The 144179-nt window shown below is 45.7% G+C and overlaps 5 protein-coding genes and 1 long non-coding RNA gene across 10 annotated transcripts; 3 read left to right on the forward strand and 3 right to left on the reverse strand.

Annotated features, from left to right (window-relative positions):
• The first annotated feature begins 16188 nt into the window (after positions 1–16188).
• Positions 16189–65998, forward strand: LOC142209011 (dual specificity tyrosine-phosphorylation-regulated kinase 1B-like). Of its 3 annotated transcripts, none has more exons than XM_075277943.1 (11): positions 16189–16519; positions 50502–50644; positions 51063–51182; positions 52242–52430; positions 53372–53519; positions 54420–54706; positions 57003–57149; positions 57971–58111; positions 58346–58649; positions 62468–62571; positions 63863–65998. In XM_075277943.1, the coding sequence occupies exons 2-11, from the start codon at positions 50582–50584 to the stop codon at positions 64373–64375; spliced, it is 2016 nt and encodes a 671-aa protein (XP_075134044.1). In that variant the 5' UTR covers positions 16189–16519; positions 50502–50581; the 3' UTR covers positions 64376–65998. The 3 variants fall into 3 exon arrangements, with proteins under 3 accessions (XP_075134044.1, XP_075134042.1, XP_075134045.1); XM_075277941.1 differs by lacking the exon at positions 16189–16519 and adding an exon at positions 32088–33541; XM_075277944.1 differs by lacking the exon at positions 16189–16519 and adding an exon at positions 33481–33545.
• LOC142209030 (uncharacterized) lies at positions 44719–46496 on the forward strand. 2 transcript variants are annotated; one of them, XR_012716927.1, is made up of 4 exons: positions 44719–44772; positions 45036–45314; positions 45675–45830; positions 46391–46496. It is a non-coding gene; the product is annotated as an uncharacterized LOC142209030 (long non-coding RNA). The 2 variants fall into 2 exon arrangements; XR_012716926.1 differs by lacking the exon at positions 44719–44772 and having other exon boundaries at positions 45241–45314; positions 45675–45791; positions 46391–46482.
• A 12241-nt stretch (positions 65999–78239) lies between the features above and the next one.
• FBL (fibrillarin) lies at positions 78240–82234 on the reverse strand. Its single transcript, XM_075278880.1, has 9 exons — positions 82135–82234; positions 80740–80928; positions 80520–80630; positions 80342–80436; positions 79905–80075; positions 79645–79777; positions 79448–79560; positions 78788–78933; positions 78240–78695 (listed from the first exon to the last, which is right to left on the reverse strand). Exons 1-9 carry the CDS (start codon positions 82142–82144, stop codon positions 78662–78664), a joined length of 1002 nt encoding a protein of 333 aa, XP_075134981.1. The 5' UTR covers positions 82145–82234; the 3' UTR covers positions 78240–78661.
• Positions 82235–86496: 4262 nt separating this feature from the next.
• COXFA4 (cytochrome c oxidase associated subunit FA4) lies at positions 86497–89035 on the reverse strand. Its single transcript, XM_075277939.1, has 4 exons — positions 88890–89035; positions 87992–88080; positions 87246–87306; positions 86497–86800 (listed from the first exon to the last, which is right to left on the reverse strand). Exons 1-4 carry the CDS (start codon positions 88929–88931, stop codon positions 86744–86746), a joined length of 249 nt encoding a protein of 82 aa, XP_075134040.1. The 5' UTR covers positions 88932–89035; the 3' UTR covers positions 86497–86743.
• Positions 89036–96434: 7399 nt separating this feature from the next.
• LSR (lipolysis stimulated lipoprotein receptor) lies at positions 96435–113820 on the reverse strand. Of its 2 annotated transcripts, XM_075277937.1 has the most exons (10): positions 113570–113820; positions 109475–109810; positions 109272–109391; positions 103812–103868; positions 101496–101642; positions 100970–101134; positions 99979–100035; positions 99394–99522; positions 98542–99188; positions 96435–97476 (listed from the first exon to the last, which is right to left on the reverse strand). In XM_075277937.1, the coding sequence occupies exons 1-10, from the start codon at positions 113622–113624 to the stop codon at positions 97441–97443; spliced, it is 1749 nt and encodes a 582-aa protein (XP_075134038.1). In that variant the 5' UTR covers positions 113625–113820; the 3' UTR covers positions 96435–97440. The 2 variants fall into 2 exon arrangements, with proteins under 2 accessions (XP_075134038.1, XP_075134039.1); XM_075277938.1 differs by lacking the exon at positions 103812–103868.
• Positions 113821–116086: 2266 nt separating this feature from the next.
• On the forward strand, positions 116087–119112 carry FAM187B (family with sequence similarity 187 member B). The gene is made up of 3 exons (XM_075278095.1): positions 116087–116254; positions 117752–118521; positions 118779–119112. Exons 1-3 carry the CDS (start codon positions 116087–116089, stop codon positions 119110–119112), a joined length of 1272 nt encoding a protein of 423 aa, XP_075134196.1.
• The last annotated feature ends 25067 nt before the right edge of the window (positions 119113–144179 follow it).

Here is a 144179-nt window from a genome sequence, read left to right on the forward strand (position 1 = left end):
GTACATTATTATATTAATCTCATGGTGCTGTACATTATTATATTAATTCCATGGTGCTGTACATTATTATATTAATTCCATGGTGCTGTACATTATTATATTAATTCCATGATGCTGTACATTATTATATTAATTCCATGGTGCTCTGTACATTATTATATTAATTCCATGTTGCTGTACATTATTATATTAATTCCATGGTGCTGTACATTATTATATTAATTCCATGGTGCTGTACATTATTATATTAATTCCATGGTGCTGTACATTATTATATTAATTCCATGGTGCTGTGCATTTGAGGGTTTACATACAAAATACGCAAGAATAAGGACAATAGAGTAACATAGTGAAATCCTGGCACAGTGGGGTAGAGGACCCTGCCCACAAAGGCTTACGATCCATGAGGGAAGAGGAATACAGACAGTAGGGTAGAGAGGATTGGAGGTTACTGGTGGACAGGTAGATTATGTCTGAGATTTATGGAGGTGTATGGAGGGGACAGATTGGGGATGGCCTTGTATGTACAATTTTACTCTCTATTTGCTGGGCAATGAATAGTCAGTGATTGCCAGAGGGGAACGGCAATGAATGAGGAAAGAAATGGACTAAGTGGGCAGCGAAGTTGAGTGTGGACTGGAGGGGGGTGAGAGCATTTGTTGTGAGGCTGTGCAGAAGAGATTACAGTAGTCTAAGCGGGTGGTGGTGAGGGCCTGGACTAGCATTTTCATAATCTCAGGGGTAAGAAAAAGATTATTTTCAATGTTTTCGAGTTGAAATCAGCAAGAGGACTTGGATATGAGGCTTGTAGGACAAGGCAGAATCAAAGGTTACCCCAACGTTACTTAGAGGGGTGTTCTGGGACTATGGTACCGATGACCCCTACTGATCAGTTAATTGAAGGGGCTACAGACTGTTCACTATTTATGAAGCACAGCAAAAACATAACATGTCAGAGAGTTGCTGAAATGTCCGATAAAATGATTAAAATGGTTATCCCAAAATTTAAAGGGGTTTTACAGAGCTAAGACATTAATAACCCATTCTTAGGATAGGCCATCAATATTACATTGGCAAAGGTTCGGCCCCTGGGACCCCCACAGATCAGCTGTGAATGGGGCTGAGTTGCAATACCAAGCACAACCACTATATAATGAAGAGGCCGCAGAACTAGTTCAAACCCCGCGGCCTCTTCGGTGGGGGTTCTGGGTGGATAGCGATAATCATATGGGGAGATCCAACCCCTCCAAAGTATAGCGATAAGTGTCTGAATGAGATTCCCATTGATCCCAAGAACAGGGGGCCTGTTTCCGGCCATATAAATGGAGTGGTGGCTGGACATGTGTCCTGACACTCTGTTCATGTCTATGGGACTAGCGAATCAAAACTGCATACAGAGCTCAGCTATTTCTGCCCTCCACAATCAGGGGCGTAAGTACTGGGGTAGCCGTGGACATTAGGGGGTTCAGCGACAGCCGCTACCGCTGCTACTCCAGCAGGTAAGGGGCCCTATTTACTTACCGATCCTGGCTCCTGCTCACGGCTACCAGCGTTTCCCCTTCAGTAAGGGGATCAGTAAGAGAGGCCGTGGGCCCCACAAACACTATTATTATACTCAGGGGTCTTTTCAGACCCCCGAGTATAATGATCGGAGACCCAGGGGAGGTGAGGGAACATAAAAAAAAGTGTTACTTACCTCTCCTGGCTCCAGGCAGGCTTCAGGCCTACTTGTGTGACGTCTCTCACGTCATGACGCAAGTGTTTTTGTATCTTGACATTATTATAATTTATAGATTTTTGCTGCTGCTTCATGACGTGACATGAAACACAATACACATATAAATGGTTTATATATCCTCATCTATACCCCTCATTCTCATGTAGACTGGTCAGAAGACAGATGGGGGTCATTGTTATGTTATTATCTCATCTGGCCACCTCAGATTCTGGACCAAAAGCCGGGTAGCCACGACTGAAAGCCGGTGCACTGCATCGGCATCCAGCCGTGCACTCCATTCCGGATTAGGCCCAATGAATGGGCCTAGTCCAGAGGAGGGAGAGTCTTCATGCCAAATCATGAGGCAACTCGGCCTGAAGAATGAGCACCTCGCTTCTTGAGTGGCTCCCATTGATTTCAATGGGAGACGTCTTTTTGGTCAGGATTTTGAGGTGGATACGGCCTCAAAATCCAGACCAAAAATCTCTGTGAACTAACCCTTAGACATCAGGAGTCAAAGGGAGTCAGTAGGTTTCGTCATATACCACTGTAAATACATACAGTACAGAGGTACACATTGCCTATTGGCTCCCATTGTAAAGAAACGTATATCATGCCTCAGTTCAGTAAATAGAGCCCTGTGTGTATACATTGGACATATATACTCCATGAACTTTTCCTGGTGTATACAACAAATATAGGGCTGAAACATAGTATGAAAATAGCCATGGGTGAGGCCTGGTTCACATCTGTGTTCGGTATTCTGTTCGGGGAATCCGCTTGGGAATCCCCCCCAATGGAATATCGAACGCACTAAAAAGCGGTGAGCAATGAAAGCACACGGACCCCATAGACCATAATTTCCGCATGATGTCGGCATGAATCCTGCAGAGACAAATGTACTGCTTCTGAATGGACTCCATAGTCACGTGCACCAGGATGTACATGGATGAGTACCAGCACTATTATTAGGGACAGTCCAGCATGATTACTGGGTGCCCCTGAGCTTATCAATAGGGGCACTCCGATACACATTACTTGGGCACTCCCACATTTCTATCTGGGATACTTCTGCACTATCAGGGTAGGGTTTTTGGTCAGGATTTTGAGGCCGTATCCGCCTCAAAATCTTGACCAAAAAGATGGTTCCCATTGAAATCAATGGAAGTCACTCAGGTCTTTTTTCCGGGACCCGTTTCTTCCGGCTCCCGAGAAAAGAAGCGAGGTGTTCATTCTTCAGGCCAAGTCACCTCGCCTCGTGCTTCGGCCTGAAGACACTCCCTCCCAACTAGGCCCATTTATTGGGCCTAATCCAGAGAGGAAAGCGCAGCTGGATGCCGCTGCAGTGCACTGGCATTCAATCCCGATACCCACTTTTTCCAGACCAAAAACCCCGTGTGAACTTGGGGATACTTCAGCAGTTTTTAGTAGCAAAAAAAAAAATAAAAAATAGGCGCTCTGTACCTAAAGACCCAAACAATTCTTAAAATTTGTCAAATATTGTCCAAGTTCCCAACTCTAATAGTAAGTGTCCGATTGCAGGGACTCCCACTGGTCACAATAATTGGGGTGTCTTATGCTGCCTCTCTATGGAAGTGTCAAAGATAGTCAAGTAAAGTGTACACAACCATCATTACATTATATTGGGGGACACAGGATCCCCACTATAATGATTTTGGGGGTCTTATCATTGCGAATGCCAGTGAGCAGACACGTGACGTGTCCTACGTCTAGATGGTATGTTCTTATAGTGGGATAGCCCCAACATGTAGATGCCAGTGTAGTGTTTATATGATGTACATGGGTCCGGCATCTCTAACCACCAGTGATCAGCTTATATAGTCAGGCCAGACATCTCCCCTCGAGTGTCTACTGTAGGACAAATGTATTCGCTGTCAGATTGAGAGTCCTTGGACCCATCAGATAAAATTATTATGGGGGCCCACAACTCAATAATCCCTTGTGTTAGTGCCTGGGCCCACTAGAAGAGCCTCTGGTACTCAGTAGGGTGTGTTGAATGACCAGCTATATAATGCATGAACAAGCTGGATGTCCGTACATCTTCATAGGATACTGGACATGTGTTATGGGCAGTATGATAGTGGCATCATCATGGCCTCTTCATACAGCTGATCAGCAAGGGGGTCCTAAGGATAGGCCATCCATATGTATGTCCGGGAAAACCCTTTAACTCCTCCCGACTTCCACTATAAGGGTAAGTTCACACAGATACGGATACAGCCTCAAAATCCTGACCAAAAAGATGGCTCCCATTGAAATCAATGAGAGCCGGTCAGGTCTTTTTTGCGGGAGCCGTTTGTTCCGGCTCCCGGAAAAAGAAGCAAGAAGCTCATTCTTCAGCCCAAGTCGCCTCGCTATTCAGCCTGAAGACACTCCCTCCTCCAGACTAGGCCCATTCATTGGGCCTAATCTGAAGCAGAGTGCGTGGCTGGATGCCGGTGAGGTGCACCAGCTTTCAGTCGCAGCTACCCGGCTTTTGGTCCGGAACCTGAGGCGGCCTCCACCAAAAAACTCCATCTGAACTGACCTTAATGGTACAGCAGATGGGTCTTTAAAGGGATTTTCTGGGGACTGTTCACTTACTTACCTGTCTCAGGTTATTGCTGCCCGTGGAACCGGGACTCCTAGGTCATGTGATCCGAATCGGACTTCAGCCTCTGGGGTTGCTCTGCCACTGGGTTTGCTCGCCCCCTTCCTCCGCCGATCTCAAATTATATCAGTGGAGGAAGTGGCGGAGGGGTTTGAGAGACCGTTTCTCCTCCCCCCAAAAAAGCAACCAAAACATCAGACTTTCCTCAGATTAGTATAAGTAAAAAATCTAGCCCCGTAAAAAAGACGCCTTAGGCCGGGTTCACACAGAGTATTTTGGTTCTTAATGTGGAACGTAGACGCCGCGGGATCTTTTGCGGGCCGTATACACTCTCATTGTTTTGAATGGGAGCCGGTACCGTATATGCGGCGCTATTTTGCAGCCGTGATTTTGAAAACAATGGGAGCGTATACGGCCCGCAAAAGATCCCGCGACGTCTACGTTCCACATTACAAACCAAAATACTCTGTGTGAACCCGGCCTTATGCAGACCTGTATGCAGAAATATCTAAAAATTACCGGTGTCAGAATATGGTGACTCCAAGAATTTTTTTGGGGGAAATTTTGGATTTTTTTAAGTGGTTACAGTTCAACAGAAACTATATAAATTTGATGCGATGTCATTTTGTTTGTAAAGTGAACACTGTAAAAACAGCAGTACTTGCAAAGTGGATGGAATTCATGCGAATCCCATGCACACTTTGCGGAAAAAATCACAGCACGGACACGCTGCGATTTCCAAAACCGTTGCGGGTTTGAAAATCGCAGCATGTCAATTATATCTACGGAAACGCCGGCGGCTTTCCCATAGACATAATTGTAAGAGAAAGTCCGCGGAGGAAAACTCTGTGAACTTTCTGTTCATAGTGCTGCAGGAAGAACCGCAATGCGTTCATGCCGCGGTTGTTCCCACCGCGTTTTAGTGCAGCGGTTCCGGTCCATGAGGCCTTAGCCTAAAGAGGTTGTCCAGGCGATTAAAATAGGCCAGGGGAGGGTATAAAAAAAATTATACACACCTTCCCTCGAGGCTCCGGTGTCTTCCAAGCGCGGCCTTGACCTTCTGAAGTGAAACTCCTCGCCGGCTGTGACGTCTCGGATCCCTGTCGCTGAATCCGCTGATTGGCCTCAGCAGTCATGTGACCGCTGAGGCCAATCAGCAGCCTCAGGAAGAAACCCGGGATGACACAGGTAGTGACATCACGTGCCCTTTGCTGAGGCCGATGATTGACCTCAGTGATCACGAGCGGCGGAGAACCCCTTTAATCCATATGTTACATATAGCCAAATACGGTACCTTTAAAAATTTACAAAATAGCAAAAAACAAGGCCTTGGAAGACAATGTTGAATAAAAAATAAAAAAAAAGTTGTGGCTGTCAATATGCAAAATTGAAAAAAAAATCTTGTTGTCCTGGAGGCTATAAATAGGCTGAGAACATTGCTGTTATTCGCTCACCACGTCATGTAGGAGCAGGGAATGTATATAGGAGCAGTATATGGAGGGTGAGTAGCCGTGGCCCCCAGGACTCTTCTTCTCCCATTACAATGGGGCTGTATTATTTGCTCTCACACAGTAGCACTGACTCATCCGCGTCACATTACCGCCTCGGTGACACATCACACACAACATGGCCGCCTTATTCTTCTCTCAAGGCCGCTCACCAGGGTCAGGAAAGTTGCAAATCATTCATTCACAGAATAAAACTCAAGGTTCCTCTGGAATTTATTTATATTCTGAAATTCGCTGTGCAGAATGCATGAAACAACCTGCCGGGTAACATCCAAAAACCGTATCTGCGAGAAGAGACAGTGGGGAAGATTTATTAAGACTGGCATATTGTACGCCAGTCTTAAAGGGGTTGTCCAAGATATAAAGGTAATTGGTACTGATGACCTATCCTTAGGATCGGTCATCGGTATCAGATTCGGATGTCGGATCCCGACCAACCATCTGATGCAACCGCCAGAAGCCATGTATAAGGTATACAGCGGAAGCAGCCACGCTCCCATTTGCACAGGGTGGCAAGTGAGGTGTAGAATTATGGTTGGGGTGCAGAACATGCCCCGTAATATTATCCCTAATGTCGGCTTGTAAACATCTGTCTGCCACATGTGTCCTGTGCTGAGATTGTCCCATTACATACAGAACTGTGCAAAAGTTTCATGCAAGTGTGGAAAAAGAATGCTTTCAGAAGTAGAAGGGTTAATCATTTATATTTGTCAATTAACGCAATAAAGGGAACGAAGAAAAGAGAAATGTAAATCCCATCAATATTTGCTCTTTAGAGGAGGAGTCCTGGAAATGGTGATCCGGCCCCCGCAGAGCCCTGATCTCAACATCATCCAGTCTGTGTGGGATGACATGTGCAGACAGACGTATTGCAATAAGCCTATATCTATTGAAGATCTGTTCTTAGTTCTCCAAGATGGCAGCAGGAACAACCTCCCTGCCCAGTTCTGCCAAAAACTGTCTGTGAATGTACCGAGAAGAACTGATGGAGGGCAAACGCCAAATTTATTGCTTTATGTGCCTTGTCTGACAAAGAGCAAGGCTTAGCCAAAAATGAAGGGGTCTTGCCATAAAGCGTTCGAGGTTTAAAGGGGTTTTCCAGCCCCAAATTCATTTTTCATATGAAGGATAGGTCATCAGTATGTGACATACTAGTGTCCGACAGATGGACCCCGCACAGATCAGCCATTGCAGTAGTCTCCTGCTGCTAATGGACAGGGAGCGAGTGTTGGGATGGTGGCATTATGGCGGCTTTGCTGCAACTGATACCGCACCCTGCCATGGCCAATGTGACGTTGTGGCCAGTCTTCTCTGAGCAGGCCTCAGTATACAGCTGAGCGCAGTGGGTCATTCACACGGAGTAACGCCGGGCGTGTATCACAGCCGTACACGCCGGCGTTACAGCAGGGCTGCCGAACACTTCCCATTCACTTCAATGGGAGCGCTCGTAACGCCGCCGTTACGAGCGCTCCCATTGAAGTGAATGGGAAGTGTTCGGCAGTCTGCCGTAACGCCGGCGTGTACGGCTGTGATACACGCCCGGCGTTACTCCGTGTGAATGACCCTGGGTTGCAATGGTTCGATGTGTCCTTGATGCTGCAGCCGCCCTCCAAAGCAGTCTAGTGATGGACACTCCAGTGCAAGAACAGAGAAGAGGATACACGTACGTGTGAATGCATTTTTATTTTCTACTCCTCCCTTCCTGACTGTATGTAATGTTTCTTTTTTAGTCAGAGAACTCCTTTAGGCTAAGGCCCCAAGGGCCGGAACTGCCACGCTAAAGCGCAGCGGGAACAACCGTGGCGCGAACACATTGCGGTCCTTCCCGTAGCGCTTTGAACAGAAAGTTCACAGAGTTTTCCACCGCTGACTTTCTGTTACAATTATATCGATGGGAAAACCGCCGCCGTTTCCATAGATATAATTGACATGCTGCGATTTTCAAAACCGCAACGGTTTTGGAGATCGCAGCGTGTCCGCATTGCAATTTTTTCCGCAAAGTGGGCATGGGATACGCATGAATCCCATCCACTTTGCAAGCACAGTTTCCGCCGCGGACAAATCACGGCATTTTCAGCCCGTGGGGCCCCGGCCTTCGACTAAGGCCCCACATTGTGGAAACGCAGCTTTTTTTTGTTGCAGATTTTGTTGCGGTTTTATGAGCCAAAGCCAGAAGTGGATTGAGTAGAAGGTAGAAGTATAAGAACTTCTTATATATTCCCGTTGCTTTTGTAGTATTCTTGGCTTTGGCTCAAAAAACCGCAGCAAAATCTGCAACAACAAAAAAAAAAGCTGCGTTTCCGCAACGTGGGGCCTCAGCCTTAAAGAGACATGCGCAAAAATAACATGTAACAACACTACCTATATTGTGGTGCACACCATACTACGGGATACAGGAGACAAACTTCCCACAATGCCTCACTTTATATACAGGGCGCTCCGTAGTCTAGTACGGCTACCCCGGCCCTATTAGGAGTTTTCTGCACCCATCTATACGCCTGAGGTACTTTCCCTCCCAGGAAATCTGCTTTGCACCTACACACCTGAGCACGTCCTGACTAGGAATTTTGCTTGGCCGACCTGGCACCAATCCAGATATAGCACATATAGCTTGGCCCAGGAATTTCCCAGACCTCTGCACCTGCTACAAGAGGTCACAGAGGACACCGGCTAGTGGCAGGCTCCCAAGTCTCCGTCAGTGTCTGACATCTGACTACAGGGTCCTATATCAACCCCTACGGCTCCCTTAACGCAAACAGACATGTCAATAACTGGACGACAGTCCAAACCACACTGGGGCTTTTATTTCTTCATTGCTTAATCACAAGGATACTCAGTACGCACTTGGTACTTGACAATGTCACTTTCTCAGTAGTCATCAGACCTTAGGTGACATTATGGGAGATGCACTTCTGATCACTCCATGAACTCATCATCTTACCGACGAATGTCCTTGGTTGTCCAATTCTGGGAAGTAGATGGTGTTCCAAGTTCTCACCAAGACCCTGTATAAGGAGCCATTCTCACCTTAGGTAACTAGATGCAACTCAGAAGTGCTATTATGTTCCGAGAACACTGAATGCACAATGACCCCGTGCCATCAGTTTTTAACTGACAGTGCAGATATCCAGAGACATGGTCTATTTCGGTCCATTTTGCCAATGGACCCTTTATGTCTACGGTTCTGTGAAAATCAAGGACAACACACAGATGTCATCCATGTGCTGTCCATTTTCAATGGACCCAAGGACAATGATAGCATTTACTTCGTAAAAGTACATATAGTACACGTGCACAAATCCAAAGGACCGAATCCTCTCCGTCATCCACATGGACTGGATGAATCCGCTGAAATGGGAATGTGACTATAGGTTAGTGCAGGGGTAGGGAACGTACGGCTCTCCAGCTGTTGCAAAACTACAACTCCCAGCATGCACACTTGCTCTGCTGTTCTTGGAACTCCCATGGAAGTGAATGGAGCATGTTGGGAGTTGTAGTTTCACAGCAGCTGGAGAGCCGAAGGTTCCCTACCCCTGGGTTAGTGGTTGTCCAATTTTTCGCAAAAAGGCCGGGGAAGGTGAAAAACCCCCCCAAAACATACTGCTCTGTCCCTGGTGCTCCGGTGTCTCCCACCATAGTCTGATCCTGCTGCTCCTCTAGGCTTCTTCTGGTAGAAGTCCTCGCTTCATGTGACCACTGAATATGTGAACCGAGCCTTACCTGTATAATCCACAAGCCCAAAAACTTCAATTCAGGTCTCAGGGTTTGGGGGTTTTTTTCAGCCCAAAATGGCTGTAAACAAATACTATAAAATCTGCTGCTGGAAATACATGAGATAGGTGGTCGCAGAAAGCCAAATATATGAGGCAGGGGAATTGGTGGCCCTCCAGCTGTCATGGAAGTGCAGCTGTCAGCATCTCCTAAGAAGAGATACACTCCAGAGACTGAAAGGACATGATGGATTTGTAGTCAGGTAGATGACAGAACATGCTGAGACTTGTAGTTTCACAATAGATTGCAGAACATTAGGGGAGATGCATTATCATTATCCTACGTTGCCACCTGAGCCACCTCACGTCTGGCCCAACCAGTGCTAGAACAGGATGGAATAAGGGACGCCGGGTAGGTGCGGATTACCACTTTCATTATTTTACCCCACCCTGGCATGCCCTCGGTTCCACGTTGCAGAAACGCAGCTTTTATTGTTGCATATTTTGATGCGTTTCTTTGAGCCAAAGCCAGCAGTGGATTGAGAAGAAGGCAGAAGTATAAGAAGCTCCTTATACATTTTCCTAAATCACTAAATTCCCCATTCCTTTTGTAACCATTCTTGACTTTGGCTTGAAAAACCGCAGCAAAATCTGCAACAAAAAAAGCCGCAATGGCTAAGGCCCCCGTTGTGGAAATGCAGCTTTTTTATGTTGCTGATTTTGCTGCTGTTTTTTGAGCCAAAGCCAGGATTGGATTGAGCAAAAGGTAGATGTATAAGAACTTCCTATATATTCCCATTCCTTTTGTAGCCACTCTTGGTTTTGTCTCAAAAAACCGCAGCAAAACCTGCAACAAAAAAAGCTGCGTTTCCACAACGTGGGGCCTTTGCCCTAGTTCACTAGGATTGACATCAGAAACAGGTGTAAACTACACAAATCTAAGACAGCTTTAAACTGGCTTAGACTTGACTTTATGACGCCCAATTTGACAATAAGAGCACCAAATTTATTATATCAGCCTCTTATTAAATTTGGTGCATTTTAGACTAGCGAAATTCACATAGAGGCTATTAAAGGGGTTTTCCAGGACTCCTTAGGATAGGTTACACAGGCTAACGACCCAAAAACTTTTTTCTTGAATAATAGGCTATTTCCATGTATTTTTGTGCGCTGAAACTGAAAATGACCTCTAAATTTGTCTATCACGTCTCAGATTTGGACAAAAGTCCCGCCCCCTTTTCATTATTGGAAGCGCGTTTAAGCCAATCAGAGCTAAGCTCTATTTTCCGTATCATTATCTCCCAATGTAATTACACATCTAATTCATTTACTAATCATCGTAAGTCGATTGGTTAAACGCTATTTATTTTGGCTATATAAAACCACGCGTTACTGCATAAGGTCTGTTCCTGCTTTATATTATATCTTCATTTAGTATTTTTTAAAATGGCGTCCCATGCTGTTCATGGTTGTGTTACATCTCCAAATCCCTTTTGCTATATATGTGGTGAATTTACTGTTAAAGGGGCTCTATCAGCAAAATCATGCTGCTAGAGCCCCACATATGCGTGAATAGCCTTTAAAAAGGCTATTCAGGCACCGTAAATGTTATATTAAACTACCCCCCCAGTTTTAAAATAATACCCTAAAAAAGAATGTGATCTACTTACGCATCGTGCACGCTGGGCGGGCATTCAGGGTGCGCCATCTTCTTCATCCACGCCTCTTCTTCCTCCGATGTCCTCCGGTCCCGTCCTCCTCTGGCGCTCGCGAGCGGACACTGATATAAAAAAAAATGGCCTGGGCGCCTGCGCAGTAGCCATAGTAGAAGCCGCATGCTACTGCGTATGCGCCCAGGCCATTTTTTTATATCAGTGTCCGCTCGCGAGCGCCAGAGGAGGACGGGACCGGAGGACATCGGAGGAAGAAGAGGCGTGGATGAAGAAGAAGACACACCCTGAATGCCCACCCAGCGTGCACGATCCGTAAGTAGAGCACATTCTTTTTTAGGGTTTTATTTTAAAACTGGGGGGGTAGTTTAATATAACATTTACGGAGCCTGAATAGCCTTTTTAAAGGCTATTCACGCATATGTGGGGCTCTAGCAGCATGATTTTGCTCATAGAGCCCCTTTAAAATACCCATCGGCCTGTGTCTGATTTTGTTAAGAGAGTGTATTTTGCCTACTTTGGCATTAGACTTGGAGATCAAGACAAGACTTGGGCATCTCACACAGTGTTCTAGATTTGAGCTGAAGATCTAAGAAGATGGTCGAAAAGGAAAGAAGAAATCTTTCAAATTTGGCATCCCGATGATTTGGAGGGAACAGAGAGATCACCTTAATGATTGCTATTTCTGCTGCACTGACGTTAGTGGTTACAATTCCAAGAACAAATAGAATATTTTGTACCCAAACCTTCCATCTGCCATTCGTCCAGTGTCTCACAGCCAAGAAATTCCTGTGCCTCAACCCTCTGTATTGTTAGAGATGCCTTTGGATACAGATTCTTCCGAAAGTGATGGACAGAAAGGTGAAACGGATCCAGAGTTTGAATGTGGTTCGAGTGCTCAGCCCCAGTTGTTCTCCCAAGATGAGTTGAATGACCTAGTGAGGGATCTTGGACTTAGCAAAGAAAATTCAGAACTACTGGGTTCACGTTTGGAAGAAAAAAATCTACTGGTTGAAGGAATGTCAGTGTATTTTTATAGAAAGAGAGAACTCAAGTTTACTCCTGCTTTTGAACAGGAAGAAAACCTGGTGTATTGTGATGATGTCCCTGGATTGAGGACTGCTTTTGGTAGACAGTACGAAGCAGACGCATGGGGGCTCTTCATTGATTCCTCCAAAAGAAGCTTGAAAGCTGTTCTGCTCAATAATGGCAACCAATAGGCTTCTGTTCCTGTTGCTCATTCTGTGTGACTTAAAGAAAGTTATGAAAATCTTCAACTAATCCCAGACAAGATAAAGTATCCAGAACATGAATGGGTGCTCTGTGGAGCTTTAAAGGTACTGTGCATGCTACTAGGTCAGCAGTCAGGATTTACCAAATTCCCATGTTTTTTGTGTGAGTGGGACAGTAGAGCTCGTGACTAGGGTTGAGCCAATCTTGAGATTTCAGGATCGTTTTTAAAATCCGATTTCCAATCATTTTCCATTCGAACCCAATTCCGATCCCAACGCAAGTCAATGGGATTGTTTTTAATAATCAAAGACCGGATTTTAAAAACGATCCTATTCACTACACAGCATGGAGTCTAAAAATTGAACACTTTAATTGTTAGACTCCATTCTGTGTAGTGATTAAAAAATATCGTCTGGCTACTTAGTCCCCCCTGGTGTCCACTTACCTGCACAGAAGCGCTGCCTCTGGTCCTCTTCTTGCCTCGTTGCCCCCACCTCCCAGGTTAGTGTTACAGACCTAGGAAGAAGGCAGGGATTGTGGCTTAGGAGAGTGTGGGCGGGTACAGGGCAGGGAGACGTTAGTGTATCACTCACATCTCCCCTCCCAGTACCCGCCCACTCTCCTAAGCCACAAGCCCCACCTTCTTCCTAGGTCTGTAACACTAACCTGGGAGGCGGGGGCAGCGAGGCGAGAAGAGGAGTGAGAACAGCGAGGACTGAACCAGCCATCTGTGCAGGAAAGTGTTAGCTACTAGAGATGTTAGCTAGTCTCCCATTAGAATGAATGGATGCAGCCGGCGTGCAGGGAGTTAAGCGACCGGACGCCGGCACAGTCTGTGTGCCGGCTGCATCCATTCATTCCTATGGGACCTAGCTAACATTGTTAGCTTTTCCCACAATGCTTGGGCAGTACCATTAAAATGTTTTAATGGTAGAATCCCGTTAAGAGAACACAGCCAATTACCACTGCACCCCCTATACGACCCTAGATGGGGGTCAGACCCCCAACAATGACATGAGATCTTCAATGAGACTCTCCACGATGTATCCTAAGCATCAATATGTACGATCTGGAAACCCCATATGACATTAGTGTTGGGCTATAACCAGCCTCAATAGTAATGTAGTGAACCTCCCATAGTCTACAATACAGTTGTATTGCAATCTATGGGACTAGTAATCAAACGATTGCAGGTTCAAGCCCCCTAGAGGAACTAATAAAATAGTAAAATAAAAATAAAAAAGTTTAAAAAAATATAAAAAACCCCAAAACAAGCTAAAAGATCAAATCACCCCCCGTTCCCTACAATACATATAAAACCAAAAAATTACCGTGAAACACCTACACATTAGGTATCCCTGTGTCTGAAAATGCCCAGTCTACAAATCTCTAAAAATATTTTTTCCAGTACAGTGTACACCGTAGTGGCAAAAAAAATCGAAAGGGCTGAACCTCAATTTTTTGGAAGTTTTTCCTCTGATAAAAATTTAAATAAAAAGCGATCAAAGCAATAGACATTCCCAAAATGGTAGAACTAAAAAATACCCCTGATGCCGCATAAAAAGACACCCTATCCATCCCCGTAGATGGAAATATAAAAAAGTTACGGCTGTCAGACTACGGTGAATTAAAAAAAAAATTTTTTTGCAAAGATTTTGATTTTTGTTAAGGGGTTAAAAAGTAAATAAAACCATATAAATTTGGTATCCCTGAAATCGTACCGAAACACAGAATACAGGGGACATGTCATTTTGGCTGCACAGTGAACGCCGTAAAAACAAATCTAGTAAGAAAGTCGCACAAATGCAGTTTTTCTCCAGTTCCACCCCATTCTGATTTTTTTTTAGCTTCCTAGTACATTGTACAGAATAATAAATAATACCGTTAGGAAGAACTATTTGTACCGCAAACATTAAGCCCTCCTATGGCTCTGTGAATGGAAAAATAAAAAAGTTGTGGGATTTGGAAGGCGGGGAGTCGAAAATGAAAATTCATATTCCATATAATGGAAAAAACTTCAGAATGGGGTAGAACTGGAGAAAAACTGCGTTTGTGCGACTTTCTTACAGGCTTCGTTTTTACGGCGTTCACCGTGCAGCCAAAATGACACGTCACCTGTATTCTGTGGGTCGGTACGATTCTCCGGATACCAAATTTATATGATTTTTCTTAAAATTTTAACCCCTTAAATCTTGGAGTTGCCATATTCACCATACATCCGTAACTCTGTTATATTAGTGTGTACGAGGATAGGCAACTTTTTTTTTTGCGGTGTAATTTATAGTTTTACCATTTTGGGAAATGTCTTTTGTTTTGATCACTTCTTCCTAAAATTTTTAGTAGAGGCAAAACACGGAAAAAACGGGGGTTCGCCTCTTTTGACCCCCCCCCCCCCCTTTGGGGGCAAAAATGGTAAAAAAAAAAATTTCAAGAGTTCGTAGACTGAGAATTTTTGGGATATGTATGTGCTTCACTTTATTTTATTTTTATTTGGTGTTCTAGGAAAAGGGGGGGGGGGATCATCTGAATTTTTTACTCCTTTGATTTTTGTTTTCTTTTTTTTACTGTATTTAGTAGTATTGCTAATTTCTTAATTTCAACTTTTTTATTTTAGGTTGACACCTGCGCCAGTTGAAAGACACAATTACGTCTATTCTATGAGGAGATGATGGGGACCGAGGGACCCCCATTGACCATAATGGGGTCTGTTAGGTATCTGTTTCTTTCTAAACTGAAATCAGCATTTTAGTCATTGGTGGAGATAATAGTGTGTGTGTGTGTGTGGTGGTGGTGGTGGGGGTCCAAAAATAACGGAGTTACGACTTATATGAAGTATCTTTTATGCTTATAACATTGGTCATCTATTGTACCATCTCTTATTTCTGAGCATGCTCAGTAAGCGCACACCCCCAATATACGGACCGTATGATATTGAACATTAATGGATGAATTTTTGGCCATTTTTACTTTATCGGATCCCTTAAATAATGGCCATATTAGCTATTACTGTGCAATTTTTTTTTAACGGACCATACCGTGACGAACAGTGGTGTGATCCTAGTCTAATGTCATGTTCCCCTCTGCGTCTGGGTGTCCGTTGTTCTGGTCCATCAGAGGACAAGAACAATAGACACAATGCACGCTAAAACGGTGGATGCCAAAGGGATCGGTTGTTTCAAATTGAAAAGGTCACTAGAGATGAGCGAGTAGTATTCTCAGTGCTCGGTGTTCGGCCGCTTACACGCATTCCTATGGTGATAGGAATGCGTGTAAGCGGCCGAACACCGAGCACTGAGAATATTTGATGCCATTAACCCCTTGGTGTTTGGCCGCTTACACACTTTCCTATGGCGGCGAGATATTTGATCACCATTTGGAGACCTGAACTAAGATGGCGGCTCCAAATGGAGTCTAAGCGCCTACAAAAATGGTGTAAAGGGGCCATTATGTCATTTCCTATCTCCATTGGTGTGTTCTGTGGTACAAGTCCTCCCTTAGCCCACCACAGGCCCCTCCGCACTAGATTTTCCCGCCCCATGAGTTCGGTGGCCATTTTCTAGGCCCCTTTAAACGTTTCGGCTCCGTCCCTTCAATGCAGTATAAGCGGTGGGCGTGGCCAGCGACTGAGGGTGGGCGTGGCCGCTGTAGTGACGCAGCCTCTAATCCCCAAAGCGGAGGCGGTAGAGCTGTGGCGAGCGCTCAGCGGGGCTCTGCGCATGCGCACTCACGTGATTTCTCTTCAGCGGCTGTTGCGTCGGTTTGTTTTCGCAGCCATTTTGTGTTGCATTACTGGGAAAAAAAAAAAAAAAAAAAAAAAATCCCTCCCTGAGCTGCGCCGGAGCCGGAGTGCGGGGCAGAGGCGGCGAGCTGTCACAGCCTCCCCCTCCCCGCCAGCCCGCCTCCACCTGCCGCCGGACACCACCGCCGTGCCGGGGAGGGAGACGGCAGCGCGGACGCCGGGGCTGCTCCTCATCCACCCCCCGCTCCGGCCTCGGCCTCCTCTCCGCACAGCTCCGGGGGGCTCGTCAGGATGTGCGCCCGCCCGAGGAGAAACCGCCGCTGCGCCTGAGGTAAGAGGGGACGGCCGCCAGGGAGGTGAGGGCTGCGGGCAGGGCTGACACGAGAATCCGGGGATGCGGGTGCGGCCTGCGGGAGGCGGAGGGGGGTGTTTTTTGTCATTTTTGGGGGGATCTGTCCGGTTGTCAGTGCTGGATTGGTGCGTGCTGAGCCCCCGGTGCGGCTCCGGTAGTCGGGGTGCCTCGCACCGGCAGGGAGGGCGCTGTATCCAGGGGCTCCCGTATTCTGCCCGCCGCTCCTGCAGTAAGTGGTTCGGCTGTTTCTGGGGGGAGCTCGTATTCTGCCCGGGCCCGGGTACAGGGGGGGGCTGCAGGGGCACGGCTACTAATACAACACCCCCCTGAAGGATCCGGTACCGGTGCGGCATTCATCTCCTATCACCCGGGGCTATAATGTTACATTAACCCTTTAGCCACTAGTTTTGGCTGATATTAGAACATTTTGTCATATTTCTGCCCCCCCATGACCGCTGTAGGGAGATCACATGACTGATCGCCTCGCCGACGTCCGCCGTCTTGTGTAGATTTAAAGGAATTGTCCTTTCGTAGGAAAGTATGGTGACTAATTTGCAGAAATGGCGCCACACCGGTCCGTAGGCTATGCCTGGTACTGCAGCTTGGCTCCATTGAAGAGAATAGGGCTAGGCTGCAATACCAGACCCAGCCTGTGGACTGCGGTGGGGCTGTTTTGGGAAGATAGCAGCCATGTTACGTCCCCTGTGATGCCAGGTTAGTAGGAGCCCCCCTTGGTTGTAGTGTGATTTGGGGAGGGGCGCCAGTGCCCACTGATACTAAGGAGGCAGCTGCTCCGTCCTATCACAGGCCTCATGAGAGGGGTTCTCCTTAGAGCTGCCTCCATGTTGGCAGTGACGGAGTTAACACCTGGTATCAGGTTCCTCATTCATAGAATTCAGGCTAATATGAGTGGGGGTCTGTAGTGGCCGTCTGGTCCCCGGGACCCCCATGTCCTGGCTGTCATGGGATGTATCAGAGTGCTGGTGCAGCTCCTGCTGGGAGATATTCACATCTGCAGAGGAGGCCTTGCTGCAATGTCCTATTGTATGGCTCAGCACCAGCCCATAGAGCTCTGCTACCCCGGCCGTCCTGAGCCGCCTGCACACTGCTACTTTGTATCCTGCTGGGTTAGCATCATAAAACGTATCAATATGTAACAGTCACATTTCCTCCAAAGGTTCTCCAATTATTGTCTGTGTTTACAGGAATTGTCATGACGCGCTGTATATGTGTGTATCCTATATGGCGACTATATATGTGTACACAGTGTGATTACTATATGGTGTCTATATGTATACTATATGGTGACTACGTATATGTATACGATATGATTACTATATATGTGTATATGATATGGTAATTACATATGTGGATACTATATATGTGTATACATATCCTATATGATGACTCATGTATACGATATGGTGACTATATACTATATGATTATATATGTTTATACTATATGGTGACTGTGTATACAGTGATTACTATATGTGTGTGTATACGGAATGGTGACTACATATGTGTATACTATATGGTGACTGTATACTATACGATTATATATGTATACTATATGGTGACTATATATGTGTACACAGTATGATTACTATATATGTGTATACGATACGGTGACTATAGATGTGTATACAGTATGATGACTATATGTGTGTACTGTATGGTATATATGTGTATTCTATATGGTGACTGTATACTATATGGTGACTACATATGTGTATTCTATATGATGATTATATATGGTGTATATGTGTATACTGTATATTTGTATACGATACGGTGACTATAGATGTGTATACTATATGATGACTATATATGTAAAGTGCTGCCGAATAGGTTTATAGCTATCGCCGCTTGTGAGCAATGTCTTGTTATAACATTTGGGCTATAGGGTAGAAGATGCTCCTGTCACCTAGTAATGTATGGGGGCACCTGCAGGTTGGGCTTCTGTTTGATCCTATGAGAGGGGGGGGCAGACATTTATCCCTTTTCCTACTAGACTTTTGGGAAAGGGAGGGTAATGGCTGACAGGTATAATCTGGTGCCTGTGGTCAGTATAAAGGGGTGGGCCGCATGAGTGAGTCCGTCAGTAAACAGGGCCCCCCATGTGTGCTACACTCCCATTACTTCTCTGGTGATGGAGGGGCACGTGGCCAAACCTGTCCATTAATACTGGCACTGATGTTTACAGAGTTTGGTTCTGCGCCCCTCCATCAGGGGCCATGTTCGGAGCGGAGGGCTGTGTAGATCCGTAAATGACGTTTCTTATAATCCTGTTTCCATTTTTGTACAAGCATTGGGGTTTCCGTTCTTTAGGTCCACGTGGGAGCCCAAAAAACGGAAAACCAATCTGCTTAAAAAGTGGTTACCCTTGGACCCCATAGAGTGTAATGGGGGTCTGCCAGGTTCCCACCCGAAATCGCTAGAGAGAAAAGTCTTTTATCTCTGCCTAGTGGGATGGGGGACAAAGTCCTGGAATGGTCACCCAACGCAGGTGTGTCTGAAGCTTTACAGTAAAGGACGAGGAGTATTCCAATCTCATAAAGTGATGGTATAGCCGCAGGATATGGCATCAGGGTATTATCAGCAGGGGGCCCAGCCTTTGGGCTCACTGAGTGCTGCTCCTGCCCACTGTGCTGTGGTGCCCCTGCAGAGCTGAGCAACCGGGCCACCAATATCCAAGGAAGCCAAATAATAGGACCACATTTACAATTGGTAGATATCCCCTAGTGATATTCTTTAAGTTGGAGATCGGGATACTCCTTTAGGTCTCCTTGGTTGTATTTGCATCATAACGGTGTCCCATTTTGCACCCTTTTGCGCAGTTACTTTTGTTCTGTGATATTTGTTTGCCTCTTGTCAGCAGGGGGCGCCGTCCTGTCCTTACTCCTGGCTCACAGCTAGCTAGCCCTGGGTCCTCTGTCCAGAGTTATTCATGGTGGTGTTAGAGGGCCGGCTCACACTGACTGGGGGCTATCTTTTGGTCTGACTGGTTCCATGACTGATAACATTCACTTTGACCTCTGTTATGTCCTGTACCCCCCCCCATCCTGTACACCCCCCCCCCCCCCCATCCTGTACACCCCCACCCACCCTCCCCCCAGTTTGGTTGAGGTGTTGCTGATTTCTGGACAAAATCCAGTGAGTGATGATGGAGCAAATCCTGACGTGGGTCCGCGGCACGTGCAGTCCTTCATCATGCTTGCTTTACTGCAGCGTTGTGATATGACTTGTCCATGTTTTATTTGGTGGACTGTGCTGGAGCTGTCTGTCCATATATATATATATATATATATATATATATATATATACACACACACACACACTATAAAAATCACTGTGCCATATAATGACACACAGAACAGAATATCTGTATATGACCGGGCATCCATACTTCCCAGCCAACACGTGATGCAGAGTAATGGTGCCAGAGCCCTATATACTGCAGCTTGTGTCCTGCTGTATACCTAGACTGTGCAGATTTCCATGTATTAACCCTTTGAAGATAGTTTTATTTTTTTCTCCCATTCTTTGGTCTTGATCCGTTTTCTGCAGTGAGATCTGGCCCCTTGGGATTTCGTGTATTTTTTTTTTTTCCTCCAGTATTTTATTGGATAATTTGGCGCGGCCCCTCTGAAGTAGCCGAGGAGTGTCCTGCCGGCGGTGTCTTGGTTTTGAGGTAGTTGTGGTATCCTAAGCTGGTACTATATGGCGGCATCCTGGGTATGTATGAGGCGGTAACGTTACATCAGACGCCTCAGCTCCTCTATAAATCCTCTCACACACCAGCACTATTTGATCTTTGCGTTACCATCCCTTTTCCCGTTTGATGTATCAGAGAGTTGTACACGAGGCCGCACTTTGTCACTTGGATTATTATATGACGACCTCTGTGTTCCTGCATAGGGTCATTTAATGAAGCCAAAAAAGCCGCTCCCCTCTCTTTACATCATGGTCATTGTAGCCTGTGACTCCATGTGGGTACCAGGTACTGAAAGAGCTGTCCATAACATTACTGTAAGGCTCCCAGTACACAGGAATGGTCATGTGGGAGGGGCTTGGTGCTCTAGGGATCCGCAATCTACAACAGCGGGCTCCATTCACGGCCCACACAAGTATTGGACTGATATTGGGGTATGGGTGCTGTAGTATAGAGCCATAACCGATATTACCTGTCCTATCCTGTTGGACACCTGATGGGTGTGAAGTGGGGAACCCACGGACTGGTTCGGAGGCGTCCATGCGCTGTAAAGATGGCTGCCTGATTTATAGGCTTATAAAGGCGCTTTCACACACTGCAGTACTTGACAGACTGGGTTCACATTGGGTGTCTGTCCAGCGCAGATCTGAGATCCCTCTAAAATCACTGGATGAGGGGCACGTTTAGAGAACGGACACCCGATGGCCCCATTCTAGTCACTGACGCCTCTCAGACGCCATTGCCATCCTCTAGGTTTAGCGCTCTGGTTATCCGTTGTGCTGATCCTACGAGGGCCAGTGTGAACAGAGTGTAAGCCAACCTAGAAAGACGAAGTATTAGGGAAAAGGTTTGCATTGCTTCCTAGCCTAAAGTTGATAGAAATTGACAATTTCACCCAAAATGGTCGATTGGTTTAGCCAAGGGGCGAAACTGCAGTCTGCAAAAATGTTCCCGTGATTTTTCGGGTGTAAGTTCATTGGTAGATGTCTCGTTATTTTAGCGTAAGAGGGAATAAGTCTCCGGTGACTCGTCCTCCTCCTCCATACGATCAGACATAATTCGGCACGCGTGCTGCGTACATGGGCCCCTGTGACACCTGCCCTGCGGTATGTTTGCCGCCATGTCCCTCTGCCTCCTGTAAAATAGGTCAGTGTGATGTATGAGGACGGCAATGTCACCATCATATCAGTGTCACCAATATGTTGCGGAGTCTGCCTCGGTTTGCCGGCACATATTGCCGTACACATGGATATTATCCTAGGCTAATGTCAGAGGTTTGTCCTAAACTTCTTGCTGTGGACGCAGTGAAGTGAATGTTCAGCTTTCGGGCCCCCTATCGGAAAGAATCACAGAAATGCTTGAGAGGTTGGATGCGAACGCTGTATATGTATGTGCATGTTATGTTGTGCAGAATTCTGGGACGGTCCTCACCCCCCCATCAGGTCACATCTCATGGAATTGCTAGTTCAGCCGTTTCCTAATAGCTGCCCCCAAACCTTCTCCGAGCAGAGGTCTGTGGGGTGAGCGGTCTTGTGAGCACATGAGTCAAATGGGGGGAATGTCTGGCATCTGCTCGGGAGCCGCTCATCTCCCCTATTTGGCAATTTGTTTGGAATTTGGGAATGGCGTCCTTGAAACTTACGTTGCACAACTATTATTGGAGGGGGCGAGGGTCCTATATGATGTACTACAGTAAGGTCTAGACAGATTAGAGGGGGCTGCACTGTATTCAGGGGTGAAACGGACCCCTCGTGTCATTCTTGGTGTTTGTGGGTTTTTTGTGTATATTTCTATATAATCACTACTGTGTGTATATCTCTATATATAATCACTTCTATGCGTATGTGTGTGGGTATAATCACTACTATATATGTGTGTATATCCTATTAATATTATAAATGTGAAAGTTTGTGGGTTTGTGAGTTTGGATGTTCGGATGTTTGTTCCTCAATCACGGAAAAACCGCTCCACCGATTTGGCTGAAATTTTCCACAAACATAGTCACTACACTCGATTGCGCAATAGGCTACTTTTCGTCACAATAGCACACATACGTTTGTGCCAGGACCCCCACAAAACCCAAACTCACACCACCATCTCTGCAATCTCACACACTTTGGACCATAGCAAGCCACAAAATTCATATTACCCCCTACAGCCTCGCCCCTAACCCCACACAATCACATATACATATACTTTAACACTTTGCCCCTCACCTTAACGATACTCCAGGAGGCGCTCTATAACGCTCCGGAGCAGCCATGTTTGCCGACCCCCATCGCTCTGACAATCCGCGACACCGCCCACCCATGTCAATACCCCTAGGAGGTCTAATAAATGCAAAATATAAAGTTTAAAAAAGTAAAAAAAAATATAAAAAATAAAAATAAAGGATTAAAAATTCAAATCACCCCCCTTTCCCTAGAACACATATAAAAGTAGTTAAAAACTGTGAAACACATACATGTTAGGTATCCCCGCGTCCGAAATCGCCCGCTCTACAAAGCTATACAAATATTTTTCCTGTTCGGTAAACGCCGTAGCGAGAAAAATGGTAAAAAGTGCCAAACCGCCATTTTTTCACTGTTTCGATTCTGATAAAAATTTGAATAAAAAGTGATCAAAGCAATAACATTTCCTGAAAATGGTAGAACTACAAAGTACACCCGGTCCTGCAAAAAAGACGCCCTATACATCCCCGTACATGCACGTATAAAAAAGTTAAGGCTGTCGGAATATGGCGACTTTTCAAAAAATAATTTTTTAACACAGTTTTGGATTTTTTTAAGGGGTCAAAATGTAAATAAAACCATATAAATTTGGTCTCCCCGGAATCGTCACGAAACACAGAATACAGGGGACATGTCATTTTGGTTGCACAGTGAACGCCGTAAAACCAAAGCCCATAAGAAAGTCGCAGAAATGCCTTTTTTCTTCAAATCCACCTCATTCTGAATTTTTTCCTTGCTTCCCAGTACATTATATAGAATAAATAATGGTGGCATCATGAAGAAAAATTTGTCCTGGAAAAATCAAGACCTCATATGACTCTGGGAGCCGAGAAATAAAAAAGTTATGGGGTTTAGAAGGAGGGGAGTCAAAAACGAAAAATGCCATTGGCGGGAAAGGGTTAACTTCAAATACTTCTGTCCCAAAGTCACTATGTAAAGTTTCTCACAACACCGTATATATAGCAGCTCAAATACAAAGTAACTGCAACACAAAAGTCTCATGTATTCTCTGAAATAAAGCAAAAACAAGATACAAAGTTACATTTCATATCCCATACCATATACACAGTACGAAAACCTTACCCGCGCCTGTATATACCCACTGCTACAATCACCGCAGACGAAATCGCGGGTACCAGCTAGTAGCTCTATATAATCACTACTGTGTGTATATATGATCACTACTATGTGTGTGTGTATATAGCTCTATTATCACTAATATGTGTATATGTGTGTGGGTATAATCACTACTGTGTGTGTGTGTATATAGTGTGTATATATAGCCCTATAATCACTACTATCTGTACATAACTCTATTATCACTATGTATGTGGGCATAATCACTAGTATGTGTGTATATATATGTGTGTATAGCTCTACAATCACTACTACGTGTATATGTGTCAGTATATATATAATCACTACTATGTGTATAGGTGTCTGTGTATATGTGTATATATATATATATATATATATATATATATATATATATATATAATCACTACTATGTTTATATGTCAGTGTATATATAATCACTACTATGTGTGTATATATCCCTACTATCACTACTGTGTGTATGTGTCTATATACAGTATAATCACTACTATGTGTGTATATAACTCTATTATCACTATGTGTATATGTATGTGGGCATAATCACTAGTATGTGTGTGTGTGTGTGTGTATATATATATATATATATATATATATATATATATATATATATATATGTGTGTCTAGCTCTACAATCACTACTATGTGTATATGTGTCTGTGTATATATATATATATATATATATAATCACTACTATGTGTGTATATAACTCTATAATCACTACTATGTGTGGGTATAATTGTATATATATTTTTCGGGGGGGGGGGGGGGGTTGTATTGGAGTCTGAAAGTCCTCCTTGTCCCCGCTGGTCCCATTGTCTCCTGGAGTGGTCCAGCTGGCTCGTAAACGTCCCAGTATGTCTCCCCCATAAGGACATTACTATATTCCTGACCTAAGGCAGTAGCCATTTTTTTTTTCCCCTCTTTGAACCCTAAGCACATGTGTCAGGACATGAGTGACCATAGCAGAGCATACAGGGAATGTCGGGGGGGGGGGGGGGGGGGGGTGTGCTAAAACATGCCATCTGCTGGTGTCAGGGCTGGGCTATAAATGCCTGACAACCTCAGGATGCCACCCAGTATTACATGGCTGGACCCCCCCCCCCCTCTCCCCATAAGGGGTGCATGTGTTTAGCGTTGGTTGCTGCATACTGTATGTCACGTTGTCTTGTGAGCGGAGCAGGAAGTCCTCGCAGATTCCCTGTTACTAGGGAATAATAGCCAGCGTTCTGCTGTGCAGTTCGCCTGCCTTTCATCTAGCGCGGCGCGGCGGTGAAGGAGTTAAGGCGGCGAGCGCCGCTGCGGACTGGTGCTGGAAATAGATGTAGTTGCAGTGCATTTTGCAGCAAGTTCCAGTCCACGTGCTCACCCTGGTTTTAAGGATGGTGGAGGGGGGGGGGGGGGGTAGAAGGACATTTGATCTGAGAGCACTTTATAACATGTCTGTTTCTGATGGCACGGTGCCAGTGGAAAAAAAAAATTAAATTTTTTTTTTTTTTTGGTCCGGTGGGGGCCACCTGTGATTGGTTTGGATATTGGTTACGGATCGGGATTGGTAACTGCAGTGCGTTATTTATATCCGCATGTTCCTGGAAGGAACAGTGGCTTTGAAAAAGAGGGGTATTTTTGGAGCGCCTGAACCGCTCCGCTTTCTCTCTTTGTTTGGGCATAATCATTCACTGCATCATATATAACCTAGCAACATGCATCACCGCAGAGCGGCTCCCGGGATTGGCTGGAAGTAGCATTTGTGGCAGCCAATAGGGAGCCTGTTACCATAGCAGAGGAAATGTTAGAGGTGAGTCTGCAGAGGCATGCACGGGAACATTGGTGCCCTTCTGCTCCGTGCGCGGGGGAATCTGTGATACTTACAAAAAGGCTGATGAAGACCGCGCACAGCCCCCCCCCCCCCATTCTAATTATAGAAGAAGAGACTTTTAACTACCTAAAAAGCCGCCATTGTTTTTTTTTTTTGTTCCTTTGCACAGCCCCCCCCCCCCCCCCCTCCTCTGTCCTGTCACCGTGATTTCTTGGAGACCACCTTCCCCGCTCCTGATATTAGATGTGTTTTTGTAGGATGTGGTAGTGGGGAAAAAAAAGGGGGGGGGAGTCGTGAGGTTTTATTTTATTAACCCCTGCCTAGCATCCTGCTCCGTCGGATGTCAGTGCGGAGTGGACGGGTGACCTGCAGCTGTCAGGTACACTGCCAACACCGTCCTGCTAGTGCATGGTGGTGGTCACAAGGGGGGGCTTTTTTTTTTTTTTTTTTTTTAATGTGAGTGTTTTTGATTTCAAGGTTTAGCTGCTGTGTGGAGAGGGGGACGGCAACGAAACTGAACGAGTCGGGGGGATTGTACTGGGCTTGCATCATCTCTGATGGGGGCGGGGAGGGGGCTATTAACTGCTCCCGAATTACAGAGGGGCAAAGAGCAGTCAACGTAACTTGCTTTAAGACAGACTAACCTGGTTGTTGTCAGGTGGAGAGGAGACGTCAAGTCGCTGAGCCCTCCATTACTAGGCTCGTGTTACAGGCAGGCCACGCTTTTTATTTTACAGCATTTTCAATTTTTTTTATTTATTTTTTCCTCCCCCCAATTTATAGGAGACTTGTTTGGTGTATGATATAGACGCAGACGCAGGCACTGCCCATTGCAGTTCATATTGGGTGAACTGCTCTGTTATTGCCTAGCAATGCTTGTTTTGCTGACAAGCGCAATTTTATTTATATTTTTTAAATTTTTTTTAATTGTGAAAATATGAAACTTTCATTGACTCCAAACTTGTTTAGTAGTACAACATCTCGAGCTGATAAAGGGGTCTCCCGCCTTCCAAGAATGCGCTAGAATTCTCTGTACTTGCTCCTTGGCGACACTGCAGGGCTATGGAGTCGGTAGGCCAAACCACCACGAATGGACTCCAACTCCTACAGCTGACCACCACGGTCTGACCGAAAACAATAAAGATCCTTGAGGCGGAGTTACGCTCCGCTCATTCCGATACGTAAAACACGTGTCAGATGAGCGGTGTAAAACAGAATCCCATTGACTTCAATGAGTGCCGGCCTATGCACGCTACCTATTGAGATCAATGGGAGGCTTTTTTTTTTTTTAACCTATTGCTTTCAATGTGATACGCGCGCAAGCCGGCACCCATTGAAGTCAATGGGATCTGTTTTACGCCGCTCACTCTGAACGAGTTTACGTGTCAGAATGAGCGGAGCAAACTCTGTGTAAAAGCAGCCTAAATTTGTTATAAATCCAATGATTGATTCCTACGAATGTAAAATCTACATCTCATTATTATACCATATTGATAATCGTGTCCTATAATTGAGTCATTTTAGGTTTTGTGGTTTTTTTTTTTTTTGCCCCAGTTCAGACTCCATAATGGGGGATGTGTCCATGGACATGTTCCCGCTATAACACAACACGGCAGCTTGCTGTTCTGGGACTTGTTGATGGTTTCCAGGGCCTTGTCAGGCTGTGACTTTTCCATCTTGTGGCTCACCTGCGTACATTTGGATCTGCGCGGTTTTGCTTGCTCGCCATAGTTTTTGAGGCGGCAGATAGACCTATGGGCAGGAGTAGTCATTACTTTGTCGCTGACAGAAGTTTTGAGAACTTGTGAGGCGTTTGGACAGTCGAAGCAGATTTCAGCCTGGAGACTTTGGTGTAAAGATGGCGGCCCTGCTCATGGGGTCAGTGCATTTTATTCGATGCTCTTGTCTAATACAATAAATGGAAAATTGTGACCGGTAGGAAGATCATGGTAGTGCTTGTAGGTGCTGCTTGCACAGGTTGTGACCATGAAGAACGTGTCAATAAAGTTAATTGAAAAAGTGAGTTAACGGGGTAGTGCCACAGTAAGTACTTCCGACTAGTGTTGAGCGAGTAGTATTTGATCGAATACCTCACCGACATAGGAATGCGTGTAATCGGCCGAACACCAATGGGGTTAAACGCATCTGATATTCGAAACGTTTAACCCCTTGGTGTTCGGCCGATTACATGCATTCCCATGCTGGCGCGGTATTCGATTGAATACTACTCGCTCAACACTACTTTCAACCCATCCACAGGCGAGTCCCACCGTTCATCTGAATGAAGTCTAGTCATGGGAACGTGCTGCCATAAGGGACACGGAACGTGTGACCCCCCCAGAGGTCAACAACCCTCAGCACTTCAGGAGCCATCAATCTATTCCTTCTATAGGTGCTGGAAGATACCACGTGTTATTGAGATACTGCCCTCCTATTATGTAATATTTGTGTCACCCCCGTGGACTGTTGAAGGAGTCACCGGATAAGTAGTATCTTTAAGGCCATGTATATAAATATATACACACTCCCTCCTTCTCCTGCAGTAACGCGGCACGGCCACTATATAATGGATAGCGCCATCTGTCTCAGGCTCCCATCAATGGAGAATCCATTTTCAATAGGCCAGACAAACCCCATTAAAGCCTAGTGCTTAGGAGTCCAGTGGGTGGTCCTAGTCATTGACTGACCTATCTGTATGCACAATACCCCTGGTATCCTAATAATAACTAATACTATCATGTAAGTGGCACCGCAGTGGTTCACATTCTTGTAGTCATCCCAATGTTCATGCAAAAATGATCCCGAGGGGAGAGGAGCTATTGTAAGCCATTTATTTGGCAAAGGTCTTGTAGGTGTTGGAGGTGACTCCTTGTATTATGTATGGGAGGGTCAGGGCAGCCGTCGCCTCGTGCAGCACTCTCAGCAGTCTATATCCTTGACGGGAAGCCTAAAAGTTGATATAAACAACACCTGCTTATAGTCAGATCTTGCACAGAGGCAGAATGGAGTCTCTAATAGGTAGGCAAAGTTTGGTGAGTAGATGGCATCACCAGGCTGGTGGTCTGCCCGCTGAGACCCTTGCCAGTCCAGAGAACAGAGGTGTGCTAGTGATTCAGCCCTCTGGCACCTTCATAGTCTTGCACCGCATAACATTTAGGGTTTGTCCGTTTTTTTTTGTAAAAGCTGGCAGATCCCACCGATTTCCCACCTCGCAGATATGTTATTACAGGAAACCAAGAGAAGACATGTTGGATTTTAACTAAAGGAAAGTTCTCAGTACAAAAGGTGCAAAATGACCCAAACTCTGCTGCACCTCACGAAGAACGGTCATACAACGCAACCGAAACAAGAGCGTGCAGGATGGGGAACCAGGTGGTGACCTTATTTTTATATATCCTGGAGGTAACAAACGTTCTTGTATACTAAGAAGGACCGAGTCCAGTGGCCTGTACAACCTTCCGTTACCCACAAGGTCTGCACGACCCAGGAGTGTGACCACAAGAGTGACGTCCTCTATATAGGCCTATATGGGCCTAATCTGCTTTTATTGTACTTGCAAATGGGCAATATAAAACAGCCTCAGGTCATTTCTTTCACCGCCCGACTTGAGTTTCATCTATAATTGCTGCTTTTGGGGTAAGCAGCGTGCTCCCCTTGTTGGCTTTTACCTTGGCCGATCATGGAAGCATACACACCTGTTATATGATGGCATGTATGTGTAAGGCTAGGGAGGTGTTGGAGCACGTTCACATTACATAGATGTATAGGGCAGTGAAGGCTCTTGTACATTGTCCCTGGCTTGTGCTTATGTTTTTCCTTCCTCTTCATCCCTTGGCATTGGAGTGACCCAAAAAACTGATGAGGGGGCTGAGTTTGGGGTCTTGTTGCAGAGTCAGTCGGTCCGGCCATGTTTTGCTGGTTAGCGGGTTTGGCCCGCACCGTGTAAGCGTACAACCCTCTGCTTGTACATCATATATAGACTTTCTATAACATGGTGTCTTTGGGCCAGTGGTTTGCTGGTTCCTGGCCACAGTCTTGCATATAAGGCACTGTTCACACTAGCACATAGGCTTCTGCTCATACGGTATTATGTTGTATTGTGCCATATTGGGTGTCCAGGGATCTGGTAATGGTACTCCGATCTACAGGCGCTATCCGTATACTGCTTACATGATGCCATGTGCTGTGCAGGTAGCGTTGTATACAGTATGGGGTACTGATGTCTGATATTATGTAGGGGGGGCATGGCATATTATTGGGGTTCACATGTGCCGTTTGTAAGGTGAATTCATTGCATGGTGCACTGTATGTATGTAGGGGCCACAGTGCAAGCTTCTATATAGGACATGCTGCATATAGCACTACATTATAGGTGCACATTATATTATCCATTATGGCAGGTGCTGGTGTGCAATATGTTATGTTGTCCTGACAGTGTTGGGTGGTGTTATCTATCCTGGAGCATCCATTATCCCCTTGGCAGTGCTGCGGGTGCAGTGTATAAAGTGCCCTGGAAGTGCTGGACTGCAGTGTATGATCTATCTTGGCACTATGTGGCAGGCTGTATATTGTTGCCCGGGCAGTATGTTCTCTTGCCATTGCAGTGTTCTTGGTATTCTCTATCCTAGCAGAGCTGTCAGTATTTTGGATTCAGTATATATGATGTTGCCCTGTCAGGGTTGTGGGGCGTTATACATGCCATTGTCCCTGTCTGTACTGGGGGCAGTATATATGACATCGGCCCTGTATATGTTGTTGCTTGGCCACATGGCGGGGGGATGGGCAGTATACATGTGGTCTGTGTCAGGGGTCAGTATATAAGACGTTTTTCCTGTAAGTATGGGGGTGCAGTATAATATATGTGGTGATGCCCCTGTCAGTATCGGGAGGGCAGAACATATGACTTTGATGTTGCTACGCCACATTGGGGGGCAGTATACATGATGCCCCTGTCAGTATCGGGAATTTGTGGGGGGTTAGTATATGTGGCGTTTTCCCGGTCAGTATCAGGGACAGAATACATGGCATTGCCCCTGTCAGTATCTGGCGGCTGTATGTATATATGTAGTTGCCTCTGACAACCTGTTGGTGTCTGGGGTCAGTATATATGTAATGTTGCCCCTTCCACAGTGTGTGTGTGTGTGTATATATATATATTTGTATATGTGTCTATATAATGACATTGCTAGTATCAGTGTTTGGGGCAGTATATATAATATGTGTGTGTATATATATAACGATGTTGCTGGTGTTAGTATATATAATGTTGTGGGGGGCAGTTTGTTTTGTTTATATGTGTGTGTATAATGAAGTTCCAGGTGTCAGTGTTGGGGGTAGTGACATTGCGGATGTTAGTATAAATATATTTTATATATAGTGACATTGCAGGGGGTAGTATATATATATATTTGTATATATGTGTGTATACATGACGTTGCAGGGGGCAGTATATATACATTTGTATATAGTGTGTATACATGACGTTGCAGGGCGCAGTGTATATATATATATATATATTTGTATATATGACGTTGCAGGGGACAGTATATATATATATATATATTTGTATATATATGTGTATATATGACGGTGCAGGGGGCAGTATATATATATTTGTATATATGTGTGTATACATGACGTTGCAGGGGGCAGTATATATATATTTGTATATATATGTGTATATATGACGGTGCAGGGGGCAGTATATATATATTTGTATATATGTGTGTATACATGACGTTGCAGGGGGCAGTATATATATATTTGTATATATAGTGACATTGCAGGGCGCAGTATATATATATTTGTATATATGTGTGTATATATGACGTTGCAGGGGGCAGTGTATATATATTTGTGTATATATATATATATATGTGTGTGTATACATGACGTTGCAGGGCGCAGTATATATATATTTGTATATATGACGTTGCAGGGGGCAGTATATATATATTTGTATATATAGTGACATTGCAGGGCGCAGTATATATATATTTGTATATATGACGTTGCAGGGGGCAGTATATATATATTTGTATATATATGTGTGTGTATATATGACGTTGCAGGGGGCAGTATATATATATTTGTATATATAGTGACATTGCAGGGCGCAGTATATATTTGTATATATGTGTGTATATATGACGTTGCAGGGGGCAGTGTATATATATATATATATTTGTGTATATATATATGTGTGTGTGTATACATGACGTTGCAGGGCGCAGTATATATATATATTTGTATATATGACGTTGCAGGGCGCAGTATATATATATATTTGTATATATGACGTTGCAGGGGGCAGTATATATATGTATGTGTATCTATAATGACGTTGCGGGTGTCAGTGTCGGCCTCTGTACATTACAGTGAGCTCTCAGCTTCTCTCCCATCAAACTCCCCCATGGTTGCGCCTGTTTCACTTGCTGCTTTATCAGCTGCTTCACGGAGTCCCTGTGAGAGCAGCCAATCAGCGCTCGTCAGCCCGACTCCTCAGCCAATGGCAGGCCGCCGTCTCCCGTTCCCGCTGTGCGCGCCAGCCAATCGGCGTCTTGTTGCTAAGGCGTTGGTGCAGCTTGGGGCAGTGCTGGCGATCCCCCCTCCCCCACACTCTCGTGTTCCCGCCCGCCCGCAGTTGGACACGTCCGCCGAGCGCCTCAGAGACGGGCGGGTGACTCAGCAGAATCAAACATGTCTCTGTCAGTTTAGAGCTGAGCCCTCCTCCTCCTCCTCACCGCCCACACAGCCCGGCTTGTAGAGCGGAGCTCAGCCACGGGAAGCTTCGGAAGCTCCCAGCGCCGTTCCCCCTCAGAATGTCTTCTTACCGGCAGCCGTCTGCTATGGCCGGGCAGCGGGAATGGCCGTCCTGCGCCTCACAGCCCGCGGACAGATAGACGGGCTCCAGTGCAGTGAGGGGAGGAGGGGTCCTGCTGCTGCCGCTACTGGGGGGTGTTTTCTGTGTGTGGTGGGGTTTTTTTTTTTGTTTCCCGCCCGTTTTGAAACGGAAGCCTCGGGGCCGCGCACAGCGGGAGTGCGCCCCCTCCTGACACGGCGGTGCTGACGTTACTATAAATGGTGTGAAGCGGCGGCTGGGGCGCTCACATCCAGCCCGCTGCTACTGCTGGCCGCAGGGACCTCCGGAGCAGGGGGGCGGCGGAGAGGGCTGGGCCGGGCCTGAGGAAGTCACCTATTATTGTGTCTGTGACGCGCCTCCCCCCTTCCCCCCCCGCCTTGGTGGCTGCAGTGGTACATCCCAGGGTGTGGAGCCTCAGACCTAGGAGAGCACAAGAGTTTACAGAGCCGGGGATTGTGCTCATCTGGCCCGGGACAGCCTGCGCCCTCCTCCTCACACATCCGCGGCCTGAGCCGGGCCCGCCAGCGCTGTCAGCCTCCTGCCCCGGCTGCGTGCGGCGCCGAGCCGCCGAAGTCTCCGGGACGTGACCTTCCATGACCCGCGTTCACCTTGCCCTGGGTCCCGAGGCTGTGGACTGGCGCTCCGTGCAGAGGAGCCTCCGAGCGCTGCGCCCGTGCCTTGTCTATCCGCTCCCATCAGGTAGCATGCTTCCCCAAAGATAAGGCCCAGCGCCTGGCCCTGGCCTATTGCACTTGCTGGACACAGGGTTACCCATCCTCCTCAATGACTGGATTATTACTCTCATCCTCCTCCTCATCCTTCATTGTATTCTATATGAACATGGCCAGAGCCCCCCTCTAATGACCCGGAGTGTATCTTCTATCTATCGGATGGACATTTCTATCTCCTATAGAAGGCGCCGTCTCTTCCTACCTGTAGCAGCAAAGGCACAGCTGGCACTGGATGACCTGGACCCCTGAGAGGTTACGGATCCGCCCCCCAACCCCCTACCTTTTGTTTAATTTTTTTTTTTACTTCCTTTTGTTGGCAACTTTGTATTTCCTGCTGTGACTACCTACTGCAGCTGCAGGGACTCTGCTCCTGGACCTGGGCTTTTTGTGAAGCATATCGATGGTGATTACATCCAGCTCTGAAGAGGCGCCCCCTCAGAGAATGCTCACAGCATTACCTACAGAATGGGGCAATAAGGAACCGACGTGTCACTTGCCTCCTTCCCTCTGCAGCAAGAAGCCTTCCAGAAGTTGGTATACTTACCTACCAGTACTATCGGTGTTGTGGTGAAACCGCATGTGCGCCTGCGATATTATTCACCCGGGGCCTTCTGTGCGTCCTGGTGAGAGGTGGCACCGCAGGAAGTTTTGTGTGGTAGAGAGCCCTTGGCTTAGTGTTGTGTCCCCTAGAGAGTACACGGCTGTAGAAGTTTTGGTCCTGGTTTTGTAGGAAGTAACTCCTAAAACGATTGCGAAAGGTCGATGTGGCTCTTATATTGGAGAGTAAAGTCCATGTAAAGTAGATAACCCCATTATTGAGCTACAGTGTTGGGGGGGAGAAGGGGGATTTAGTGAGTCACCGAGCTCACAGGTCACTATCATGTTACTTGTGTGCTGGATGATGTGTATGTTTAGGCCTTCTCTGCAAACATTGAGGCTTGTCACAGAATTAGGAGATGAGTAGGCCTGAAGGGTTCAGAGTCAGCTGATGACTAGATGGGAACAAAGAGCCTAAATATAGAGGCATGGGGTGCTGTGATATCATCCAAGGGTGTATGTATGGAACGCATATCAGCTGGAAATGCAGCCCCTCCCCCAACAGACCTGGGCTCCCAGGCCTGCTCAGCAAGTTTTGCTTAAAGGTGATGGGCATGCATACCTTAAGGATACAGTAGCATGTATTCCTGATCTCATGCACTTGTTTAAAGGGGTTGTCCGAAACTTACATAGATCTATATCTTAGTGTTCCTTTTACTACCTGTCCTCAGGATAGATCATAAGTATCAGTGGAAGGCTGAAATCTGCCCCCCTCATGGATCAGCTGTTGGGAGAAGTGCATGGAGTCCCAGAATCGGAAGTGGCCGGCTGTGTGTCCTGTATGGTGGCCGGCCCCTGTTACCGCAGCTCCTATTGATATTGGTTTTGTTTGCACCTCTAAAGACCCCTTTTCTCCGCTTCCTTTTCTGATTTTGTGTATATAGTGTTTTGTGGTTGGTTTTGCAAGTTTGGTTTGTCTTGAAAAATCATTCTAAAATATGTAGAAGGAATTAAGCCAGTCTACAACTCCTTGAGAAGTTCACTGTGATCTAGGGTGCATTTACTTACAGGCCTAGGAAAACTTGGGCCAACAATGTGTTTGTGCAGTTTCTGCAATGTTTTGGATTGTTGTAAGGCTACGACTATCGTTCCAATACCTAAGTCAGGTAACTTGTATATTGAGGCAGATATAAAATCGTCCATACCATGTGATCTATATAATCTATACATGGCCCAGACTACTTGTGCTCAATTCGGAGAATCCATTTATTGTCCCTTGGAACAAGATGAGGCCGATTTTTGGCTCCTAGTTTAGTGTTCTCTGCCTCATCCCTGTTGTAACTAATCTGCCTAATATTTTTAGTCCATGGGGGACAAGGGGCTGGTGTTGGCAGGCCGGGGGATGGGTCATTGTATTCCAGGACAGTTAACCATGTATAGTTAGCATTATAAAAGATGGGACCCATTAGCTTGTCGGCTTTGGTGGAGGGATTGTACATGTATTGTTCATCAAGCTCTGAATAATGCATACAATAGTGCTTCAGGTACCCCCCTGCTGCTCTCTCCACAGTGTGAGTAGTCCTAATGTGTACTGTATGGGCAAAATTATTGGGTCACCCTGTTATATATCCATAGGCATTGATATGGAGTTGGTCGCCCCATTGCAGCTAAAACAATTTCTATACTTCTCCAGGGTTGTTGTACAAGAAATGGAGTGTGGTTGTTGGACTCTTTACCCATTCCCCCAAAAGTACGTTTGTTAAATTGGAGGAGAGGGCCTGGTTCTCCAAGTCTTTTCTAGTTCATCCTAGGTGTTGGGTGGGGTTGAGGTCGGGGCTCTGTCCAGCTGGTCGATCAAGTTTTTCCACTGAAGGCTCCCCCTCCAACCATGCCTTTAAGGAGCTGCTTTGTGCCTTTCCCAAACTGTTGTCATAAAGATGGATGTGACGATTGTCCAAAATTTCTTGGCGTGCTGGAACTTTAAGATTTCCCTTTGCTGGAACCAAGGGACCTTCCTGGTTGAGTTGGTATGATTTGTCATAGGTGGTGGGGACATCAAAAAGCGTTTAAAAGCTCCAGAGAACCGACCAAACTTTGGAAAGCTGAGTGTATGGCTAGGGGCTAGTTTTTATCTGCCAGGGACCAATGGGACTCCATAAACCCCCAGAATTCAGTGATGACGGGCCGTGACCCAATCCTTCTGTGTATGTAGTTGTTGGTTTTATGCTGTATCTACCTCTGAGCATTGACTGATCTTCATCTCCTTATCAGAAGAACAAACCTATAAGCAAAGCCTTGCATCAAAGAACTACTTGGTTTGTTTTCTCAGCTCATGGTTGAGATGAGTCAACCTGTTTAGTCTAGACCGGTCAATATTTTGTAACCTGGCTGGAGATTGCCTAATTGAGTCCCAAGTCTGAGTGTTAGATCAGACCTCATTGGAACGTAAAAAGGTTGTCAAATATTCCAGCGATCTGTCACTTAATGTGGGTAAAAGTCTGGATAGTATAATAGAATAGCGACATCGTTTAGAGAATCCAGTAGCTTGCATTTTCCATCTTTCCCGATGTCACAAAGTTTAGACTGTCTCTAGGGTTATTTAGTCTGGGTCGGCCTTACAAACGGAAGACCAAAAGTAGCAAGCGAGGACGACAGAAGTGTCTGAACAGCTGCAGTGACTTTGTGGGTTGATGTATGGCAGTGATCATACATTGATGTAGGTTTTGGCATTTCTGGAGCTCATAAGACTGTTTAGTTCCCCAACAATAATAAGAAAAAAAAAGTGTGCCAATTGGAATATTGGGCCTGTTGTACAAGAACTATTGAACCCACCTGTGAGTGGTCTAATAGGTTCAGTCAGCGTTATCCCCCCCTCCCATGTCACTAAGTTCTTATCGTAGGACTGATTTCCTTCTTAAAACAAACCTAGTTGTGAAAGTAAAACTAGCTGTAACCTCTCCGAAAACTCAGTAAACAAGCTTCACGCTGACTATTGTTTTCTTCAGTGTTTTGGGAAGTGACTTGGAGCGGAGACTGCACAGAAGTTATAATGGAAAGCTTTTCACCTTCTCTGTGTATACAACCTGCGTCTGAACAGGCCCACATATCACTGACCATGTGACTAAGGCCTAAAACAGTTTTCACTCTGGTTCCCATTATAGAACGGGCCCCGGTCGAGCAGTGATCACGATTTATGGAAACGTACTATGGCCAGACACGAGAGTTCATTATCAATATCTTGATGATACCACTACTTTAGATTCCTCAGTTTTGTCATTTTATAGGGTAGCTGAGCTTTCATGAAAGGTTGCGGTATGTTCAGGGCATTTGTGGGTGGTCTGTTCTGACTGAATAACCTTCATACATGGTGCCCTATCTGTAGTTCCACTTCTTGTCAAGTCTGCTAGCTACTATACATGGACTTTCCCTAGTTACAGGGAGTGAACTGCACATTAGGGAGGAGGGCGATATCTAACGGAAGGAACTTTATACAGCAGTTTTTGAGGCAGAATATGGCAAGAATTTAAAGGGAAACCTGTCAGATTTTGGGTACTGAAACCAATCTCCGTTCCTAGCAGTGCTTGCCATGGCGTCTCCAGTGATGTCCTGATAGGCTTCATTGATGCTGGCATCCTATGGGGCAGAGACCTAGCACTAAAGTCAATGTTATCCAGCATGGGGCATCACAGCGCATGCCCTGGAGTGACGTCTACGCCTCATCATACTGTTTCATTCACTTTCTGTGGGACGGCTGGAGATACAGCACTAAATGTTTTTGTGGCCAGCTCCTTTAGGGTAACTTCTATAATACCTGATATCATATTTGTTCTAGCTGAGGATAAGTTCAGTCTCTCCCAACAGAGAAATAACAGCAGCGTTGGTGGGGAGGAAGCTGCGGGTACTCATATAAATGTATGTATGGTCAGTATTCATATGGTAAGCAAAACGATAGATGGTATTACCCCTCAATGGGCATGTGAATTATTATTATTATTTTTTTGGCCCATTTACTTTAGTCATGGCTTTGTAATTTATGTATAAGTGCGCAGCCTCCAATCCCTGTCCTAATGCAAGTAGTTGTATCAGAACCAGGCTATGGGTCAATACTGTCAGAACTAGACTGAGCTTTACGAGTCTAAATGCGTAGAGAAATATTCAGACCCTGCGGCTCCCATTCTCATAGGATTTTGTGTGATTTATTTATTTTTGTCTGGATTATTCTTGCAGTTTGGTTTTGGTTCGTACTCGGCTGGTTATAGTTCAGCAAAGCATCCTAGTAATAGTGTGAAAATATCATCTGATGTAGGGCTGTGCACGTGATGGTGTATTTGTGTTTTGTGATGGTTTCTCTTAGTGAGGTTGCAATACTGTAGAATAGTCACCAGTAACATAAAGGCCCCTATATACATCACAGAAGTAAACCACACTCCAGTGGGGTTGGCTGGCTATCTTTAGTGTATGGGAGGGTCCCTATTTAGCCGTCTTCCCCCAACAGATGATGTCGGGGGAAGGGGTAGACTTGCTGAAACTTTTCACGCCTGCTTCTTTGTTCCCTCAGGAGATTGCTGCTGTCAGAGGTGTCTGGCAATGGCCTGGGCCTGTTAGAGGTTAGCACACATATAGAATATATTGGTATTGGTACTATTTGTCTTGGTTAGTTATCTGGTTTGTGTGTCCACGTGATAAATAAGTGTATTCAATTGGATACACTTCTATTACTGCAGCTTTGTGTTGGTGTAGTCTCCTTACTTAGCGGCAGCCATTATGGCGGAAACCCTGTCCACCTTTTCAGCCATCGGTATGTCTTCTGTTGGGTTCAGTACCCAGACCCTTCACAGATCAGCTGTTCTAGGGGCCTCTGTTTGGTGAGAGGAGTACGTGTTGCCCTGCTCCCATCCAAGTAATGGTGCAGCAGCCCTGTCCATAGCATAGCGGTGAATCTGGGGAGTTGCAGAATTTCTCCCCACCCAGGGAGCTTGTAGAATAGACGATCTGTGTGGGTTCCAGGTGTTGGCCTCCAGCAGATCTCATACTGTGGCACTATTCTGTGGATAGGTAATTCGTATGCAGAGTCAGCATTTATATAGTAATAGTCTCCCCAGGACTACAATCCATCAGCACCAGTGTGCAGTCCCTTTATGACCTGTTGGCTTTCAGGCTGTTGCAAAACTACAACTCCCAGCATGACCCAGCTGTCTGCAGCTTTGCTGGTGTCCGGTGCGCTTCAGTTTCACAACAGCTGGGGAGTCACAAGTTGCAGATCACATCTCTCTAAATAGATCTCCAAAATAAAATATCAAGTGAATTCAGTTCCTACAAGCTGTTCACGCGGCCAAAGCCTGGGCAGCGTTTATCGAATTCTTCTCTGGTGCCTGGGAGGTAAATTGATAACTTTTCTTTAAATGTTTCAGAAAGTTGGAGCAGGAAACGGCCCTGTGTGTTTTTTCTTTCATCCTACCGATGGTTTTATTTTCAGCTATTCATAGCATCAGACCTTAAATGAACCCAGTGTATCACCAGGCAGCGAAGGACCACTTGGCACGCTCTCTAGACTCCGTCACACAGAGGAGCGCTCTAACTTTAAGAGACTGTAAACTTTGTTTCTTCAAGATGAAGTCATGAAACCTTTTAAGTCCAAAATGAAAAATAAATACTAGCACAAGGAAAGGGAGGGTGAGACCTGTACGAAGGCAATGCAAGAATATCTCCCGAGCCGTGTGGCTGATCTCTGTTTGGAGTAGAGAAATCTACAGACCTGCACACTGCGCAACGATTGTGAAACTCACACAATACCCAGAAAAGTTATCACCTAGCTATATAGCGATCACATAACTACTATTTTTGCCTTCTATTAAAGCCATCAACAGATTGAGGTCTTTATTTTAAAGCAACACTCCGCAGTTTTGGGATAGGCAAGGTTAGTCATAGAAGTAGGTGCAAAGTCTGCGATTACTGATGCTGTCACCCATGTCTAGTACCTGCAAAACACTGCAGAGCTCAAATACTATACCAGGACCTTACACTGTGAGGATAATGGGGGCCTGGACTGGGGGAGACCATGGCCACTGGAAGAGATGGTGCTGTAGGGATCAGGGAGGTATTTTGTGGGCAGGTCTTCAGTGGATCTGAGTTAACATGGCGGCTCCAAATTCAATGTGCAGAGAACAGATAGGTGTTTTGTTTCCACAGCAATCCATGCTAGTAATAAAGTTGCGCTGTAGTGGTAACTTTTTGAAGAAGGCGAAACCTGATTAAGGAAAGATAAGGAGTGGACATCAGTCAAAAAAAAAAATCACCAGTTTTATATTTGCAGCAATGGGCTTCTTTGTATAATAGTTTTTGGAGGTGTATTTTGCTCTTGGTTATTGCACCCCTGCTTGTCATTTTTGTAAGTGGCAATCTGCTTCCTATGGCCCCTGAACCCTCTAGGACCTTTATTCTAAAGTCCTGGAAGGTCCATCTTTATTATCAGCACTGCAGGGTTTTGCAGGTTGTAGACATGGGCAGCAACACGAGTAGTTATATATTTGATCTTTTTTTTTTTTCTTTATGTAGATTAAGCCCCATATAGGGATCACAATGTACATTTTTTCCCTATCAGTATGTCTTTGCAGAATGTGGAGGAAAGCCACGCAAACACAGGGAGAACATACAAACTCTTTGCAGATGTGGTTCCTGGCAGGATTCGAACCCAGGACTCCAGTGGGTGCTGAAAGGTTGAAGTACTAACCTCTGAGCCACTGTGTTGCCCCTTATATTTTGATCTGTGTTTATTACTGAGGTCTTGTTACTTATATCAAAGCTGCGGTTATCGATCCTAATGGCTCCCTCCGATTTTTACTTATTATGTCCACCTACCCACACAGATGAGTCGGAGGTCACATTGCTCTGTCACAGCTTCTGATTCATTTCTAAATAGCTTTAAGATCTCATAGGAAAATCAGTAGCCTAGTGTGAGGCGTCCGACACTGCGGAGAGAATGGCATCCAGCAGGACAGTACAGAGGTAGCTAATAGAGGACAATACACTGCATTACACAGGTGAGGGATCAGGAGTAAATCCAGGGATCGCTTAGGACTGACCCTCATACATGAGACCAGGGGAGTTGGCTCAGACTGTCCCAGCCCTGCTCCACCTTTAGTCGTGTAATGTTGATATGACCATTAGTCACATCCTAAGGGCTCCTTCACTTCTCCTTTGTTTGATCCTCTTGTGGTAGTTTCTATTATATCTGACATGACAGATGTCCATAGCATAGTACATAGGGCTGCGGAGTCGGGAAATCTAACATTTCCTGCTCTCTTTGAAATAAAATGATTTTCAGCCATATACGGTAATAATGTATAAGTAATAGGAGTCCAGGCACTACTGTATTACATAGCTGTCAGTGACTTCTGAAGAAGTTGGAGTCTCTGGTTTGGCCTTATAGTACATTGCAGTATCCAGACTGCACCAACTAGTCTTGGAATAAGGTTTTATAAGTTTATCCCCAACTTTCCCATGAGGAGTTTCTTTGCTAATCCTCTTCTACACCGGAGCAGGCCTGAATATTTGTCAATGAGCCATTGGAGAGATGTGTGTGGCCCATACCGGGTATAGCGTACAGTATATACAGGTTAATTCAGCATTAGACTAGTACATATCCTCACTTCGACCCGTTTCTTAAAATAGCTTTGCCATTCAGGCGGTTACTCGATTTCCGAGCAGGGGCAGCGAGCTGGCACAGTTATCAGCCATGTTGGCGAAGAGTTGCCTTTAGTCACCAAGCCGTGCGTCCTGTACATAGGCAACCCCTACGCTTTTCTTCTAGTCATGTCTTGAGTTCTTTTGTTTTTTTTTAAATGTCTTCCCTTCCTTTATTTTGTTCTTGGTTTGTGATGTCTTGAGATATCCAGCCTATTACTGCCTGACGTTATAAACACCAAAGTTTTTATTCTTCCCCCAACGCTGGACTTCTCAAGATAAGCTAAAAGCCAGGATGTGTGTGTGTGTGTGTGTGTATATATATATATATATATATATAGATGTATAATTTTATTCTGTCTCCTATTGTACTCAAGTAATATTTGAAGCTAGTTTTGGTGCCCGATACGCTGCTTGGACTCTGTAAAGGTGAAAGGTCGTGTTTCGGATTGGATTCCCTCCACCCCTGCTGCTAGCAGTGCTGACTCCTCTGCAGGGGCCCGTTTATTTCAGTAGAGGTCAGATCCTATCGAAACTGTGACATAAATATGATGTGGAGTTGGCTTAACATTTTGCAGTCCTCCAAAGGCAGGCGTGGAAGTTGGAGATAAAGTCACTATCCTCCGGGAAAGGGTTCTAACCCCCCCCCCCCCCCCAACCCCTCCAATTAACTTGTGCAAACAGGGGTCGAGCTTTAAATGAGTTGGTATTTTTAGTCCATGTGCTATAAATACTTCAGTCCCATGTGCTCCGTCCTTACTTGCCTTCTTTGGCATCAGAGTGAGTTGTGAACCCTGCGACTCCTAAGTGTGAAACGTACGGCTCTCCTAACAAAGCAGGAGTGTGGTCTAGTAGAATGGCATCATACCTATAGAGTAAAACAAGTCTAGTCTTCAAAGTAGACAAACAACTGCATGTAAAGCTGCCGGCAGCAACTGAATAGGGTTTGGCAAAGGTTAAAAGTATAACTCGCTCTTAGCCATAATAAATCAGATGCTAAAGAGATGGTTCCCGGCGTTACATATTGTAAGAGCTGGATATGTTCACACAAGCATGTCCGCAGTATGGTCAGTGACTACGCAGGCCACTTGTATTAATCTACACCGATTGTGTATGGTCTGTACAGTCATGGCCAAAAGTTTTGAGAATGATACAAATAGTAATTGTTACAAAGTCTACTGCTTCAGTTTTCCTAATGGCAATTTGCATATACTCCAGAATGTTATAAAGAGTGATCAGCTTAACAGCAATTACTTGCAAAGTCAATATTTGCCTAGAAAATGAACGTCATCCCCCAAAACACATTTCAACATCATTGCAGCCCTGCCTTAAAAGGACCAGCTAATGTCGTTTCAGTGATTGCTGCATTAACACAGGTGTGGGTGTTGATGAGGACAGGGCTGGAGATCAATCTGTCATGATTAAGTAAGAATGACACCACTGGACACTTTAAAAGGAGGCTGGTGCTTGGCATCATTGTTTCTCTTCTGTTAACCATGGTTATCTCTAAATAAACACGTGCAGTCATTGCACTGCACAAAAATGGCCTAACAGGGAAGAGTATGGCAGCTAGAAAGATTGCACCTCAGTCAACAATCTATCGCATCATTAAGAACTTCAAGGAGAGAGGATCCATTGTTGGCAAAAAGGCTCCAGGGCACCCAAGAAAGACCAGCAAGCGCCAGGACCGTCTCTTAAAAGTGTTTCAGCTGTGGGATTGGGCTACCAGCAGTGCAGAGCTTGCTCAGGAATAGCAGCAGGCAGGTGTGTGCATCTGCTCTCTAGAAAAAAACAGGAACAGACTGATATTCTGCAAAAGGTACAGGGAGTGGACTGCTGAGGACTGGGGTAAAGTCATTTTCTCTGATGAATCCCCTTTTCGATTGTTTGGGACATCTGGAAAACAGCTTATTGGGAGAAGACGAGGTGAGCGCTACCACCAGTCTTGTCTCATGCCAACTGTAAAGCATCCTGAAACCATTCATGTGCGGGGTTGCTTCTCAGCCAAGGGAATCGACTCTCTCACAGTCTTGCCTAAAAACACAGCCATGAATAAAGAATGGGACCAGAATGTCCTCCAAGATCAACTTCTCCCAACCGTCCAAGAGCAGTTTGGCGATCAACAATGCCTTTTCCAGCATGATGGAGCACCTTGCCATAAAGCAAAGGTGATAACTAAATGGCTCAGGGAACAAAACATAGAGATTTTGGGTCCATGGCCTGGAAACTCCTCAGATCTTAATCCCATTGAGAACTTGTGGTCAATCAGCAAGAGACGGATGGACAAACAAAAACCTACAAATTCTGACAAAATGCAAGCATTGATTGTGCAAGAATGGACGGCTATCCGTCAGGATTTGGTCCAGAAGTTGATTGAGAGCATGCCAGGGAGAATTGCAGAGGTCCTGAAGAAGAAGGGGCAACACTGCAAATATTGCAACACTGCATTAACTCATTCTGTCAATATAAGCTTTTGTTACTCATAATATGATTGCAATTCTATTTCTATATGTGATAAAAACATCTGACAAACACACATAAAAACCAGAGGGCAGCAGATCATGTGACAATAGAAGATTTGTGTCATTCTCAAAACTTTTGACCATGACTGTAGTTTACTACGTTGTAAGTCCAAGGATTCAGGACCTTGTATGTGCCAGACCTTATGGAGTCAGCATGGATTTATTGTACTTCCTCCCTGATCTCCCAGCACAGTGGAGGCGCTATAGTATTTCCTGTGACAGTATGGAGACAGGGTAGTAACACGGGGTCCTTGGAAATGGATTCAGTATATTGGCAGCCATGAGCAATTGCTCTTCATTTATGAGACCAAGACCTGTTACACAGATAGTGGTAGACTTTACACAGGGACAGTCCGTTCATTCTTATATTTCGGCAGGGGATGCTCTTGTGTGTCAATGTGAAGTTTCAAACGCATTGGCGTCAATTGTCATCCTTGCAGGACTTGGTCATCTGGACATTGTGTGGGAGACGCCAATGCAGGGGCGAAACTGTCCTAAGCAGCTTGAGGGACCCGTGATTCAAGCAAGATGGGTTAGCCAGTGTCACTATTTTGGAGAGTGGCAGTCTCTTATCTTTGAGGGGTCGTTTCCATGTCTTTGTGGTGCAATTACAATTTATTTCTGAGGTGATACAAGAACATGCAATTTGTATAGTACAGAGTTTAGAAACATAACCCCATGATCTATAAGAGCAGTAGTGGAGGTTTATGGGTGGAAAAGTGACAGGTTTTAAATAAATTGACCAAAATAGACTAATATTGGAGTATGTGATCGAAGGATTTGTAGCCTATTGGTGTTACTATTACACCTGGATGTGTCTTTACGGCGCACACATCTGGTTAAGAAGGTAACATCCAGCTGTCATTGTACTCGTGTTACCAAAGGAATGACATGGGAACAGCATGAAGTTCTAAGATACTCCAGGACTGCTCTGTGTTGTTGGAAACCACTATAAACAGATGTATCAGGAGAGCTCACAGGTCCTCTATATACTACACCACACAGGAGAGAGAGGACAGGTCCTCTATATACTACACCACACAGGACAGGTCCTCTATATACTACACCACCCAGGAGAGAGAGGACAGGTCCTCTATATACTACACCACACAGGACAGGTCCTCTATATACTACACCACCCAGGAGAGAGGACAGGTCCTCTATATACTACACCACACAGGACAGGTCCTCTATATACTACACCACACAGGACAGGTCCTCTATATACTATACCACCCAGGAGAGAGGACAGGTCCTCTATATACTACACCACACAGGACAGATCCTCTATATACTACACCACACAGGAGAGAGAGGACAGGTCCTCTATATACTACACCACACAGGACAGGTCTTCTATATACTACACCACCCATGAGAGAGGACAGGTCCTCTATATACTACACCACCCAGGAGAGAGGACAGGTCCTCTATATACTACACCACACAGGACAGGTCCTCTATATACTACACCACCCAGGAGAGAGGACAGGTCCTCTATATACTACACCACACAGGACAGATCCTCTATATACTACACCACACAGGAGAGAGAGGACAGGTCCTCTATATACTACACCACACAGGATAGATCCTCTATATACTACACCACACAGGATAGATCCTCTATATACTACACCACACAGGACAGGTCCTCTATATACTACACCACACAGGACAGGTCCTCTATATACTACACCACACAGGACAGGTCCTCTATATACTACACCACACAGGACAGGTCCTCTATATACTACACCACACAGGACAGGTCCTCTATATACTACACCACACAGGACAGATCCTCTATATACTACACCACACAGGACACATCCTCTATATACTACACCACACAGGACACATCCTCTATATACTACACCACACAGGAGAGATCCTCTATATACCACACCGCACAGGACAGATCCTCTATATACTACACCACACAGGAGAGAGAGGACAGGTCCTCTATATACTACACCACACAGGAGAGAGAGGACAGGTCCTCTATATACTACACCACACAGGAGAGAGAGGACAGGTCCTCTATATACTACACCACACAGGAGAGAGAGGACAGGTCCTCTATATACTACACCACACAGGACAGGTCCTCTATATACTACACCACCCAGGAGAGAGGACAGGTCCTCTATATACTACACCACACAGGACAGGTCCTCTATATACTACACCACACAGGATAGATCCTCTATATACTACACCACACAGGACAGGTCCTCTATATACTACACCGCACAGGACAGGTCCTCTATATACTACACCGCACAGGACAGGTCCTCTATATACTACACCGCACAGGACAGGTCCTCTATATACTACACCACACAGGACAGGTCCTCTATATACTACACCACCCAGGAGAGAGGACAGGTCCTCTATATACTACACCACACAGGACAGGTCCTCTATATACTACACCACACAGGATGGTCCTCTATATACTACACCGCACAGGACAGGTCCTCTATATACTACACCACACAGGACAGGTCCTCTATATACTACACCACCCAGGAGAGAGGACAGGTCCTCTATATACTACACCACACAGGACAGGTCCTCTATATACTACACCACACAGGACACATCCTCTATATACTACACCACACAGGAGAGATCCTCTATATACTACACCGCACAGGACAGATCCTCTATATACTACACCACACAGGAGAGAGAGGACAGGTCCTCTATATACTACACCACACAGGAGAGAGAGGACAGGTCCTCTATATACTACACCACACAGGACAGGTCCTCTATATACTACACCACCCAGGAGAGAGGACAGGTCCTCTATATACTACACCACACAGGACAGGTCCTCTATATACTACACCACCCAGGAGAGAGGACAGGTCCTCTATATACTACACCACACAGGACAGGTCCTCTATATACTACACCACACAGGATAGATCCTCTATATACTACACCACACAGGACAGGTCCTCTATATACTACACCACACAGGACAGGTCCTCTATATACTACACCACACAGGACAGGTCCTCTATATACTACACCGCACAGGACAGGTCCTCTATATACTACACCACACAGGACAGGTCCTCTATATACTACACCACACAGGATAGATCCTCTATATACTACACCACACAGGACAGGTCCTCTATATACTACACCACACAGGACAGGTCCTCTATATACTACACCACACAGGAGAGATCCTCTATATACTACACCGCACAGGACAGATCCTCTATATACTACACCACACAGGACAGACCCTCTATACACTACACCACACAGGACAGACCCTCTATACACTACACCACACAGGACAGATCCTCTATATACTACACCACACAGGACAGATCCTCTATATACTACACCACACAGGACAGGTCCTCTATATACTACACCACACAGGACAGATCCTCTATATACTACACCACACAGGACAGGTCCTCTATATACTACACCACACAGGAGAGGTCCTCTATATACTACACCACACAGGAGAGATCCTCTATATACTACACCACACAGGAGAGATCCTCTATATACTACACCACACAGGACAGGTCCTCTATATACTACACCGCACAGGAGAGAGGACATGTTCTCTAAGCTGTCTGTGTGGACATAAATGTAATATATTTCATTCTATCTGCAGTTAATGGTTGGTCTCTGCAGCTTGTGTTTATCTGTAGTACTTTCCTATAGGTTGTCTCTTATATGACTGGCGTTGTATCCAGTACCAGCTTGTATTTGGCGTGTACTATGGCAGCCGCGTCTCCTAGCTGCCGCTCTTCTCTGCGTCTCGCTCTTCGTTCCTCCTTTTTTGTTCTCCTTGCCGTGGATCAGGGCAGCCATCGCTATTCCATTTGTATTCACAGGGCATAGTGAATATAAACATTTTAGCACATGCCCCGGTATTTCGGAAGGCTTTGCCGCGGCAGATCCTCCATTCCCTTCTCTGGTAGGGAGGAGTTCTCCGGTTTCCCTGCCAACCCTGAGCCGGCTGCTGGCAGCTGTGTTTAGTCAGCTGTGTGCATGCTGGTATTATGGGCACTGCCGCTGCTGAGACAGCACAGCTGACTTTTTATTTTTTTATTTTTAGACTAACCCTGCCCATAGATACTAGTTCTTCATTGGATACCTGTAAGGCTAGTTGGACCAATTAGATGAGGACATTGGAGCTCCTTTCGGCCTAGAGAGCGGCATGCCTGTTGGTCCCCAGTGAGAAGACACAAATTCATGTTCACTAAGTGTGTTATGTAAGGCAGGGAAGTTTGCTTTTGCCGGAGAATTTATTCCCGTCTTTTCAAATAGTGAACCTGGCTGGGGCTAGATCAAGTTATATAGGGCTGGGCGGCCTAGAATGTACCCCCGTCTCTCCGAAATACATTCAGATGTACGCCGCTGCTGCTTAGGTGGTAGGGTATGTTTAAACAGGATTTTGGAGCAGGTTTTGCGGCGCCGTCCTGCTCCGATCGTCTCATAGAGAATGCTTTTCATTCATAATCTCCCTCCCATTGTTTTTAGTAGGAGGCAGTGACTGATGCTCTGACCAATCACTACTGAAGGCTAATGTGTATGCGTACCTGCGTCAGAAGACCAGAGAGGAGCGTGCCCTTAGAGGACACAACTGTGATTCTGCACTTGGCTCTACTTTTCTTTTCCTCTAAGCATGCTATGGGAGCGCTGGAGTCAGTGGGGTGCTGATCAGATCCCTGGGAGGGTTCAACACCTGACGACATCACTGGGATCACTTTGTTCTCAGCAGGTGAAACAGATCGGTGCAGGAAGTAGACAGTGTCGTTCTCTGTGTAGTGGTCAGATCAGCTCACATTCGTCTGAATGGGACTGTAGTTGCAGTGATGCTAGATCACACTAGCGCTGTTTCTGGGTTTGTCGGCGGACATGAGCAATGGCGAGCTAGACCACTAAGGGCTAGTTCACATGTAGTTTTTTTTGGTCCGGATTTTGATGCGGAATCCGCGTAGAAATCTGGGTAAAAAAAGCCTCCCCATTTAATTCAATGGGAGCCAGTCATTTCCTTTTTTTCCGCGAGCGACCTTTCCTATCTTGACGTGGATTCCAATCCCTACGCACTAGGCCCATTCATTTGGACCTAATCCGGAGCGGAAAGCCGCTTCTGTCGGAAGGCGCATTTTGGTCCGGATTCTGGCCCTGTTTTCTGCGTCAAAATCCAGACCAAAAAACTACGTGTGTAGTAACCCTAAAACGACTGTAACATGGATTCCTCTGGGCCCCATTGACTAAAATTTGTGTCCGTTGTTTTTAAACTGAAACCAGCGGAAGAAGTCGTCCTCCATGCAGGACTCCATTCCCCTACTTCATAGAGAACAGCGCTGCCTGCTTCATTGTCTGCCTGATCCTTGGCGGTGACGGGGCATCAGGTGCCCACAGATCTGATATTGGCGACCATTGTTATCCCAGCGATCAGTGTTTACGCACTTTCTCCAATATTTTTTTGTCTTATTGCAGGAGTAATGGGTCACACCTTAATGCTGTTAAAGCATGGCTGACATTAACCAAGGACAGCATCACCTTTGTCCACAGGTTGTGTTTAGTATTGCAACCAGGTTAGTCAAAGGTGTAATACCAGACACAACTTTTGGATAGGCATGGACTTGTGTGTATAATTCTGGTCAGTACCTTGTAACCTCTGCACCTCCTTTTATGTTGGTGAAGGTGTTGCCCAACTACTAAAATTTTCTTTAGTGTGCTCTTGGACAAGTTGGGGGTAATGTGTAATCTTGGTGGAGGTCTGACCGCCAACCCTCCGAAGATCAGGAGAAATTGGGGGCCGGAACTCCGCCCATGCCCTGTATGATAGACTCGTCACTCAGTGCTATGGGGCTGCCAGAGAGGACAGTCCTGGCAGCCTTATGAAGCGCCGGCCACACAAGCACAATGGCGCCCGATTTATCAATCCCAGAAATGCAAACTAAAGTTTGTTTGGGATCAGACTACTGGGTGAAGTGTAGATTTTTGCTCGTACTGTGTTGGCAGACCTGTAGAATTGTCTCAATCCCTTGAATTCTTCTTCTGTATTACATAAATGTGTAAAGGGTTGTCTGATGGGATGGATGAAAATGGATTTAATCTATTGGGATATTCAGAGTACACAAAGGGAATCCCACGCTCCGGGCCTCCATCTATTAGCCGGGGCAGTGAGTGGTTGCAAAAAGCACCTTTGTTTCCGGAAAATCTGGTGTCTGTGCATTATATGAACGAGCCATTGATTTTAATGGTCGCTGTGTAATGCTTCACTTCCTATTTAGTCCGACCACTTACCGACCGTCTTCCTGCACATTAACATTTGGCTTATTGCTTTGACCTGCATTGTTAATTTACTTTAGTACCTAATGACTGCTAAGGCTCTGTTCACATCTGCAGATTCCATCAAAAACGTTTTAGCTGCAGTGTTTGGGTCACACCACCACCGTCATTAATATGCAATATCCAGTAGGGTTTACTGGTCAAGGCCTAGCCCCAGTTTCATACTAAGAATATAATGTGTGAAATATGTCCAGACAGATTATAGAGCACAACCTGAAACTGATGAAGTCTACATTACTGTGCCGGTTACATAGCACGACCTATTGATGGCGCTGCTGCGTTATCCTCTCCTCTAGTGGTACCATAAACGACACCGCACCTTTCTGTATCTATGCTGCAGGCTTCATGTACACGTAGCAAGGCCTAACCTCTTGTGTTTTTCTTCCTTCAGGTGGCAGCAGTACAGGATGCAAGTCCTCCTCTTCTTTCTGTCTGGCTGCCCCTTTTGCCTTTGTCCCCACTGAGGCAAGCATGTCGAGCCAGCACAGCCACGCTCCTTTCTCCAGCCTTCAATCAATGGCTGATCATCAGCAGGTAACTAGAACATGGCGGTGAGCAACGTAATGTAGAATGAGGTTTCCTAACATTGGCCAGAGGAGACAGAGCATGGTGTCATTGTCGGGTTATGGGAAGAGTCACTCACGTCGGGGGATTTTATCAACCCATATGAACCAATTTCCACCAAAGTGGAGCATTTTATACGCACTTGTGCCAAAGATGCGCCACTTTCTGTGTGTGGGGTGGGGACACCTTGGCTCGACTTATTTATCATAAGTCATGCCCTAAAACTGGAGTGAGGTATATTGGAGACAACGCAAGTTCATGCTTGGTGTAGTTTTCTATTCTGGTGCAGCCTTTGAGCCCTAAGTGTGGCTCACAACAGTATTAAGACTTCCGGGGTGTGTGTGATTTTCCTTGTCCGTTACATGACTGCCGTTGTCCTGCTCCACAGGTCCTGCCAGATATGACAATTTTACAACGGCGGATTCCATTAACCTTCCGAGACTCGGCAGCTGCACCTCTACGGAAGCTTTCAGTGGACTTGATAAAGACTTACAAGCACATAAATGAGGTGAGTTAATAGCGGTTACCATTAATATGTTATTGCCATGCAGCGGTGAGGGATGACGGCTGGTCACACACATGATCCGCAGCAAAACTATATGACGTGTGAATACAGGAATCTGCTAATTCATGGCAATCCACCCTAAAATCAAACCAGTGCCCAGAAGCGACCCGGCCTTGTCTAATCTTTCCTTGCACTTGGTGTAATTTGCCCTTCATCTGGGCTGGTAAGATAACAGCAACTCACTTTTTCCCACACTAGTAAATGTCAACCGGATGTGTAAATTGCTGTTCGCCAAACAAGTATCCCTTGCCAAGTGCAGAGACACCGCTCCTCCCTGGGTAGGATAGATTAAGAAATCGCATCTAATACATAATGACCTCATTCTGTCTGTCTCTCTCCATGGATGGATTCTGATTAAACATAGTCACTGGTCATCACGGTCCGAATCAGAGTTTTATCGTTTTTTCATTTCTGGCTTCACATTTTTAAACTTTTTTTTTTTTTTTTTGACCATTTTTTGGGGAGATGTTGTAGCTTATCCAGCTACCCATGATAAAACCCTGCCATGTTATCTCTACTTATTTAGTCCAAGATGTTAAGTTATCCTGTATATAGTGGATGGCGTCATGATTAGAGCTGAGTGAGTACTATTCGAAACGGTAGTTTCAAATAGCACGCTCCCATAGGAATGAATGTGATTGCCTGGCGCGCAGGGTGTTAAGCGGCAGGACACCGGCCCCAGCTTAGTGGCGGCTACGTCTATTCATTCCTATGGGAGTGTGCTATTCGAAACTACCGTTTCGATTAGTACTCGCCCATCTCTAGTTATGATCAGTGGCGGTCAGTCTGCTCGGACTCTCATCAATCTTGAGAACGAGGTCCAGTTCTCCCTTACTGATGGAGGGCCAAGCTGATAATGCACCTTGTTGCTCCATCCAGTCACATGGAGCAGAGGAGTACAGCGCTTGGTTATCTCTACACCTGCCACTTAATAAATGAGCACTTCTGAGATTTAGGTCTCTCATGATGTAGGATAAAAAAAATGTTCTTTTGCGTTTCCAGGTTTATTACGCTAAAAAGAAGCGCCGTGCCCAACAAGTGCCACCTGAAGACTCCAGCACGAAGAAGGAAAGGAAAGTGTTCAACGATGGATTTGATGATGATAACTACGATTATATCGTTAAAAACGGAGAGAAGTGGATGGACCGATACGAGATTGATTCGCTGATTGGAAAAGGATCTTTTGGACAGGTTAGTGGAGCGTGGAAAAATATCAAAGCGATAAGTTGTGTCCTTTAATGGAGAATACAACCAGAATCCTTCTCTATACAGAGCTCTGAGAACTTTTACCTCTATAAGGTCGGGGCCTCACGGAACGTAAATGCCGCGATTTGCCCGCAGCGGAGACGCTGTGGGAAAAATCGCGGCGTTGTACAGCGCAAGCAAAGTGGATGGGATTCATACGAATCCCATCCCCACTTTCCGGAAAAGATTGCAGCGCAGACACGCTGCGATTTGCAAAGCCGTTGCGGCTTTGCAAATCGCAGCATGTCAATTATATCAACAGAAACGCTGGCGGCTTTCCCGTAGATATAATGTTAAGAGAAAGTCCGCAGAGGAAAACTATGAACTCTCTCTTAAAAGTGCTGCGGAAAGAACCACAATGCGATCACGCCGCGATTCTTCCTGCAGCGCTTTAGTGTTGCGGATACGGTCCATGGGGCCTTAGTCGAAGTCTAATCCCAGTGTGGCTTGTGATATTTTAGTATACGTATGTCAGAGCAGTGTGCATGTAAATCTGTGGTTTACACATCAAATGTATGAATATTGAATAGATTGAAGATTATGTAGGGCACAACCTCTTACCTTGAGCCTCTCCTTAAGACTAGATGGACCCTGTTGTCTCTTTGCGCAGTCAGTTGTCTTAGTCAGAACCTCAGGACTATTCTGACTGGTGATCTGATTTTTTCCCCATGGCCCCTTCCCCTACACATCCTACCACAGTTCTATGACCAATGCAGTGAAACTTATTCGTTTTAACTAAGATATCAAGTCAGTCATGAAATCTGAGACTATATCTAGTATCTGCATGGAGACCATCAGAAATGTTGTCGCTGGAGAGTTCTGTACAAATTATATTATATATATATACTATATATCACTAATACAACTAACCCTGCCATGTTTTTCAGGTGGTGAAGGCCTACGATCACCATGATCAAGAATGGGTCGCCATTAAAATCATTAAAAACAAGAAGGCTTTTTTGAACCAGGCCCAGATAGAGCTGAGACTACTTGAGCTTATGAACAAACATGACACCGAAATGAAGTATTACATAGGTAAGTATGGACGGAGTATGTGTTCTCCGAAATAGTACTGACATCATTGACTTTGGTTGTACATTCAGGTCACACGGGCTCAGCCAGGAGAAATGCCACTGTATAGTATGTGTTCCTGTATACTCCATATTCTCCCATCCATTACAGTGTCGCTAAGTAATAGTGTACATAGCAGACTAATCCCTACTGCAGCAGACAAGGCCGGCTCTTATATACTTGTCATTTCGGGCCAGGAGGACGCTATCACCTCTGTTGGGTAAATGGGAGAAGTCTCTGTAGATCAGTTTTCACCTCCTTACCTGCCATGTTATCGTTTTTCATTTTCTGTTCTCTTCTGGGTTTGCATGGATTATATGGGCAGAATACTTCAGTCTGTGCCACTAGTGTTCTCAAAGGGGGATATTGCCGAAAGATCTGTGACCATCCCATTTGTCTGAATGCGGCTTGTGGATTCCATATAAAATCCGTTTATATGAATGGGTTGTTCCCACCACGAGGATATGTTGACATGAGTTTTCTGCAGATTCCCTACATCTATGGAGGGTGGTTTTTACATTCCTATTTTATATGAACGGAACAGACAAAATCTGTTATATGTGAATATACTTTAGAGGACCTGTCAGTTTTCCTGATATGTTAGTGCTTGGATGATCCATAATGTAATGTTTTATCATCTCTTATAATTCTGCCTTGTGCCTTTTGCGAGGGGGTACCTACAAACTGACTGTCCACAGTACCAGACTGTATACAAACGCAAGCCTTTGTCTAGGGGAATGGCCTGCAAGCTGACCTCCTCTACTCTACCTATAGACATGACCTACATAGTGTATGTGATTTTCCAGTTCACGGCTTGTATGTTGTTGGGTCTGAAATCTCACACGTTTTTCTTTTCCCTTGCAGTGCATCTAAAGCGGCACTTTATGTTTCGGAACCATCTTTGTCTGGTGTTCGAGCTTCTGTCCTACAACTTATACGACCTTTTAAGAAATACAAACTTCCGTGGAGTTTCTCTCAACTTGACCCGAAAGTTTGCTCAGCAACTCTGCACCGCTCTGCTCTTCTTGGCCACTCCTGAACTCAGTATCATTCATTGTGACTTAAAACCTGAGAACATTCTTCTGTGTAACCCAAAACGCAGTGCCATCAAAATTGTGGACTTTGGCAGCTCCTGTCAGCTTGGACAAAGGGTATGTGTTGTGTAGGAAGGTCGGCTTGAAAGCCTTGCATCTAGCGGGATTCGGCCACGCGTCATAGGTAGTCTAGCGAAATGACGCTTCACTGATGAACCTCTATATAGACAGGGGACGTATCGGTGACGGTACAATCCCAATAGCTAGGGGCTAGTTCTACGTAAGCAGTGATTGTCTAATAAAATGACCCCTATCCTCAATTTCAAGATGGCAGCTGTCATGAAAACCACTCATTTTATTGTTATGGCTTATTACAAAGAAAGGCCTTTTGCTTTCTAACCTCTCAATCCTGTGTTCGATTATAAAGGCTTCTCAGGCCTCATGTGCATGACTTTGTACATGAGTTGGATCCGTGGTTGAACAGCATGGACTGCACATGGATGATGGCTGTATGCCTCGACGGATTCATTATTTCAGCCTGGGCCGTAATAGGACCTGTCCTGAGTTTTGCCCTGGGCACACGGTTGTCTGTATGAATCAGTGTGCTAGCCATGAAAAACACAGCTAGTACATTGACAAAGCACACAGTCATGTGCATGACGCCTTATAGTTTGACTAAAGAGATGTAATCTAAGACTTCTAATTCAATTTGGTGCTGTTTTTAATGACTTATCCCCTTCTGATCATTGGATAGGGGATCACTTGCAGATCAGTGGGTGTCCTACTGCTTGGAGCCCCAACTAATCAGGAGAACCAGGACCTGGAGCTCATGCAGAGCACACCGCTCCATTGCTTTCAATGGGAGTGCCAAAAGTAGCCAAAGAACATGGCTCCACTATCTGTGGCATTCCCATAGTAATAGAGCGGTGTGTAGATCGGTCCAACCACTTCTCAATTTAGAACTGAAATCCCCTGATCTGTGGGGCTCTGAGCGGTTGCACCTTCACCAATCTGATATCACCCATCCTGTGAATAAGGGGTCACTGTATGACTGGAATATCTTACAAAACCTGGGAGTTAAGCGCCATATATCTAGACATTTCTGACAGCTTATGAATTGGTCTGAATCATTTAGGTCAGGGGTCTCAAACTCAATTGGGTCGCATTACGTTTTCCACAAGCTATGTTCTCTGCAGCAACTTTAGCGCCACCCACTTTTGTTGACTCCGCCCATTCATTTTCCATGTGTCCCCGCACAGTATAATCCTCCTACAGTCACCCGTACATTATATGTCCCACAGTATTAAGTCCCTCTCCTGGTGCCCCATTTTAAACTGGGGGAAACTAGAGGGGACATGAAACTGGGGCAGCTGGAGGAGGACATTAAACTCGGGCAGCTAGAAACAGACATTAAACCGTAGGGGTAGCTGGAGGGTGACATTAAACTGGGGGTAACTAGAGGCTGACAGGTCCCCTCCAGCTTCTCCCATGGTTTAATGCCCCCTCCAGTTGTCCCCAGTTTAAGTGCCCCCTTCATCTCCCCCCCCCCCCCCCCACCATTTCTCCTCCAGTTTCATATCCCCCTTCATCTGCCCTATCTTATGTCCCCCTTCCGTCTGCCCCCAGTTTCATGTTCCGCTTTCATCTGTGGCCCTACTTTCATGTCCCCCCTCCATCTCTGCCCCAGTATATAGTTCCCCTTCCGTCTCTGCCCCTAGGTTACTGAGAGAGAGACACAGAAAGTCAGACACACATACTCTCCACCCTGCATCTCGCGTTCCCCTCCCCTCTCAGTACCTTTAGACGACACATCTCTCCATCTTCCGGCCGGCACACTAAGGCCCGCCTCCCTAGTCACGTGACGTCTGACGTCACACACAGGTCCTTCAGTTTACAGTAGTACAAGCTTTCCACCGATCACCCATCGTTTTTATCGCTGTTATAACAGCTGGCGGTGATCAGAGGAAAGTTTAAGTAAAACACTAGCGGGACATGCAGGGAGCTGCGCGGGACAGGAGTACAAAGGTGGGACTTTCCTGCTAAATGTGGGACGGTTGGGAGCTATGTATTGAGGTGGGGGCCGCAAACTATTGTCCCGAGGGCCTCAGTTGGGCTGTGAGTTTGAGACCCCTGATTTAGGTAATTTAGGAACTGCCTCTCGTAACCAATCACAGCATTCATCATGTATTTACGTTAAAGTTATAAGCTGCGTTATGATTGGTTGCTTCAGGCAACGGACAGGCTTTTCATGAAAATGACCAATTTTCTGATGTGATGTCCAGTTAGGACAGATTTTGGAGTTGACTATTCCAGGCTGTCACCGTGGATGGCCCAGTCTTGCTCACAGTATAAGCGCTGATAGAAGTGGAACAAATCTTACTTTCTAGTAACCACCATTATTATTATTTTAAAGATCTACCAGTATATTCAAAGCCGCTTTTATCGGTCACCTGAGGTGTTACTGGGGATGCCGTACGACCTGGCAATAGACATGTGGTCTTTAGGGTGTATTTTGGTGGAAATGCACACAGGAGAGCCTTTATTCAGCGGATCCAACGAGGTAAGACCGTGCGATATTTCTGTAAATTCACTTGCAATCTGCTGTATAACTTGAGTACATGAGCAGTTATAAGGTAGTGTCATAGTTAATGGTTTTGCCTGTACTTACAGCGTTTTTTTTAATTGTACGTTTCCTATAGATATTATGTGGTTCAGATACAGAGCCACGATTGCCGTATCCTTCTCTGATCTCACTAGACATAACAGGGGTGGGGAATGGAGAGGTTAATGGGGACGAGTCTTCTCTGTCTGCTCCAGCCATTGCCATAGAGATGTTATTGCTCATAGGGGTGGCGCCGACTGTGCGGTGTGTAATGATGTCTAGGGTCAGATTTTTGGTGCCCGTACATACCGGAGGGACACAAACTGTGGAGTTGGTAGCCCGGTGCCTACCCTGTCCTTTATAAATGGCTGACGGTCAGTCAGAATCAGCAAGGCTCATCTAATTCAGTAAAAAGCCAGTGATTTAGTTCCAATGAAAGTCAATGTGTAAACAGCTAAGCTTCTAAGGGCTAGTTCACACAGGGCCAAGTTGGCAGCGGATTTTGAAGCGGAATCCGCCTCAAAATCCACTGCTCCCATTGACTGCAATAGGAGCCACTCGCTTCTCTTTTCCACTAGCCAGTAGCGGAAAAAAGAAGCAAGTGGAATCCGCGGCTGAATCAGCTGCGGCGGCGCAAGGCTCTGGTCCATTCATTTGGGCCTACTCCATCGCGGAATGCTGTGTGACCTAGCCCTGATTATAGAATATTTTTGAATGATTAAAACTTTATTTATTGTGACCTATTTGGACTAATAAAAACTGTTTGTGACCTAAAAAAGGTGGACCAGATGAACAAAATAGTAGAAGTCCTGGGAACTCCCCCAAACCACATGTTGGATCAGGCCCCAAAGGCACGTAAATACTTCGACAAACTTCCTGAAGGAACGTGGACTGTAAAGAAAAATAAAGATATCAAGAAGGTAAATCCAGAAGTGTCAATTCAGTAAGACTTGGTTTTGTCGCTCAAGTAACTTGTCCGATTCCCGTTATAGTTATTGACCTCGACATATCGAGTCCTGAAGTCGTGTTTTTTTCGATAAATCTAAATATACGTTCATATTCTAATTCCATAAATGGGACCTTGTATAGCAGCACATGAGGTTTTTCTTCCATTTCGATTTTGTGTAACCCCTTTCTGGTTCTGCTGTTTTTAGGACTACAAAGTGCCAGGAACTCGTAGGCTCCATGAAGTTCTGGGAGTAGAAACCGGCGGTCCTGGTGGACGCAGAGCAGGAGAACAGGGACATTCGCCATCCGATTATCTCAAATTTAAAGATTTAATTTTACGGATGTTGGATTATGACCCTAAAACTAGAATTACCCCTTTTTATGCGCTCCAGCACAATTTCTTCAAGAAAACGACGGACGAAGGGACAAACACAAGTAACAGTAACTCTACAAGCCCTGCTATGGACCATAGTCACTCAACCAGTACAACTAGTTCTGTGTCCAGCTCAGGTGAGGGTCGCCATACGCTGGCCGAAACGTACTGCAATTTTTGGCTGATACTTTAATGTGCCTTGTACCTCGCATCGGGGAGGAAAGCGTATCAACGGGAAATGTACATGCAGGGCGTTCATTGGTCTCGCCTTGTTCACACATGGCAGGTTTGGCAGTATTTTGAACCAGTTATCAGGAGCGGATCCCTAATACGGGGGAATTTATAATGGAAAGTTTTTATACTTTATGCCAAAATCCAGAGAGGATACAGAGAACCGTGCAAAATACTTTCCCTGTATGCAATATAGAAGTGTGCGCTGGCTTGGCTTGTCCTTTTTGTGCAGACTGAAAAAAAGAGGGAATCAAAGATCTGCGTGCATTATATTTTACGTATGTCTTAAAGACTTGTTAGAAGACCTTTAAAGGGGTTTCCACTTTCAGACCAATATTGAGAGACAAATGTTATGGTTGGTATAATAAAAAAAGTTGTACAATGTTCCAATATACTTTCTGTATCAATTCCTCACGGTTTTCTAGATCTCGGCTCACTGTCATTCATTCTGTTACTTGTAGTGGATAAAATTCTGACCATGGTCATGTGATTTACGGTCCATGGTCATGTGATGAGTACACAGGTGCACAGCTGATTACCAGGCAGAGGTCTGATTACTGTGCTGTGACTGTAACGAGCAGCACCTGTGTCCTCATCACATGACCATGGACCGTAAATCACATGACCATGGTCAGACTTTTATCCACTACAAGTAACAGAATGAATGACAGACAACAAGCCGAAATCTAGAAAACCGTGAGGAATTGATACAGAAAGTATATTGGAACATTGTGCAACGTTTTTATTATACCAACCATAACATTTGTCTCTCAATATTGGTCTGAAAGTGGCCAACCCCTTTAAGGCTGAGGCCCCATGTGGCAGAAATGCAGCTTTTGTTGTTGCAGATTTTGCTGCGGGTGTTTGTTTTTTTTTTTTGTTTTTTTTTTGAGCCAAAACCAAGAATGACTGACTATAAAAGTCAATCGACTCCTGGCTTTGGCTCAAAAAAAAATTGCAGTAAAAAAAGCTGCATTGTGGGACCACAGTCTAAAGGGGTTTTCTTGGGCTCAGTATGAGATTGTTGGGGATCAGACACCCTGGACCTCTGCCGAAAGGTAGATTGAGAAGTTTGCTGCGCTCACGAGCACTGATGCCTCTTCCTTGGTTAGGGTATGTTCACACACCAGAAAATGGATTGTGTGTGAGAACATACCACACGGCTAGCAGTGATGGAGTGCCGATGCATTCCGCTCTGGATTAGGCCCGAATGAATGGGCTTAATAGGGAGGGAGTCTTGGGCCGCGGATGCCGTGGCTGAGTCGGCCGTGGAATCCACAGCAAGATAGGGCAGCTCGCTTCTATTTTTCCAGTACTAGCTAGCAGGAAAAAAGCGAGCGGCTCCCATTGAAGTCAGTTGGAGCTGTTTTGTCAGGCAGATTCAGCATCAAATTCTTCTGCCAAAAAACTCCTTGTGAACTATCTCTTACTGACCCTGAAGGTAGAGCTGTAGGTCAGTCCCATTCATTGAAGAGGCCACGGCACTCACATGAGCTTTTACAACCAGCTGATCTTTAGTGGTCCTGAGTTTCGTCCCCTTCCCAGTCACATTTTGGTGACCTATCCTAAGAATAGGTAATTGGTATACAAGTCTTGGAATGTTCCTTTTAATTTGGGTCCATATGGTCACAGACCCCAAAAAACATACAAAATGTCTTCTGTCCAGGCTTATAAAGACTAATGTCAGTGGTCAGGCCTGAGTAAGGGTTTCTGGCATTGTCACCTTTATTGATGTGTATCTAGCACTGCAATGTGGCTGGAAAGTCTGAGCAAGTAGCTGCAAGAAAGCAAAGTTTGTGTTGTGTGGAGCGCCCCCTCCCAACTGCTATGGGGGGCAGATAAAGGGTTGTCCTGACTCAAGAGCCAACGTATTCTGCAGAGCTTGTATCCTGAACATTAGATTATTTTCACATTGGGGCTTACAATCTAATTTTCCAGTGTCCTATGTTAGGACCAATATTATTATAGGAAGCCACGTAACTGATCAGTACGTGGGAGAGAGACAAACCGCCGGGGAGAACATACATGTAGATATTTGCTTTCGGGAACATTTGAATCCAGGTCCTCTGTTTTGAAAGGCAACATCGCTGACCCATGTGTTGCAAAATCCATGGGATTTTCCAGTTCTTGATTATTGATGACCTTTATCAGGATGGGTCCTCCATAAAAGATCGTCCCCCCAAGGACTGGACACCGCGTTTAAGGCTCTTACTTCAACTAATATGCGCATATATTAATAGCTGATCCTCGTCTATACATGAGTGTTATCCTAGTATTCATTGTTACATAGTAGATCAGATTGTGGCCTGTAACTGAGACAAGGAAGTAAATATCCCATATATCCGGCATAGTACATTTTGATTAGAATGAACCTGCTCATTGTAAGGTCTATTCACATGTAGCAGTCAAGTTGTGGTTTGGAAACGGCAGCAATGGATTTGTAGTTAATTCCACAGTTTTTATAGGAAACCCCTTGTAATCTGCTTATACAAACCGCAATAACCGCAGTACAAAGTGCAGTAAAACTCTAGTCGTTGTGCAGATGTGGTTTTGACTTTTTCAATGAGCGCTCAAATATTAGGATTAAGTACACCATGTATCTGTCTGTGGGCGGAAGGGGGCTGAAGACGTCGCCTCCAAGAGTCTGATTTGCAGCAAACATGGATGACTTGTACCATGTGCATCCTGGGAATGGAATAGGCAAAGAAAAATTGTCCCGGGCGAAAAAAAAGAACCTGCTATAGCGCCACCTTTTGGCAGCTAGGCTCCTATAAATCAGTGCCTGGTTTTCCTGACACCTAGTGGCATCATCTGGGAATAAAGCCAAGACAGAATATCTCCTCCAAAAGGAAGAGGAACCGTTCCTGCAGGGAGAGCGATTTTTTTTTTTTTTTTTTTTTTGACAGAAATTGAAGGGAGCCTTACCCACAGGCTCTTAAGAACTGGAACTGGTGTTTTAGGGCTCGTTCACTTGGGGCAAGAGGAGGCGGATTTTCCACCTCAAAATCCACTTCTTCACAATAGAGGTCTATGTAGACCACTAGCGTCCTTTTTTCCCGTGAGTGGAAACACAAAAAGAAGCGAGCTGCCCTTTCTTCAGGCGGATTCAGCCTCAGCGTCCCAGCACCTTCCAGACTTTACCCATTCATTTGGGCCTAATCCAGAGCGTGAAGCCGCGACAGTCGGAAAGCACATTTTGGTCCTATTTTGACGCAGCTTCCCACGTCAAAATCAGGACCAAAATATGCCATACCGTGCCCCATGTGAACTAGCCCTTAGTGTCCCAAATTGCCTCCTCCTAGTGTAGCACGATCAGTGGCTTCTATGACTAAATACTTTACCTAGAGAGGAGTCTGACTCGCCTCAGCCCTGGTTCTGTTCACCTTGGTCTCATTGCACATGACTCTGGCGTCAGTGAATCGTAGCGCAAGGTATTCAGCAGCCAGGATAAGTGTCTGCTGGGGGGGGGGGGGGTTGTTTTGGGTTCTGAATAAATGTCACAGGTTCCCTTAAACGTTCCAGCTTGCAATTTAATGCCTATACATAAATATATGGCTGTATCATCCAAGGTCTCACCAGCTCTTTGGTCCGTCCTCACACCAGGGTAACCCTAAAGATCTCTCAGCGGGTCGCTTGTTCCCCCAGGTGGTTTTAGTACACCACACTTGTAGTTTTGTGCCGTCTGTTGTGCTCTCTCCTAATCCATGTTGTGCTTTAACTGCAGGAGGATCAAGTGGCTCTTCTAATGATAACCGCAATTACCGGTACAGCAACAGATACTATAACAGCGCTGTCGCTCACACAGATTATGAGATGCAGAGTCCACAGGTAAGTGCTTCACCTTGTACACTGGCTGCTTGTAAGATACTCTAGTCTAACTTCCTTGTATGCTGCCAACAGTCCACTAACTTGTCCTACCTTTGAGGAGATAAATGGTATATTGATACTGGCAGTCATGGTCCTGTATAGAACCTGACTGTGTGTGAACACTTGCTCAGATTGCTCCACAAAAGGTGGATTATTTATTTTTGGTTACATAGTGCATGATCATGAGTGATGTTATCACATGTCCCCCATATGAATTAAGCTTTGGCCGCCTGGGTCGACTCTCTATAGGACTGTGTAGCAGAGGTCAGTGCTTAGCTAATTGACTATGATTGGAGTGGCGGTGACCAGGCACGATCTGGTATATGGGCCCATGTTGTCGCACTTTGATCACTGGAGGTCCCAACACAGGAACCAGACATGTATTACCTGTCCTGCAGATAGCTGATAAGTTTCTGTTGTGGGACAACTGCTTTAATGGTTTGTGGATGATTGATCACATTTCCTTATTGGACTTGGGTCATCGCCAACCGCTAGTCCTAGATATAAGTGAGTGGTCTCTTGTGGTTGTATACAATCTTCCTCCTCGTCCACATCAGCGTTTGGATTCTGTCCGGGGGAGTCCACATGGGGACCCCTGAACTGCGCTGTACAGTAAAAGCACATGGACCCCATAGACTATAATGGGGTCTGTGTGCTGCCTGCATGAATCATGCAGACAGGAAAGTAGATGGTGAACTTCTTTCCTGTCCACAAGATCCCTGCGTAGATCTTGCGGCATGCACCATTATAATCTATGGGGATCTGTGTGCTTTTACTGCACAGCGCTTGCAGATGTGAATGAGGGCTTACAATCAAAGGGAATATTAGGCTGGTGATGACTTCCTACCTTCATGATCACAGCTCTCATATTCCATGTGTGAGACTAATGTCGGCTATCTATGTATATACTAGATTGTGGTTCAGGGGTGCGGTGTACAGCTATCCTACATGTACCTCTAGTTGATCACATTTCCATATTGGACTTTAGTCATTGTGCTGGGGCTTTGGTAACTACACAACATCTCCATAGTCACAGATGGGAGTGATCGGTCCCTTCTTGTGGATGAAAGGAGTATTGGGCTGGTGAGGATGACTTCCTATCTTCACGATCACTGCTCTTATATTCCGTGTGTGTGACTGATGTCTGTGTATGTAGTGCTCCTTCTATACTACAACAGTGTAAAGAAAACCTCAGCCTCGTGTCAGTCTTTACCTTGTCTAATATTCCGTTCTTTTTGTCCTTTCCCCACAGGCTCATTCTCAGCAGCAGATAAGACTGTGGGCCGGCGGAGATGTTCCCATCACAAACAGCGATTCCTACCCTCAGATCTTACCTCACAAGCCTACTCCCAGTCAGCCGCAACATTTTCATGGAAACGAACCACATCACCCTCACCCGCTGTATCATCACGTTAACCGGCCACACTACCATCGGCAGCTCATCACCTCCTCTTCTCCGCAAATCCCAGAGTCTATGGAGCTCAGCTTGGGACACAGACACCCCCAGTCTTCCTCTTCATTGCACCCACACCACCCTAGCTTAGACTGCACTCCGTTTGGCTCCTCAAACTTACACTTAGGGGTTTCTGCTTTTCGGACTAGAACAGTCAGCGGGCACAACGATTCCGGCGTGCCTCTGAATTATCCCTACTCTAGCAACACATCCAGCATGGTTGGACCACCTCATATCCGAAACAGGACGGAAACTGAAGAGAGTGCGATGTTAGGCGTTTGTGTCCCTCAGAGTACAGCAGCAAGCTCTTGATGATTCTTTCATGTAAAATTAAAGCCATACCAATAATAGAAAAAAAACAAAAAAAACAACAAAAAAAAAAATACTGAAATTCGGAAGGAGGGCTGACAGGCTGCAGGGTGGGGTTGTGGAAAAAGGGTGAGCTGGCTTTTATCACAACCATCAAACAAAAAAAAAATGTCAAGGTGTAGCTGTTAATGTGAATTGTTTATTTATTAAAAAAAAAAAATCACTACGAGAGGAGTGTGACGTGTGTGTTGACCCATGAGAAGCCGTTCTAAACAGACTTCAATTGGACTGCTTTTTTTTTTTTATTTTATTTTTATTTTTTATTGCTTTTTTTTTTTTTTTTTTTTTGACACACTGGTAAAGAAGTTTTAACCTGTGCAAAGACTTCAAGACATTTCCAATGCTTCCATTTCTATCATGAGTTCCTCTTCGGAAGAAGCGGGGAGAATCCAGACTTACTTTGCACGTCAGTGAACTCGTTTACAGGCCAAACGTCACTCTGCAAAACACTGTCTGTGCCAGTTGCCCAACGCTGCCATTTTAACCATTCATACAGATTCCTGTGTTGCCCCCCCCTCCCCCCCTTTTCCTTCCTTTTACCCCCTCCCCCCCCTTCTTTATACCAACCTTTGCTAGGGTGCAGATTTATGCACTTCACTGGAATAACCTTGGCTGCTAACTCCACTCTCTCAACTGGAATTGCTGCTAAAACTCTTTAACAAAAGTTTTTTGCTTTCTAAAAAAAAAAAGAAGAAAAAAAAACACCTAAAGGTTCCCCCGTGTCTTTTATTTATGACTTCGTACTCAGTCGGTTTTAGCTGTTTCAGGAAAGATTTTTAGGAGCCATTTTTTTTTTAAATTGAGGAGTTCAGTGTCTCTTATTCCCTCCTATCATTTTTTTTATTTGTTGTCATCCATTTTTTTTTTTTTTTTTTTTTTTAATTTTTTCCCCCCCACACTGAATTCTGGTTTTCACACTACGATTTATTTTTTTTTTTAATTTTTTTTCTTTAAATTGCATTTCCCTTCCATGTATCTCTTTAATTTTTTTTTTTTTTTTCTTTAAATATTCTCGGCCTCTTAAGTTCCGTGTGACCAGTCATGGCGCATCTTCATGGGTTCTTGTAAGACGCTAAGCCCTTGCTTCAGTATTAAAAACTTTTACAGTGCTATGTGCTGTAACGGTAGGGTTTTTATTTTCATTTTTTTTTTTTTTTAATTTTCCAAAAGCTTTCAAAAAAAATAATGTAAAGACTAAACCTGTCCTATTTTTTTTTTCCATATCTCTGTGGATAGTAACGTACTATTTTAATTTTTTTTTCTTTTAATTTCCCCCCTTTTTTTTTTCTTTTTTTTTTTTTAATTTATTGTACCAAAGATGGTATTGAGGCATCACTTTAAAAAAAAGAGAAAAAAAAAGAGAAAAAAAAAATATCAGACATGTAAAATGATTGTCTTTTTAAATGTTTCCTTTTTCTGTTCTTGCGTGTTTAATTGGGCTTAATTCTGAATCATGTGTAGTTGCTGTTGGACTCCAAGGCCTTTCACATTCATGTTTGTTTCAAGTATTGTGGGTGATTTTGGAGGATCCTAAAAATAAAGTAATAGACAGCTACAGAAGATCGAGAGGTTCGGTGTCAATTGTGTCTTTAAACAAAAAAAAAAAAATTTCACAACTCGAAATTCTAAACCATTGAGAGCGTCACATTAGCCATGCTGTAATATAAGCATCACTATTTGCTTTGGTGAATAAAACTGAACTAGACCTGACTGTGGATGTCGATGATTCCGCTTTGCTGCCACGGACGCTTTCCGTAGCCCAGGCCGGGAGGGTTCATGGTAGCAAAGCAATGAACGACGTATTTTGGGTGTATCTATAACGCGTAGGGGTCGCAATGTGTGTATGCCAAACTTGCAAAAGAAATCTCCATGTACTGTCTGGCATGCCTGTTTTCTGCCCATACCTTCTGCTGTGCTTTTTTTTATTTTTTATTATTATTTCTGCTTTCTGTATATCAGTTTATTATAATGTTAAATGCATATTTTATTCTAGCTCTTTTAATTTTTTTTTATTTTTTTGTCTTAAAGCCTCTGAATTTATAATGTGAGACATGGTGGTATCATTTGGCTTTGAAAGTGGTTGTCCAGGGTTAAAAAAAAAATAAATAGGGGGCAACACGGTGGCTCAGTGGTAGCACTGCAGCCTTGCAGCGCTGGAGTCCTGGGTTCGAATCCCGCCAGGAACAACATCTGCAAGGAGTTTGTATGTTCTCCCCGTGTTTGCATGGATTTCCTCCCATTCTACAAAGACATACTGATAGGAAAAAAATAATGTACATTGTGATCCCGATATGGGGCTCACAATCTGCATAAAAAAATAAATGCTAAGAGTGTGCAGAGTGGTAAAACATACCTGCCTGATCGTCGCCTTTGCTCCTGCGGCCAATGATGTCTATATGTAATGTGACTAGAGATAAGCGAACACTGTTCGGATCAGCCGATCCGAACAGCACGCTCCCATAGAAATGAATGGAAGCACCTGGCACGGCGACCGGCCACCGGCAAAGTGTACGTGCCAAGTGCTTCCATTCATTTCTATGGGAGCGTGCTGTTCGGATCGGCTGATCCGAACAGTGTTCGCTTATCTCTAAATGTGACCACTGGCCCGAGTGCAATGTTTGGCACGAGACCTGCGGTGGTTACGCGTTCATGTACAACTCACCCCTGTAGTGCAGCGACAGGAGCTTTGCCAGGAAGTGCAAGTTATTTTATCATTTTTTTTTTGTCCCCCCCATTATCTTATTGATGGCCCATCCTCAAGCGGGGTACAAGACGGCAGTGAAAAACGTACGTTTAGTGAAAAATATCCGATTTTCCCGTCTGCCTTTCATCTGTGGGCACTCGTTTTCACAAATCTTTCATAAATTTGAGCTCATTTAGGAATCTAATCTGTTTTTTTGTTGAATCATCAAGCAGTTGTGGCAATAGCCCCTGTTAAATTTAATGCAGCTGCATGATGGCCATAAAAAAAAAATCCAGAATGAGCTGTTCCACAGACAATTGTCATGTGATTATAAGTGTTAGAATAGGTCCATAAGGGAGCCTTCACACGGAGTGTACACTCTGCTCATTCTTAACGTAAAACTCGTTCAGAATGAGCGCGTAAAAAGCAGATCCCATTGTCTTGAATGGGTGCTGGCATACGCGCGTATCACATTGAAAGCAATAGGGGAAAAGCCTCCCATTGATTTCAAAGGGGAGCGCGTGTATGCCGGCACCCATTCAAGTCAATGGGATCTGGTTTTTACGCGCTCATTCTGAACGAGTTTTACATTCAGAATGAGCGGAGTGTATACTCCGTGTGAAGGCTCCCTAAGTTGTGAATCTACTGGGGTCTGGCAAATAGCAGCCTCCATGTTAGCCCTAAAACCTCTTCACAGAAACCCAACAGAGCGGTGTACACACCTGTATAGTGGCGGTGCTTGGTATCGCCGCTCAGGACTATTCACTTGGCCATGCAACCGATGAATGGGAGTTGTAAACCAGAGAGCTGATCTGTAGGGGATCTGGGTGTTTGACCTATCCTAATGTAAAAAAGAAACCTTGCATTTCCTGGTCAAACCCCTGCAGCTCCCGCACAATCCCTAAGCGGGGGTGTGTCCTACATGTACATATGACCACCGCAGCCAATCACTGGCCTCTAAGGTCTGATACTGCAGAGGCCAGGGGGTCACTTACTTATGTACAGCACTAGAGATGTTACAGATCGAATACCTCTCCTGCATAGTTATTGGTGTTAAAAAGAAAAAATAAAGCGGGAGGGGCATCGAATTTTTACTGCGTTTACCACTTGGTATTCGACAGAGTACACCAATATCTATGCAGGGGAGGTGTTCGATCGAATACTACGATGAGGAGGGGGTCACAGGTTTATCTGTTTTACCACTCTCCATGCTTTCAGTAACATTTAAAAAAAAAAAAAATTTAAAAAATCCCGGACAACCCCTTTTAATATGTTTCATTTGTTCCAATTTTTTTTTTCTTCTTCTTCTGGACTGGCCTACAGAGTTACTTGTGTAGTGATATAATATATATATTTACATTCATTTTTTTATTTTATTTTTTTTCCCACTCCAATTTTTATTTTTTTCTAATATTGTCAAAGGTTGTCCACGTCACCCATCCTACGGACTTTGCTCTTTTTCCTGCTCTGTAATTTATGGAGATATTTATTTCAATTTTTATCGGTTTCCAAAAAGTTGCGAAAATTGCTGTATGGAAAAAAAAAAAAAAAAAATTTTTTATGAAATCTTGGCAGAACGTATAAGACGATTGGTTGCTTCTTTAGCCCCCCCCCCGTTTTCTCTCCTTACTGACTTATGATGTGAATCCAGTCCCTACTGTTACAGAGCAGGCTTGTCCTGCACCGCAGATCAATAAAGGAGGCTCTTTACTTTGGACTTCTGCACTTTGCTGTGTGTGAAAAACTTAAGAAACGCAATCCTACAGATGGACATTGGGGAGGCGGCGGGGGCTTAGCCAGCTTTATCTGTAGAGGTAAGAGTGTAGAATATATAGAAAGAGTTATATCAATACTGATCCTGCGCGGAGGACACAAGTTCGGGCCGTCTCCGTTCGCGTGGAGCTGACGACGTGATGGTTTCGGGGACGCTATGATCAGATTTGTATATGTTGTATGTTTATCCATATAGGATTATAAAGTTATCTTTTCTATTGCAGAATGATTTGTACAATATTTTTTTTTTAATATATATATATATGCCATGGTCTTCCAGTTCTCTGCATGAAACCAATGTATGGACGACAGGCCCGCCGCTTTATATCCCAGCATTAGCCAACTAGCGCCATGACTATTCCTTTAGGACAAGACCAGGTAAGCCGTGACTGTGAAGGTGTCATAGAGCTGTATGTTTGGGAGGCTGGGGCTTATTCACACCACAGAGTCTAGATTTACTGGGTTGAGCTGTATGTACGGAGACTGTAATGCCCCAGTACAGACTGCTAGGACATTATAGGGTTAACGTATAGGACAGGATTTCACGTGGTGGTGCCAAGATGGTTCTCTCTCCTCAAGACTTTCTTGGTGGCGACCATTCCCAAGTACAAGACATGGTGTCCCATAAATGTAAATGGTCACGTATGTGCACACAAGGTCCATTGACATCAGCACTTGGCACTACACTTCCCTGAATGGAGCCATGCTGGAGGAATACACGGTCTGTGTCCTAGACGTTGAATACAGTCATATTGTAAGTGCTCAACCATCGCTCTATTCTAGTGGAGGTTCTCCTAATTTGTAAGGGTTTTAGTGAATAGACATCTCATCCCCCTTCCTTCCCATAGATCTAGCTAACAGAAATAACAATGCCAGAATACACAATTTAATGCCTTACGTCTAGGCTAAGGCCCCATGTTGTGGAAATGCAGCTTTTTTTTTTTTTTTTTCGTGGTTTTTTGAGCCAAAGCCAGGAGTGGATTAAGCAGAAGGTAGAAGTATAAGAACTACTTATGTTTCCCATTCCTTTTGTTGCCATTCTTATTGCCAAGTTCTTATACATCTACCTTTTGCTCAATCGAATCCTGGCTTTGGCTCAAAAAAACGCAACAAAATCTGCAACAAAAAAAAGCTGTTTCCACAACGTGGGGCTTTAGCTTACTGTTCACACTACCGTTGGTGTCTGTTATGAAGGTGTCCGTTTAAAAGAAAAAAAATGGACACCTATCATAACTGACACTAAGGGCTCGTTCACATCTTCGTTCAGGGTCTCCGTACTATGGTTTCCGTCTTCTGCCATGCAGAAGACGGAAACCATAGACCGGGTCCGGCCGTGCGCGGCAGTGAGCGTTTTAGGCTCTCCGCCGTGAAACCGGATTTTTTTATCCGGACACAGAGTACTGCATGTCCGACTCTGTGTCCGGATTATAAAACCAGGTTTCGCGGCGGAGAGCGCAAAACGCTCACTGCCGCGCACGGCCGGACAGCTTTCTCACCCATTCAAATGAATGGGTGAGAGAGACTCCTGCAGGCTTCCGTCTCCTGCATCTGTTTTATGCAGGAAACGGAAACCTGCAATAAGGAAAGAAGAACGCAGATGTGAACGAGCCCTGACTGATGGTAATCCATGACTGATGGCTGATCCATTTAATGGATCAGTTAAAAAAACGGACACATTAGTATGAGCATCAGTTAGTGTCTTTTTTTTATACTGTCCGTTTTTTCTTTTTTGCTGTTTCTGAGCATGTGCAGAAAATAATGGACTGTAACTGATGGCCATCAGTTACTGTCCGTTATATGTCCGTTGCGCATAGACCTCAATGTTTTTAAAAAAAAAAAAAAAAAACGGACAAAAAATCCTGCATGTGTGATTTCTCTGTCTGCTTGAAAAAACGGACATGGTTGTTAACGGACCCTTAAGGACACAGACGGACAACAGATGAAATCCCATTGAAATGAATGGAAATTGTAACGGATACAGCTAGTGTCCGTTGCTAAAATCTTGAACGGACAGTTGCAACGGACACCAACGGTAGTGTGAACGCCCCCTTAGACTTTTTGGGCTGAAAATATTTAAAAAAAAAAAAAGAAACTTGATAGTCTTCAGTAGTTACTAGAGATGAGCGAGTAGTTAAATACTCTATATTCGTTTCGAGTAGCCCCTCGATATTCGACTACTGGAATCGAATATCGAATCCTATTATAGTCTATGGGGGAGAAAATGCTCGTTTCAGGGGTAGGCAACATTCGATCAAATTATACTTACCAAGTCCATGAGTGAGGGTCGGGCTGGATCCTCTGAGAAGTCTTCTCTGTGCAGCGTCCCCGCGGCATCTTCTGGCTCTGAATTCACTCTGCTAGGCATCGGGCCTGGGCAGAGCTGACTGCGCATGTCCGTACTACAAGAAAATGGCCGTTTACAGTTTTCAGTTGGCTCTGCCCAGGCCCGATGCCTGGCAGAGTGAATTCAGAGCCGGAAGACGCCGCGGGGAAGCTGCACGGAGAAGACTTCTAAAGGTAGGAGAATAACCAGTGTTGATTGGCCAACTGTATAGCATTTGGCCAATCAACGCTGGTTCTGCATCGAATTTTTCCATTCGAATAGCGAGTGGTACTCGATCAGGTACGAGTATTTCGAATACCATAATATTCGATTGAATACCTACTCGCTCATCTCAAGTTGATAGCCGTTAAAAAGGTAACTAATAATGCTGACAGATTACAACGTTTCAGAACTCGGCTCCTTTCTCAAGTAAATTTAAAAACCATTTCTGAAGGATGCATATTTATGTACAAAAGGACACATAGGGATAGAAATCTAGGAGGAAGGGGGGGGGGGAGAGGGTTATTAGTAATTGGTAGAAACAATGTAAACAATTGGGCTGAAAATACTGAGCAAACCTGAGGCTGAACCATCTGTATCAGTGGGGTCTGGTACCCAGTCAGCCACTGGATGCCGCTCTTACTAGAGGTCATCAATATTTTAACCCCTTTAAGATTGGGGCCCCATATGGCAGAAACACATTTCCTTTTCCTTTAGTAAACACCACTCTAGTAACCGTTCATTCACAAATACCCAATTTATGATCTAGGGATCACTGATAAACCAATTCAGCCTGAGGGTGAAAGACAATTCGGGCTGCAACTCTTTTGTGACTTAAGGGTAGGTTGACATGTATTTTATAGTGAATGTTTCATGAACATAGAGCAACTTGCCTGTTTCTGTGTGCATGAGGAAAGTCTGCTAGTCACTGATAGGACCGCCCACTGGACTCCTAAACTGATCCTGAACAGAGGTATAAACGACGTTATACACCCACAAAACTAAGTACCAGTCTGCTTTGTTCCCCCTGCTCTGTACCACACTACTTGTGTATTCAGTGTCAGGTTCTCTATTAAGACCCCGACTAATATGCCAATATTTATAACTGTATTGTTGGTCTGTAACTAGGATTAGACTATGGTGGTATCAAACTAGCGCCTATGGTTTTCTGCTTCAGTTGAAAGGAGGGAAAAAAAAGTTTGGTATAAACCTGGCATAAGGTAGGGAGTAGAGTTGAGCGAGTACTGTTCGGATCAGCCAATCCGAACAGCACGCACGCATTGAAATCAATGCACGCAGCAGGCACGCGGGGGGTTAAGCGGCCGGCTGCCGTCAAACCGGAAGCACCAGGTGCTTCCATTCATTTCAATGCGTGCGTGCTGTTCAGATCGGCTGATCCGAACATTACTCGCTCAACTCTAGTAGGGAGAATTACAGTGTTATCTGTCCACAAAGAACCTATGTAAATGGCTAGGACATTATGGCCAAGTACACTGTATTATACTCCAGAGCTGCACTCACTATTCTGCTGGTGCAGTCACTGTGTACAGTCATGGCCAAAAGTTTTGAGAATGATACAAATATTAATTTTTACAAAGTCCACTGCTTCAGTTTTCCTAATGGCAATTTGCATATACTCCAGAATGTTATAAAGAGTGATCAGCTTAACAGCAATTACTTGCAAAGTCAATATTTGCCTAGAAAATGAACTTTATCCCCCAAAACACATTTCATCATCATTGCAGCCCTGCCTTAAAAGGACCAGCTAACATCGTTTCAGTGATTGCTCCAGTAACACAGGTGTGGGTGTTGATGAGGACAAGGCTGGAGATCAATCTGTCATGATTAAGTAAGAATGACACCACTGGACACTTTAAGAGGAGGCTGGTGCCTGGCATCATTGTTTCTCTTCTGTTAACCATGGTTATCTCTAAAGAAACACGTGCAGTCATCATTGCACTGCACAAAAATGGCCTAACAGGGAAGAGTATCGCAGCCAGAAAGATTGCACCTCAGTCAACAATCTATCGCATCATCAAGGACTTCAAGGAGAGAGGTTCCATTGTTGGCAAAAAGGCTCCAGGGCGCCCAAGAAAGACCAGCAAGTGCCAGGACCGTCTCTTAAAAGTGTTTCAGTTGCGGGATCGGGCTACCAGCAGTGCAGAGCTTGCTCAGGAATGGCAGCAGGCAGGTGTGAGTGCATCTGCACGCACTGTGAGGCGGAGACTCTTGGAGCAAGGCCTGGTCTCAAGGAGGGCAGCAAAGAAGCCACTTCTCTCCAGAAAAAACATCAGGGACAGACTGATATTCTGCAAAAGGTACCGGGAGTGGACTGCTGAGGACTGGGGTAAAGTCATTTTCTCTGATGAATCCCCTTTTCGATTGTTTGGGACATCTGGAAAACAGCTTATTCGGAGAAGACGAGGTGAGCGCTACCACCAGTCTTGTCTCATGCCAACTGTAAAGCATCCTGAAACCATTCATGTGCGGGGTTGCTTCTCAGCCAAGGGAATCGGCTCTCTCACAGTCTTGCCTAAAAACACAGCCATGAATAAAGAATGGGACCAGAATGTTCTCCAAGATCAACTTCTCCCAACCGTCCAAGAGCAGTTTGGTGATCAACAATGCCTTTTCCAGCATGATGGAGCACCTTGCCATAAAGCAAAGGTGATAAAGAAATGGCTCAGGGAACAAAACATAGAGATTTTGGGTCCATGGCCTGGAAAATCCCCAGATATTAATCCCATTGAGAACTTGTGGTCAATCATCAAGAGACGGATGGACAAACAAAAACCAACAAATTCTGACAAAATGCAAGCATTGATTGTGCAAGAATGGACGGCTATCAGTCAGGATTTGGTCCAGAAGCTGATTGAGAGCTGCCAGGGAGAATTGCAGAGGTCCTGAAGAAGAAGGGTCAACTCTGCAAATATTGCAACGCTGCATTAACTCATTCTAACTGTCAATATAAGCTTTTGTTACTCATAATATGATTGCAATTATATTCCTGTATGTGATAAAAACATCTGACGCTAGGTTCACACCTGCGTTCTGGTCTCCGTTATGAGCTTTCCGTCTTCTGCATGCCAGAAGTCGGAAAGCTGTCACACCTGGTCTGGCCGTGAGCGGCGGTGAGCGTTTTAGGCTCTCCGCCGTGAAACCAGATTTTTTTTATCCGGACACAGAGTACTGCATGTCCGACTCTGTGTCTGGATTATAAAACCCGGTTTCGCAGCGGAGAGCCTAAAACGCTCACCGCCGCACATCTCTCTCACCCATTCAAATGAATGGGTGAGAGAGACTCCTGCCGGTTTCCGTCTCCTGCCTCTGTTTTAGGCAGGAAACGGAAACCTGAACTACGGAGAGGGCAACGCTGATGTGAACGAGCCCTTACAAACACACAGAGAAACCAGAAGGCAGCAGATCATGTGACAATAGAAGATTTGTGTCATTCTCAAAACTTTTGGCCATGAATGTACATACATTACATTACTTATCCTGTATTATACTCCAGAGCTGCGCTCACTATTCTGCTGGTACAGTCACTGTGTACATACATTACATTACTTATCCTGTATTATACTCCAGAGCTGCGCTCACTATTCTGCTGGTACAGTCACTGTGTACATACATTACATTACTTATCCTGTATTATACTCCAGAGCTGCGCTCACTATTCTGCTGGTACAGTCACTGTGTACATACATTACATTACTTATCCTGTATTATACTCCAGAGCTGCGCTCACTATTCTGCTGGTACAGTCACTGTGTACATACATTACATTACTTATCCTGTATTATACTCCAGAGCTGCGCTCACTATTCTGCTGGTACAGTCACTGTGTACATACATTACATTACTTATCCTGTATTATACTCCAGAGCTGCACTCACTATTCTGCTGGTACAGTCACTGTGTACATTACATTACTTATCCTGTATTATACTCCAGAGCTGCGCTCTACACTTTGGAGACACTGAACCAGAATCCCTCAGGGGTGAGCTCTTACTGTGGATAGAACATTGTTCCTATGAAGGACTCTATTAGTGACCAATATATGGACTTTCCATCGCTCCCTCCTCTAGGTTTCAGCACCTCTGTGAATGAGAATGTAAGAGTCTGATGCGTCCATATAGCACAGTACCAGGTCGGGCCTAATGAAGACCCCCAGGGCTGCCATATCTATAGCCCTATTAGTTGATGCCAAAGGCCTGGTCTACATAGCCTAAATATGACTGGCACTGTAATATGTTGTACTACATAAATGGTGCAATTTATTATACAAGCATTCAGAAGATTGTAAATTAAAATCTTTAAGGGCTCGTTCACATCTGCGTCCCGGGTCTCCGTTTTGCAGGTTTCTATTTTCTGGACAGGAGACTGAAACCTGTAGGCATTTTTCAAGCCCATTCATTTGAATGGGTTTGGAAAATGTCTGGCCATGAGCGTTTTATGCTCACTGTGTCGAAACCATTTTTTTTTTTTTTAACCGAACACCAAATTGGACATGCAGGACTTTGTGATAGAGATAGGGTGCTGGTGTCATCTCAGCGTAAAAAAACAACAAAAAACCCAAAAACAAAACATATATTAAACTCCTAATCGTACATGAATCCTTCCCATCCTGACACACACTGAGCCTAACAATACAATGACACAGCGGTAATGTTATTTTATGTGCACGCTGTAAAAAGAAAAGAAACAGCCAAAAATTAGGGGTTTTATTTTATTTCGGGTACTGAAAAATGCTATTAACACTTTCCTGACATCTTTAAAGATGGAGGGCGCTCTCCTGCACCTGGCCACCATAGCAGCCTGGTCTCTTCTGTATTCACTCCAATCATGGGCATTGCAGGACCAGCCCAAAAGTTGGTGCTGTACTTTGTATTGTTACAGGCCGGGCCCCTATGGGGTGAGATCGGAGGGAGCCGCCCTGTTCTGACAGCTCGGAGCCTTAGCAAAGCGCATTATAGCTATTGAGGCTGGTGAGAGATCAGCCTCAATAGTTCTGTAGGGACAGGAGGAGGAGGACAAGCGCATCACACTGTCCCTGTAATTGCCAGCTCAGCCCCTGCCAACCTTGCTCTACTTAAAGTAGCAGCCCCACCTCATGGCACCGTTTTCTTAAGGGATTTTCTTTGTTTTTTTTTTTTTGTAGCGGTCACTGTGCAGTAATATAATAATTCCCTTTTAGTCTGCTGCTCAGAATGTCAGGATTCAAACATTGTATTGTGATAATGTAACAAGTTCTTAGCCCCGCCCCTAGTGAGGCTGAACACCCAAACAGTATACCGCTGTACTAGACTATGGCAGTGACAGCCCGGTCTACTGTGGCCGAGGGGTGATTAACAAGGTCAATGCAAACCGAATGTGCTAACAATGTCTCCCCCTATTGGCCTTGGTGGGTTATGCTCAGCACTATTACATGGGGCCGTTATTGAGGAACAGGAGCTTCTAATAGGACCATGAAAAGGATGACTATTCTATCCATAGAAGACAAGATGGCGGCCATCTGCTGCTCCTTCCCCTCTGATCCCAAGACTGGAAGAATCGCTGCAGAAATCATCCCATAGAAAAATCCTCCAGTGAGACTTTTTTTTTTCCTCCCGGTTTCAGTATAAAAATGGCGAACCTAATTAATTTTACCATGAAAACTTGGAATAATTTTAGAGGGCCGGACTAATATAATTATAAGGGATTAAAAAAAATTTTTTTTGCAGTATACGGTATAGATAATACAGTCTACTAGCCTTCCTATACAATAATACAAAACAGCGCTCCACCTGGTGGTAAGAAAGGGGAAGAGCAGCTTATCCCCCCAACACCAGAGTGCCATATATTTCTACACCAAATCCCCCATATGTCGCACTTTCACACTGCAGGTGACACGTTACATGTGACAAGTCCAGCTGCGGATTCAGAAGAAGAGAGAAAACTTTCCTTATTGATTCAGATAACGCAAGACATTGCAGCAGATTTATAAGACTGGATGATTTTATAGCACCAGGGCTGACGGGCGCACAGAGGCTCCGGCCTTCCATAGACTTCTATTGTAACTATAGTGAGTTACACAGAATATCAGTGCGATATGGGCAGAGTCAGGCTGGTGGTGCGTAGTCAATATAAGGGCAAGCCGGCCTTGTGCCACGGCATGAAGAGACTGATGGCAGGACTGGGTCCATGGGTGACAATCTGGGCCCACTGACTAATCCCAGGCCTGTCTACAGTCTATAAGACCAGCCGCAACACAATGGACTATACAACATACTGCAACACTGCAGTATACTGTACTAGTGATCCCAGGGGTCAATTCACATGGATATTTTTGCTAGCTGCTACTCAAATAAAGGGGAGGTGCATTTTGAAGCAGATTGCACCTACAAACAACTCAGTGTGCACAGACCCAAAGTGGGACTAACATTTTTATTCTAATTCCACACCGACCTTGGTACGTTGCACAAGACATTAAGCAGTACCAGCCTGAAGTATAATTTGGTCTGTGAATGGCAGGAAAGGGTTAAAGTTACCAAGCTTACTTTACATAGAAGTTTATGGAAGCTGCTGGAAAAAGACTGCACAAAATAAGGCAATCCTCTCCATAGACTTCTGTGTGCAGGGCGAACACCTACTACTGCTACCTACTGGACAGATAAATTCTCATGGCAGGCAGAACACAATTATGTACAACGCTTGATCCATAGGCAGGAAGGAATTATAGGGGGTTGTCTAGGAATTCTACATTTCGATTTGGAGGCCGGGGAAGGCGCTCAGGTGTCCCCCTCAACACTGTCTGATCTAGGGGATTGTTCCTGCGGTCACAGAAAGGGACCCGATTCCTCTACTTAGGCCTTAGTCACCGCCAGATCGAGCCCCTGGACCGTACAGTTGTGGGGTTTGTTTTTTGGCCTTCCCCACCCTCCTGGACAATCCCTTTAACAGAGACCATCTTGATGGCAACGCCTTAGTGAAGTGGCCTTGTCGATTGTCACCACCCCCCAGATAAATCAGACACGGGCACAGAGCTGGAGATAAAAGGTTTATATCGCTCGTCCACATCCGTATCCAGTACAAAATACACAAGAACCGGGGAAACAAAGAGGAGAAACCACCGAGACACGAACCTGAGACAGCGCAGGGAGAACGGCTCCGGCCAATGCAGATTTAATAAGGAATTGACAAAAACCCACAGCCTAGAAATGTATGATCTAAACAGTGGCGCCCCCTAGTGATCTTTACATAGCCAGACACCAGGGGGTAACTACACGGAGGCAGTGCTGCAATCTTACCAATATTCTATTACATTGTGTAAACCCCCCCTCCCCCAGCAGATCTGTCTCTCTGCAGCAGTCTTCAGCATCTCCTGCAGATTTCCTCATCAGCAGGAGGGGGCGCTATGGAGCAGTGACATATTATATATAAAAAATAAAGTCTTAAAAAAAAGGAAAATTTAGGTAGAAAACTTCTTCTGTTTTGGAGGAGGTCTAGAAAAGAAAATAATGAGATTAGTGTATGAGGTCAGAGGTCAGGTACCATTGTATCCCCCCACAACCCCCCAAACCAGTTATACACCCACCTGTACACTCCGACAACTACCGCATGGTCCCTCTCATACGGCTCAAGTGTCAGCTGTTCTTGAGGTTTCATGTTTTCTTGTTGCATTTTCTTTACTTCTGAAGCAAACACTGCCTCCGGAGCTGCGGTGGAGTCAATGCAATTAGCCTGTAAGGAAGGAAATATAATATTAGTCACCTCTAGAGCTATATACAGCACATAGGGGCAGTATTATAGTAGTTATATTCTTGTACATAGAGGGCAGTATTATAGTAGTTATATTCTTGTACATAGGAGTAGTATTATAGTAGTTATATTCTTGTACATAGGAGGTAGTATTATAGTAGTTATATTCTTGTACATAAGAGACAGTATTATAGTAGTTATATTCTTGTACATAAGAGACAGTATTATAGTAGTTATATTCTTGTACATAGGAGCAGTATTATAGTAGTTATATTCTTGTACATAGGAGTAGTATTATAGTAGTTATATCCTTGTACATAGGAGTAGTATTATAGTAGTTATATTCTTGTACATAGGAGTAGTATTATAGTAGTTACATTCTTGTACATAGGAGCAGTATTATAGTAGTTATATTCTTGTACATAGGAGCAGTATTATAGTAGTTATATTCTTGTACATAGGGGGGCAGTATTATAGAAGTTTTTATCATACTAACCTTTATGGAGATGACAAAGTGTCCTCCGTTCTTCAGGAAGTTGTGGGCATTGAGCGCTACAATTCTTGTCTGATCAGGTTGAGCTACATCAGCGAATATAACATCAACCATTCCTGGAAATACAAGAGAGTCAGTGGACATGTAAGTTATACACCGCCCCCTCTCCCTTGCAGTCTCTGTATCACCGCCCTCCTTACCTATCAGCATACGGTACTTGTGCGGGTGTCTGGCGTCCTCAATCACAGGGATGATGTTCGTACGTTTCTTGGCTACATTTATCAGATCACGCCCAGACCTGTGTGAGAATTCGACGGCGTAGACCAGGCCTTCCTGCACAAAAGAACGCGAGAGGTTTCATACAATGGGGCTACAACTTTAAGAAGGGAGTCAGATGCCCCCTCCGATCTCCACGCTACCATCGCCTCCCATCACTCCAGCATGATGTGCATTTACTTACTGGGCCAACCAAGTCAGACACGTGAGACACTGTCGTCCCGGAGGCGGCCCCAAGATACAAGACTTTAGATCCGGGTTTCATGTGAATCTGATCAACACCACCCAAAATGGCTGCTGCGAGCTTCGATCTGAAGGGGTTCCAGGCTCTGTATTCGGTTTTGATTTCTCCATCCTGAAATAAAACACCAGATGTCTTAGTTTTATCCTTACTGGTGGAGGAGCCAAACCCTGGAGCCCAAATAGGAAGTGGCCCCGTGCTATAGACAGGTGATAACCCCTTGTAATAAGCCTGTCTACCTGCAGCCACCACTAGGGGGCAATCATTAATGCTTTATCAATTTCAATGGTCTATATACAGTGAGCACCTCCTAGTGGCATCAGCAGACCAAATGTGACAAGCCCCCTCCTCCAGGGCAGGTAACCCCCCACCCCACAAACCTCCACAGACATCCTCTTCTCCCCATAGACAGACTCTCCAGGCACCAGGTTCTTGGTCACCAGTGCGTCCTCCTTTCCTCGGCAGATGAAGACTCCTGTAATAGGTAACAAGGATATTCAGTATGACCCCTCCCCAGATTGGAGACCTCCCCAGGTAGCGGGCTCGCCCCCTCCTCACCTTCATGTCTGTGAGGCTCCACAATAACCTTCTTTCCAGCTCCAAATCCACCTCTTCCCCCACGGCCTCCTCTTCCTCGGGGGCCACCCCTGCCAGGAGACCTAAATCCACCTACAAAAGCAAAGAGAAAAAAAGTGAATATCACAACTTTGGCGCAATGTGAGGGATCGGCACAACCTGCGGCCGGAGGATCCTCGGATCCATTGTACGGGCCGCTCACCTCTTCCTCCGCGGTCACCAAATCCTCCTCTTCCTCCACGGTCTCCGAATCCACCTCTTCCTCTGCCGCCTCTGAAACCACCACGGTCACCGAAGCCTCCTCTGCCACCGCGGTCACCAAAGCCGCCTCGGCCTCCGCGGTCACCAAAGCCGCCTCGGCCACCGAATCCGCCTCCTCTGGGACTGAAACCTGCAAGACAGACAATCACTATGAAAGGGGCACAGGATTTGTAAGCGATTACCTATCATGTCCTTATTGGGAGGGGCAGTAACGGTCAGCGCACGGACATCAATATGGCGGCCAGTCCATAGGACAACATACAAGGACTGATCCCCAATACCCAGCCTCCAATTGTAGACTATGGTGGTGGTAGCGCAGTCTCGCCACCCTCTGCAGTAACTGAGATAAACACTAGGGGGCAGCACTGTGTACCATCACATGATGGATTGTGACCGGGATTAGAAAAACGGCGCCACCTCTGCCCACAGGTTGTAAGTGGTATTACAGCTCAGGTCATTCATTTGCTGAAATACTATACAAGCCAGTCTGTGGACAGAGGTAGCTCTATAAGATAACTGACCATGTCCCCCAACCCAGTTATAGCAAGCACATGTTTATACCCAGCCCCCCACCACAATACAATGATGGCTACTAATCTGAACACAGCCTCAAATATGATTCTACCCCACATGGAGAATGGATGATGAGAGTTATTAGTGGCATATACCCAATAGCCAGCGACCCCCTCACTAACCGCAGGGACTCCACAGCCTGTCAATAGTAATCTATGGGGGTATTTACATCATCCCTGGTGGTGACTGATCGAACCCAGTACTGCCCCCAGCGTTCATATCACAAGATGTGCTCAGGATTAGAGAAAACATTTCCACTTTACTCCAATAACAGCGCCGCCCCTGTGCACAGGCTGTATGTGGTATTGCAGCTGAGGCCATGCAGTTTAGTCAGCTGAGCTGCAATGCAAGATACGGCCTGTAAACAGGGGAGGCGCTAGAGGGTAATCACATATTATATCATGAATGAATGAAATATATATATATATATATATATATACACACACACACACATTCAATGACGGGCGTTACGTCCCCACATGGCTGGCGGATGATGGGAGTTATCACACGGTCTATACACTGGACGATGAGAGCCACAGCCACGTGCAGGGCACAGACAACCCCCATCATCCGCCGCCCCTCTCCAGCCTACAAACCATCGCCATCCGCCGCCCCTCGGACCCTACACATGGCAGCTCCATGCCCCGCGCTGTACATGGAGCCCCCGGTCTCAGCCTCCTCCACGCCCGGTGTATGAGCTCCCCCTCCGGTACATGTAGCTGTGCCCCCCGGCTCCCCCACCACGCCGGCCCCGGCCGCTCACCTGGCCTCATGTCTGCTGCTGCCGCCGCTCCTCGATGTGTGCACAACACGTGTCCGCCGAACTGTGAGTACGAACTCCCGACAGCCCCCGCGATAATAGGAAAAGGCGGGGACACGCATGCGCAAGTGAACAAGGCGCTCACCGGAAGTCCGCCTCCGCCATGACTGTTATGGGCAAGGTCACCCCTAGCGGCCTGTAGCGGTATTACACGTAGATGCTGCAGTCCATACACTGGGGGTTACAGGTTTCCACCATTTATTGCAGCAGTTCTGTGGAAAAAAAATGGACTGAAATTACGAAGAAACCTGCAGCGCCCCCTGAAAACGCAGGATTGTGGCCATGCCTTTATTCACACTAGATCTCTAGTATCCCCATCATAGTGATTACAGTTATGGAATGTGGACGCAGCAATACCGCCTCTGTCCTCCATACTATAGGGGGCAGTCATGTGCTATAACCATGTACAGGTTACCGTGACGATCACAGATTAACATATAGCGGTAAAATACTGCGGTCCGCCATAACGCGTTTCTGCACCTATGAGAGGTTCCATCATGTCTGTTCTAGTAAATTCTTCCCTGTAATATAATAATTCTCCAGTAGGGGGCGTCCCAACAAAATCCCACTGTCCAATGAGAGCTGCTGTATCAGACATGTCGCACTCACACAAGGGGAACGGTAACACTTAGTGGTCAAGTCATAGATTTCTAGGCGGAATAACGGAGGAACAGCAGAGAACTGTAAGAAATATTTCATAGGGAATGTAATTACTAAGGCAGACACGTCAGGAGGGGATTCTGGGACTGCCGGCTTGTCCATACAAGGGGCCCCGTCCTTGAGATACACACAGGGGCCCACATCTATAAGCAGAGGACTAACTGAACGGACCAGGATCCCAATGCTAAATCTGAAAGCGGATCCTAAATATTATGTTCTCTTTAAAATCCTGGTATATTTTATTTGGTAGTGAGACCTTTGGGACCCCTTTGGTTTCAGGGGCCCAGTAATGAATGCTACCTCTGCTACCTTAGGTTTGAGGGGCCTGATAGTGACTGCTTCCTTAGGCTTCAGAGGCCCGATAATGTCTGCTACCTCAGGTTTCAGGGGCCCGGTAATGACTGCTACCTTAGGTTTGAGGGGCCCAGTAGTGACTGCTTCCTTAGGTTTCAGGGGCCCGGTAATGTCTGCTACCTTAGATTTCAGGGGCCCGATAGTGACTGCTTCCTTAGATTTGAGGGGCCTGGTAATGACTGCTTCCTTAGATTTCAGGGGCCCGGTAATGTCTGCTTCCTTAGGTTTCAGGGGTGTGGTAATGACTGCTTCCTTAGGTTTCAGGGGCCCGGTAATGACTGCTTCCTTAGGTTTCAGGGGTGTGGTAATGACTGCTTCCTTAGGTTTCAGGGGTGTGGTAATGACTGCTTCCTTAGGTTTCAGGGGCCCGGTAATGACTGCTACCTCATGTTTCAGGGGCCCAGTAATGACTGCTTCCTTAGATTTCAGGGCCCGGTAATGTCTGCTACCTCTGCATCCTTTATGACACATTTATGGCAATTATGACATATTTTATGATTAGAGCCTTAAAGGTCCTCTATCATTGGGTAAAGTCATTTTTAGCTAATCACATCCTTGCACAGGCTTTAGAAATGCTATTCCACACCTCCCTTTTGTATGTAAATTACCTGAGTATATTTGAATAAGTCCGTTTTTATACATATGCTAATGAGCTTCTCTCTGTATATACAGCAACCCTCCTCCCTGCTCTCACACACAGCGGCCTGCACCGTATACACAGCAGGGGGAGGGGAGCTAGATGACAATCAGCATATAAATAAAACGGACGTATTCATCAAACACTACTGAGGCCATTTCCATACTAGAGGTAGGAGTGGCGCCTTTCTAAAGCCTGTGCAAGGATGCGATTAGTTACACATGACTTCTGCATATAATAGAGCCCCTTTAAATGCTAAAAAGAGAATGTCCCTTTAAGAGCTCTCCTCTGATACAGTCTCTGTATTATGGCCACCAATCCTGTCCCGACCTCTGGTCTAATGATCCAATCTAGCCGGAATATTGGGCTCTCTGGGGCTGGAAGTCACTGGACCTGAGACGTAATACTGATCCTATAATACAGACACAACATGTGAACACGGCTTTATAAAGTGCAAAGATAAACAGAGCAGAAAATCCAGTTCTATGACACATTTTTAGATTGGTTTCCTACAATAGACACGATGACCCCAGGCTCCCCCAATGTCTATGTCAGTCCACAGCCCCAAAAAAAACAGACCAGTCAACCATCCTGCAGCTGTGCCTGTGCCCTACTACTAGTCTGAAGATCCGGTGACATTCTGGATCCCCCATGGCTACTTCTAGGACGTCGCTTCTTGACCCGTGAGGGACAGATCCCCACCAAGAGGGCAGGTGAGATACACTGGGCTCAGGTGGCGGCAGACACCTATATGTGGGTATGTTCATGATGGGGTGCTGTGTCTGGCTGTGCTCAGGTACAGGGAGCGCGGTGGAATTTGGTTCTCCATCCAATTTCGTGACAACCAATCCTGGTCACCTTGGTACAGAGGGATCCCAGAGGGGTGACATTATATGCCCTTTACCCAGTCCAGGTGGGCACATGCAGGGGGCAGAGCTGTGTGAAGCTGCAGGTCATAGACAGGAGGTGAGGGGGGCAGCCTGCAGGCGGATGTGAGATGGCGGCAGCTTTCTTGCACCACATCTATCATTTTGCAATTTGCCTTTCTGCACCTGTTGGTGGCTCAGAGACGCCTCAGCCGCCATATCTACAACTCCCTCCAGGTTCAGAGTCACACAACTCAGCTATGACATGCGCATGATTTATTAATGGGCCGCAGCCTCTTCAGCAATCCCCAATTCGTTACGCCAGTCCTAATAACTTAACCCACATTATGTGCTTAGAAAACGTGCCGAAACTCTGATGCCATTTTGTGCCAGTAACTGAACCAACTAATAACTGGTGTAAAGTTATATCAGACAGTGTAGAAGCGCCTCAGATTAGCAGAGACCTGGGAGAAGCGGCGGGAGATTAAGGTCCGGTCACATCTGCGTTCAGGCCATTGTGTTCCCTTCTCTGCAGGAGAATCCAAACAGACAAGTCCTGGAAGCAGCACCCGTGTCTCTGCAGAAACCACACAGACTCCATTACAGTCTATAGCAGGGGTAGGGAACGTACGGCTCTCCAGCTGTTGCAAAACTACAACTCCCAACATGCATACTGGCTCTGCTGTTCTGGGAACTCCCATGGAAGTGAATGGAGCATGCTGGGAGTTGTAGTTTCACAGCAGCTGGAGAGCCAAAGGTTCCCTACCCCTGGTCTATAGGGTCCAGGGGTTTCCTTAGGTAACTGCTTTTTTATTCGGATTAGGTTTCCATTCAGAGGATCCCTAAATAGACTCACTGAACGGAAACCCCATGTACAGGTGTGAACCGGACCCAAGACTGTCTGGTCTCTGTTTACACTCGATTAGTAAATCTGCCCCAAGGTGTGACCAGACGTATGAGGATACACAGCCGCCTAACCAGAGATTAGATCTTGTATATAAAACCAAATCTTACAGACCTTTGTGCACACAGATCATACATGTGACAGCATGGAGCGTGGCGAGCACTACTGCAATGTGTATGTGCACAGTATGGCGGTACTCGCAGGGGATGTTTGATATCCTTGTAATAGTGACTCCCATCATGCCCTGCAGTCCTAGGTACACATACGTAGCCTTGTAGACAGTTTTCTGGCATGAATAATTGCAATTATTTTGCATTAAAAAAAAAAATTGCAGTCTCCCAATCTGCACAACCTGCACCAGATTTACTATCGTTTATGCAAGAAATCCGTTGTAAATAATCAGGGATATCGATGCCAGCTATGTGCAGGCGTATTCCCTACCAGGCGCGTGTACAATGCACACCATTCACTGATCCGAGGCCATGAAGACGGGCATGAGTAACGCCAGTCTTCATCCATAGGCCTGGAGCGTCCCTTTAATGATAGAATTGAGAGCAAGGACTGTCACCCACTCACGGTGCTTGTGCACCACAATATACCTGTGCCGGAGTGCCCAGGGATAAATCCATTAATAGCAAGGCAGCCCTCTGATGTCAACTGTAGGGGGCAGTCTCAGTACTCCTATACAAACAAATGACGGGGTCACCACCTCCATATATTACCTGTTATTATACAGCTCTGCTTAGATCATGGGCAGGGCTCAGTGCCCAGACCCGCCGTGCTCTTATGTGATCAGAGACGCCCCCCGACCCCTCATGTGACCTCAGGAGCCCCCCCAGAAACCATTCACCTTCACTCAGACAATAACTCCACAGCAGACACGGTCACACGTAGAAATCAGTGTATTGTACATGTCTGGCAGTCCTTGGAAGGAGCGAGCGCCGCGGTCACATGACTACGAGCAGACGCCGCTCAGACTGCGGTAATCGCATTAAGCTCAACTACACACATCAATGGCCGAGACAGAAGGAGCCGAGCAAACGCAATTATCAGGCCGATGATCTGATTAAATAGCGGGAATGGACATTCCTGGACAGAATGGCGGCGGCGGCGGACGGGAGGGCGAACTTCTTAGAAGTCGGGGCCTTCCTTCTTCAGATTCTTGTAGTCGATCGTCTCGTTGTAAAACTGCGGGAAGACAACAAACGGTTAATGAGACGCCGTCCTCGGATTTAAAGGAGAATTAAAAATAAATATAATAATCTGCCGATCTGTCCAAGACTAACGGGGATTGTTCAGGTTTAGAAAAACATGGCTGCCACAAACGTGTTTGCAGTCAGCCCTGGTCACATCAGCCGAGCTGCACTGCAGTACCTGACAACAACCACGGACAGGTGTGGCGCTGTGAGACTCCATGTACATTGTCCAGATGATGAGGATACCGGCCCATGTACAGATCAGATTGCCCCCACACGGCCACAGGAAGCAGAGCGGCCATGTTTGCCTAAACCTGGGACAATCCATTAAACGCAATAGACCAGTCCCCAGCAGCAGCCGCGTGGTCTCACAACTACACCCCTCAACACGCTGCTGAGGACCCCCCTCTATTGTAACGCCCCCTGCAGACAGATACCTTGTACTGGTAGTTGGGGCTCTTCTTATTCCAGGGGTCGGGGTTGTTCTTCTTGTCCCAGCTGTAAGAAAAAGATACGAAAGCAGATGAATAAATGCAATAATACCAGAGGGGGCGCTATAATCCGGCCTCTGCTACTCCAGCACGAATAGGGGGTTGTCCCAAAATTAAACGCACCGCCTGCAGAATAGGGGTCACATGATTAGAAAATGGCGGCTCTATGGCAAGTCTTGGAACAAATCCTGCAAGTCCAGCCAGATACGGTATATACCGCACTGTGCGCGCCTGGTCGGTCATAACCGCACTTATCAGGGATGTGGATGACGTGTTCTACATTACGGTAACTATTACAGACATGATATATGGTTAGTGTATATACATTGATTACTGTATATATTATATGTACATTATTATAACGTGTATACTATGTATCCATTACATTGTAGCGTGTAATACATCATGGCGTGTATTATATCATGGCGTGTATATTACTACATCATAGTGTGTACTATATCATAGCGTGTACTACATTATAGCGTGTATATTACATTACATTATAGCGTGTATATTACTACATTATAGCGTGTATTATATCATGGCGTGTATATTACTACATTATGGCGTGTATTATATCATGGCGTGTATATTACTACATTATAGCGTGTATTATATCATGGCATGTATATTACGTTATAGCGTGTATTATATCATAGCACGTATATTACATTCTGTCTCATTTCACTTACGCGACTTCTGGGCTGGTCATGGTCACCCTTAAAGCGTAAAGTACTGACGCGACACCTCCGCACCCCACAAACAGGAACAGGGGGATCAACTGGAAGAGACAAACACGACATGAAGACCCCAGTCACACAGGTAATACCCCCAGAACAGCGCCATGTGCAGTATAGCGCTATACAATCTATTATTCTCTGCTATCAGCCACTGATATAGATACTGCCCATCCCCCACTTCTCTAGTGTATAGACCCTTCACAGACAGGCCCCTGTATCTCCCGCTCCCCTATGTGACTACTATAGAGGTGATCGGGGTCACCTACAGGCCGCAGGGTCCTGACCTTGCCATAAGAAGTGACATTACAGAGGTTTTCGCACACAACCTTTACAACTACAACACCCAGCTCGCCCCGAGCCTGCAGGACGGCTTGTAAACCCATCCCCCTCCCTGAGCTACGTGCACCGCCGCACCGGAGACAGGAAGTGTCACCCAGGACAACAGCAAATATACAGCCCACTATAACAGGACTACAGTCTGGGGACCCCATAAAACTGCACCCCAAACCTCAGGGCCCACACTTGTAATAGACTAATAAAGCTACAGGTCACCGCAGATGGATTTTTAGCGTTGGAGAGGAGTTCCCCTTTAAATGGAGCTCCCCTTAAAGTGGCACAGACAGGGCTCAAAGAGAAGAGTCTATAAATGACACAAAACAGCGCCCCCATTAGGATGACAGAATCCCTGCAGACAGGTGACCAGCTGCTTAACAACAGAGCAGGGGATCCACGGGTGACCACCCCAACTAAGAGCCGGGGGTCACGTGACATATTGGGGTCCCTGGCCTGCAGCCGGGGGGGAGGACACAGCAGAGGCCCGGCCAGGCCGCAGGGAAGCCCCGATACTCACGCTGGGATGCTTCCGGGCATGGGTGAGCATAGTGCGGAGCATGATGGCGGCTGCGGCTGCGGCTGTCTGAGCTCTTCACACGGATACCTTCACTGCGACACAATGTCACAAGAACACGGCGAGGACCCCTCTTACGTCACCAGCAGGGCCTGCCCGGGGCTGTCCTGGAACAACGCCTGAGCGTTCCAGCACACGTGAGGGGGGTGTCCGGAGCAATGCCTGAGCGTTCCGGCACACAAAGCCAGGAGGACATTGTATATAATATATGTGATAGGTGTAATATACAGGGAGAGCGCAATGTGGGGGAGAAGGGAGCTGACTGTGGGGGGGGGGGGGGGGGAGGGGGGGCACCTGCCACATCACGTGACCTCCCTGTCCATTATACTGTGAGGTGATGTGCGATGTCTGCCAGCAGAGGGCGCCGTGTACAGCGCCAAAAGTAACAGCAGCGGCATGTGCAGGATATATATATATATATATATATATATATACCTCCCAACTTTTGAAGAACCGAAAGAGGGACAAAATGTGCGGCAGTTTCATATACACCCTTCATCTGCCCCCAGTTTCATGTCCCCTCCATCTCTGCCCCCAGATTCATGTCCCCTCCATCTCTGCCCCCAGATTCATGTCCCCTCCATCTCTGCCCCCAGATTCATGTCCTCTCCATCTCTGCCCCCAGATTCATCTCCCCTCCATCTCTGCCCCCAGATTCATGTCCCCTCCATCTCTGTCCCCAGATTCATGTCCCTCCATCTCTGCCCCCAGATTCATCTCCCCTCCATCTCTGCCCCCAGATTCATGTCCCCTCCATCTCTGTCCCCAGATTCATGTCCCTCCATCTCTGCCCCCAGATTCATGTCCTCTCCATCTCTGCCCCCAGATTCATGTCCCCTCCATCTCTGCCCCCAGATTCATGTCCCCTCCATCTCTGCCCCCAGATTCATGTCCCCTCCATCTCTGCCCCCAGATTCATGTCCTCTCCATCTCTGCCCCCAGATTCATCTCCCCTCCATCTCTGCCCCCAGATTCATGTCCCCTCCATCTCTGTCCCCAGATTCATGTCCCTCCATCTCTGCCCCCAGATTCATCTCCCCTCCATCTCTGCCCCCAGATTCATGTCCCCTCCATCTCTGTCCCCAGATTCATGTCCCTCCATCTCTGCCCCCAGATTCATGTCCTCTCCATCTCTGCCCCCAGATTCATCTCCCCTCCATCTCTGCCCCCAGATTCATGTCCCCTCCATCTCTGTCCCCAGATTCATGTCCCTCCATCTCTGCCCCCAGATTCATGTCCTCTCCATCTCTGCCCCCAGATTCATGTCCCCTCCATCTCTGCCCCCAGATTCATGTCCCCTCCATCTCTGCCCCCAGATTCATGTCCCCTCCATCTCTGCCCCCAGATTCATGTCCCCTCCATCTCTGCCCCCAGATTCATATCCCTCCATCTCTGCCCCCAGATTCATGTCCCTCCATATCTGCCCCCAGATTCATGTCCCTCCATCTCTGCCCCCAGATTCATGTCCCCATATCTCTGCCCCCAGATTCATGTCCCCCATCTCTGCCCCCAGATTCATGTCCCCCATCTCTGCCCTCAGATTCATGTCCCCCATCTCTGCCCCCAGATTCATGTCCCCCATCTCTGCCCCCAGATTCATGTCCCCCATCTCTGCCCCCAGATTCATGTCCCCCATCTCTGCCCTCAGATTCATGTCCCCCATCTCTTCCCCCAGATTCATGTCCCCCATCTCTGCCCTCAGATTCATGTCCCCCATCTCTGCCCCCAGATTCATGTCCCCCATCTCTGCCCCCAGTTTCATGTCCACTCCATCTCTGCCCCCAGATTCATGTCCCTCCATCTCTGCCCCCAGATTCATGTCCACTCCATCTCTGCCCCCAGATTCATGTCCCTCCATGTCTGCCCCCAGATTCATGTCCCCTCCATCTCTGCCCCCAGATTCATGTCCTCTCCATCTCTGCCCCCAGTGTCATGCCGTCCTCTCCTTCATCTGCCCCCAGATTCACGTTCCACCTCCACATTAAACTTACCTTCTCCTCCGCTCCCTCGCCACTCTCTGCCCGCCTCTCTCGCTGACACAGGTCAGCTCCTCGCTTCGCCGCTGCCCGCCTCTTTCGCTGACACATGCAGCTGAAGCTGCTCGCGTGCTCGCTTCGCCTCTCTCTCGCTGACACATGCGGCTGAAGCGAGGAGCTGACCTGTGTCCTCGCTTCGCTGCTGCCGCCGGCTCCTGGCTTGTACATCGCGTCTACAAGCCAGGAGCCGGCGGCAGCAGCGAAGCGAGGAGCTGACACAGGTCAGCTCCTGCTTCAGCCGCATGTGTCAGCGAGAGAGACGCAGCGGCGAAGCGAGCACGCGAGCAGCTTCAGCCGCATGTGTCAGGGAGAGAGGCGGGCAGCGGCGAAGCGAGGAGCTGACCTGTGTCAGCTCCTTGCTTCAGCCGCATATGTGTTCAACTCAGATCTGCGTCCTCTGGACGCAGATCTGAGTTGAAATCGGGACATACCTCCCTCCAACCGGGACCGTGGGACATGTCACCCAAATCGGGACTGTCCCGCGGAAATCGGGACGGTTGGGAGGTATGTATATATATATATATATATATATATATATATATGTGTGTGTGTGTGTGTGTGTGTGTATGTGTATATATATATATATATATATATATATATATCTTATTCTAATTATTATCACTCATCTATCAGGCTAGACACTACAGCGATGCCTCTGGTCTGTGCCGGTCACTACACTGGCTGCCTATTCATTATAGAATAAAATATAACGTTATTACTCTCATCCACAAGGCTCTCCATAATGCCGCACCTCCCTACATTTCCTCCCTCATCTCTGTCTACCGCCCAACCCATGCTCTCCGCTCACTCAATGACCTAACACTTACATCTTCTATTATCAGAACCTCCCCCGCTCGTATACAAGACTTCTCCCGAGCTGCACCACTTCTCTGGAATGCTCTACCCCGGACAATGAGATTAACTCCCAATTTCTACAGCTTCAAGCGCAAACTAAAGACGCATCTTATCAGACAGGCCTATCACAATGTCTAACGTAAACCCTTAACCCTCCTCTGTCCCTGCTCCCACATTTCCCCACATGATATGATGTCATCTCAGGATAACTTTATATGTCCAAGCTCCATCCACATGTTACAGGACACGACTGGTGACGGCTCATAAAGTCTTATGTTGGTGTAATTACAGTCACCTCTATTACAAAAGGGTCTGGCCTCAATACCGCCCCTACTACCTCTTGTGTCACCCCCTCTACCTCATAGATTGTAAGCTCTTGCGAGCAGGGCCCTCAGTCCCATTGTGTGAAGTGATTATTACTAGACGCTCACATAAAATATACCGCTATTCTAAATAGCACAAAGCAGACAGGACCAGTGGCGTAACTAGGAATGGCGGGGCCCCGTGGCGAACTTTTGACATGGGGCCCCCCCGACACTCTTGACCGAGTCCCTCATTCCTGCGCGCTCTATTATGTTCCATAGTGGCCCCTGCACACAGTATTATGCCCCATAGTGGCCCCTGCACACAGTATTATTCCCCATAGTGGCCCCTGCACACAGTATTATGTCCCATAGTGGCCCCTGCACACAGTATTATGCCCCATAGTGGCCCCTGCACACAGTATTATGTCCCATAGTGGCCCCTGCACACAGTATTATACCCAATAGTGGCCCCTGCACACAGTATTATACCCAATAGTGGCCCCCTGCACACAGTGTTATACCCAATAGTGGCCCCTGCACACAGTATTATGTCCCTTAGTGGCCCCTGCACACAGTATTATGTCCCTTAGTGGCCCCTACAGGACTAAATACTGTCACCCGCTGACCGCTATACCAGGACAAATTGTGGATAAAAAATCTGGTCCTGTGCATTACAATTTAGTAACTCCATGTGCCTCATATTAATAGCAGTTAACCCCATCATGTCACTCAAATTAACCCCTGTGTGCCTCACCATAAGAATTACTGATATGTGAGAGACATGGAGGTAATAATAAAGTATCTTCATTACTATTACCCCCATATGTCTCACATATCAGTAACTCTTATGGTGAGGCAAACAGGGGTTAATGTGAGTGACATGATGGGGTTAACTGCTATTACTATGAGGCACATGGAGTTACTAAAACACAAGTAATCCCCCCAAATGCCTGATAGTAATAAGTAACCTCAGTACGTACCTGTGTAGCTTCAGTTTCATTTTCCTGGAGCAGCTTCTTCCTCTTCTCTTCTGTGCTGGACGGCAGGGATAAGCCCCGCCTCCTCCTCTCATTGGTGGGCAGAGGACAGCAGAGAAAGGGAGGGGGGAGAGAGGGGGAGCGTCCTGCAGCGCTGACAGGAGCCCGACCTACAGCTCCTGTGTCTCAGCCACTGCTGCAGCTTCGGGGCCCCCTGTTGGTGGAAAGTATTCCACCAACAGGGGGCCCCGATCATTATACTCGGGGGTCCGAAAAGACCTCCGAGCATAATGATAGCAGCGGTAGCAGCTGTCACCGGGCCCCTAATGTCCCGGGCCCTGTGGCAGCTGCTACCGCTGCTATGGTGGTAGTTACGCCACTGGACAGGACACAGCTGACGGGAGGAGAAGTCGCACAGGTAAGCTTTTGCACTAGAGCTGATGAGCCTTTAGTTTATGCCCCTGACCTCCCGAGACGTTGCAGCATTTTGTTGGTGTTCTTGCACAGTTCTCTATATATGGCGGCCAGTGGCGTAACTAGGAATGGCAGGGGCCCGTGGCGAACTTTTGACATGGCCCCCCCCCAACCGACCCCCTCCTACGCATTCCTGCGCGCTCTATAATGCCCCATAGTGGCCCCTGCAACACAGTATTATCCCCCATAGTGGCCCCTGCAACACAGTATTATCCCCCATAGTGGCCCCTGCAACACAGTATTATCCCCCATAGTGGCCCCTGCACACAGTATTATGTCCCATAGTGACCCCTGCACACAGTATTATCCCCCATAGTGGCCCCTGCACACAGTATTATGTCCCATAGTGGCCCCTGCAACACAGTATTATCCCCCATAGTGGCCCCTGCACACAGTATTATCCCCCATAGTGGCCCCTGCACACAGTATTATCCCCCATAGTGGCCCCTGCACACAGTATTATCCCCCACAGTGGCCCCTGCACACAGTATTATCCCCCATAGTGGCCCCTGCACACAGTATTATCCCCCATAGTGGCCCCTGCACACAGTATTATGTCCCATAGTGACCCCTGCACACAGTATTATGCCCCATAGTGGCCCCTGCACACAGTATTATCCCCCATAGTGGCCCCTGCACACAGTATTATGCCCCATAGTGACCCCTGCACACAGTATTATGTCCCATAGTGACCCCTGCACACAGTATTATCCCCCATAGTGGCCCCTGCACACAGTATTATGTCCCATAGTGACCCCTGCACACAGTATTATCCCCCATAGTGGCCCCTGCACACAGTATTATGTCCCATAGTGGCCCCTGCACACAGTATTATCCCCCATAGTGGCCCCTGCACACAGTATTATCCCCCATAGTGGCCCCTGCACACAGTATTATGTCCCACTGTGGACACCTATAAACAATTATACTCTGGGGTCTTTTCAGACCCCAGAGTATAATAATCGGAGACCCAGGGGAGAAAAACATTAAAAAACCCTCTGTTACTCACCTATCTCCTGGCTCCTACGCTGTCGGCCTCCGAAGTAGTTGATGTTCAATGACGTCAGACATCACATGACCCGGGATGCAGGCCGGGGACATGAGACATCAGACAACTAGGCCGAAGCCTGCCCGGATCGTGGAGAGGTAAGTAACAGTGTTTTTTATGTTTCTTACCTCTCCCGGTCCGGCAATCATTATACTCGGGGGCCCGAAAAGTCCCCCAAGTATAATGATAGCAGTGGTAGCGGGTGTCACCGGGCCTCTAATGTCCCGGGCCCTGTGGCAGCTGCCTTTGCTGCTATGGTGGTAGTTACGCCACTGATGGCGGCGTACAATATCCGGTGCCCGTCTGTACAACTTGCGCAATATACAGCAGATGGCAGTTTGCGGTCCCATACTTATTATGTAGCATCAATCCAGGCAATAGCTACAACTATACCGTATACGCTCTCATTGCTGCCAGTGCAGAGTCTATAACATAAGACAACTTGATGATGTAGTAAAGAAAAAGGTAAGAAATCTAGTTCTTAATAAAAAGAAGGAAAATTGTACCTGAAGCGCCACCTATGGGCAGACAGCTCCCGACTATTAAAGAAGCCTTGTGACATGACTTGGGATATAAGCCAAAGCAGAAAAGAGGTATTAGAATAGTATAGGAGAGAATCGGACACCAGCAGGGGAAGGATGAAGGGGATGCACAAGTAGTGAAGTTGTGACACGATATGTCGGAGGTCGCGCGGGAGCAGATTTTTATGCCTAATGTAATCCATGGAGTTCAGAAATAGTCCAACATGAGCAGGAACCTCAGAGGCGGCAGATCTGGTCAGACCTGTATTGGACGGCTCATAGGAGACAGCTATGATTACTGTAATGAACCATCTGACACGATCGCATGACCTGGACGCCGCAGATGGCAGCAAAACTGTAAGGCCGCAACGTATCCGGATTGTGTGGTTGTAGCACAAGGCCTGGTTGGTTCACTATGGGGACTAAGGCCCGGTTCACATCTGCATTCCATTCTCCTATCTGCATGGAATTTGCAGAGAGAAAAGTCCTGTAAGCAGAGCATATTTCATGCAGAACCACACGGACCCCCTTATGGTCTATGAGTTTCCTTAGGTAATCCCTTTTTATGCAGTTTAGGTTTCCGTTCGGGGGGGTCCCCAAGCGACCTCCCCAGACGCAGATGTGAACTGGGCCTTTGGGAGGCAGTGCTGGATCCTAGGAATACGTCCCAGAGACACGAAACCTCTGCAGACTTTGCAAAGCGCTGCGGGAAATACCATGATTCATTGCGGTTTTTCCCCAGCCCACTACTTTGGGCCTTAGCCATAAAAGGTCTCCATATAACCCCTTTAAGAACAGAGCTGGGACGAGCAGGGTCATCCTCCTGATTAGAGATGAGCGAACACTGTTCGGATCAGCCGTTCTGAACAGCACGCACCTATAGAAATGAATGGAAGCACCTGGCACGGCGACCGGCAAAGTGTACGTGCCAGGTGCTTCCATTCATTTCTATGGGAGCGTGCTGTTCGGAACGGCTGACCCGAGCTCATCTCTACTCCTGATCTGTAGAGCTAGTGGTAAGTCCAGGGTGACCCTGCAGGATCTTGTTGCACTACCGTCAAACTGTTGAGCTCGGTCAGATAAGGGCACGGAGTCGTCTTCGATCTTGAGGGCCGTTGCTGATGGATCTTGAGGCTGCGCTCCAGACGCTCTTCTATAATACTCGGCCTACACATGGCGTCTCTACCCATAACCCTCCAACAGACTCATTCACATTATAGTGAAAAAGGACACAAAAACTCTCATTGTACAAAAATGTAAAACTTTATTCAGCTTCCAAGAAGACACTTTACAGCAGTGTAACACCCTCACAGGTCACTGGTGCTATACACCGAGGGTGCAGGTATGGTTACAGGTACGAGATAGTCAGACGCCGCAGGAGATTTAAGAAAACTAGTGCAAAAAGAGACGTTTACAAGTGAAGATCCCCCGGAGTGGAGGAGAGAAGAAAAAATTCAGAGTCGTTGTTTATACGTATAATAAATACACATTGAGTGTTCGGCAGAGTAGGTGAAAGCTTTTGCAAAAGTTATAGGCGACCCCATGACAGCGCATCACATGACCCTGGTCACATGTTTTTGGAATTTATTTTCTATCTGAACCTGTCTTGCGCCATTTTGTACACATCGGTATAAAAACAGCAATTCTATCCCAGTGATTCAAAGACTTGTTATACTCCAGTCACATCCAGAGCAGCATCAACACAAACGGCGTAAAATATAAGCAAAATGTCAAGAAAATTAAAATTGTAAAAGTAAAAACAAAAAAAATAAAAAAAAATGCAATCATCTTACCACATATGGATCATATTAAAAAAAAAATACTCTGTGCTGCTGTGAAGCCTGCCCCTTGCACTATAAATCTCAGGCTTGTTTCATAGCAGTGATGGATCAGATTGGACATCACAATGCTAGTGTGAAAGTGACCTTCCATAGATCAGCACCTTCCTCTCCTGAAATACTCTGTGCTGCTCACTCCCTAGCTAACATCTGCTCCTTCCTACTACAGTTCTGTCAATTAAAAAACAACATTGATAATTATAAAAATGTACAAAATTAATTACAAGAAGCGATCCATCCTCTACAGCGATCTCTCGGACACATCGGGGCGTCTTATTAAATTACAAAAAAGTTACTTTACAAAGAATAAAAACCTGACACAATCTCCGCACCGGAAACCCCGGGCGCCAGTGCGGCTCAGGGCGACAGAAAATCCCTGGAATTCATGGACAAAAACTACAGAAGGTTATAAAACATAAGATTGGGGTCCGGTCCGAGGCTCAAACGATAAGACTCTCCCGGCTCAGAGCTTCACCCTGGAAGACAAAAGGTGATAGAACAATGAGAGGAAGCAAAGCGGAGAACGAGATCTAAAGTCAGTCAGCTCTGGCACAAAATACACAGAGTTTTCTGGAACTTAAAGGGGATGTCCGCAGATACATAGGGTAGGTCACCGCACCTGAATCAGACAGGGCTTTTCCTTGTGAATTGTCAAGATCGCAACAGAGTTCTTTGGAGCAGTGAGGGTGTTGCCACTTATCTATTTGGAGGAATGGCAGCGCCTTCCTTACTCCAAAGAGCTCATCTGTATAGTGACAAAAAGTGTGATCTCTCAGTAATGGAGGCCGCAATACACAAGAGGAAAACCTGGTTTGATTCTGGTGGCAGTAACCTATCTATCTGCAGGGCTGGGGTGATATGCTGGTTCTGGTGACAGTAACCTATCTATCTGCAGGGCTGGGGTGATATGCTGGTCTGGTAACACTAACCTATCTATCTGCAGGGCTGGGGTGATATGCTGGGTCTGGTGACACTAACCTATCTATCTGCAGGGCTGGGGTGATATGCTGGGTCTGGTGACAGTAACCTATCTATCTGCAGGGCTGGGGTGATATGCTGGGTCTGGTGACACTAACCTATCTATCTGCAGGGCTGGGGTGATATGCTGGGTCTGGTGACACTAACCTATCTATCTGCAGGGCTGGGGTGATATGCTGGTCTGGTAACACTAACCTATCTATCTGCAGGGCTGGGGTGATATGCTGGGTCTGGTGACACTAACCTATCTATCTGCAGGGCTGGGGTGATATGCTGGGTCTGGTGACAGTAACCTATCTATCTGCAGGGCTGGGGTGATATGCTGGGTCTGGTGACACTAACCTATCTATCTGCAGGGCTGGGGTGATATGCTGGGTCTGGTGACACTAACCTATCTATCTGCAGGGCTGGGGTGATATGCTGGTTCTGGTGACAATATTTCTACCCTTTATGAGAGCGGAGGTGACATCACAGTCCTATAACATGTGCCAGGGCTGGTGAACCATCTCCCACCTCTACCAATGAGGTACAATATGGCGGACAGCACATGGCACTTCACTGACCTTCCTCAGCTTCTTCCCTCTGGAGGACACAGATTCGGTTTCTGTATATGGAGGAGGTGGTGGCGGGAAATCATCATCATCGTTGCGGCGGTTTCTCCGGCCCTCTGAGCGGGAGGAATTGGCGACACTCTCTAAGCCATCCCGGCTGCCCGCTCTCTGCTGCTGCTTCCGTTTCAAGGCATCTTGAAGGAATCGGTCATCATACTCTGGTTCCTGGTGGGAGCGGTCGTGATCCCGGAGGTCATCTCTACTCCGGCTCCTTTTACCTCCATAATAGTCATCCCGGGGGTCAGGGGAGCGGCCGTCTCTGCCTCTGCCGTAACCTCGGCTGCTGTTTTCGTCATCTGAGCTGCGTCTTCCGCGGCTTCGGCTGTCCGGAGGATCGTAGTATCGATCTCTTCTGTCCAGGTCGTCCAAGTCGTCCATGGAGCGAGTACGTGCTCTCCTTTCGTGCCGATATCCGTCATCGCTGTACTCCATCGGCCGCGTGGGAGGAGGAGGACGTCTGTAGCCGCCATCATGGAGACTGTCCATCTCTATGTCCTGGATGGGAGTCATGGCCTGATTTCTCAGCCGACCCAGATCGTTGCGCAGGTTGTTTCTGGGATCTTCCTCGTGTAAGGAGCTGACCTCGCTCATCACTGTGGCTATGGAGGGAACAAAGACGACGACATCATTAGCCGTGACCAATATAATACTCCATAGGGCCATTGTAGGGGAGGTCCCACATTATAGATGGGGGTCCAGTACAGATTTTGCATCAGGACCCAGGAGTTTCGAGTCATCTACAACCATGGCAAGGCATAAAGGATGAGCGATGACCTAAAGTGATAGTCACAAAGTCTTCCTTACCGTTCTCAAATCTGTTATTCTGAGCTCCTGGTCTGGTTGGATCGAAGTTAGCCAGCTCCTTCTCCATGTAGTAGAGGACCCTCATGGAGTCGTCCTGCTGGTTGGCCTGGATGCGGTAGCCGCTTCGGACTGGAAGAAAGACGACAGAATGTGGTGAGCGAGTACAGGGTAATAAGACTGACCCGCACACAAGGCCGCCGCTCCCTGTGCAAGCGTCCCATAGGACACTGAGCAGGACAGGACCTGCAGAATGGAGGTAAGTACATCATGGAGTCCACTCCGGCCTCACATCGGTCGTGTGCACAAGTGTAAGAACACTAAAGGTATGTCCATGTGTACAAATGAAAACTTCAGCAAAGTCTGGATGTGGATTTACCGCAGAATAGAACCTACGCACTGTGCGGTCTAAAATCTACAATGACCATCAAACAACATGGCGGATTTAATCACTGTTGACAGCGGACTTTTTTTCTGCATTGCGTACAATTGGTTAAAGTTTCATCCACATTGCCCATTTAGTAATCAATTCCAGATGAAATCCGCCACATGTGACCATACCTAGACAAGGACAAAAAACATACGTACCTGATACTGGGGCATCGTTGTCCCGAATAAGAGGAACCTGAGAGCTGTGTCCGCCCACTGAAAGTATAAAGACGACAAGTCAATGCTGTTGTGGATGATCCACCTGCTCCCGCGTCTCGGCTCTGCTACATCGCTGCATATGGAGAGCGTACTCAGCTGTGCTACAGCGCTGCCTAAACTCTGCTACATCTGGCCATTTGGATTAGAGAGGTGTTCTTATGTCAGTGTCTGAGCAGCTTCTGTGTTGGAAACGGCTGAACGAATGTTGCAGAAATTTGTCACAGTCGATCAGCCTGCTCCTGCGTCTCGGCTCTGCTACATCGCTGCATATCCATAGGATACCCAGCTGTATGTACTTGTTTGCATATGGAGAGCCTATAGAGGTGTGCTACAGTGCTGCCTAAACTCTGCTACATCAGGCAATTGTGATTACAGGGGTTTTGTTATGTGACTGTCTGAGCAGCTTCTGTGTTACAAAGGGCTGAACAGATGTTGTTGAAATGTGCCAAAGTTCTCCCCCCTCCCCCATCAGAGGCAGAACAACACATTCCCCGTCGTACTCACTGAAACTCTAAACCCGATATACTCCTCTTGCCCACACACATCCTGCATGTTCTGTAGTCTCCTGATCTTCTATGAGACTCCATTTTCTTCAGCTTTCACACTGTCCAGCGTCATCCTATATAGCTCCGCCCACAAAAGTGTGTAGCTCCACCCACTGCCTAGCATGATCCTATGGCTCAAGGACCTGTGATGACGTCATGACAGGTCCTTTAGTGTAGTGTAAACCTAAATTCCTTCACTGCTGTTGTGTAATGATGTCATTTACCGGGATAAAAAGTAGCCTATGTTTTAATCGGCGTTCCTACCTATGTATGTGGCAAATTTCATGCAAATCCGTTCAGCCGTTTTTGCGTGATTGAGGAACAAACATAATAGTATTAGTAGGAGGAGGTAAGGCGTTACGGTCAGGGTGGTATCTGTTGCTCACCAGAGCTCGCTGCGTCATAGTCGTAGCCGTTGTACATTTTTACGATGGATCCTGGCGGTGGCGGCACCTTCATCTGGCTGGGGTGAGAGTACATGGAAGGAGCGTAGACGCTGGGGGCATAAATACTGGGCACCCCGGCGGTGGCAGCCTTCCCTGCTTCATACACTGTGAGGAATAGAGAGAAGAGATGTGAGTCAGTGTGTGAGGACGGTGGGGAACAAATATGGCCACGTATCCGTGTCCAGTCAGGTTATGCATATCTTAATAATCTTATATCATTTTATCCTGGCACCACTAGAGGGAGCTCACTGCATCTGAGATTGTACAGCTCCTATTGGGTGAGCACCCCCTAGTGGTGACCAAAATTTTATTTTTTAAGGCTGTCTATGCAGGAGGTTTAGTCTATGCAACATAAAATTTTGGAACGGAGTCCAATCTCACAGCCTCAGTTAGTATGGCACAAGCTACCCGATGCCATCGACATGCAATCGTATCCCGAATGTTGTGTATGTGGTTGTAAACGTACGCGCTCTGGGGCAGCAGCACCTCTCCGGGCAGCACGGACAGCTGACGTAACAGCAGCAGGTGTGGGGGCAGCACTGGCACCAGCAGATCCCAATCATTAGGAAGAGGAAAAACGCAGCGAGGACGACAAGGACGACAAAGAGCCAGTCTGCAAAACACAAGAGGAGACGCCGGAGTCACTGTCTGCAGGAGGAAAGGTGAAGAGACGCATTAATCCTCAGCACTTACAGGGTGAAGTCAGGGCATGTGCGCCCGGGACACTGCACAGACAGCAAACAGGACGGGTGCTGCTCGCTGTCAGCACAGGATCTGCTATCCGTCAGGAGACATGGCTACTCACACCAGGAGGTTTATACAAATCCTAATCTCTCTGCACTAAATGACTTTGTATATTGCAAAGGATCTGACACCCAGACCCCACACACAGGCGCAGATCTGGACTGAGCAGAGGACGGGCCCAGAAACAGCTCAGCTCCTGTACAAGTAATAGGAGCGGCACTGCAGCGCCATCCACTGACTAGTGGTAGTTCTGGGGAACCGCAGGACTTGAATAGGAGCAAAGCCACATCCAATCCCCAACCACTGTCCAGGTGTCAGATGCTGAGGAATAGAGATGAGCGAGTACTGTTGGGATCAGCCGATCCGAACAGCACGCTCCATAGAAATGAATGGATGCACCTGGTACTTCCGCTTTGACGTTGGCCGGCCGCTTAACCCCCCGCGTGCCGGCTACGCCCATTCATTTCTATGCGAGCGTGCTGTTCTGATCGGCTGATCCGAACAGTACTCGCTCATCTCTACTGAGGACCCATCTTGTGGAGAATGTAAGTGGGACTGGAAAACCCCTTTAACATGTCAATTTCTCACCCTTGTCAAGACCTGTGCCAAGGCAATGCTATGCACAGCTACAGTACAAAGCTGTTACGCCCCCTGTCTATATCTGTGAGTGAGCGCAGTAGATTATCCACTACCATCTACTGCATCGCTGCTATGGATGAGATTTAGTCGTATCTCAGCTCTACGTGACCAGAGCCGACGTTTTACCTCCAGAATGCAAATCGATGCCGCAGAATAATCCGGTGGTTTTCGGACAGTCGTGGGAAACCTCCGAAAATTTTAGGTCTTTTTCTTGCAGGGAAACATGTGGCTGAATTTCTCCTACAGAACCTGAGCGGTGTATGGCCCCTGCAGATTTATCTGAGAGGACGTTTGTGCAGCGAGTGTAAGGATTTCTGCAAGTCCCACTTACATTAAGGAGTTCTAGATATAGATCTGAGCCCTTCTATCCTGGCTACAACCCCATGCATCTGAATGGAGGGCGATCTGGCAGCAGAATACACCCGGATGCCGTCCATCACCTCTATGGGGGCTTCTCATCCATTCTGTCCCAATGAAACAGAACCCGGTCTATGTTCAGTGAAACAGAATGGACTCTCAGACGCCCCCTTGGATGGCCGAAATAAGGCTTAGAGTGTAGTTTTGACACAGACAATATGTCGCTCTATTCTCCCCTCCATGCAGCAACTAATACATCCTCGTACAAAACACTTTACAGGCGTGTAGCGAATACGGTTTTGCATGACGAATGTTTTTAGATAAGGCCTAAAAGCACTAAAGTAGGCACAAAAGAGAAGTCATCATATAGGCTGGGGATACCCTGTGCAGGCCAAATGAAGAATAATACAAGGCGCCTCCACCGCCCTGGGTTTCCATAATCTTAATGATGACAAATGATATCATGGAGTAACCCCAGCTCTATATGTTGTATTAGCCAATAACAAACCACTAGGATCCGCACCTCGCCCCCTCTATAGGCCCGCAGCCCTGTATAACACTACTACAGAGAGGTTCTGGGATCATATCACCTTTGCAGGAGTATGGAGACTTACTAAGCCATTTTGGCTGCACTGTAGGATTTGCGTATTTACTATAGAGAGTCAGTCCTGTGTAATGTCCTCCGTCCGCAGCCCTCGCCACCACAATAAGCACCAAACTACAAAGCAAGAGAGAAAACCAAAGAGCAAAGCGGCCGGGCCGACAAGATTGTGTGTCCAGCACTCCCATAGAAGTGAATGGGGTCTAGGCCGCGCTCGCTCAGCTTTCCCATTCATTTGTATGGAGAGTGAAGGGCGGCACACAACCCTGAGGACGCGACAGTCACGTCACTGCAGAGACCGAGAGCAATGGCAGACCCATCCCCAAGTCACTAGGTCGCACTAGGTAACCCTGTACTAATCTGTGGGGGAGGCAATAAGGGAACTAACCCCCCCCCCAGAGACTGCCCTGGTTCACAAGCTATCATGGATGGAGCGGTTACCTTCCATGTTATCTATCTCAAAGTCTGGTAATAGTTCAGAGCCCTTTGATGATTTCCCTAGAGGACAAAAGAGAAAACAGTTACTAAATAGAGATTGGACTTATCAGAGCATTTGCTTTAGGCAGGGGGCGCTAGTGAGTACAATAACCCCCCCAAATACCTGCACAAGTCACCAGAACAACATGGAGGGACTGCCCGACCCCCACACGACCAGTATAGCAGTCTGTACAGTCATCCTATTCACGAAACACGGACATAGCAGAAAATACTCAAATGTGGACGGCGGGAGAGAAAGCTGGACATAGGAATAACACAGCAGAGAATTCACAAGATACACAATGGCTGACTGTACGGTATATATAGGTGTGTGTATATGTGGCTGCGGTGTAGAACATACCTGGAATAGCACCGGAGAGAGTAAAGGGGCTTTCTGGGACTTTAATATGTGATCGGTGAGGGTCTGACACCGGGTACCTTCGCTGATCAGCTATCTGAAGAGACTCCTGGGTTCATGAGCACTAGGGGAGCAGCCCTCTGTCACTACTGTCATCGGTCACACAGTAAGGCTGAGCCGCAATACCAAACACAACCACTAGGATGCTTACACTGCTGGGTATACAGTGAAGAGGCCTCAGCCAAATGCTGTAGTCTCATCAACCAGCTCATTTGTGGGGGTGTCAGGTATCGGACCCCCATCGATCACATAGAGATGATCTATCCTAAAAACAGGTCATCAGTATGCCAAAGGTCAAAGTGCTGTCAATGCACAACACACGGCCATGGGATGTAAACCTGAACCACTGTATATGTATGTCATAGGTGGTCAGGTGACCTCGAGAGGATGACAGTGGTTTATAATGGCTTCTCTTTTCCAATACAGGCAATGGTGACAAGACTTGGACCTCAACATCATGTGTACCCTAAACATGACGTAAGAGCTAAGTCACAGCACTGCTGACAAGACTCTAACACTCTCCCACAGTGCACTGTCCTCTACAGCTCAGCGTTACATCAGAGGAGACCAACCATGAAAATATATCACAGTCAGACACTAGATGGCAGCATTCACCGCTATAACATCCCACCGCCATCTACTATTACCAGCAAACTTGTGTGTAACAAGAATGAAATCTGGAGAAAAACTACAGCTATTTATCTATAGCACATACACTATCACTGCCTCACACCCACCGACATCCTCAGACACAAGGCGCAGTCCATTACTGTAACCCCCAATCCCTTTCATGTGCTTGTAAGAGAGGCCGAAAGTCACAGCGTCCATATGAAGCCCGGCACCATAAGAGCTCAATATTCTGCTGGTACAGTCACTGTGTACATACATTACATATCCTGTATTATACCCCAGAGCTGCGCTCACTATTCTGCTGGTACAGTCACTGTTTACATACATTACATTACTTATCCTGTATTATACTCCAGAGCTGTGCTCACTATTCTGCTGGTACAGTCACTGTGTACATACATTACATTACTTATCCTGTATTATACTCCAGAGCTGCGCTCACTATTCTGCTGGTACAGTCACTGTGTACATACATTACATTACTTATCCTGTATTATACTCCAGAGCTGCGCTCACTATTCTGCTGGTGCAGTCACTGTGTACATACATTACATTACTTATCCTGTATTATACCCCAGAGCTGCGCTCACTATTCTGCTGGTACAGTCACTGTGTACATACATTACATTACTTATCCTGTATTATACCCCAGAGCTGCGCTCACTATTCTGCTGGTGCAGTCACTGTGTACATACATTACATTACTTATCCTGTATTATACCCCAGAGCTGCGCTCACTATTCTGCTGGTGCAGTCACTGTGCACATACATTACATTACTTATCCTGTATTATACTCCAGAGCTGTGCTCACTATTCTGCTGGTGCAGTCACTGTGCACATACATTACATTACTTATCCTGTATTATATTCCAGAGCTGCGCTCACTATTCTGCTGGTACAGTCACTGTGTACATACATTACATTACTTATCCTGTATTATACTCCAGAGCTGCGCTCACTATTCTGCTGGTACAGTCACTGTGTACATACATTACATTACTTAACCTGTATTATATTCCAGAGCTGCGCTCACTATTCTGCTGGTACAGTCACTGTGCACATACATTACATTACTTATCCTGTATTATACTCCAGAGCTGCGCTCACTATTCTGCTGGTACAGTCACTGTGTACATACATTACATTACTTATCCTGTATTATATTCCAGAGCTGCGCTCACTATTCTGCTGGTACAGTCACTGTGTACATACATTACATTACTTATCCTGTATTATACTCCAGAGCTGCGCTCACTATTCTGCTGGTGCAGTCACTGTGTACATACATTACATTACTTATCCTGTATTATACTCCAGAGCTGCGCTCACTATTCTGCTGGTACAGTCACTGTGTACATACATTACATTACTTATCCTGTATTATATTCCAGAGCTGCGCTCACTATTCTGCTGGTACAGTCACTGTGTACATACATTACATTACTTATCCTGTATTATACTCCAGAGCTGCGCTCACTATTCTGCTGGTACAGTCACTGTGTACATACATTACATTACTTATCCTGTATTATACTCCAGAGCTGCGCTCACTATTCTGCTGGTACAGTCACTGTGTACATACATTACTTATCCTGTATTATACCCCAGAGCTGCGCTCACTATTCTGCTGGTACAGTCACTGTGTACATACATTACATTACTTATCCTGTATTATATTCCAGAGCTGCGCTCACTATTCTGCTGGTACAGTCACTGTGTACATACATTACATTACTTATCCTGTATTATACTCCAGAGCTGCGCTCACTATTCTGCTGGTACAGTCACTGTGTACATACATTACTTATCCTGTATTATACCCCAGAGCTGCGCTCACTATTCTGCTGGTACAGTCACTGTGTACATACATTACATTACTTATCCTGTATTATACTCCAGAGCTGTGCTCACTATTCTGCTGGTACAGTCACTGTGTACATACATTACATTACTTATCCTGTATTATATTCCAGAGCTGCGCTCACTATTCTGCTGGTACAGTCACTGTGCACATACATTACATTACTTATCCTGTATTATACTCCAGAGCTGTGCTCACTATTCTGCTGGTACAGTCACTGTGTACATACATTACATTAATTATCCTGTATTATACTCCAGAGCTGGCTCACTATTCTGCTGTACAGTCACTGTGTACATACATTACTTATCCTGTATTATACTCCAGAGCTGCGCTCACTATTCTGCTGGTACAGTCACTGTGTACATACATTACATTACTTATCCTGTATTATACTCCAGAGCTGCGCTCACTATTCTGCTGGTGCAGTCACTCTGTACATACATTACATATCCTGTATTATACTACAGAGCTGTGCTCACTATTCTGCTGGAGCAGTCACTGTGTACATACATTACTTATCCTGTATTATACCCCAGAGCTGCGCTCACTATTCTGCTGGTGCAGTCACTGTGTACATACATTACATTACTTATCCTGTATTATACTCCAGAGCTGCGCTCACTATTCTGCTGGTACAGTCACTGTGTACATACATTACTTATCCTGTATTATACTACAGAGCTGTGCTCACTATTCTGCTGGTGCAGTCACTGTGTACATACATTACATTACTTATCCTGTATTATACTCCAGAGCTGCGCTCACTATTCTGCTGGTGCAGTCACTGTGTACATACATTACATTACTTATCCTGTATTATACTCCAGAGCTGCGCTCACTATTCTGCTGGTACAGTCACTGTGTACATACATTACATTACTTATCCTGTATTATACTCCAGAGCTGCGCTCACTATTCTGCTGGTACAGTCACTGTGTACATACATTACTTATCCTGTATTATACTACAGAGCTGTGCTCACTATTCTGCTGGTGCAGTCACTGTGTACATACATTATATTACTTATCCTGTATTATACTCCAGAGCTGCGCTCACTATTCTGCTGGTGCAGTCACTGTGTACATACATTACATTACTTATCCTGTATTATACTCCAGAGCTGCGCTCACTATTCTGCTGGTACAGTCACTGTGTACATACATTACATTACTTATCCTGTATTATACTCCAGAGCTGCGCTCACTATTCTGCTGGTACAGTCACTGTGTACATACATTACTTATCCTGTATTATACTACAGAGCTGTGCTCACTATTCTGCTGGTGCAGTCACTGTGTACATACATTATATTACTTATCCTGTATTATACTCCAGAGCTGTGCTCACTATTCTGCTGGTGCAGTCACTGTGTACATACATTACATTACTTATCCTGTATTATACTCCAGAGCTGCGCTCACTATTCTGCTGGTACAGTCACTGTGTACATACATTACGTTACTTATCCTGTATTATACACCAGAGCTGCGCTCACTATTCTGCTGGTGCAGTCACTGTGTACATACATTACATTACTTATCCTGTATTATACACCAGAGCTGCGCTCACTACTCTGCTGGTGCAGTCACTGTGTACATACATTACATTACTTATCCTGTATTATACTCCAGAGCTGCGCTCACTATTCTGCTGGTACAGTCACTGTGTACATACATTACATTACTTATCCTGTATTATACACCAGAGCTGCGCTCACTATTCTGCTGGTGCAGTCACTGTGTACATACATTACATTACTTATCCTGTATTATACTCCAGAGCTGCGCTCACTATTCTGCTGGTACAGTCACTGTGTACATACATTACATTACTTATCCTGTATTATACACCAGAGCTGCGCTCACTATTCTGCTGGTGCAGTCACTGTGTACATACATTACATTACTTATCCTGTATTATACACCAGAGCTGCGCTCACTATTCTGCTGGTGCAGTCACTGTGTACATACATTACATTACTTATCCTGTATTATACTCCAGAGCTGCGCTCACTATTCTGCTGGTACAGTCACTGTGTACATACATTACATTACTTATCCTGTATTATACACCAGAGCTGCGCTCACTATTCTGCTGGTGCAGTCACTGTGTACATACATTACATTACTTATCCTGTATTATACACCAGAGCTGCGCTCACTATTCTGCTGGTGCAGTCACTGTGTACATACATTACATTACTTATCCTGTATTATACACCAGAGCTGCGCTCACTATTCTGCTGCTTGTTATTGGAAACAGTCAGTGAGTTTGTGGTGAGATACAGACTAGCTGAGCTCCTATAATACAGCGGGTAGTCTCCCTACATCTGCTGACAGTACACAGTTTGCTTCGGTGATTTCCTCGTACAGTACAGGTTCGGCTCCCTCGCCGCATTAGGTTTTAGTCTTCCCCACTGCGTGTTACACGGGGCACATCCTGACGCCTCTCCTGTGCTGTGGGTTTTGCAACTAAAATGGGACGCGATGATGATGATGACGATGTTCTTACCCAATACCAACAGTTCAGCATAGGCCTCATTATTTCCCGACAGGTCCTGCGCTGAGAAGACCGTACAGTAGTAAACGCCGCTATCACCCCACGCCGTCTGATCAAAGGTGAGATCGGCATCTGCAAAGAAAGAAATATGGAGAGTCACCATCTACTGCAGTGACTGCCCAGGCCAATGGCGCCATCTATAGGACAACACCTACTGTTGTTTATGGTGATTTTGCGCCCCTGATAATCCTGTCCCAGAGTGACGGTGTTGCTCTGCTTGGTGGCCACGATGCGCACCGTCCTGCTGCTGTCCTGACACTCCACATACGGGTTATACCCGGCCTGCTGCAGCTGGTTGTTCATGGTGGTGTCTACGCTGGATGGGCTGAAGGCGTCCGCGATCCGACTCCTGCAGAAAGACTTGAACTTCCAGGTGATGATAGGGGGCGTCAGAGAGCTGGTGTCGTACGTGCACTGCAACGTGATCGGCTGGAACAAGATGACCACATTGAAGGGATTCTTCACCGTCACCACCATCCCGCTGCTGCCCCCTGCAAATACAAGGAGAAGGAAGATATTAGGTATACAGAGTACAGGGCTTACTGCGCAGCCCGGATATAGTAACAGGTGAAGTGCACTGCCGGTGAGATCATTCAGGATTTTAGGAAAGCTGGGTGACTAAGGATACATGTGCTGGGTCCATTGTGGGACTGCAAATAGATGATACCTGTGTTTAGTGCCCAAAATTTAGGTGGCAGGTGACTGTAGGATAGGTGTATACAATCATTCCAAATTGTGGGAGAGGCAGACTGTCGTGTTCTTCCCCGTCCTGAACCCACGATAGCTACTCGCCGCTGACACGTGACTGATACTGGCCGCACATGACATTACACATAGTAATATTTATTTATATACACCTGGAAAACCCCTTTAAATCACGGCTGTAGTACACAATATTGGCCATGTGGTGGCAGCAGAGTACGCAGCAGGAGGAGGAGGGTGTTCCCAGGTGTCGCTCCCATAGTCTTGTTATTGTACTTTCGCTGTTCCCATTCCAGCCCCCATGCTGTGCGCTCCCCTCCAGTAACCGCCCCCGGGCCTGACCACAGCCGCCCTGCCCCCACCATCCCAAACTAGAAGAGATAGTAGAGCCACAGAATAATAGGAATAGAGCCGGAGAGGAGGAGGGGGCTGATACAGGACACCCAAAAACCGTCTGGACAGTACCCAACCTGACCTGACCCCATAGCCGGCCGTGTGTATAGGGCTATAGGAATGAATGGGTGCTAGCCAGTAGGTGTGTGACAGACGCCAACTATCAGGTGTATTTTTCGGCCGCACACCTGGAGGGTTCCCGCAGATTTCTATCTTTGCAGTAATAACTGACGTGAGGTTTTCGGGCCCCTCCAGGATAGATCAGGGGGTGATAACCAGACCCCGCACCGATCAGCCTGAGTCTGGGTTGCTCCTTCTCCAGTGTCCGGCCGTCGGGTGTTATTTCATTTCGGTTTCCGGGTGTTGATAATTAGATGACAGACCGTCTGCACCCCCGGTACCCCAGGGCACGTCACTTTGTGCTGTTAGTTTTCGTCACACGTATGACTTATGTGATCGCCCACATATTAGTGCGGTACGTCACGGCGAGGCAGGCAGTCCTGTGATCGCTCACCATGCGTCACCGCACTGAAAACCGGATGTCATGTAAATAAGGCCTCAGGCCCCGATCACATCTGATGTGGAATCCATCAAAGAGTCTGCCAAAAAGGGGGGAAAAAGTGACAACACAGCAGCGTACCCCGTACTACAGAAAACGGACGGATCCCAACTTGGCTGTCTGTTGTTCTGGTCCGCTAAAATATTAGTAACACACGGGCCGGACCAAACACATAAGCGGTGCACGAGTGCGCGGGACTGCGCGATCTGCCGATTCCAGGCGGAGACTACGGTGCAAATGAGACATGGCAGAATATAGGTAACGGGGGCCGAACGTATCCGTCATAGAAAGAATACAGAGCTTACAGGAACTATACGGCACAAAGGGGAAGACGTATATGAAGTTATAAGACTGCAGCTCATATACACCGACATACATGTTATAGGCTCCTCCCATGTAATACATTGTATATGATCACTAAGGCTCGGATCACGTCTGCAACGGAGAAAACCAGACAGCGGAAACACAACAGAAACATAATAGTCTATAGCAGGTATCCGCTGTCTGAGGGGATGGGCTCTCCAACATTCAGGTGACCCCTCCCCTCATACAATAAGTTATAGATCATATTGTGTATCAGCCCCATATATAATAAGTGGTATGCCATTAGACCCCTCCCCTCATACAATAACTTGTATACTATTAGCCCCCCATATAATAAGTTGTATACTATTAGGCTCCTCCCCCATACAATAAGTTGTATACTATTAGCCCCCCCATACAATAAGTTGTATACTATTAGCCCCCCCATACAATAAGTTGTATACTATTAGGCTCCTCCCCCCATACAATAAGTTGTATATTAGGCTCCTCCCCCCATACAATAAGTTGTATATTAGGCTCCTCCCCCCATACAATAAGTTGTATATTAGGCTCCTCCCCCCATACAATAAGTTGTATATTAGGCTCCTCCCCCCATACAGTAAGTTGTATATTAGGCTCCTCCCCCCATACAATAAGTTGTATATTAGGCTCCTCCCCCCATACAATAAGTTGTATATTAGGCTCCTCCCCCCATACAATAAGTTGTATACTATTAGCCCCCCCATACAATAAGTTGTATACTATTAGCCCCCCCATACAATAAGTTGTATACTATTAGCCCCCCCATACAATAAGTTGTATACTATTAGCCCCCCCATACAATAAGTTGTATACTATTAGCCCCCCCATACAATAAGTTGTATACTATTAGCCCCCCCATACAATAAGTTGTATACTATTAGCCCCCCCATATAATAAGTTGTATACTATTAGGCTCCTCCCCTCATACAATAAGTTGTATATTATTAGGCTCCTCCCCCCATACAATAAGTTGTATATTAGGCTCCTACCCCATACAATAAGTTGTATATTAGGCTCCTCCCCCATACAATAAGTTGTATATTAGGCTCCTCCCCCATACAATAAGTTGTATATTAGGCTCCTCCCCCCATACAATAAGTTGTATACTATTAGCCCCCCCATAGAATAAGATGTATACTATTAGCCCCCCCATACAATAAGTTGTATACTATTAGCCCCCCCATATAATAAGTTGTATACTATTAGGCTCCTCCCCTCATACAATAAGTTGTATATTATTAGGCTCCTCCCCCCATACAATAAGTTGTATATTATTAGGCTCCTCCCCCCATACAATAAGTTGTATACTATTAGCCCCCCCATACAATAAGTTGTATACTATTAGCCCCCCCATATAATAAGTTGTATACTATTAGGCTCCTCCCCTCATACAATAAGTTGTATATTATTAGGCTCCTCCCCCCATACAATAAGTTGTATACTATTAGCCCCCCCATACAATAAGTTGTATACTATTAGCTCCCCCATATAATAAGTTGTATACTATTAGGCTCCTCCCCTCATACAATAAGTTGTATATTATTAGGCTCCTCCCCCCATACAATAAGTTGTATACTATTAGCCCCCCCATACAATAAGTTGTATACTATTAGGCTCCTCCCCCATACAATAAGTTGTATATTAGGCTCCTCCCCCATACAATAAGTTGTATATTAGGCTCCTCCCCCATACAATAAGTTGTATATTAGGCTCCTCCCCCATACAATAAGTTGTATATTAGGCTCCTCCCCCATACAATAAGTTGTATATTAGGCTCCTCCCCCATACAATAAGTTGTATATTAGGCTCCTCCCCCATACAATAAGTTGTATATTAGGCTCCTCCCCCATACAATAAGTTGTATATTAGGCTCCTCCCCCATACAATAAGTTGTATATTAGGCTCCTCCCCCATACAGTAAGTTGTATATTAGGCTCCTCCCCCATACAATAAGTTGTATATTAGGCTCCTCCCCCATACAATAAGTTGTATATTAGGCTCCTCCCCCATACAATAAGTTGTATACTATTAGCCCCCCTCATATAAGTTATACATAGTAATAAATTGTATACTATTAGGCTCCTCCCCTCATACAATAACTTGTATACTATTAGCCCCCCATATAATAACTTGTATACTATTACCCCCCCATACAATAAGTTATACATAGTAACAAGCTGTATACTCGGAGTATATGGCGCCCTCCCTGAGGTAATATAACGTCTCATGTTACCCCTCAGCCTCTTCTTACCTGCCAGGGCCAGCAGAGCCAGCAGTGCCGGGATCCAAGAGCTCCGCTCCGCCATGGCCGCCGCCGCCGCCTCCCGCCCAAACTTCCGGAGACAAGTGACCGCCGCCGGCCCCAGGTACAGCGGAGCCAACCACCTGTCCGCCTGCTGGAGGGTCCTGTGTGAGAACCTGCGGGACCCCCGGCCAGTCACACGGGGCAAGTACAAGAGAAGTGTCCGCTGAAAGAGTCACCTGCCCCGGCTCATGGGAAAAGTGAGGAAACAAGGAAGAGAAGGGAACCCGCCCCTCCCGTGAGCAGGAATGGTCCAGCCCAGGTAAAGCCCCGCCCCCTGTACTGTGTGTACTGTAGGAGAGAGGAGGCTCAATGTCCGGCGGCGGCTGCTAAAGCTCAGGGGTCCTAGTGCTGCAGACAGGAAAGGGTCCGCATACACCTGTCCTGTATATACTGTATGTGTCCATATACACCTGTCCTGTATATACTGTATGTGTCCATATACACCTGTCCTGTATATACTGTATGTGTCCATATACACCTGTCCTGTATATACTGTATGTGTCCATATACACCTGTCCTGTATATACTGTATGTGTCCATATACACCTGTCCTGTATATACTGTATGTGTCCATATACACCTGTCCTGTATATACTGTATGTGTCCATATACACCTGTCCTGTATATACTGTATGTGTCCATATACACCTGTCCTGTATATACTGTATGTGTCCATATACACCTGTCCTGTATATACTGTATGTGTCCATATACACCTGTCCTGTATATACTGTATGTGTCCATATACACCTGTCCTGTATATACTGTATGTGTCCATATACACCTGTCCTGTATATACTGTATGTGTCCATATACACCTGTCCTGTATATACTGTATGTGTCCATATACACCTGTCCTGTATATATTCTGTATGTGTCCATATACACCTGTCCTGTATATACTGCATGTGTCCATATACACCTGTCCTGTATATACTGCATGTGTCCATATACACCTGTCCTGTATATATATATATATATATATATATATATATATATATATATATATATATATATATATATACACTCATATACCTGTCCTATCCATATGGAAGTGTCCTTGTACATCTGTCCTGTCCATATGGTCCTGTCCTCATACTCCCATCCTGATCCACATGGACCTGTCTTCACAAACAATCCTAATCCACATGTTCCTCTTCTCATACATCTGTAATGATCCATGAGGTCTTGTCCTGGTCCATATAGAAGTGTCCCTATACACCTGTCCCTGTTGTCCTCATACTCCTGCTCTTTCGCCCTCTGTATTAGTTATCTACGTGACCCTTTTATCCTTGTTCTTTGCCTCTTGGTGACTTGTATTTGGGGCAGTTGCCCCCCTTGCCCTCCCCCATCTGTGACCACACTTCCTGTCTCTGACCTTCATTCATCCCTTGCCCTGCCTGGGGGTTCATTGTCACCTCTTGCAGGATTGCTTTGTATTTGTCCATCACCCACCTGTTGTGTTTGTGTCTTTCTTGTGATCTTCACAGATGACATTGCCCCCCCACCCCACCCCCAGTGATTTCCAGTGTTCTGGTTGGTACTGCTGTATATTATAATTAAGCTCCGCCCACCTTATATAATTCATACCCTAAAATATAAGTTCCATTTTACAATTTTTAGTCAAAACCTCTTGTTTATATCACAAGGTTCAAAATGATTACAATTGTATCCAGTGTAGACAACGCTCTATAAACTAATCTGGAATCCAAATAGATACATTGTAACATTCAGGCTGGAGAAATACTTGTGGTGCTGATGTGTCTTCACATCTGCGTCCATCTGAAGAAGTCGGGTTACGTTTTACAACAATGGACATCTGATGGACCCCATTATAGTTAAAGGGGTCCTCTGTGTGTTACCACAGCAGACTCCGCCGCAGAAACCGCCAGAAATTGGCGGAGAGAAAAATTCTGTACAAAGGACTTTTCCCATCGCCCGTTTCAGTCTACAATAGAAAGAGCGGCCTCCCAAAAATGGCCGCCGGCCGGCATGCGCAGTCGGTTCTACTAGTGTCTCACTGGCAGAGCCAACTGCGCAGGCGTCGGAGGTGACGCAGGAGGAAGAAGACAGAGAAGGGGAGGATCCAGCCGAAGATAGAGGCGTCGCAGGATCGTGTTCTCGAGCAGCAGTGGGGACGCCCCCATTGCATTTTCAGTGCTAGGGCCCGCCCCCATCGCTGTGATAGAACTAATTTACATACCGGTAAAAACCGGTATTTATAAGGAATGGCGCGGCAGAGATCACATCTAAAGGTAAGAGACGAATAGCCTTTCTAAAGACTATTCCTACGTCTTATCCACAAAAAAAGAGGTTTTAATGGTAGAATCCCTTTAAAGAAAACCTGTCTGGTCGATTTGGGGCACAAGTCCTTATAGACAGCGGGTTTAGTGTCCCAGATCACCCTATTGTAATGACATCTGTGCCCGTATTTAAAGACCATACCTTTATACTTACCTAGAGATGTGTCCGTTGACTCTCCGCTGCTCCCTGCGCATGCGCACTTCTTCAGTGAATCCAGGGACATACATTGCGCATACGCCCCAAGTCCGTCTCATTCGCATTGAAGATGAGATGTACTCTTCCGGCTTCGTTGAAGAGCTGCGCCGGTGCAGAGAGTACAGCTACAGGGTGAGTATAAAGGTATTTATTTTTAGGGTGGGCACCGATGGCTTTACAACAGGGTGACACTAAGGTCCATAAGGTCCCGTGAGTGGTTTAGTGTCTCAGATCACTCTGACGGGTTCCTTTAAGCCTCAGACTTGGCACAATGACGCACTCTGAAATTTCACTCCTAAGTAATTAAAACAGAAAGTACAAAGCTGCTTGTGGCGCCCAGTGCCTAATCCTGAGTCTTACTTAGCTTATGCCGCTGCCAATAAAGGAGGACCCACATGCAGTGGCCCAGGAATCAAGACTGCGGAGTCCACAGGACAAACCATCAACTCCAACTCTTCTATTTTTCCACAGCCCAACTCCAACTCCTGCCCTGACACCTTCATAAATGGCTGATGTAGCCAGACAGAGGCCGTAAAGATCCTCTAATTCATTAAAAAGCCAGTGATTGATTCCTATGAAAGTAAATATGTATCTAATTTATTAAGTAATTCCAATAATTGTATTAGATAATCAAATAATTAATCATTTTATTTTGAGCTTGAGCTGGCAACTTTTTTATGACTCCACCTAAAATTGGTCCCAACTCCAACGCCATCTCCATACCCCTGTTCATAAATAAGATATTGTCTGGAGAATACTGGCTGCCTTAAAGGGATTCTCCACTCTGGACAATCCCTACTTGATAGGAGAACCCCTGGACAATATGCCGGTTACAACGTGTCCCCCTGACGCGATCAGGGAGAAATTTGTGGGGACACCTGGCGGTAAGTATTCAGTTTCTCTGAAGCAACACCATAGGGGACATGAAGTAATACATAGCGCTAATACACATCAGGGCGTTGTCGGTATATTGTAGGGCAGGTCCATAGTAAGAGATACTCTCCACTCTCCAAGAAATGAGGATCTTGGGCATATTGTAAGTGGTTTTGGTACAATAAGTAGAGGAAGGAATAGGGTTCTGTATGTGTACACCTCTTAAAGGGGGATTCCACCAATAATATTTATAACCCATTTGCCAATTTTTAGAACAAGGGACTCTTTGATTTGGTGCTGAGTTGTTGTATGGGGTGGTGGCGTAACATGCACTGTATGTAACATGCATAAATGGCTTAGTATGCTCATTTGGCTGTTTCCATACTTCCCATGGAGTGGTATAGGGAGACACAGTGAATATTTGGCTGATATGACCCAAACCCTATGGGTGCTCGCTGTAGCTTTCCACGTATGCACTGGGGTCTCTCATTTTAATGATCCAAGCATATGAACCACCCATTACTTATAACAGGCATAAAATCTTCTGGACATAGATAGAATACAATGTCTGTGCCAAGGCCTGATGGGAGAAGCTCGGCCCAGCCAACGTTCTGATGGAATACTGGCGTCTATGACTCAAGGATTCCACGTTGTTGCCAGTAGAGCGGACAGTTCAGAACACATTGCAGGCCATTACCAGCTAAATCAATGTATCCGGTGTCCTTCTTTTTATTTATGTGGCTCCTGTTTCATCAGACCACATCTGCCAATGGTGAAGACTCTGCGACCGTGTCCTGTCCGGCTTATCGACCTTGTACAATGGCTTTGGCCTCTGAGAACTCCGTCACTCTAAAATGTGAACATGCTGCTGTGTATTGGCAATACCTCGACATCTCCCAACCCCACGCAAGGCCGCTGACTTTCATACAAAGTAACGGTTTGATCCCCCAAGATGAAGATCTCAACAATCAAGAAAACTTGACGGTCCTGGGTTTGATGTCAAGATCTCAGATGGTTTCTGGAAACCTCAAACTCCTGTACCCAAAAGTGCAGGACACGGGAATCTACACCTGTAGGAGTGAGGGGAGACATTTGGCCTACTACAAAATTGATTTCCAGGATGCCAAAAACATTTACGTCTCCCACGCCAGTTTGGGCGATAGAGTCAGACCTAACACTACCATAGACCTTGGTGGAGGGGCCACGGCGAAGGTGTTCACCTTATGGAGTGACTGGCAGTCTTGTGATCGATGTGGGGTGTTGGGCGAAAGGAAGAAGGTTGGGTTTTGTTACATGAAGATCACTAGAAATTCCACGGATATAGAAGAGCCCCAGCCATGTGGACTTATGCAATCCAACAATGGTGAAATTAATTTTTTCCACACGCCAGAGCTGAGGATTGAGATGTGTAAGGAGCCTTGTACTGAGGTCACATCTACGGAGGAGCTCACCCTTGAGATAGTCAACTATCACACTTTCCTCCATGCAGATGCCTTGTTAACATGTCCATCGTCTTCTATCTACAGGTAAGTAAGTAGATAGTAACCTTCCGAGATTAAGATGATTCAGCCACATCACCAATTCCTTCTGAACACTGGTGGAGGTTCATGGGCACCCGATATTCGGTAACAACACCAAATACCAGGATCTGTGTTGGTACCCACCAATATTAAAGTGGCATTCCCATTTAAAGGGGCAAAACGGCAAAAAAAATGATGTAAAATGAAGAGACCCTGACTTAGGATTCCCACAGCAACACAACCTTCTATGTTTTCATCTACAGACCCGTGTCCTGGAGCCATGAAAACACGTCTTTTACACGCCTGCAGCAAATGATGAACAACGCGTCCTATGTCCTGGATAAGACGACCGGAGGCGGAGCCTTGTTTATTCCAATCCTCAATAAATCGGATGAGGGCGTGTACAAGTGTTACATAGGCCGCAGGCTGGCGGGGCGCTTCTACGTGATATTCCCCAGTATCCAATACACTTCAGCACCCCAGCAGTTCTCTATATTGGAGTCCATTGTGCTCGGCCTGTTGATGTTCCTGCTGCTCCTTACATTATTACTCACCTGCCTCCAACCCTGTAAAGAAACAACCCGCCGTGTTATCTGATAAAAAAAAACGTATATTCTGGTCAATAAAAACTGGAAATTCAGAAATATTTCACGATCCATTCCATGTTACTATATCATTTATACCACATGCTGAGAGGAGGAAAACAGCCATGTCTTTTACCCCTTTAATGCTCCGACTCTTCGTCATGTGACTGACCGTGCAGTACCCCGAGGATAAGCGGCGAGAATAGATCGGGGTAGGTCACATGATCAAGAGAATAGAGTGGGCTGTAAGACGTCCAGCCCCCATGCATTGGGCATTTTTGTTAGCGGGCTTTTTGTCCGTTATACTGATCCTCTGACGGACCAGAACAATGGACAGCAGATGTGAACATAACGTATATGTGCTTATCTCCGCTGAAAGGTTTATCCCCAGCCGAAAGCTACTTCTGCAGAAAGGGACAAAAACTCAAGGAAATAAACACAGAACTGCAGCCCAGTCCACTGTATAGCACTGGGGCTGCGACACTGGAATAGATGATCGGTGGGGGTCCAGGTATCACACCCCCATTGATCTAGTATTTATGGTGTATCCTGTGTATAGGGCATCAGTATAAAAAACACTCTTGGTTCTCCGGAAAGCCCTTTAACTCTATTCTATGCTATCAGTCAGTACAATTACACCAATACCAAATTTAGGTAGTTTTGTACAATAAAAATACATCCGTTTTGCACATCCACATCATTGCAGTGCATGGGCACAGGTCAGGAAAGTACAGCGCAAGATTTTAGAACTCTCCCAGTACAGTGCATGTGTCATCCTGCAACTGTGTGGCACATGCGTGAGAATTTAGAACTCTCCCAGTACAGCGCATGCGTCATCCTGCAACTGCATGGCTCATTCGTGAGATTTTAGAACTCTCCCAGTACAGCGCATGCGTCATCCTGCAACTGCATGGCTCATTCGTGAGATTTTAGAACTCTTCCAGTACAGTGCATGCGTCATCCTGCAACTGCACGGCGCAGGCACAAGATTTTAGAACTCTCCCAGTACAATGCATGCATCATCCTGCAACTGCACAACACATGCAGAAGATTTTAGAACTCTCCCAGTATGCTGCATGTGTCATCCTGCAACTGTGCAGTGCATGCGCAAGATTTTAGAACTCTTCCAGTACAGCGCATGCGTAATCCTGCAACTGCATGGCACATGCAAAAGATTTTAGAACTCTCCCAGTACAACGCATGCATCATCCTGGAACTGTGCGGTGCATGCGCGAGAATTTAGAACTCTCCCAGTACAGGGCATGCGTCATCCTGCAACTGCACAACACATGCACAAGATTTTAGAACTCTCCCAGTACAGCGCATGCGTCATCCTGCAACTGCACGGCTCATGTGTGAGATTTTAGAACTCTCCCAGTACAGTGCATGTGTCATCCTGCAACTGTGTGGCACATGCGTGAGAATTTAGAACTCTCCCAGTACAATGCATGCGTCATCCTGCAACTGCACAATGCATGCACAAGATTTTAGAACTCTCCCAGTACAGCGCATGCGTCATCCTGCAACCGCACGGTGCATATGCGAGAATTTAGAACTGCTGAGAATGCCAATGGACAGTAAAGGGGCTGTCAATCAAGTGAATAGGCGCAGGTACAGGAGAAGAAATTGTGGAGCATTTGCAGTGATAGGGACTGCCCAGTTGTCACTTGCTTGTTGGATAAAAATTGGTTTCCAGGTCTGTATTTCCTGGACAACCGCATTATTACACCTCAGTGCTCATCAATGGATATGGCTACCAACGTGTTTCTCACCCTACCCAGTGCTGTAGTTTAGGAGGGGTGACGGCTCTGACAGGCTCCTCTGTCTGCGCAGGGGTTTTGGTGCCCTGTATCAGAATATTAAGCTTTGTTTGGTGCGGGCCTCAGTTTTGGGCAGGGTTTGAACACGGCGGTTACTGTATTGGTTGTCCACATCCATATATATGTCTCTTCCCATTTGGATCTGATCTTCCTTTTGCAACGTAATGCAGCATAACTGCACTGTGTGCACTAGACCTTACGGAGATGTGACTTGCAATAGCGTCATATATGACATCGTCGTATCACGTGTCTGAATATATTTTCATTATTCATGGGTTAACAATATCTTCACCTGTAACCTGATGCTGCAGCCGCTTGTCCTGTACACAATGGGTTGTCACTCACCTTTCCCAGGGTCCCGTCTAACACTATAGACCTGGACATGTTTGCCATTCAGGAGCCTGAGAAAGCACTTCAATAATAGCAATCATGTCTATTTTCACCCAGCTTTCCCAGCTACTGATTGATGTGTATGATGTATGTAGATGTAATTGAGAATGAATCCAGTGCTGGAGATGTTTGGTCCAGATGAGTACATTACTGAAGGCCGGGGGGGGGGGGGGGGACAATGCGTCCTTGTGGCGTCCGGCTGTGTGTATCATACAGTCCATTGATGATGTCCCCGCACAATGACTAATGGTTGTGACTCATGGCCCCAGATAAATAATCCCACCCTTTGTTTAGGTGATTTACGCAGTGTGGCCCCGGCTGTGACAGACACAACCAGGACAGAGGAACCTGCCGCGGTGTCACCAGTATGTACAGTTCTCATCCTCCATCATAGGTTGTCACCCAGCTTTCCTGCAGAGAGATCGGGGTAGCACTTCTGCATACGAAATAATCTTTATATCAGGTATTGACATCACATACGACACTTGGGTTTGTCCAACCGTATTATTGCAATGTTTGGGGTCACCCCTTCATCAGGCATTGAAGTTCGGACAACAGTGGAATCATGGAATGATGTGATGCTTCATGTGTATAGTGCCAAGTGTGTGAGTCAGCTTTCCTAGAGTCCTGAGAGGCAGATCTGCCTGGTTATACAGGATATATAATTAGACACAAGTAATATTCACGTGTCTGCTGTGCCTTCATGTCTGGCAAAATGTATCATAACGTGACATCATGGTGCAAACCTGACGGACGCCATTATAATCAGAAAAGGATCACACTTGCCCTGGACTCTTCATCGTATGGGTACACGAGCGATGGAGGGCTGTCCACTAAAACAGCGGTTACCTGCAGACAGCCGCGGACCCCATAGACTATACACTAAACTTCTGTGCAGCATTTTTCTCTGTGCGTGATTCGTGCGGAAATCACACGGACCCCATTATAGTCTATGGGGTCTGCGTATAGGTTTCCATTCGAGGGTCCCCAAGTGGAAACCCGAATTCTGATGCGAACTGGGCCTTACAAAGAGAGGAAAAAGAGATGATATAACTGGTAAAAAAAACATCATAAAAACAAAGTTTGTTACAAAGTTGTAGAAGTTTTATCACATCCCTTGTAGCAGACAGAGCAGTCTTATCTCTCCCCTCCCTCTTCGACCAGTTTCCACCATGGATGAATATTGAAATGTATTTTCTTCCATATGATACAGCACTGACCAGCGACATCTGCTTACCTGCTCTAATCTCAGGCTGCCCCACCATGCTTTACACTGCAGCTCTGCTTTTTTAGATTACACAAGCTCAGCAGGAAGTCAGATCATATTGATTTCTATTACAGCAACAAGGATGGAATAATCATAAACTACAAGTATCTCAACCCCTCGTGAGAAGAAGAAGATTGTCATGAAATTCATGCAAATAGACTAAGGGTGAAGGGTCACAATAAAGGGGAGGGTCCTGAAGCAACTGCAGACTCTCTATCTGTAATTGTGAGACTGTATGCTGTGAGAGGGGAGGAAGAGGTGCATCTGCAATCTTCCTGCACTTGTGAGACTTTATGTTGTGGGTGGGGAGGAGGGGGTTACAATTGCACTCCCCCTCTGTAATTTTGGATCTGTGTACTGTGGGAGGAGAAGAGAGAGTTGCAGCTGCAGTCTTTTTTTCTATAATTGTGAGACTGCATATTGTGACTGGGGAAGAGGGGACTGCAGCTGCAGTCTCTTACTATTTAATTGTGAGACTGCATGTTGTAAGAGGAGAGAAGGGCGTAGAAGCTGTAGTCTCTTTAATTGTGAGAGTGTATATTTGAAGGAGGAGATTGAAGCTTCGGTCTCTCTCTTTTTGTAATTATAAAACTGCATGATGCGAGGGGGGAGGAGGGGGATGCAGCTTCAGTCTCTCTCTCTGTTAATGTGAGACTGTATGCTATGAGATGGGAGGAGGAGAATGCGGCTGCAGTCTCTAATTCTCTCTCTGTAATTTTTAGAGATCCCATACTGCGAACAGGAAGGAGAGGGTTATAGCTGTAGTCTCTCTTTCTGTAATTGTGAGACTGCATGCTGTGAGAGGGGAGGAGTCAGATATACCTGCAGTCTCTCTATCTCTCTCTGTAATTGTGAGACACCATATTGTTAAAGGAGACAATTGCAGCTACATCCTCTCTCTGTGTGTAATTGTGAGACTGCATGCTGTGAGAGGGGAGGAGGGGGTGCAACTGCAGTCTCTTTCACTTTTAAACTGTGACTGCCTGCTGTGAGAGAGGATATACAGTATAAGATAGAAATAACTGAACTCACAATACAGTATTACACTACACAGGACCCTCTCACGCTAAATCAGGGCCTGGCGGCTAAACGTTGCGTCCTGTAACATTGGTTGTTGCCGACTTTGCTTACATCGCCTTTCATAGTAAATCAATGAAACACCTGATGCATGTCGAAAAAATGGAAACTGCTGCTACAGGGCCCTTTTTGGGAAATGGAGGGCATTTATTGGGGCCTTGGATGAGATAGTGTGGTTGATATCTCCTTTACCTATTGGAAAATTTAGAGAGAATCCTGGGGCGACTGGAGAGCGACTATATACTGGTGACCCTATGTATTGTTCTATATTGGTCGCTTCCCCCTCCTCTGCAGGATTGCTCTCCAGGAACGTTTGGGATTTCTGTATATTCACCTGGGTCTCATGTATACCTGCTGGACACGTCAGGGCGACTCTGTGACCTATAAATTGTGATTATTATTTGTTATAAATGATTCTCTCCCGAGGTAATAAGGTTTACAGATGGTAACTGACACGTGTGATGTGCCCGATGATCCAGGCCAGGGGTCTAGCCATAGGGGGTGCAGAGGCTGTTACCCATTTAGATGCCAGAGGAGGCCAAAATTCCCTGTGCTATATAAGAAGGCGCCAGTCTTGTACATGTGGTAGGTGGGGACCTTGGTACAGATTTTGGATTGGGGCCCAGAAGCTTCAAGTCACCCGTCTGATTCAGACCCTGAACGGCTTAGTGCGTGTTCACATGGAGTGGGCAGGAGAAATCTATAACAGTCCTGGATGCTGTGACTGTAAACACACATAGTGCGCGGCGCCCGGGCTGTTTGATACATTTTTATCATTACAGTCCATTTGCACATTTTGCACCGTCCCTAGAAGAATCCAAGATATAACCCATCGACTGCCGGACAGGCCAAGGGTTAAAGGCACCAAGTGCAAACTCAACAAAGCTGTGCTTGTGAGGGGCCCGGAGGATCGGACCAGGGGGACAATCCTTACAGCTCTCCGCTTATTTGTCCTTTGTTTTGTGCAGAGGGTGGTATCACTTGGTACTGTCGGTGCGATAAGCGGGCATGACACACACAGCAGCACATCTCTACAGGGAGAGGATATGACAGGCCGTCCTGACTGACGGACCGACGGACGGACGGGGGTGAGTGCTGCATGACAAACAACAAGAACTAGGTTATTATTATTTGTATTATTTTATTACTATTGTATTATTATTATTATTATTATTATTATTATTATTATTATATTTTATTATTTTATTGCATCATGTTCCTCTACATACCCTTAGCCTAAATATAAAATAATGTTACGTTCATAGTAATATTATTAGGTATTATTGGTGTATTGTTGTTATATCATTACTTATTTTTATATATCTTTTTTCTACAAATTGGGTGATTTTTATTATTTCTTAGGTTTTTTTAAGTTAATTATTCTGAGTGTTACTAGATAATTATTTCTGTTAATTGTAGTTTTGTTATAAGTTGTAGTAGTATTCATTTTTATAATTTATTATTACCAATATAACTTTAATATTTGTACTACTATATTATTATTATTATTATTATTATTATTATTATTAACATTGATTATTATTTTTATTATTTTAGCATTAATATTTATTATTATTATTATAATTATTATTATATTATTATTGGTTTATTATTTTTGTTAGTAGTAGTTTTATGGTTGTAGTAATATTAGAATTTATTATTGCCACATGTACACCTTTAATTATTTATAATACTGATATTATTATTATTATTATTATTGATTATTATTTTATTATTTTAGCATTAATATTTATTATTATTATTATTATTATTATTATTATTATTTCCACTTCATCTTATTCTATTCTCTTATTATTGCAGTTTTCTTATACTTAGTTATTCCCTTCTATATTATAAAGGCTTATATTTGATTTTTTAACTTATGAGGAAAGAAAAAATGAAGCTTCCCATATGTGTACTATTTGTGTCTCCATGTACCATTATTGCAGACCCCATTTCCTCCTTAGTTTCCATGATGAGGGGGCTCCTGGATTTCCAGGGGTCCCAGCTGAAGGCTCTTCCTAGTAGATTCCATTTTTTGCATTCATGACAATCTGGTGGCCTCTGACTGGGGCAGATCAGTGCTGACATGGACATTGTACATAATGGTAATATTATTGGGGTTGTTAAGTTTGGGAGCCCCCTGTGATCCATCCTATGAGGGGACACTTGGATAGAGAATAGGGCGCTGTGCTTGTCCCCTGATAGGATCTCTGTCTCAGAAGATCTGATGTCTTGTTGGAGGGTATCCAGCAGCCATGTCATTAGAAAGCTGTTGCCCCCCCCCCAGACCCCCAATAAACAAACAGCTGAGTGTGCATGTGTTGTCAGTAATAAGAAAGGAGTAACCTGCTGCTAGACTCCTCAGACAATGGCTTAAAGATCAGGCATGTTGAAATCCAATAACCCACTCCTTCTTTCCTCCTAATTCTGTAACAATTTCTAAACCCCACACCTTCCCTTTAAGCCACACCCCAGCATACTAAACCCCACACCTTCCCTTTAAGCCACACCCCTTGCATACTAAACCCCACTCCTTCCCTTTATGCCACACCCCTTGCATACTAAACCCCACTCCTTCCCTTTAAGCCACACCCCTAGCATACTAAACCCCACTACTTCCCTTTAAGCCACACCCCTAGCATACTAAACCCCACACCTTCCCTTTAAGCCACACCCCTAGCATACTAAACCCCACACCTTCCCTTTAAGCCACACCCCTAGCATACTAAACCCCACACCTTCCCTTTAAGTAACACCCCTTGCATACTAAACCACACTCCTTCCCTTTAAGCCACACCCCTTGCATACTAAACCCCACTCCTTCACTTTAAACCACACCCCTTGTATACTAAACCACACCTCCTTTTTGAGGGCTGCAAAAAAGGTCTGTAAAATGCATTATAGATGTGGGGCACAGCATATACTCCACAGCTGGGGCTCATTTTTGCCAAAATTGTGGTGCATTCTGTATCATAAATCTGCCCCATTCATTTGCCTGTTACTAGATGATTGTATACAAACTTCCCAACCTTCAAAAGATGCAACAACGCCACGGCAAATTTATTTGTGTTAAGCCCCACCCTAACCCTGCCCACGACCATTGGACACCTCCCAGCACTTGTGTTCCACCACACAGTATAAGTACCCTTCTTTGTGTAATACACCGTGATGATACCTCCTTTGCCCCCATATATTATAATGCCCCCTTCATTACTCCAACACAGTATAACAACCCCCCAGTTTCCTTCACACAATATAATGCCCCCTAGTGCCCTTCACACAATATAATGTCCCCTGGTGCCCTTCACATAATATAATGCCCCCTAGTGCCCTTCACATAATATAATACCCCCTAGTGCCGTCACACAATATAATGTCCCCTAGTGCCCTTCACACAATATTATGCCCCCTAGTGCCCTTCACACAATATAATGCCCCCTAGTGCCCTTCACACAATATAATGCCCCCTAGTGCCCGTCACACAATATAATGCCCCCTAGTGCTTCTCACACAATATAATGCCCCCTAGTGCCCTTCACACAATATAATGCCCCCTAGTGCCCTTCACATAATATAATACCCCCTAGTGCCCTTCACACAATATAATACCCCCTAGTGCCCTTCACACAATATAATGCCCCCTAGTGCTCTTCACATAATATAATACCCCCTAGTGCCCTTCACATAATATAATACCCCCTAGTGCCCTTCACACGATGTAATGCCCCCTAGTGCCCTTCACATAATATAATACCCCCTAGTGCCCTTCACACAATATAATGCCCCCTAGTGCCCTTCACACAATATAATGCCCCCTAGTGCTCCTCACACAATATAATGCCCCCCTAGTGCCCTTCATACAATATAATGCCCCTTAGTGCCCTTCACACAATATAATGCCCTCTTAGTGCCCTTCACACAATATAATGCCCCCTAGCGCCCTTCACACAATATAATGGCCCCTAGTGCCCTTCACATAATATAATACCCCCTAGTGCCCTTCACACAATATAATGCCCCCTAGTGCCCTTCACACAATATAATACCCCCTAGTGCCCTTCACACAATATAATGCCCCCTAGTGCTCCTCACACAATATAATGCCCCCTAGTGCCCTTCACACAATATAATGCCCCCTAGTGCTCTTCACATAATATAATACCCCCTAGTGCCCTTCACATAATATAATACCCCCTAGTGCCCTTCACACAATGTAATGCCCCCTAGTGCCCTTCACATAATATAATACCCCCTAGTGCCCTTCACACAATATAATGCCCCCTAGTGCCCTTCACACAATATAATGCCCCCTAGTGCTCCTCACACAATATAATGCCCCCCTAGTGCCCTTCATACAATATAATGCCCCTTAGTGCCCTTCACACAATATAATGCCCTCTTAGTGCCCTTCACACAATATAATGCCCCCTAGCGCCCTTCACACAATATAATGGCCCCTAGTGCCCTTCACATAATATAATACCCCCTAGTGCCCTTCACACAATATAATGCCCCCTAGTGCCCTTCACACAATATAATACCCCCTAGTGCCCTTCACACAATATAATGCCCCCTAGTGCTCCTCACACAATATAATGCCCCCTAGTGCCCTTCACACAATATAATGCCCCCTAGTGCTCTTCACATAATATAATACCCCCTAGTGCCCTTCACATAATATAATACCCCCTAGTGCCCTTCACACAATGTAATGCCCCCTAGTGCCCTTCACATAATATAATACCCCCTAGTGCCCTTCACACAATATAATGCCCCCTAGTGCCCTTCACACAATATAATGCCCCCTAGTGCTCCTCACACAATATAATGCCCCCCTAGTGCCCTTCATACAATATAATGCCCCTTAGTGCCCTTCACACAATATAATGCCCTCTTAGTGCCCTTCACACAATATAATGCCCCCTAGTGCCCTTCATACAATATAATGCCCCTTAGTGCCCTTCACACAATATAATGCCCTCTTAGTGCCCTTCACACAATATAATGCCCCCTAGTGCCCTTCACACAATATAATGCCCCCTAGTGCCCTTCACACAATATAATGCCCCCTTAGTGCCCTTCACACAATATAATACCCCCTGAGTGCCCCTCACACATTATAAAGCAACCTTTATAGTAGAATGTTTCTTAGTACCCACACCAATGCCCCATTCTTTTCCTCTAGACAGTATAATGCCCCTTTTGTGCCTCCCCACAGTATAATGCCCACTATCAGCCTCTATACAGTATAATACACCTTTTACATTAGAACAGCCCTTAGTTGGCCCCCACACTGTCTAATGCCCCCTTGATTTCCTCCACCTAGTATAATACCCCCTTTACAGTACAATGGCCCTTAGTGCTCCCACCCAGTATTATGCCTCCAGATAGAGTCGGGAAAGTGGGACACTGCCTGAAATCAGGGACTGTCCCCTGGATCTGGGTGCCATGCTTTATGTATGGTCTTGTGTAGTCCTTGTATATTGGTATTATATGAGATCTATACCTTGGCATTAGGTGGTCATGTAATTTGGGTGCTGTATACTATTCTACGTTGCGTGATGTTGCAGAGGGAGGAAGTGGATTTACTGCCTCCCCCTGATGGCAGTTTAAGTCACTACACCTGTGATCCCTACTGTAGGGACTATGGTTATCTGTGCTGTGCAGGGAATCATGGGGGAAAACCAACCTTTCTATTAAAAAAGTCACAGCACCTATACCCTGGACTATCTCTTTAAGGCCTGAAAACCCTACAAGCAGAAATACAAAGTATCAGATCTAATTTTTTCTTCACATGCCTAGATGATGAAACATAAGGAGTGTGATCGGCAGCAGCGACTTATCTGTAGTAATAGTGAATCAGCCAGTGCCGCCCACACGATCCCAGTCCTTACTGGGATCGGCATTAACCCTTAGATGACCTGCTGGCTCCAGCACTAGGAATATGGCCGCTCTTTCTAGCACTGTATTTACTTTCGTTTTTAACCCCCGCAGCCACTATCCCCATGCCATGCGGAGTCCCGGTGGCGCAAGTCTCATAAAGTGACATGTCCTGCGCCGTCTCTACCTGTCTGACTGCCATTACACAAGCAGGAAGCAGCGTCATAGGAGGAAGCTTTGCCTTAAAGGGATTTTCCAGAGTCCTAGACAGAAATATTAACCATTGTATCACTTTCTTATTACTCCCAGCAACATTGTCAGCGAATCAAATTGCGGCCTGCTACATGGGGTCTTACCCTAAAGGGGTTTGGGACTAATATGTTCTGATACTGGTGACTACCGTATGGCCCAGTGTCTGTTTGTCCTGCCCTCCTATTGCTAACGGGAGGAGCCTACTGTTCTGGATCCCTGCGATATGGACAGTAGTCACCAGCAGTGATACAATGTACTAGTCATTGTCATTCGTTGCGATCCCTGTGACTGCTGATGAGCGGCGTGTCGTTATGAGAAGCTGACGTTCCTGGCACGCGGAGCAGCGCTCTCCGAGTCCCAGCTCATTAATTATCTGTCATATCACGGAGCAAATGTTTCCTCCTGGATGCGGCAGATGACAGATTCTTCTGGACACATCTGATGTTTGTAGAGAGACTTCCTGGAAAGTAGAATCTAAATAACATCATATTAAAGGGAGTGTGTTACCAGAACCAGCATATCACCCCAGCCCTGCAGATAGATAGGTTAGTGTCACCAGAACCAGTATATCACCCCAGCCCTGCAGATAGATAGGTTACTGTCACCAGAACCAGCATATCACCCCAGCCCTGCAGATAGATAGGTTACTGTCACCAGAACCAGCATATCACCCCAGTACTGCAGATAGATAGGTTAGTGTCACCAGAACCAGCATATCACCCCAGCCCTGCAGATAGATAGGTTACTGTCACCAGAAACAGCATATCACCCCAGCCCTGCAGATAGATAGGTTAGTGTCACCAGACCCAGCATATCACCCCAGCCCTGCAGATAGATAGGTTAGTGTCACCAGACCCAGCATATCACCCCAGCCCTGCAGATAGATAGGTTACTGTCACCAGAACCAGCATATCACCCCAGCCCTGCAGATAGATAGGTTACTGTCACCAGAACCAGCATATCACCCCAGCCCTGCAGATAGATAGGTTACTGTCAGCATTACCAGTATATCACCCCAGCCCTGCAGATAGATAGGTTACTGTCACCAGAACCAGCATATCACCCCAGCCCTGCAGATGGATAGGTTACTGTCACCAGAACCAGCATATCACCCCAGTACTGCAGATAGATAGGTTAGTGTCACCAGAACCAGCATATCACCCCAGCCCTGCAGATAGATAGGTTACTGTCACCAGAAACAGCATATCACCCCAGCCCTGCAGATAGATAGGTTAGGGTCACCAGAACCAGCATATCACCCCAGCCCTGCAGATAGATAGGTTACTGTCACCAGACCCCAGTATATCACCCCAGTCCTGCAGATAGATAGGTTACTGTCACCAGACCCAGCATATCACCCCAGTCCTGCAGATAGATAGGTTACTGTCACCAGACCCCAGAATATGACCCCAGCCCTGCAGATAGATAGGTTACTGTCACCAGACCCCAGAATATCACCCCAGCCCTGCAGATAGATAGGTTAGTGTCACCAGAACCAGTATATCACCCCAGCCCTGCAGATAGATAGGTTAGTGTTACCAGACCAGCATATCACCCCAGCCCTGCAGATAGATAGGTTACTGTCACCAGAACCAGCATATCACCCCAGCCCTGCAGATAGATAGGTTAGTGTCACCAGAACCAGCATATCACCCCAGCCCTGCAGATAGATAGGTTACTGTCACCAGACCCCAGTATATCACCCCAGCCCTGCAGATAGATAGGTTACTGTCACCAGAACCAGCATATCACCCCAGCCCTGCAGATAGATAGGTTACTGTCACCAGACCCCAGTATATCACCCCAGCCCTGCAGATAGATAGGTTACTGTCACCAGACCCCAGTATATCACCCCAGCCCTGCAGATAGATAGGTTACTGTCACCAGACCCCAGTATATCACCCCAGCCCTGCAGATAGATAGGTTACTGTCACCAGAACCAGCATATCACCCCAGCCCTGCAGATAGATAGGTTACTGTCACCAGACCCCAGTATATCACCCCAGCCCTGCAGATAGATAGGTTAGTGTCACCAGAACCAGCATATCCACTCCAGATTAGGCCCAAATGAATGGGCCTAGTTGGGAGGGAGGTATCACAAGGCGGACGTCCGGCTGAATGAGCCACGGAATCCACCTGAAGAAAGGGCACGTCGTTCCCGCTCGCGGAAAAAGGAAATGACCAGCTCTCATTGATTTCAATGGGCGGCAGTTTTTTGAGCAGGATTCTGACACGGATTCTGCGTCAAAATCTGGCCCCAAAAACCCCGTTTGAACCCGGCCTAATACTTCTCACACCTGAGGGTTTGTTACAATTGATTCCAGTCTAGACAACCCTCTGTGATGTAAGTACAGGAGCAGCCCAGATCTACCCTGTCCTAATAGATTGTTACAATGTATCAGTCATAATAATTAAAATAATTTTTATTTGTATAGCCTCAGCATATTCCGCAGCGCAGTACAAATCATAGAGGATATGGTTTTGTGTACAATAACACTGGGGTGAGGTTCCCGGTCACTGGGCCAATGACACACACGCAGATCTGCTCTCGGCGAAACCTTTTCTTAGCTGAAAGTGAGACTAACCCTACCTGCCGAGCGAGTCGTCATCACATAAACAATGCTATCTATTCACAGGCGGAAATCTCCACGGGCAGGCGGCGAGACACACGGGACGTTACTGACACCTGCATGACAACTGCCCTGTAATCTGTATACACTGCTCATACACAGAGTTATCACCCATTAACCCCCTCACCCAAATTATATTATACTATATCTAGGGCTGAGCTGATCTTGAGATTTCAGGATCGATTTTAAAATCCGATTTCCGATCATTTTCCAGCCGATCCTGATCGTGAAATTCGCTCGATCACCGATCAGGATCCGATTTTTCCCGATCGCTCAACCCTATTATTGATATATACATGAATAGGGTTGAGCCGATCTTGAGATAACCTCTGACCTCGATCCCGCCAGAAAAGATCGGGATCGGAATTCCGATTGTGATCGTGAAATTTACTCGATCGCCGATCAGAATCCGATCTCTTCCGATCCCGATCGCTCAACCCTAATTATATCATATCCTATCACATTATATTATATGTGACTGAAGACGTCCTATATATGTCATCATTTCTTAATATATTCTTAAAGTTTTTGTCATGCCACGCACAGGCATGGAGTACAATGCCAAGATTCTGTCTGCCTGCCACTACCACTAGAGGGAGCTCAGTAAACCCCTATATACTTGTACATTGTGCTCATTCATAAGCCAATATTACACTATTTTCATGTGGTTACTGCATAGTATCATTATTTAGGCACTAAGTGGTAGTATTATATATACCTGTACATAGCAGTTTTATGTTCTTACTCTAGGTTCACATCCGAGCTTGGCTTTCCTTTCCTCGAGTCCACTTAGAGACCCGAAAAAAGGAAACCCAATCCGCTTAGAAAGTGGTTACCTGCAGAAACCCACAGACTCCATAGACAACAATGGGATCCGCCGGGTTTCCAGTTTAGACCCAAAAAATGTGGAGATTCTGGATGGATTCTGAGATGGAATCCCTGAAGTGTTGGTGTGACCATAGCCTTAGTGTGCAGTGATATTATATAGGTACTATGTGACAGCATTATATGTACCTGTATATAGTAGTTTTATGTGCTTAGTGTGTAGCATTATTATATAGGTACTCTATGGCAGCATTATGTATACCTGTAGTTTTATGTGCTTAGTGTGTAGCATTATTATATAGGTACTCTATGGCAGCATTATGTATACCTGTAGTTTTATGTGCTTAGTGTGTAGTATTATTATATAGGTACTATATGGGAGCATTATATATACCTGTAGTTTTATGTGTTAGTGTGTAGTATTATTATATAGGTACTATATGGGAGCATTATATATACCTGTAGTTTTATGTGCTCAGTGTGTACTTTAGTAATATTATATAGGTACTATATGGGAGCATTATATATACCTGTAGTTTTATGTGTTAGTGTGTAGTATTATTATATAGGTACTATATGGCAGCATTATGTATACCTGTAGTTTTATGTGCTCAGTGTGTACTTTAGTAATATTATATAGGTACTATATGGGAGCATTATGTATACCTGTAGTTTTATGTGCTCAGTGTGTACTTTAGTAATATTATATAGGTACTACAGTATATGGGAGCATTATGTATACCTGTAGTTTTATGTGTTAGTGTGTAGTATTATTATATAGGTACTATATGGGAGCATTATATATACCTGTAGTTTTATGTGTTAGTGTGTAGTATTATTATATAGGTACTATATGGGAGCATTATATATAACTGTAGTTTTATGTGTTAGTGTGTAGTATTATTATATAGGTACTATATGGCAGCATTATGTATACCTGTAGTTTTATGTGCTCAGTGTGTACTTTAGTAATATTATATAGGTACTATATGGGAGCATTATGTATACCTGTAGTTTTATGCGCTTAGCGTGTACTGTAGTAATATTATATAGGTACTACAGTATATGGGAGCATTATATATATCTGTATATAGTATTTTCATGTGGTTACTGTATAGTATTATTATGTAGGCAGTATATGGCAGTATTATATAAACTTGTAGACTTGAAATGACTGTCCTGCCATGACCTTACAGGTGATATAAGTCAGTACTTATAGGTGGTAATATTTTCTTCAGATCTTGACAAATTTTCTCCAATTTCAGGGAGTTCTGGACTTTGTGGTTGCCATACAGGCGCTCATCCCCAACACCCACAAGGGTCAGTTGTTTCCCAGGAAGCCATTTTACCTATCAGTTTATCTTTTTTGGCATGCGGGAGGAGACCGATGTAAAGATGGGAGAACATACAAACTCCTCGAAGATCTTGCCCTTGGTCGGCTATGGCCCCTGGACTCTGGCACTGCAAGGCTATAGTGCTGCCCACCCTGGAGTATAATAAATGGACTCCCAGGGGGGTGGTAATATATTGGATAGCCGATACTCCCCTCACCTCCGCTGGACTCCTTTGTAGCGTCTTGTGTACATTTCTGGCCATCTTCAGTCCTCTTCTGGCCTCCTGAGTGATGTCACAGGCCCGGGAGACTTCTGAGGTCTTGGATTAGGCCTCAGTGGTCACATGGGGATTGCGGACATCGTGACACTTTAATGCAAGCGTCATGACATCAGCACACCCCACGTACGCAATGAGATCCAATCATAAGCATACGCGTTCCTCTAGGGCCTGTGACATCAAACAGGAGGACGGAGGAGGCCAGAAGAGGACCACAATGACAGGCCCTGTACAGGAGCCCAGGAAAGGTGAGTATCATTGGATATTATTTTACCGCACCTCCGTTCGGACTCCATGTATTATACTCTGAAGAGCCTCTGGTGGTTCATGGGTAGCAAACCTAAAAATTCGTAATGAGCCCGGCCTGTAAGAACCAAAGACTGACTTGTAGAAAGTTATTGCCCAACAGGTGGCAGTAGTGGTCCAGATTTCTAATTTGCATGACCGATAAGACCCCTCACTCCTACTTGACGCTCTCCCTAAGGAGTAGGAGTACCCCCGACCACCCAGTACTGACAGTGTATAGCGCCGTACTATCAGTCAGCAGGGCTGCGGTGAATACTCCACATACCTGGACGTGATGAGACATGATATAAGTATAACGTGCACTGCGCAGATACATGTATATTATCTACCTGCATATTATCTCTATACACCACTCTGCTGAGCCAGCACCTGGCGTGTACAGAGCCAAAAAACACACGGGTCACCGCTTATAAGTCAGCGGCTTGTCTGGAAGACCGGGCTGATAATAGAGAACAGCGGACGATATACAGTAGTCATATGTCAGTGTTTCTCCTGTATAATATCACTGTAGTGACATGGTGTACTCGCAGGGCGTCCTGGGCCCCAGGGGTAAGTGCTGAATCCGGCCCTGAGAAGACATCCGAGTGCGGCCTCACCCCACTGTACTGACTATTACCCAAATAATCTGCACAGTATGACCCCAGGGATCACATAGAGAGGTCTATACTGGGCACCCGCCAACAATGTTATGTTATGAGTGAGAGAAATCCTTCTCTAGATCTCCTGAACACCCAGCGCCCCCTGCAGGGAAGACTAAGCATAGCAGTATATTACTGTACGGATTTTAGTATAGGCTGGACTTACACGACCGTAATTTAAGACCGCAAATGGTCCGCAATTGAGGGTTTTCAATTGCGGACCATTTGCGGACACATTATATTCAATGCGGCCTCTTACACCACCGGATATCTTATCCGTGGTGTGCCGGGCCGCAACCAAGGTCCGCACTTTTTAGAACATGTCCATAATGGCCGCAATTCACGGCACTGCATGGACTCTCCCATAGAACTCTATGGGCAAGTGCGGCAGTTTACGGGCATCTACGGAGTATATGTTGATGATCAGCAACTACATACCTCCCAACTTTTGAGGAACCGAGAGAGGGACGCGGCGCTATGCAAATTTAGCCCCACCCACTTTTGTGTTGGCTCCACCCATTCTCATTAATTTTTCATGTGCCCGCACACAGTATAATCCTCCTACAGTCACCCATAAATTATATGTCCCCCCTCCATCTCTGCCCCCAGTTTCATATACACCCTTTATCTGCCCCCAGTTTCATGTCCCCCTTCCATCTCCCCCCAGATTCATGTCCCCATCTCTGCCCAGATTCATGTCCCCCCCATCTCTGCCCCCAGATTCATGTCCCCCCCATCTCTGCCCCCAGATTCATGTCCCCTCCATCTCTGCCCCTAGATTCATGTCCCCTCCATCTCTGCCCCCATATTCATGTCCCTCCATCTCTGCCCCCAGATTCATGTCCCCCCCATCTCTGCCCCAGATTCATGTCCCCTCCATCTCTGCCCCCAGATTCATGTCCCCTCCATCTCTGCCCCCATATTCATGTCCCTCCATCTCTGCCCCCAGATTCATGTCCCTCCATCTCTGCCCCCAGATTCATGTCCCCACATCACTGCCCCCAGATTCATGTCCCCATCTCTGCCCCCAGATTCATGTCCCCCCTCCATCTCTGCCCCCAGTTTCATGTCCCCTCCATCTCTGCCCCCAGATTCATGTCCCCTCCATCTCTGCCCCCATATTCATGTCCCTCCATCTCTGCCCCCAGATTCATGTCCCCACATCACTGCCCCCAGATTCATGTCCCCTCCATCTCTGCCCCCAGATTCATGTCCCCCCTCCATCTCTGCCCCCAGTTTCATGTCCCTCCATCTCTGCCCCCAGATTCATGTCCTCTCCATCTCTGCCCCCAGATTCATGTCCCTCCATCTCTGCCCCCAGATTCATGTCTCCACATCTCTGCCCCCAGATTCATGTCCTCTCCATCTCTGCCCCCAGATTCATGTCCCCTCCATCTCTGCCCCCAGATTCATGTCCCCTCCATCTCTGCCCCCAGATTCATGTCCCCCCTCCATCTCTGCCCCCAGTTTCATGTCCCTCCATCTCTGCCCCCAGATTCATGTCCTCTCCATCTCTGCCCCCAGATTCATGTCCCTCCATCTCTGCCCCCAGATTCATGTCTCCACATCTCTGCCCCCAGATTCATGTCCTCTCCATCTCTGCCCCCAGATTCATGTCCCCTCCATCTCTGCCCCCAGATTCATGTCCCTCCATCTCTTCCCCCAGATTCATGTCCCCTCCATCTCTGCCCCCAGATTCATGTCCCTCCATCTCTGCCCCCAGATTCATGTCCCCTCCATCTCTGCCCCCAGTGTCATGCCGTCCTCTCCTTCATCTGCCCCCAGTTTCACGTTCCACCTCAGTGTACACATTACACTTACCTTCTCCTCTTTCCCTCGCCGCTCTCTCTCTCTCGCACACAGTTGTAGATGCGATGTGATGTCATCACATCGCGTCTACACAGCCAGTAGGCGGCGTGCGGCGGCGAAGCAAGAAGCTGACCTGTGTCAGCTCCTTGCTTCAGCCGCGTATGTGTTCAACTCAGATCTGCGTCCTCTGGACGAATATCTGAGTTGAAATCGGGACGTACCTCCCTCCAACCGGGACCGCGGCACACGTCACCGGAATTGTGAATGTCCCACGGAAATCGGGACGGTTGGGAGGTATGGCAGCTAGTGTTGCTGATCAGCAACATGCGGACCGTAAAATCATTACGGTAGTGTAAGACCAGCCTTAGGGGTAAAAACACAGGAACATATAAAAGAAAAAGAGATCTATCTATCTATCTATCTATCTTCTATCTCCTATCTATCTATCTATCTATCTATCTCCTATCTATCTATCTATCTATCTATCTATCTATCTATCTATCTCCTATCTATCTATCTATCTATCTATCTATCTCCTATCTATCTATCTCCTATCTATCTATCCATCTATCTATCTATCTATCTATCTATCTATCTATCTCCTATCTATCTATCTATCTATCTATCTATCTATCTCCTATCTATCTATCTATCTATCTATCTATCTCCTATCTATCTATCTATCTATCTATCTATCTATCTATCTATCTATCTCCTATCTATCTATCTATCTATCTATCTCCTATCTATCTATCTCCTATCTATCTATCTATCTATCTATCTATCTATCTATCTATCTATCTATCTCCTATCTATCTATCTATCTCCTATCTATCTATCTATCTATCTATCTATCTATCTATCTATCGATCGATCGATCGATCTATCTATCTATCTATCTATCTATCTATCTATCTATCTATCTTCTATCTCCTATCTATCTATCTATCTATCTATCTATCTATCTATCTCCTATCTATCTATCTATCTATCTATCTATCTATCTATCTATCTATCTATCTATCTATCTCCTATCTATCTATCTATCTATCTATCTCCTATCTATCTATCTCCTATCTATCTATCTATCTATCTATCTATCTATCTCCTATCTATCTATCTATCTATCTATCTCCTATCTATCTATCTATCTATCTATCTATCTCCTATCTATCTATCTATCTATCTATCTATCTATCTATCTATCTATCTATCTCCTATCTATCTATCTCCTATCTATCTATCTATCTATCTATCTATCTATCTATCTATCTCCTATCTATCTATCTATCTATCTATCTATCTATCTATCTCCTATCTATCTATCTATCTATCTATCTATCTATCTATCATCTATCTATCTATCTATCTATCTATCTATCTATCTATCTCCTATCTATCTATCTATCTATCTATCTATCTATCTATCTATCTATCTCTATCACCTTCTCATGGTTATACCTTAGGTCAGATGTGTCCCATACAGTCAGGTCAAGTGTCTGCTATACGGACAGTAGATTGTCAGCTCACTGGGGAGGGAGAGGACGCAGGACAGATAGTTATTACAGATTCATCCATGATGGTTATTTGTGTAAGATAAACAATCCTGGTAAATATTTGTAGACAATTGACTGTCGGCATTTCTGAAATTTCACAATTTTGCCCTCATTTACATTATAAGATGATAAATCTCCAAATGAACAGATACAAAGAAGATTCTTCTCCCTGGTGGAATAAACAGCTTTGCAGTCCCTGAATGTCTGCCAGGTACACATGCCAGTGAGAGCGAGCCAGGCTGTACCATGAGGAGCACTAATCACTAACCAGAGGTATCATGTCATATGTGCCCCGGGAGTCATAGAGTACTGGGGGTATGGATGAGATAGGGGGCAAGCAACACCGGTGCTCCAAAGGGTGTATTGGTGAGACCTGATGTTTACTGGATATCCGATATCCGATATCATCATGTTCATATACAGAATATATATAATATACTCCGGAGCTGCGCTCACTATTCTGCTGGTGCAGTCACTGTGTACATACATTACATTACTTATCCTGTATTATACTCCAGAGCTGCACTCACTATTCTGCTGGTACAGTCACTGTGTACATACACTACATTACTTATCCTGTATTATACTCCAGAGCTGCGCTCACTATTCTGCTGGTACAGTCACTGTGTACATACATTACATTACTTAACCTGTATTATACTCCAGAGCTGCACTCACTATTCTGCTGGTACAGTCACTGTGTACATACATTACATTACTTAACCTGTATTATACTCCAGAGCTGCACTCACTATTCTGCTGGTGCAGTCACTGTGTACATACATTACATTACTTATCTTGTATTATACTCCAGAGCTGCGCTCACTATTCTGCTGGTGCAGTCACTGTGTACATACATTACATTACTTATCCTGTACTGATCCTGAGTTACATCCTGTATTATACTCCAGAGCTGCGCTCACTATTCTGCCTGTGCAGTCACTGTGTACATACATTACATTACTTATCCTGTACTGATCCTGAGTTACATCCTGTATTATACTCCAGAGCTTCGCTCACTATTCTGCTGCTACAGTCACTGTGTACATACATTAAATTACTTAACCTGTATTATACTCCAGAGCTGCGCTCACTATTCTGCTGGTGCAGTCACTGTGTACATACATTACATTACTTATCCTGTATTATGCTCCAGAGCTGCACTCACTATTCTGCTGGTGCAGTCACTGTGTACATACATTACATTATTTATCCTGTATTATACTCCAGAGCTGCGCTCACTATTCTGCTGGTACAGTCACTGTGTACATACATTACATTAATTATCCTGTATTATACTCCAGAGCTGCGCTCACTATTCTGCTGGTGCAGTCACTGTATACATACATTACATTATTTATCCTGTATTATACTCCAGAGCTGTGCTCACTATTCTGCTGGTACAGTCACTGTGTACATACATTACATTACTTATCCTGTATTATACTCCAGAGCTGCGCTCACTATTCTGCTGGTACAGTCACTGTGTACATACATTACATTACTTATCCTGTACTGATCCTGAGTTACATCCTGTATTATACTCCAGAGCTGCGCTCACTATTCTGCTGGTGCAGTCACTGTGTTCATACATTACATTACTTATCCTGTATTATACTCCAGAGCTGCGCTCACTATTCTGCTGGTACAGTCACTGTGTACATACATTACATTACTTATCCTGTACTGATCCTGAGTTACATCCTGTATTATACTCCAGAGCTGCGCTCACTATTCTGCTGGTACAGTCACTGTGTACATACATTACATTACTTATCCTGTACTGATCCTGAGTTACATCCTGTATTATACTCCAGAGCTGCGCTCACTATTCTGCTGGTGCAGTCACTGTGTTCATACATTACATTACTTATCCTGTATTATACTCCAGAGCTGCGCTCACTATTCTTCTGGTACAGTCACTGTGTACATACATTACATTACTTATCCTGTACTGATCCTGAGTTACATCCTGTATTATACTCCAGAGCTGCGCTCACTATTCTGCTGGTGCAGTCACTGTGTTCATACATTACATTACTTATCCTGTATTATACTCCAGAGCTGCGCTCACTATTCTTCTGGTACAGTCACTGTGTACATACATTACATTACTTATCCTGTACTGATCCTGAGTTACATCCTGTATTATACCCCAGAGCTGTGCTCACTATTCTGCTGGTACAGTCACTGTGTACATACATTACATTACTTATCCTGTATTATACTCCAGAGCTGCGCTCACTATTCTGCTGGTACAGTCACTGTGTACATACATTACATTACTTATCCTGTATTATACTCCAGAGCTGTGCTCACTATTCTGCTGGTACAGTCACTGTGTACATACATTACATTACTTATTCTGTATTATACTCCAGAGCTCCACTCACTATTCTGCTGGTACAGTCACTGTGTACATACATTACATTACTTATCCTGTATTATACTCCAGAGCTGCGCTCACTATTCTGCTGGTACAGTCACTGTGTACATACATTACATTACTTATCCTGTACTGATCCTGAGTTACATCCTGTATTATACTCCAGAGCTGCACTCACTATTCTGCTGGTGTAGTTACTATTATACCCCAGAGCTGCGCTCACTATTCTGCCTGTGGATATTCTGTATATGCTGAGGCCTGTTGTGACCTCTGGACACTTTCGGCTATCTGCGTTCCTGTGATACATATCACCATGATCAGCAGTAACGCTTCAATGTTATCTTGGGTTTGGCAAATAGATCTCAGAAATCATTAACCGCTGACTCCAGTTCTGTGCTGGGAATTCTTTGGTCTTGCAGACACTGTATATACCTTGGGTTTGGATTTGCAGACACCGTATATATATAATTATATTTCTACACCTTTTTATGAGACCGAAATTAAAACAGCAACTTATTAATTTGTATAAATAACAGTATTAAAAATTCATAGCACAAATGATCTCTGTATTGACTGAAGGCGGTTGTGTCCTTGCATTGTACAGTTGGCTGCGCCTTGTTTTTGCTCCACTGCTGCCACCTGGTGGTAAATATGATGTGTGACATTACACTGCTCATTCCCTATAACTATATGAGTATAGCAGCCACCATAGGCATCTGTATAGGGTGACAGTGCTTGAAATACTGCTACGGCGCCCCCTATACAAGTCTATGTGAAATACAGCAACTGCTCGGCTAATGGTAGACATAAAGTTCCCACAATGTATTGCTCTCTGGTACCGCAGCAGAACTCTCGATGCAGATTTTGGTGTGTATGGAGTAGAATGTTAAACCTTTTAGTTAGTTTCAATGTTGCGTTGCTTCTGAATGATTTTACCGTTTGCTCTATTTGCTCCGAGAGCTGACAGAAAGTTCCCAAAGTAAACTGGCATTAGGAATATTCTTGCTGCAGCTTTGAATGTGAATGGAGAAAGAAACCACGATTGTGCCTCTAGCGCCACCTATTGGAAGGAAACTCTCTATACGTCTGTGTATGACTTTCAACTAGAGGTGACTTGCCATTTAAACCAGTCTAGAAAATCTTTTCCAAAAGGAAAAGATCCCTATCTACAGACAAAATTCACAGTCATTTCTCTAGTCACATCCAGAGCTGCTTCCAAAACTAGTTCCACCCTATTGCCAGTCACGTGACCTAACAACTCTGAATATTGTCACTACTCTCTAGATCTGCTTCAAAGCAGGAGAATAGCTAACAGAATTCCAAAAATTCACTGCTTTCCGGCAGCAAGAAGTTAGCAGAATTTTGGATGCAGCTTCAGAGGTGAATGGAGGAAAAAAAACCATCATGCTGCTCACAATGACTGCACGAGAAGTATATCAGAGGTATTCACACAGATTCTTAACTTTCACTATAGACTTTGACCCTGGGATGTTGTACGGTGTTGGGGTGGAGTTCCCCTTTAAGTGTCCATGTGCTTAGTTTTGGGCCTGCCTGCACCCCAGGAGCCGAGCTAACAAAGCAGAATAATGGCGGGCGCAGCACACTGATCTTTTGTGCGTTGCAGCCCGTGTCACGCTTGTTTTCCATGAGTGTAGGTGTGACGTGTGCTGGGAATGCTCCTCTGGAATGTGGAGAATGCGGCCCAGTGTAAAGCCCTATTCTGCGGCTGCGGTCCGGCGCGGTGCAGCTTACATGACGCCGCTTCATAAAACACACGGAATTGTCCCTCAGCCTCGTCCGCCATTGTCCTCAGATACATTATTTGTGGTGTTGCCCTGGGGGTGGAATTTTGTCAATGACCCTAACCTATGGGGCGCACAATGACATGAATGTGTGTTGGACGCCGTGGAAAATCGACACAAGCGCTCACTGTATCCGAATTTCCACGGGGTCCATGAATGTTTCCCCCCCTAGAATAAAGCAATTTATTAACATCTCCCATTATGGGGGTGGTCACTCAACTTTCCTAGAATCCTGAAAGGAACTTGTTATGTTGAATTTAGTCCCTAACCTGCAGGCGGTTTGTTATAGACCAGACCGATAGTGTTTAGGGGCTGCAGTTTGGAGATTCCCACTGACCCCCCTCCCTACCTGCTGACCGTCCCCTTAAGGATCAGGCAGAATGTTTCTGAAGTCCTCTGCCTGATCATAGAGAGAATACGGTAGAATGTGGATAGAATGCGGTAGGTTACAGCCGAGGGGGGATAAAGTTAAAATTTACTATTTGACTGTCCAAGATCACTAAAGAGTCTTGCATTGAATCCTTCACTGCCCAAGACTACCAGGAGTACTGAAATTAACCTCTTCACTGCCCAAGACCACCAGAAATACCGAAATGAGCCAGTCACTGCTATAAACCACCCGGTTTACTAATATTAACCTCATTCACTACCCAAGACCACCAGGAATGCTGGCAATAGTTATTTCAGTACCCTAGACCACCAGTGATACTAGAATAATCCCTTTGTCTACCCTAGACCACCAGGTATAGTGACATTAAGCCCTTTATTACCCTAGACCACCACGGTTACTACAATAATCCCTTTGTCTACCCTAGACCACCAGGTATA

Source organism: Leptodactylus fuscus, chromosome 6 (genome assembly GCF_031893055.1).
Source record: "Leptodactylus fuscus isolate aLepFus1 chromosome 6, aLepFus1.hap2, whole genome shotgun sequence".
NCBI lineage: Eukaryota > Metazoa > Chordata > Amphibia > Anura > Leptodactylidae > Leptodactylus > Leptodactylus fuscus.

Excerpts from the sequence above, each read along its gene's own strand:
- LOC142209011 (XM_075277941.1), top strand. The coding sequence starts at position 33,412 with ATGGTGATTACATCCAGCTCTGAAGAGGCGCCCCCTCAGAGAATGCTC. Across the intron at positions 53,520-54,419 it reads CGAAATGAAGTATTACATAG|TGCATCTAAAGCGGCACTTT; the intron begins GTAAGTATGGAC and ends TTTCCCTTGCAG. Across the intron at positions 54,707-57,002 it reads CCTGTCAGCTTGGACAAAGG|ATCTACCAGTATATTCAAAG; the intron begins GTATGTGTTGTG and ends ATTATTTTAAAG.
- FBL (XM_075278880.1), bottom strand. Across the intron at positions 79,778-79,904 it reads TGTCTGACTTGGTTGGCCCA|GAAGGCCTGGTCTACGCCGT; the intron begins GTAAGTAAATGC and ends TCTTTTGTGCAG. Across the intron at positions 78,696-78,787 it reads GTAGTTGTCGGAGTGTACAG|ACCTCCTCCAAAACAGAAGA; the intron begins GTGGGTGTATAA and ends TTTCTTTTCTAG.
- COXFA4 (XM_075277939.1), bottom strand. The coding sequence starts at position 88,931 with ATGCTCCGCACTATGCTCACCCATGCCCGGAAGCATCCCAGC. Across the intron at positions 88,081-88,889 it reads ATGCCCGGAAGCATCCCAGC|TTGATCCCCCTGTTCCTGTT; the intron begins GTGAGTATCGGG and ends TGTCTCTTCCAG. Across the intron at positions 87,307-87,991 it reads ATGACCAGCCCAGAAGTCGC|CTGGGACAAGAAGAACAACC; the intron begins GTAAGTGAAATG and ends TTTTTCTTACAG.
- LSR (XM_075277937.1), bottom strand. The coding sequence starts at position 113,624 with ATGGCGGAGCGGAGCTCTTGGATCCCGGCACTGCTGGCTCTGCTGGCC. Across the intron at positions 101,643-103,811 it reads TGAGATAGATAACATGGAAG|ACTGGCTCTTTGTCGTCCTT; the intron begins GTAACCGCTCCA and ends TGTGTTTTGCAG. Across the intron at positions 99,523-99,978 it reads CAACGATGCCCCAGTATCAG|TCCGAAGCGGCTACCGCATC; the intron begins GTACGTATGTTT and ends TCTTTCTTCCAG.
- FAM187B (XM_075278095.1), top strand. The coding sequence starts at position 116,087 with ATGTGTCCGTTGACTCTCCGCTGCTCCCTGCGCATGCGCACTTCTTCA. Across the intron at positions 116,255-117,751 it reads GCAGAGAGTACAGCTACAGG|ACCACATCTGCCAATGGTGA; the intron begins GTGAGTATAAAG and ends CTGTTTCATCAG. Across the intron at positions 118,522-118,778 it reads CCATCGTCTTCTATCTACAG|ACCCGTGTCCTGGAGCCATG; the intron begins GTAAGTAAGTAG and ends TTTCATCTACAG.